This window comes from Sapajus apella, unplaced genomic scaffold (genome assembly GCF_009761245.1).
Source record: "Sapajus apella isolate SASKATOON/1434 unplaced genomic scaffold, GSC_monkey_1.0 scaffold6, whole genome shotgun sequence".
Taxonomy (NCBI): Eukaryota; Metazoa; Chordata; class Mammalia; order Primates; family Cebidae; genus Sapajus; species Sapajus apella.
Window position 1 is genome coordinate 10,116,689 of NW_022436946.1, and position 144,179 is coordinate 10,260,867.

General features: G+C 37.0%; 2 long non-coding RNA genes across 2 annotated transcripts; one reads left to right on the forward strand and one right to left on the reverse strand.

Annotated features, from left to right (window-relative positions):
- Positions 1-12,842: 12,842 nt before the first annotated feature.
- Positions 12,843-115,872, reverse strand: LOC116549202. The gene is made up of 4 exons (XR_004267748.1): positions 115,389-115,872; positions 114,259-114,312; positions 104,093-104,172; positions 12,843-13,803 (listed from the first exon to the last, which is right to left on the reverse strand). It is a non-coding gene; the product is annotated as an uncharacterized LOC116549202 (long non-coding RNA).
- On the forward strand, positions 82,801-83,633 carry LOC116549203. Its single transcript, XR_004267749.1, has 3 exons — positions 82,801-82,893; positions 83,010-83,095; positions 83,514-83,633. It is a non-coding gene; the product is annotated as an uncharacterized LOC116549203 (long non-coding RNA).
- Positions 115,873-144,179: the final 28,307 nt, after the last annotated feature.

Genomic DNA, 144,179 nt, shown 5'->3' on the forward strand with positions numbered 1-144,179 from the left:
GTACTGTGTTTGAATGAGTGAAAAAATGAAATTTTTACCTCTCTGGTGTAAGAATAACTGACGGAGACCATCATGGGACTGAGGCATGCCAGAATTTCCCAAACTGATTGCAGTAGCCACAAGATAAAGATACTACCCATTTTTATGTGGTTCAGAATTGGAGTAACAAGAAGGGGAATAGCAGGGAGAAGAATATGCTGTTGAGTACAAACTTGAGGATGTGTTGTCTTCAGCCATTGTCACCAAAGCAGATGACATCTCAAGATTTTAGACACAGAATGGCATGAGTGGACAAGGCAAAAAAAAAAAAAAAAAGACTTTTTCAAGGATAAGCTAGTAACTTAATGCTAATATATATTTGTAAATTAAGTATAAATATAACCCTAGGCCACGAGCCCTTGCAAGACGCAGATGACAATGGAAAGAGAACATTGCCTGGTTCCACATAGGTAGTAAATCCAAAGATACTCCACTCACCAAAGCGAGTTCATCGTAAGAGCTACAATCTCACCTTTTCATGACAATTGCCAGCATGAATCTTCTGAACGTTGTGTGCATTGTGTTGTTTATTTTATTTCTCATTGCCCTCCATAATGGACCTTGCTGTATTCCCCAAAAATTCATATGTTGAAGTCCTAACTCCCAGTGCCTCATAACATTACTGTATTTACAATGACCTATTTAAGGACATTAAGGTTAAATGAAATTACTGGAGAGGGCCCTAGTCCAGTTTGACTGGTTTCATGGGAAGAAGAGATTAGGACACAAACACACACAGAGGAAAGACCATGTGAACATTCAGAAAGAAGACGGCCATTTGCAAGCCAAAAAGAGAGACCTCAGAAGAAATCAGCCATGCCAATACCTTGATCTCAGAATTCCAGGCTCCAAAACTATAAGAAAAAAAATTACGCTGTTTAAGTTACCCAGTCTATGGTATTTCGTTTTGGCAACCATAGAAAACTAATACACACTCTATTTTAAACTGTTTCAATTTAAACTTACAAACTTACTAAAACGCATAATATCTGAAACACCATTTTCTGATTTATTGAATGAGAAGAGAAAAAATAGTTAAAGTTAAAATGGATATCAGCAAATATTAACCACAGCGTAAAGTGGACAAAGAGTTTAGAAAATATTCGCTGGCGATGTATTTGCCTGACAAGAAAACCCTACGATTAGGACAATGGTTCTTTAAGGAAATATATAGATTGCACTTCATGTATATTGATACCTGAGACTACATCATTTACTCATACTGATAAATTAGAAAATACAACTAGAAAGAGGGGAAAAAATGTATGTCCCCAAAGAAGTGACAAGCAGTGGAGATTTGGGAAGATAGAGGTATCAAAGGCGGATTTTTCTGGCTGAGTAGGAAGGAGCAGGAGATCATGAAAATGACAGTGAAAAAAAAGAAAAAACCCTATGGACATGATAGAAAAATGAGTCTAAAATGTAATGCAGAGGCAGAAGAGCAAAGAAAAAAGATGATTATTAGGTCAGACTCTAAAACTTTTTAAGAGTCAATAGGAACATCTGAAGTTCGCACAACAAATGCATTGAACCCAACCATAAAAAGAAAACTGGAAAACAAAATTTTAAGATACATAAGAGTTTACAGCTTATGTCCTCTGGGCAATTGCATTTTATAAGAATACAGCAGTTATGTATCAGTTTTATATTACTTGGGTAAAAGGAACATTTAACATGCTTGGTATGATTCATGTGGGCATCTAAGGGAGTCAAAGATCTTCGACATTTTTTAAATTGTCCCAGAAAAAGGTGACAAAGCAATACAGAGGAGAAGGAGGATATGATAAAGACAGTATACCTTTATGTGAGGTATGGAAACATGAGCTTTCGAGCAGATTTTATTGGTACCATCAGACAGTTGTTCCTGGAAGAAGACATTGAGAGAAGCAATAATCAGGCTGAAAACTCAGACATCATGTTTTATCTTACTTTTTGGCATTAGGGTTGCTAAATTATAATACAAAAGCATATTCTTGCATCAGCAATCCATTTTTTCAAAAAGCACATGGTTATGTCTAAATGATAGCAGGTAAACATTAATTTAACACACTCAGTGAAAGAAATACGCCATCAGAGGAGAAAGCATCATTCACCAGTTGCTTGGCGTTACGAAGAGAGAGATTTTTTTCCTACTTTTTCAAGAGATTAAATCACTACTTCCTTCAGAAGTGACCTAATAAAACATATTTGGTTGCTCACATCAATGTGAATCCATTGCTCAATAAAACATGGCCACTGTTGACCATTGAAAAACAGTGTTTCTGGGGAATGCAAATAAGCAGTTGTGTTAGTTTCTTCAGAGAAACTTCCATAACACTTCAAATAGAATAAGAGTCTATTGATTAACACTTAATTAAAAAGATAAAGCAATCCAGTGTGATTTCACACTTGAAAGAAGAATTATGACAACTTAATTTAATGCCAAAATATAGAGTTTTATTTTTAATGGAATAGTATGGGAATTTTAGGGAGGGCATAACAAATAATAAAAATCAGGATGTTTATCATATTGATAGGGCATAATAAATTTTTACAACATTCTGCCAGCATGTGAAACCTGAAAATAAATTTGACTAGAATATAAAAAAAGCCTGAGTTTCAGTTCTCAGAGGAGGGAAATTGATTGTTTAAGCCATAAAAATTAAAACCATATCTTTAATTTTCTACCATTAAAGATTCTAAGGCCCAGAAGTATACACTTTCTAATGTATACAGATATCTCTCCTATGCAGTCTGACTAGGTAAATCCAGTGTCCTAAGTACTTCACACAATATGTGCAGATGGCGAATTTTGCAGTTATAAGTTCAATGATTAAACAAATAACTTATCTCCATTCTTGAAACTAAAACCATCATTTGGTATACATCTATTACTACACTTTAAGCACAAGTATCACTGCATTCCATCAACATAAAAGAGATTGACCAGTATGCTCTGATTCACACATGAGCATTTCTGGGATCAGGAAATACGGAAATGAACTTTTACTGTTAACGTGGGCAATACTGCTAAGAGGTAACAATCCCCACCATACTTAATTATACTTTGAGCTTTGTGTTTTTAAGTAGTGAATTTTAAAAGAATAAATATAACCAATGTACACATGTCAAGCCTAAAACTCAGTCCCATTTCAGCAATTATAAAGGCTGAAATTTATCCTTTTATATGTCTATTTCTGGTATCAAAGTGAGAGCACTGGACTGGACATTCAAATGCAAAGCTGTTGTCCAACTTGTTGATTTAGAAGCTCAAGACTTCTAACTAGTCACTTAACTTCTCAGAGCCGATTTCTTCATCTGTAAAATAAATACAATTGTACTTACTTGCCATAACCTCACAACAAGATAGGAGAAGTAAAATACAATACCAAGTATCACAAGTAAAAACTCTGAATCAAATACTAACCAGATGCTCCTAATGGACATATCACATTGGGTGAATGATTCCATCTCATTGGGCCTTACTGTTCTTATGAAATAACAGGAACAGTAATAATATCATCCCGTATGTGTATAGCACAAACTACATGGCAGGGAGTGTTGCATGTATTTCAAATAAATTAACTCATCAAATACCCAAAATGCCCCATTGCCTAGTAGATTTCTAGGCACATAGTAATCAGGCTGTTGAACAAAAGTTGGATAAATAAAACTGAAATAAGATTTGAAATGTAAGATTTTGGCATTATTTCTGTGTGAGATAAAATGCCTAAATGTCTTTATAAGAAAGGGAAAGGTGGAAAGAGAGTGAAATTTCTGTATAGGTGGAAAAAATGGGAAAGGATATGTTATGTTTCTAGTTTTCATTAAAAAATAAAGAACAGCCGGAGGCGGTGGCTCAAGCCTGTAATCCCAGCACTTTGGGAGGCCGAGGCAGGTGGATCACGAGGTCAAGAGATCGAGACCATCCTGGTCCACATGGTGAAACCCCGTCTCTACTAAAAATACAAAACATTAGCTGGGCATGGTGGTGCTTGCCTGTAATCCCAGCTACTCGGGAGGTTGAGGCAGGAGAATTGTCTGAACCCAGGAGGCGGAGGTTGCGGTGAGCCGAGATCGCGCCGTTGCACTCCAGTATGGGTAACAAGAGTGAAACTCCGTCTCAAAAAAAAAATAAAAAAATAAAAAAAAAAGAACAAAAATATATGAACAAGAAAGTAGAAAATATGTGAGAAATATTTCTAAGAATTCCTTCACTATGACTACTTTAATGATAGTGAAAGCAATTCACTGTCTGAGAAATATATGGAACAGTTCAACTGTTAGAATTTGCTATTAAACTTGACCTAAAGTAATAAAACAAAGCTTTACACATATGCTTATAGAAGCTTTCAAGTTAAGGGCACCATTCTAACGTTTTTATTTAGTGATATCTGGTTGCTAATTAGTTAAACACACTCTGGAAGTGGGCAGTTCACCACAGGGCAAATTGTATACTAATAACCTGTGGAGAACCATGATCCATTTTCAGGATTTAACATCAAGAGTGGCAAGAAGGAATAATTATACTGAAATAAACACACACACATAAATGCACAGAGATAATTTTAAAACATTTAATGGTAGTGAAGAGTAAATTATTTAACTCCAACCAGGGATAAGAACCTTTTGGAGCTATCACTTACCGCAGTAAATCTGCTGAAGTTTGCATTTCCTGGCTGCTGGCTCTGTTTATTTAAAGTCATTCTGAATGCTTTGCTAGAAAGGATTTCAGTGGTGCTGCCAAATTTTCACTAGATTAAAAATGTGCTCTGCTGATAATATTTTTATAAACATTGCACACTGAACAAGAGCAATGTTCTTCAGATATCAGCTTGCTGCTCTTCTACAGCCAGTCTTTCTGCTAGGTCTTGTCAATTGACAGATTCTGTTCAATCTGGTTATTTCTGCTGAAATGTACTAGAGAACTTACATTAAAGTCCCCTTATGGGTTAAATGCTGAATTAGGTGTCTCTCTTCAACTAGTACAACCCCACAGACAATTCATCAGCGTGAATGTTGGAATGTCTAAATATTTGTTAGAAAAAAAATGTCTATAAAGCCAAGGCCTCCAACTTCAGGAAAGGTAACAGATGATTTGATGTCAAATGTGACTTGTAGGAAAGTACTCAGTTTAAAAATATCTTCCCTCAACCCTCATGCTTAGGTAGAATTTGCTTTCATTATCATTAAAGTAGTCATAGTGAAGGAATTCTTAGGCTTTCCATTATTTCCTCAGATTTATCCTGGGACACAGTAGCCACAGGAGTTTCATTAAAACAAACTTAACTCACAATAGGTTTCATGAGTGGCAGAGAGGAGTCTAATCTGAAAACTAAGGAGTCAGCAAAAGGTAATGGCTGCAGCAAAGGGGAACTCAAATTATTAGAAAAGAAAAGCTTTGACTAAGGAGTAGCAAAAGTTGAGGCTAGAAATAGAAACTATACAATAAGAGATAAAAATACATTTCTATAGGGTTAAAGGCAAGAGAAAATCAAGAGGCCAAGTACAAGAATAAAAAAAGGAAGAAAATCCCAGAGGAAAAGTATCAAAATAGGTAAATGTCGAAATATTGCCAAGTCCTCCCTCATTAATGGACCTCTTGCTGTAGGTTATCTGAAATTACTTTCAAACTAAAGCTCCTGGACCTCAAAAGATGTCTGAAGCTTTGGCATCAATATAGGTCAAATTGCCTGGACCATAGATTTTGCTGGGAGATAAAAGTGAAGTATTTTAATACTATTTAAATAGCTTATTTTAGTTTAAAAAAATACATATAAACTTATATGGTAGAGAGAAAGCTTACAAGATTTTTTTTAACTAGAGCAAATTTTAGACTAGCACAGTGTCACCTTATGCTTTTACCTCAGTCTGTTTTCTACCCCTCCAGTTAGAGACACTTGGAGTAGAACAGAAGGGTAATTATTTCTGCTGCTGAAAAGAGAATGAAGTTTAGAGCAAGTTCAAGAAGGGCTTCTTAATTCTTCCCTGCTACTTAGACTTCATTCTGATAGCTGTTACTAGTTGATAATGGGACATCATTAGAGAAGACTAGTATAGACTTTTGACTTTCAACAAAGATAACTGAAAAACACAGTCATGTCTCAATTTATTTCATATATATTTCACATATATATACACAGAGAGACAGAGAGAGGGAGAAATATATTTTTAAAACAGAAAATTAATTCCATTTTTCTAAACATAAAACAAGATATAACAGAAAACAAGCACTAAACATCAATTCAGGGTGGCAGTAGTGGCAGTATTTTAAGTGATATTTTTCTTCTAGATTTAGTTAATAAGTTATAAAAAGTTATCCCCATTTTCCCTAAGAAGATTGAATATGGGACGTTGATAAGCAGACATGACCTAATTCCAATCCAATCTTACTTCTTTTTGAGAAGGCTAAGCACCATCCTTCGAAAAGAATTTCAACTATATCAACAATTGGGGTTCAGGCTTGTTTTGTTTATTCGTCTACAAAGAGCCTAACAGAAGCCAAATGCCAAATGTAGAAGGCGAGGAAAAAGGGAAGGGAGTTTCTGTGAGGCTCCAGTGAGCAAGTTCATGAAAAATAAAGAAGTCTAGCACACTGAGTCAGATTCTGGAATGGGATTTGAGGATGGCAGAGGCAAAGAGTACAAATAGCTGCCCACCCTAAATTATATAAGGCCCTATGGGCGTGTAAAACTAAGTATGAGTAAAGTTTAACAAAAGTAATAACACTTTGAGGCTCAAGCTACACTGCAGTGGAGACCCTTTGAAAGAGCCTTCCACAGCAGAGACAGAGCCGATGCCCCCACCTGTTTACAGAGGGACGGTCAAGTGTTACCAGGCAATCAATGGGCTTGCTGCCCAATGTGCATAGAGACCAATGCAATGACACCAGCTTTCGAGAAAAGAAAAGCTTTACTGTGAGTCAACTGGCAAGGAGACAGGAGAAAACGCTCAAATCTGTCTCCTGGAGCTAGAGTTTGAGTTGACTTTTATAAGCATAGGGTAATGAGTGTGATCTGATTGGCTCTTGCAATGAGGTGATGCTGGAAGGCATGATCTGACTGGATCCTGCCATGGAGTGATTTCACAGCTCAGTCTGATTGGATCCTGGATCTTGCCATGGGGTGGCAAGATGGGACTTCTTAATTCAGTCTCCCCTCCTTGGTCCCAACACTTATGTTGCCCCTGTGGTTGCATATTTGGTTCATCTGGGCATGCTCAAGTTATGTGACCCTCAACCTGTGGGGTCCAGAGCAACCGAAAAACAACTCACAACTTTGTTACATAAAAGTTGAACCAGATTGTTCTGATCTGGTTACAGAAGCAATCCTATTTAGAGTGTAGCAGCACTGCTTCAAGTAGTGACCGAAGCAAAAGTAACTAGAATTTGTCCTTGAAGAGCTTGCCAAGTGATCACAGTGGCCCTGGGGGATAGTACAGCATCAACCTAAAGCAGTGACAAAGTGACAGCAATACCACTGGGAGCTGCTTACAAAGCAGACTAGACTGCAACGTATCAGAGAAAGGAAGAAATTGTGATGGGCTAGAGCCCTTGCAAACTCATGGTTGATAAACAGCCAGATAGTAAAAGCCAGGGATGCATATCTATACCTCATTGTATCCACAACTTAGAATATACTCTGGAGTATTTGGAAAAAAAGAGAATGGAACCAATATGAGACATTGCAGAGATAGAGTTGGAAAAACTCAAAAAGCAATAGAACGATGATAAGAACTCCAAGATGACAGTGATGTCTTGAGTCAGAGTCTCTGATGGAAGTTTAGGAAAACATTTTTAAAACATGTAATATTAAAAATAAATATGTGTTTATTGATTCGATATCATCTGGTTTTCTGATAAGTACATACAATGCAATCTGTTTCAAAACTAATCTCCTACTCTTCCACTTAAATGTATGTTTCCTTTGTGTTTCTCTGTATTCCCTTGGGCACTCAGATTCAGGACTTCACTGTCATCCTAGACCAGTTCCTCTTCCATGTCACTCATATCCGGTATCTGAACTCCTTCATTCCACTGCAAAAATGTCTCATGTTTGTCCACTTTTCTCCATTCTTAGTGTTCAGTTTACTGAACATGACATCAGCACCACTCAAGTGGCTTTAAAGTCAGCTATTTACTAATCATCCCCAAACTTAGTCAAACACTCAAGCATTATTATCTCTGATTATCTCAACCATAGCACTTTATCTATATCTTTTTTATGACCATTAGTGCTTTGTATTTATATTAATTTCTACAGATATTTCAGCTCCTCTGTTAGAGGGAGCTAAGTTTGTGGGAAGAATCTGTAATGAATAATTTTTAATGGGCTTGCACGTGGTAACCTAACATGAGTTAAATGAGTGGCTGAAAAGATGAATAAATGACATTCTAATCACATGTAAGGCTAAATAGTAGGTAATGTGCTAAAAAAGAATGTGTACATTTTTAGGATATTATTTCTAATATTTATACTGACATTTATAAATTATTCAAATAAATATTCATTGTCATCATTCTCCTACCTATAGACATCCAGGAGGGCTTATATGCATATACCCACGCAAACATATTATGCTAGGCTAACAAGACAGCATTTAATAGCATTAGACTTAATCAAAAACCTGCGTGTTAATTCAGCTCTGCTAATTACTTACTATATAATCTGGCTTAGTTACTTTACCTCTCTAAGCCTCCAGTTTTCCTTATGTAAGTGATTTAATTTCTAGAATTGTTTTGATGCTAAAATGATTTGACAAGTAAGAAAGCGTAGTCTGTTCCAACTCGATCTAGTACTGCAGAGTGGAAATTTTTGTATATTTTCCTTCTTCCTTTTCTCTCTTCCTTTGATTACCTTCTTCCTTCCTCTCTCTCTCCCTCTCTATTTCTTCTAGCTACTGTTTAATGTACTAGAATAAACACAGGACTAGGAGCCAAAAAATAAAAAAGACTTGTGTTCTACAGTTTAATAGTTGAGTGACCTTGGGCAACACACTTAGTGTTTACAAATCTGTTTCCTTTTCTATATAATTTTTTAAAAAATGGATGTGGAAATGCCATGAAAGCTGTAAATCTTTATTAATCTATAAGGTTTTATTAGGTTTAAAAAATAACATGAGGTCATTATTACTGCCCCAGTTGTTTGTAATACCTTCCCTTGAGATCATGTTCTTGACCTTGGGTAAAATACAAACAGGATTTTTGACAGATTGCATTCCTTCAGGAAAATCTGAAACTGGAGGTTGGTTTACAATACACAGACCCACACAGAAAGCAACTGAATTAATGGAGCATAGATTGGTGAGGCTAATGTACAATTTCTTCACAGTAATTCTCACTTGCCTTTGAAATGTTTTGGGTAACTGTACCTGAACACTGATACATAAATACTGTGAGAAGCAACAGAAATTCAGACCCTGAATAATGCCAGCACCCTGAGGCAGTCTGACGAAGGAAAAACAAATGTTCCACATTACCCATTTTATTCCATGGTTCAGAATCTTCTCTATCCCTCAGTATTCCAGAGACAGGTGGACCTCCCAGACATATGGTAATAGAGCACCAGCCTGCTTGAGCCCTACTTTCATACTTTCTCAGAATTATAACAAATGCTTTCTTACTCATTGCTGGAGCTGTGAGACAGCAAAAATAAAGTGAAAATTAGAAAGAAAAGAAAAGGCTCCAAAGTACTTTATTATTTAGTGTACTTAATTTCATCAATAAAATCTGAAAATAAGAGCTGTCAGATATGCAAATATGCAAGAATTGGCTAGTATTTCACTTAGCTCTTCATAAAATTGTTCATGTTCTGGCAAAGATTGTCAAATCATTCTAGCTGAAAGAAAACTAATTTCCACAAACTGCTATTTGCTATATTCTTCCAAAAGTCTGTCATTACCACCTGTACACAGTAGCTAATTATCTCCTGTCTGTTGTTTAAATAAATGTATTTTGTTTACATTCATCTGTACCACTAAGTAAGAGGTCTTTAAAAATAATTGATCATAAAAAACTTGAATTGGAAAAAACAAACTTGTGGAAAGTAAGTATAATTTAAAGGAAGGATAGTAGCTTAAAGAATTGTGAGAGAAAAGACCCAGAGGAGAGGAAAGGAACAGATAAAGATACATTCATGTATTATTAATTTCATATATCATTCATTTCATATATCAGCCATTTTGTAAAAGGTGAAAATAGGCTCATAGGTGAGCCCGGTGGCTCACACCTATAATCCCAGCACTTTGGGAGGCCGAGGCTGGCAGATCATGAGGTCAGGAGATCGAGGTCATCCTGGCTAACACAGTGAAACCCCGTCTCTACTAAAAATACAAAAAATTAGCCGGCCGGGTGGCACGTACCTGTTGTCCAAGCCACTTGGGAGGCTGAGGCAGGAGAATTGCTTGAACCCAGGAGGCAGAGTTTGCAATGAGCTGAGATCAGGCCACTGCACTTCAGCCTGGGTGACAGAGCAAGACTCCATCTCAAAATTAAATTAAATTAAATTAAATTAAATTTTTAAAAAGAAAAAAGAAAAGAAAATAGGCTCATATGGAAAACTACAACACTATTTTGTTATAAGTTCTGACTGGTTACGAGGTTTTTTTTTTTTTTTTACTGGGTTTTTGTTGGTTGCTTTTTTTGTTTGTTTGTTTGTTTTTTGAGACAGAATTTCACTGTTGACGCCCAGGCTGGAGTGCAATGGCATTATCTCGGCTCACTGCAACCTCCATCTCCCGAGTTCAAGTGATTCTCCTCCCTCAACCTCCCAAGTAGCTAGGATTACAGGTGTCTGCCACCACGCCTGGCTAATTTTATATTTTTAGTAGAGACGAGGTTTCACCATGTTGGCCAGGCTGCTCTCAAACTCCTGACCTCAGGGGATCCGCCAGCCTCCATCTCCCAAAGTGCTGGTATTACAAGCACTCCCAGCCTGGTTAGAAGTTATTTGAGAATAATGCATGACATAGGCACCACTTGAAGGAAAGTCCTAGAGTTCCATTAGAGTGTGACATGAGTGATAAAGACAATTTTTTGTGAAGGCACTGAGATATTCTGGTTACAACCAAAATAAAGTACCCTGAAAAATATAACGATTAAATACTAATTCATAAAGTGAAACTCTTAAGTGCTGTAGAAGTTTAAAGAAGATAGAGATCTGTTAACATCTCAACATTATGAGCTCAAATTCTCCATAGAGCCCTACTTTTTCAGACTATTTTTAAATGAATTGCAGTAGGCAAGAGGAAAAAGTATGGAAGAGACAGAAATCAAGGTGGACTTTGGAGGTAAACATATTGAAAACAAGTGGTAACACTGATATTGATCTAATTATGTTGTTTTCCATTGAAAGGGAAGAAGACTTAGAGGAAATATCATGCCTTTAATTTGAAAGGCAGGTACTCAAATCTCAAAGCTGAGGACTACACTAACTCTTTTCATGTAGGAAAAAGGCAAGGATGTAGCAATAAAGAAGTCTGGTTAGATTAAGTTAGTGGATGGAAATTAAACATACTGCTTTTGATATACCTATAAGGCATTTCTCAAAATCATAGTTCTAGTAGCACAAATTTGGACTACCATTGATGCCCAAGATCATGAAGATAAAAATCATGCTGGCAGCTCTCTGAAAATATCAACTTTCTGTGATAACAAAATAATCATTTCTAACTTTGACCATCCTGTTCTGTGTGAGGATTTTTAAGTGACTCTTCTACACAGGAAATCAATGTTAGTTTAAATCTTTAGGATGATTGCTTTGGATTTCTGCCCACATCAATAATCTCATTTTCAAGCCCCCCAACTCTTAGATTCTTTATCCCTCTTAACATTTTGTGTATATATATATATATATATATATATATATATATATATATATCTTGCAAATTACATTTTTGTAAACATTTTAATCCAAGTATAAATATATAAATCTTAAATGTACAACCTGAAAAATTTTTATTAAGTGAACCTCTCACTATAACCAACACCTAAATCGAGCATTAGAATATTACCAGAATCAAAGAAATCTCCCTCGTTCTCCCTACCTAAGAAATAACCACAAGGATTTAGGTCTGCTTTTAACCTTTATATGAATGAAATCACACAATATGCATTTTTGTGCGGCTGACTTCATTTGTACAATATTATCCATTGAGATAAATCCATGTAGCATATTCCCATTGTATGATATACCAAAATTTTCTCACTCACTCAACGGCTAAGTGGATATTTTTGCTGAACCCAGCTTTCAGCTATTAGCAATACTATAACCATCAACATCATTGTACATACGTTTTTGTGTACACATGGACACATTTATGTCAGAAATATATTGAGAAGTGAAAATGCTAGGTTGCAGGATACAAGTATAAGTAATCTTAGTAAATAATTTCAAGGAATTATCCAAAGGAGTTGTACCAATTTAAACTCCCATCATTATTAGAGTGCCAATTTCTCTGTGTTTGCTTATATTTGGTATTGCCAGGGCTTTTGTTTCTTTGTTAAATTCTAGTTGTTCCAAAGGGTACGTACTGGATTCTCAGAATGGTTATTATTTGCATTTCTCTGATGAATGATGAGGTTGAAGAGCTATTTATATGCTTGTTAGTCATCAGGGTGTCCTGTTATGTAAAATACTTCTTGAATTTTTGCTTATTAATTGAGTTTGATTTTTTAATTTTTGATATTTTAAATTTCTTAATATGATCTGTATACAAGTACATTATTGGAAATATCTATTGCAGATAAATTCTTTGTGGTTTGTCTTTTCATATTATAAATAATTTGTTTGGATAGAATTCTACTGCTCAATATTTCTCTATATTGTTATGTAACATAAAGTGTACCAATTGTATGTGTGCAGTTTGAAATTTTTAACAAATATCTATATACATATAAACTTTACCACAATCAAGATTTTTCATTGCTTCAAGAAGTTCCCTATTGCACATTTGCAATCAGTTCTACTATTCTTTGCCCCAGATATCCACTGATCTGCTTTCTATCACAATAAATTATTTTTGCCTGTTCTGGAATTATATACAAATAAAATCAAACACCATATAATTTTTTGTGTCTGATTCCTTTTATTTATAAAAATGTTGTTGGATGTTTCATTGCTGGGTAATATTCCATTAGATGGAATTACCAAGACTTGTTTATCTGTTCAAATGTGAATGGACATTTGGGCTCTTTCCATGTTCGAAGATTATGAATAAAGCTACCCTGAATCTGTAGACTTCCAGCTCCACCTCTGACACACAGACAGACTGGATGTTGTCGTTCACATTATTACAAAAAATAAGCTGAAAATAAATGACCTGTGATGACTGGAGAACTGAGATAGCAGGGCAAACGGGGATCACCTCAAAATCTGGGCAACAGGTACATGCAGAAAAACACAGCTGAGATCTGTTTACCTGGAACAGATACAACCAAGTCATATACTGGTAGGTACACTTGAGTAATAATTTTGACAAATTGCTGGAGGCTGAATGTGAACTACCACGAGAGTGAGAAACACCAAAGGGCTGCAGGCTCAGGGGGTTCCCCATATTTTATGATTTTTATCTCCAAGAATTCTATTAGGTTCTCATTATAAAGAGAAAGATTCTCTAATGGCTTTCACAGAAAGAAGGAAGAGTCATCATTCTGAAATATGCCCAGAGCCTTCTCATAACAAAAGCAGACTCTCAGGGGGAAAAGACATTTCCAGAGCACAGAGCTTTATGTTTGCTTAGGGAAGGGAATTCCTCCCACTCCAGTTCTCATCAGTCTTCCTTGCTCACCTGAGGAGGTAAAAAACAAAGTTAATAGGGGTGAGGGCTTCAAACAAATAGACTGGGAATAGTGTAGCCAGGGAAATAAGCAGGTGGTGTCAAGGGCAGACAGCAGATATACCATTGGGAAAACATTTGTGAATATCACAGCACCAAGCGACAAGCGTTCTAAAAGACTGAGACTTAACCTTAAGGTAATCAAATGTTCCACCTTACCATCACACTAACAAGGCTTCGGTATGATAACAGAAGATTAAAGTTGGAAGAGTTGTAAGACGCAAACTTTCTCTGATGGGTAGTACTTAGGAAAGTCCAAAGTCAACAGGAGATTCAAAGAAGCATACTAGGATAATTTGAAACTCTGGCAACAACAGCTATATCACACATTAAACACAGCCCAATTCCTAACAGTGTTAATATAAATCTTCATGCATAACATAAATCCATACATTTCTTTTATTATTACCCAATACAAAATGTCTGGTTTTCAAAATAAATTGCAAAGCACCCCAGAAGACAAGAAAAAAACAATCTGAAGAGACAAAACAAGCATCAGACTAGACTCAAATGTGACACAGATGTTGAAATTATTACACAGGGAATTTAAAATATCTAGAATTAATATGTTAAGGGCTCTAGCAGATCTTGCAAGACTAGATGAATAATGAAAGCAGAGATATGGAAACTGTAGGAAAAATTCAAAAAGACATTTAAGAATGAAAATACTCTGATAAAAATGAAGAATATCTTTGATAAGCTCATAAGTTGATTTGACATGGTTTAGGAAAGAATCAATGAGCTTGACAGTAGGTCAAAATAACCTTCCCAAATTGAAATGCAAAGAGAAAAAGAATGAGGGAAAACAAATGAAAAAAATGCAAGAACTATGAGAATATATGAAAAAGGGAAACATTTTTAACTGGAATATATATAAAAAAAGAAAAAAGCAGATTAAATATCTGAAGTAATATTGCCCAAGAATTTTCCAAAACTAATGACAGACAAAGAACCACAAATCTAGGAAGCAGAAAGAACACCAAGCAGGAAAAGTAACAATAACAACAATAAAACCCCACACCTAGAGACATCATATTTAAAGCCAAGAAAAATCATGAAGAATCCATATGGTGAGTGAGGAACCTTATCTATATGCATACAAGAATTATAGTGAAGTTCTTGACAGAAACCATCAAAGCAAGAAGAAAGTGAAGTAAAATACTATAAATGTCAACAGAAAAAAAAAAAACACCAACCTAGAATTCTATATCCAGTAAAATTATCTTTCAAAAGTAAAGGGAAAATAAAAATGCTCTCAGGCAAACAAAAATCTGAGGGAATTTGTTACCAATATACCTGCCCTGCAAGAAATTTAAAAGAAAATTCTTGAAACAAAAGGAAATTATATAGGTTAGAAACTTGGATGTATATAAAGAAAGAAAGAACATTCGAAAAGGAATAAATAAAAGTAGACTAAAATATATTATTTACTTTTCTTATTTTAATTAATCTAAATGATAACTGTTTAAATCTATAATGGTAACACTGCATTGGTGATTACATAATATGAATAATTAAAACAAAAGACAACAATGCTGCAAGGGTCAGAAGGCAGTAATTGGAAATACTCTTTTATACGATACTTATTCTACAGATGAATAAGTATAGTGTTATTTGAAAATAAATTTACATTAGTTAAAGATGTATGTTGTAAACTCCAGAGGAACCAGTAACATTTTTTGGAAAAAGCTGTAATTGTTTCACTGAAAGAGGAGACATAATGGAATCATTTTAAATGCTTGGTTAAGATTTAAAAAAAAAAATCCTCTGGCAACAGGTAGAGAATAATTACAAACATCACTGACATAATAAAAATATATTGGTCAGGCGTAGTGGCTCACACCTGTAATCCCAGCACTTTGAGAGTCGAGGTGGGTGGATCACGACGTCAGGAATTCAAGACCAGCCTGGCCAACATAGTGAAACCCTATCTGCACTAAAAATACAAAAATTAGCTGGGCATGGTGGTGCATGCCTAAATTCCCAGCTACTCAGAAGGTTGAGGCAGAAGAAACACTTAAACCTGGGAGGTGGAGGTTGCAGTGAGTAGAAACAGTGCCACTGCACTCCAGCTTGGGCAACAGAGTGAGAATTCATCTCAAGTGTGTGTGTGTGTGTGTGTGTGTGTGTGTGTGTGTGTGTGTGTGTGTACATATACATATACAATTAATCACATTAAATGTAAACAGTCTAAATATACCAATTAAAAGAAAAAGATTGTCAGAGAGGATAAAAAATAATCAAGACCTAATGATAGAGCTTGAATGTTTGTACCCTCTAAATCTCATGTTGAAGTGTGCTTCACAATATTAGAGGTGGTACCTGGTGGGAGGTGCTGGGATCATGCAGGCAGATCCCTCGTGAATGTCTTAATGCCATTGCCTTGGTGATGAGTGAGTTCTGACTCTGAGTCCACATGAGATCTGGTTCTTTAAATGTCTTTGGCCCTCCTCCCCTCTCTCTTTCTCCTGTTCTCACCTTGTGATGCACCTGAGGCCCTTACAAGGAGTAGATGCCAGTGCCACATTCTTCCTGTACAGTCTGCAGAACTACGAGCCAATTAAACCTCTTGCCTTTAAAAATTACTCAGCCTCAGGTATTTCTTTATAGTGACACAAGAACAGACTAATACTATATTACCTACAAGAAACCCATTTTAAATGTAGTCAGATAGGTTAAAGGTAAAGAGATAGAAGGCATGCCATCCTAACACTAATTGAAAGTAACCTTTTAGACAAAGCATGTTTCAAAACAAAAAAAATAATCAGGGATAAAGAAGGACATTACATAATGATAAATGGGTCAATTCCCCAAGAAAACGTAGTAATACTAAGTGTACATGCAGCTAATAATACAGCATCAAAACATGTGAGGCAAAAACTGATAGAACTGAAAGGAAAAATAGACAAAACCATTATCATATTTGGACACTTCAACAACCTTCTGTCAGTCATTGATAGATCAAGCAGGCAGAAAATCAGTAAGAATGTAGTTGACCTGAACACACCATCTATCAACTTGAATATTCCTTCCAACAGCAGCAGAATACACATTATTTTCAAGCCCATGTGGAATATTAAGTAAGACAGACCACATTTAGTCCAGAAAATACATATTGACACATTTAAAATAACAGAAATACAAAGTATACATTATCAGACAACCACGGAATTAAAGTAGAAATAAGTAACAGAAAGATAGCTGGAAAATTCCCAAATACTGGGCATTAAACAATACACTTTCAAACAACCCCAGGGTCAAATCAGAAGTCTCAAGAGGCATTATACATATTTTTAAGTTAATGAAAACTTACCCAAATTTGTGGAATACAGCAAAATCAGCGCTGAGAGGAAAATTCATACCATTAAGTGAATATATTAGCAAAGAAGAAAGGTCTAAGATCAATAACCTAAGCTTCCACCTTAGGAAGCTGGAAAAAGAAAATTTTCTTAGTCACTAAAGTAAACACGAAAAATGTACAATTATAATTAGAGCAAAAATCAATGAAACTGTAATCAGGAAAACAACAGAATAAATCAACAAATCCAAAAACTGCTTACTCAAAAACATTAATAAAATTAATAAAACTTCTTTACTTGGGCTAACCAAAAAAAAAATTAGAGAACACACAAATTGCCAACATCTAAAATGAATAAATCTACTATAAACATTTTTGTACCAGTTTTTATATAAAGACATATATTTCTCTTGTTTATATAGCTTTGAATAGAAGTGCTGGATTTTACAATTATGTTTAACTTATAAGAAACTGCCGGGCCAGGTGCAGTGGCTCACACTTGTAATCCCAGCACTTTAAGAGGCCGAGGCAGGTGGATCATGAGGCCAGGAGTTCGAGACCAGCCTCACCAACATGCTGAAACCCTGTCTCTACTAAAACTACAAAAATTAGCTGGGCATGGTGATGCATGCCTGTAATCCCAGCTATTTGGGAGGCTGAAGCAGGAGAATCGTTTGAACCCAGGAGGTGAAGATTGCAGTGAGCCGAGATTGTGCCAGTGCACTCCAGCCTGAGCAACAGAGCAAGACTCCATCTCAAAAAAAAAAAAAAAAAAAAAAAAACAACCTGCCAAAAGGTTTCCAAAGTGTTTGTATCATTTTACACTCTCTAAAACAAAAGACAGTTTTAGTCTTTGTCAGCACTTGGTACTGTCAGTCTTTTAAATGTTAGTCATTATAGTGGGTGAGTAATGGCATTACTTTGATTTTCATTTTAATTTCCCAGATTAATATAGATGTTAATCATCTCATCGTGTGTTATCAATCATTTGTATATCTTCTGTTACGAAGTGTCTAAGTCTTGCCCATTTTTTTTACCTTGGGTTGGGCAGAATTTAATTTGTCACACTCAGTTACTTAGTTATATATGTTACTTTATGTAGCTTGGCTCTAAATACTTTATATAGCCCTTGGTACTATTTTAAATAGTGTCCTATTTGCTCTTATATTTTCTTTTTTTTTTTTAGCTGCTTTTTTTTTTTCACTTTTATTTTATACTTAGCGGTACATTTGCAAGTGTCATATAGGTAAATTGCATGTTGTAAGGATTTGGTGTACAGATTATTTCATCAGCAACATAGTATCCAACAGGCGGTTTTTTGATTCTCACCCTCCTCTCACTCTCCACCCACAAGTAGGCCCTAGTATCCACTGTCTGTTATTCCTTTCTTTGCATCCATGTGTACTCAATGTTTAGCTCCCACTTACAGGTGAGAACAAGCAGCATTTGGTTTTCCGTTCCTGTGTTAGTTTACTTACAATAATGGCCTTCAGCTCCAATTGTGTTGCTTGTTGCAAAGGACATGATCTCATTTCTTTTTATGGTTGAGCAGTATTCCATGGTGTATATGTACATTATCTTTGTCCAGTCCACCAGTGATGGATATTTAGGTTGATTCTAGTTCTTTCTATTGTGAATATTACTGCAATAAACATATCCATTCATTTGTCTTTATGGTAGAATGATTTATATTCCTTTGGCTATATACCTAGTAATGGGATCACTGGGTTGAATGGTAATTCTGTTTTTAAGTTCTTTGAGAAACTGACAAACTGCTTTTCACAGTGGTTGAACTAATTTACTTTCCCACCAGCAGTGCAATGTATAGGTTATCCTTTTCTTTGGAACCTCACCAGCATCTGTTATTTTTTGACTTTTTCATAATAGCCATTTCAACTGGTGTGAGATGGTATCTCATTGCGGTTTTAATTTTCATTTATCTAATGATTAGTGGTGTTGAGAATCTTTTCATATGCTTGTTGGCCATGTATATCTTCTTTTGAAAATTGCGGCACGGTGGCTCACACCTGTAATCCCAGCACTTTGGGAGGTCGAGGCGGACGGATCACGAGGTCAAGAAACCCCAGACCATCCTGGCCAACATGGTGAAACTCCGTCTCTACTAAAAATACAAACAAATTAGCTGGACCTGGTGGCGCGCGCCTGTAGTCTGAGCTACTCAGGAGGCTGAGGCAGGAGAATTGCTTGAACCCAGGAGGCGGAGGTTGCAGTGAGCTGAGGTCACGCCACTGCACTCTAGCCTGGTGCCTGGTGATGGAGTAAGACTCTGTCTCAAGAAAAAAAAAAAAACAAAAATTGTATGTTCATGTCTTTTGCCCACTTTTTAATGGGGTTGTTTTTGCTTGTAATTTTGTTTAAATTTCTCATGGATTGTGGATATTAGATCTCTGTCAGATGTATATTTTGCAAATATTTTCTCCCATTCTGTAGGTTGCAGTTCCTTTTGCTGTGCAGAAGCTCTTTAGTTTAATTAGGTCCCATTTGTCAATTTTTGCTCTTGTTAAGATTGCTTTTGTTGTCTTCATCACAAAATCTCTGCCAGATCCTATGTTTAAAATGATATTTCCTAGGTTATCTTCCAGGATTTTTGTAGTTTTCGGTTTTACATTTAAGTCTTTAAGCCATTTTGAATTGATTTTTGTATATAGTGATTAGAAGGAGTCTAGTTTCAATTTTCTGCTTATGCCTGGCCAGTTATCTCAGTATCATTTATTGAATAGGGAGTCCTTTCCCCATTGCTTGTTTTTGTCAACTTATCAAAGATCAGATGGTTGTAGGTGTGTGTCTTTATTTCAGGGTTCTCTATTCCGTACCATTAGTTTATGTCTGTTTTCATACCAATACCATGCTCTCTTGGTTACCGTAGCCTTGTAGTATAGTTTGAAGTTGGGTTATGTGATGCCTGCAGCTTTGTTCTTTTCCCTTAAGATTGCCTTGGTTTGGGCTCTTTTTTGGTTCCATATGATTACAAAGTAGTTTTTTTCTAATTGAATGGAGAATATCATTGGTAGTTTGATAGGAATAGTAATGAATCTATAAATTGCTTTGGGCAGTATGGCCATTTAATGATACTTATTCTTCCTATCCATGAGCATGGAATGTTTTTCCATTTATTTGTGTCATTTCTGATTTCTTTGAGCAGTTTTTTATAATTCTTTCAGGTATCTTTCACTTTCCTGGTTACCTGTATTCCTATGTATTTTATTCTTTTTGTGGCTATTGTGAATGGGCTTGCATTCTTCTTTTGGTGCTCAGCTTGGATATTCTTGATGCATAGGAATGCGTTCTTGATTTTTTGGATATTGATATTGTGTCCTGAAATGCTGCTAATGATCTTTGGACCTAGAGATTTCTTTACAGAACATTTTTTAGTTACAAAAATTTCTTTATAGAATTACATTTATTGAATTTTCTCTTTTTATTTTGTATTATCTTGGATAATTTGTTTTTTAAAGAAATTTGTCCATTTTGCTTCATACTCTTATTTCTTAGTTGTCAAATGTATGGAGATAAATTTGTTGATAATATTAGGCTATTTCTATAAATCCTCACTATGGGATTTACAGTGAGGTTCCGCTGTTTAATTCCTCTCACCAGCAACTTGTGTCTTCCCCTGAACTTTTTCTTCCCATATCAACCTAGAGATGAATCAATGTCATTAAGTTTTTCAGAGAACTACCACTTTATTTTGTTAATTTTTTTAACAACTTTATTTTGCTATTGTTTGTTTGTATCTATTTCATTCATCTCTGTTCTTTGTTAATTCTTTCTTGCTACTTAGTTTGAAGTTATTTTGTTCATTTTCTGATTTATTTAAAGTGGACCTTAGTTTTTTACATTTGAAAATCCATTTTTCTTTTCTAATATAAGGATTTAAAGCGTAAATTTTTCTTTAAACCTTACTTCATCTATAGCTCACACAATTTTATGTATTATATTTTGATTATCACTATTGATTAAAAATATCTTCTTTTATTGTGATCCTTTTCTTTGTCCTATCAGTTATTTAAAAGTGTGTCATTTAATTTCCAAATATTTAGAGCTTTCTAAACGTTTTGTTACTGATTTTTGAAAATATTTTGTCGCTTTCAAAAAATATTTTATATTATTTCAATTCTTCCAAGTTTTGGGGGACTTGTTTTGTAGTCTACTATTTTGGTGAATGTTCACTATGCAATTGAAAAGGATGTATATTCTATTGGTAGTGCTTCCCACGAATGTCAAATAGGTCAAGTTGGTTCAATGTGGCTCATATGATTTCTATCCTTATTGATTTTCTGTTTATTTGTTCTATCTATATTGAAAGATGAAAGTCAAATCTCCTGCTGTGATAATGAATTTGTCTATTTTTCTTCAATCTTATCAGTTAGGGTATATCTTTATAAATTTCATATGCTTTGAAGCTCTTTTGAGGTACATACACAATAGGATTGATGTATTTTATGATAAAATAGTCCTCTTCATTTCTGCTAATATCCTTGTCCAAAGTCCATATTCTCTTATATTAATGTAGTCATTCTACTTTTCTTACATTTTTCACAAATTTTCATCTATCTGAACCTTTATACTTAAAGAATTGTTTCTATAGGCAGCATATAGTTGAGTCTTGCTTTTTATTCAGTCTATCTCTGCCTTTATCTTTTGTGTTTTATATAAGTCACAGTATGTTGGCCATATTGTAATGTTTTATTTTTCTTCCTTCTTTTCTTGTGCTCTGCCTTTTGGATTGTATGCTTTTTAATATTCCAGCTCATTTCCACTATTGGATTATTAGCTTATTTCTTTGGGTTTATTGTTTTTGTTGTTGTTGTTGTTGTTGTTGTTATTGTTCTCATGGTTCATCTAAGATTTAAAGTATGCATCTTTTATGTCTCATCATTTACCTTCAAATAATATGTATCACTTGACTTACAATGTAAGTATCCTCTTTATTTCTTTCCTTTCATTCTTGGTACTATTTTTAATATCATTCACTTGTAATATTTTACAAATCCCAAAATACCTTACTCTTATTTTTTGCTTTAAGTCATTGATTATCCTTTAACATTTTTAACCTGAGGGGGGAAAAGTCTTTAGTATTTTCCATTTATGGCCTTTTAAAATTAAATTTTCTGGCTCCAAGTTTCCAACTGGCATTATTTTCATTCTTCCTGAAAAGCTAACATTAATATTTTTTTGTAGCACAGATTATAGGATATGAATTATCTCAATTCTTGTGTTCTATAACAATCTTTAGGTAACCTTAAATTTTGAAAAATATTTTCTAATTTCTTGGGAAAAAATATTTTCAATATTCTGCATATAGAATTGTAGAGTTTCAAATGTCCTTCTACTGTTTCTTGCTTACATTGTTTCTGGTGAGAATGTTTGGCTGTTCTTATCTTTATTTCCCCTGTAGGTAATATGTTCCTTTCTCTTACTGTTTTCAAGATCTTCTCTTTTTCACTGTTTCTTTTGTTGTTATTACAATAATGTAAAGATGAGTTTTATGTCTTACTTTACAGTCTTATTTATATTTTTTCTTGCCTTATTACACTGGATAGGATGTCGAATGACATGGTAATAGTTGACATCTTTGGCTGGCTTCTAATTTCTTGGGGGAAAAAATGGATTGGGAGCCCACCCATCTGAACTGCATAATCAAAGAGAATTAGTCATGTGGTAAAGACATGGTCAACTATTTATAAGAGGTGACCATGGACATCCTTCATCATTAAAAAAGCTCTATTATAATATTCTGATAATAGTGAGTAATGCAGACACCTCAATTTTATCCATCAATTACAATTATTTGTATTACAATAGAAAATTCACAGAGTAATCATCTAGTCCAATATCCTCATAAAATGCCAGCATTTCTTCTCTAACATGTCTCATAAATTGACATGAAGTCTTTATTTGAATCCATCCAGGAATAAGAAGATGCATTTTATTTTATTTTTGAATTTCTTTTTAGAACTGCCTTCATTAAATAACTGAAAATCTGTATGCCTCCTCTCTTACTCAAACATGTAGTGTTTTTGAAGCAGTCCTTCAACTACATATTACTTACAATTAGGTTTGGGTACATGAAGGAATCAGAGGAGAGGTGGAGGATGGGAGCAGTGGTGTAAATAAAATAAAATTTTAGGCCTCTCTCAAATAAACAACTTGAGAGGTTGTCCAAAGCTGGTATAATATTCTTCGGTGTAAGGAACTCACACTCCTTAGTTCTTACCACCCAATCAGGCATGGTCCAAATGGCAGCATCTACAGTCTAGGTAGTTGGGCTAGAGAAAGACATGAGAAAGAAGAGGCTAACACTTTACACATGCTGTCTTATAGGGAAGCTCCCCAGAGGTTGCCTTGTGACATTTCTGTTTTGATTCAAAATATATTCATCTCATCCATACCTCACTGCAAGGAGCTTGGGAGATGTAGAAAGCATGTATACTATAATACTTCCCATTGTTCTGTATTCCAATGATTCATTATTATAGTAATTCATTGATTCTTTTTCTCCTACTTCTGTTTCCACTCTTTCTGCCACACTGCCTAACCTGTCTCTGGTTAAAGAGAATATTCTGACTACTAAACACTTCTGTTGTCTTTTGCCTCATGCTCTCTGCTGCCTTCCCTTTCTGGAGCTCTCTGTCAACTTTTCTGCCCACACCTTTGTAGACCTTAGATCAAAACGCTTTAAGAAAGTAGACTTTAATACTGTTACATAATTGGCCAGGCACAGTGGCTCACACCAGTAATCCCAGCACTTCTGAAGGCCAAGGCAGGTGGATGACTAGAGATCAGGAGTTCGAGACCAGCCTGGCCAACATGGTGAAACCCCATCTCTATTGAAAATACAAAATTTAGCCAGGTGTGGTGGTGCATGTTAGTAGCCCGAGTTACTCAGGAGGGTGAGGCAGGAGGATCACTTGAACCCAGGAGGCAGAGGCTGCAAGATTATACCATTGCACTCTAGCCTGGGCAACAGAGCCAGGCCCCATCTACTTAAAAAAAAATGCCCCTACTGGGCAGAGCTCTGGGGCTAGTTCATATCCCAGTACCCTGGCCAGCCTGGAGACGGCTGCTTGCAGTTTGACATTCAAATTTTTTCAGGGCATAAAAACTGCACTTATATTCCACACGTATTACAACAGACATATTAAGAAGGACACGTAGTATGCGTTTTGTTTAGTTTAGTTTTCTAGACCACAAGTATTCTTCCTAATAGCTTTAGCACAGAAAATTGAAAAGAAAAAGACACTAATTTCAGCCTGTTATAAATCACTAGCCAGCTGTTGTAAAAAGAACCACTAATGAAAGGTCTCCCTAGAGATTTTTTAAGTTTCTTTATATTCAACCTAATGCTCTTAAAAAGAATATCACATTTCATTGACATACAAGGTATTTGGGTTAAATTAAAAGGTTTGAAAAACTCCCTTTTCTGAACTGAAGTCTAAGGGACTGGTTTTGAAGTTTACCTGTTTTCCTAGGAGGGCTTTTACTTCCCTCTGCCATAAACTGAGTAATTTTTCCCAACTTGACTTGATGCCATTTGACCTTTTTAATTAAACCTGTAGTTGGATGTTCGGTTCAGGTGAAGCTGAGTCAACAGTCACACTGTAAGTCTGCTACGGCATCATGAAGCAAGCAGTTAAACTAGAAGTGAATTTAAAAGGCAAAATAAATATTCTTTTGTTCACAAATCGGGGGAGGAGTAAAACGAAGTAATTTAAAATTTTAATTAGTAGATTTCATAAAAATCAGTAGTCCATATTCTCTATGTATTGGATTTGAGAAATAATTTATGGATATAATCTGGAGAAAAACAAATTTATAAAAATGCAGTATTTTCAACTTGTTTTAAATAGACCTAAAACTAAAACAGTTACAACCTTATCTCTACAAGTAACTCAACATTTTCTTTTTCCATTTTTTCTAAAACCAACTAAGTTGCAGCTATAGTTTTCATCCTGAGAAATTGCCTGCAAAAACTCACTTCCTGGTTATTCATAGCAAAATAATTCCTTTCCTCACCCCCTTCTGATTCTGATGTGATGAGGTAACTTTGAACACTTGTGTGCATAACTCATTTTCCTCACTGCTGGAAAAACATGAGTTACTTGGGGAAAGGGGGAAATTTTTTTTTTTTTAAAGAAAACTCAACACTCAGTCTTGCTGCAAGTTCATTTGTTAATGGAAATCAGGAAGAAATTTTAATTTTCTTTCTCTTTTACTTCAGCTTCATTTAACAGAAAAGGGGGGTATGCACCTATAGCAATAGTAAACATTGCTTTAGAAGACTGCTTTATCTGTACAGAAATTTAGGAGAAACAAATGATGGAGAAACTAAAAAGATTCAGAATATGAGAAAGGCAATGATGCTACAGAAAATTGAGAACTTAGAGCCAAAATCAAAGAAATAGCAACTTCGGTGAGAACATGTAACAATGCATAAAGTATTGCTTGGGTGACTTTTACATACAAGCAGGCAAGTTCTGCCCACATGTTGAAAAAAAAATCTTTCCTGGTTTCCGTATTGTTTTTCCTGGACCCTAAAGTGAGCCATGGACAAAATGACAGTAATTAGGATATTCGGTAGGAATTACCTGAGCTGACAACTCCCACAGGGCAGGTGGCAAATGCCAGGGCAAAAGCTAGGAAGTGACAGTGGCCTCTGCGCAGTAAATTGAAACCTTTGTGCCTTTGTGCCAAGCCTCTGCTGGTCTTGTGGGGAGAAAAATCACTACAAAAACTCAGAAAACTCCTTTACACACTGAAGCCCATATTTGTCTCTGCAAACACTCATCTTCCTGTCTGTGCCTATCATCCCTCCCTGTCTCTGTTTCCTCACACTCTGTCCCCTTTGCATGCTTGCTAATGTCATTTTGGCCTTTCTGTCCACTGCCCTGGGTGAATTTCTTCTTTTCGTTTTACGTATCTCATCATCTTAGGTTTTTCATCGTCCCTCTGTCCTTTGTGCCCCATAAATGTTTCAGTGCTTACGAGTCATATGAAGAGAACGGAGTGTCCTCGGACCTATCAAGTAATCTAATTTGGTATCTCTCATCTCCTCTGCCCAAATGACTTGAGCTCTGTTCCCCTAACATCAGCAGAATGTCTTCAAAGAATTAACATGCCTCCCAAATCAGCAAGGGTGAGCCCAGGCAGCTGTGTCTGAGGATTCCACTTACGCAAGAATTCCGAAAAAAAATAAAGATTGAAAGAGATTTTGTTTTACATGTACGTCAAAAACGACCAGGAGAAAGTTAACTGTTATTTCGTCTTCGGCTTTTCTAAAGCAGCAAAAAGATATACATCCAAGGTCATTTCATCTAAGGGTACAACTATTCCTCACCTGAACCTAGTAATTAACAACAACAATAGCACACACACACTCACACAAGAAGCAGTATCTTTATAGGATGGTAAAATCCTATGTTATGGAAACAAAGCTATATTTGTTCTCAATAAATTGTAATTCTTTGCAATTCCAAGTGTTCACATCTTGTTACATGCTAATAAACTTCATATAAAATATTTCAACTTTAATACTGTGTCATTGTATTAGCTTATTGTAACATTGCTATAATTACACATAAAGTAGTCCTCCCTTATCCTAGGAGGGTATGTTCCCAGAGCCCCAGTGGATGTCTGAGACTACAGAGAATATGCTGTCAATTAGAACACGTTTTCTGTTCTTGTCTTCCATGCACAAATTTAATTTTAATTCTTAACTAAGCCTTATCACACGCCTTGGCTGGACCTTTTAGTTTGAGGTGGGACAGCACAACTAGCACAGATATTTTTCTCTTTTTTTTCTTCATAATTTCACAGATAGAATTGTTTTTACTATAGATCTTAGCAACCTTGGCATACGATTTTTTTTCTTTCCTAATTAAGTCAAAAACTTTTGCCTTTTCACTTAAAAGAAACATTTATCTTTGGCTTCTCTTTGGCATGTCTGAATGGCCAGTATCATTACTCTTTCACTTTGGGGCCACTATTAGGTAAAATAAAGGTGACAAACACAAACACTGGGATACTGCAACAGTCTGATAACCCAAATGACTGCTAAGTGATGGTGTCTATAGCTTCCTAGGCTTATCCTGTCCTATGAAGACTCTGCTGTGCGTGCGTGCGTGCGTGCGTGTGTGTGTGTGTGTGTGTTGCTATTCTTGATTACTGGTTTAGATGAGAGGTAGTTGTTCCCAAAGACAAAGATTCAATTCCCAGGAGGAAACAAGGAGGACAGCAGGAGATTTCAACTCATGTCTCAGAATGACACACAAGTTAAAACTCAGCCAGGTGCGGTGGCTCACGCCTGTCATCCCAACACTTTGAAAGGCTGAGGCGGGTGGATTACGAGGCCAGCAGCTCAAGACCAGCCTGGCCAACATAATGAAACCCTGTCTCCACTAAAAATACAAAAATTGGCCAGGCATGGTGGTGCGCTCCTGTAGTCCCAGCTACTCGGGAGGCTGAAGCACAAGAATCGCTTGAACCGAGGAGTCGGAGGTTGTGGTGAGCCAAGGTTGCACCACTGCACTCTAGCCTGGGTGATGGAACAAGACTCCATCTCAAAAAAGAAAAGTAGGCATTATTTTTGTAAACTTTCCATGTAATATTTTCAGACTGCAGTTGACCACGAGTAACTAAAACTATGGAAAGCAAAACTGCAGATAAGAGGGCACTACTTTATAAATTTATGTTAATTATTGCTTGCTTCCTTTTTAAGAGGAATTTTTACAGCCTTGTCCCCTTAATAGAACCTTCTATCTCTATATAGTTTACTTTGCCCAGCAACAACACAGTAATTATAGCTGGAGATGCTAAAATAAAAATATGTTGGGCCAAAATATCCTGAAGCCTCTTTTTTATTTTTTCATAACAAAATATTGTCACCACTTCTGCCAAGGAATTTGTTAAGAAAAATGGTGAAAGAGGGTGGAAAATGAGCATGCAGGGCTTCAGACCAGGGCATAGCCTCAGGGTAGACAACTTCTATTCACACTTGCAGTGCAAACATTCTTGAGCAGCCTGGTGATCAGGCTTATGCATGTTCAGGGTACAAACTAAATGTAAACAAATAAAGATTACCAGAATCTGAAAAATCAAAATCAGAGCCTTGACAATGTCAGAATCCCTCCTATTAAAACCTCAGTTACCAATTGCATTTCCAAAACCATTAGTGTGCCACAAGATGGAATTAAATGTTTTCTGGGTGGCGGGGTTTGGGTGGGTTGAAGATTCCATGGTCAAAAGCCTTTGGAAACACTAGGTTAAACAGATATCTTTACTATAGAACTTTCGTGAGCCCTTAATATGTAAACTCGTTTTGAATCACCAAAAGGTTGATAAAATGCAATTTTTTCCAAACTAATTGGATTATAAAACTCTGCTGACAGAAAACATATTAACATTGCCCAAAACACAAGTGTGTCAAAGGACAGTTTGGAAAATGCTGCATCTTAAGTTTAGTAGTCATTGATATCATAGTTTACAGAACATTATAGCTATTCATCAAAATGATGAATTAATAGGACTAGCTACATATATAAAACCAAACTTAGCTATCGCTTTACTAAAAGTGTAATCAAAAAGCCAACAATAGATTTATTATTGTGCATCTGCACCCTGCAATATAATATAAGCATCACACAAAGTTCCTATCAACTTTGGAAACTTATATTGTAATTTAGGGGAAGATTTTGTCTTCATTTCTTTCCATGTGCTTGTTTTCATTGAAAAAATCTAGTGTAAACAATTAATTCACTAATTGTAAAGCCTTCGCATTTTAATCCTTCCATCTCTCCTAATGCTTACAAAATATTTTAGAGATTTGTCTAAGTTCCGTTTTATTAAAAGATTAATGAATGAGTAGAGGAGCCCAAAATGGAAAGATTGTTTTGTGTCCAAATGTTTATTAACAGGTCACTAAATAAAAATTGCCAATACCATTTTTAAACTGGAGATTGAAAAGTCATCTATGAGTAACAAGAAGCTTCTTTCTCATTTTAGATTGCTAGGATCTTTCCTTTCTGTATTTTTCCTACTTTATTGGCTTCTATTCTGAAAACTCAGGATCTCTTTCAGTTGTAGAGCTCCTTTACAAGCATTGAAATTGCTGAAGCAGCTTATTCTTACACAATAAAGCCTACATATAACATGTGTCATTCTATAACCCTCATACTAATCCAAAATAAATAGAAATCATACATGAACTGAAATCTGACCTGCTCCTTGAAGCATAGCTCAATGGGAAAGCAGGGTTTTAAGACATTTACATTTAAAAGAAAAATAATAATTCCTTTACCTTGAAACCCATAGATAATTTTCGAAGTTTGGGAGAAAGCTAAATTTTATCCAAAGTAAAAATTTTAATGTCTTAATGCAGGTATTAAAAATACTTTAAATTCAATAATCATGTGCTAATATCTGCAACTTTCTTTAAGGCTAAATAAATGGGGAAGCCATCTTGTTTTCCACATCACTGGCTCTAGCATGCTATAGAAGATCACCATGACAACAGGAGCTGGTTTGCCTGGTGTGAAGACAACACTGGAGGCCTCATTTCCTAAATGCATGTTTCTACAAAGTTGAATCACCAATTAAAAGACTCTTTTCTGTCCTTGGGGGCTTCAGAGATGCAAATGGTGTTGGAAAAGCTGGCTGGTCAGCTGCTACACCTAGTAACTCCTCTTGATTATCTAAAAATAAAATGATTCATTTAATATTTTTTTTAGACAAGATATTTCTGAATCACACTGAGCTGGGAGTTAATACTCAAAATCAGAAGACTTGCTTGAAATTGTGAACTACTGTCCTTGTTATAACTTGTGATTAATCTTTAAATCCTTTAAAAAAGATTATTCTGAATGTGTTTTTAAGCATCCTATTACCATGTTATGAGATACACAATAACGTATTGTTAACTCTTCATGTCATTTATTATGTGAATAAGAAACATAGAATGTAATGATGAAAATTAACATAAATTTTTTTAAAAGATAAAAAACGTGTGATGATGACACAAAAGTAAAATTGAAATGTTAATCTGAATATATTCCTATAGAACATCTTTATGAATTCAAGCAAGAAAATACAAAGCAAGTATTTATTAAAGACACAGATTCACAAAGAATAGTTTTCTTGACATTCAGGAGCTCAAACTACGAATGTCATAAGTGAGTTTTTATTTAAAATAAAAAATTGTATGTCTAGTTTAGGGAGAAATTAAGAAACTGAAAACTTTAACACAAGTATTTTAGGATAAATATGCCAATTTTGAAACTATAATTAGTATTATTTGTTGTATAGAATGATAAATAATGTTTGACACCTACCCTGTAATGTATACTACTCTATGACTTTCTCTTTTTTGTATCAACTTAATAAATCCATACTTCAGTTTTGACATTTTCCTGTCCTTATTTACAAATGCAATGCTAACAATATACGAATTATGTTATCAATATGTTTATGATTTTAAATATTAAGATAGAAGATACAAAACAAAATTAATTTTCAAGTAAAATTATACTTGTCTGTTACGTGGCATATGATAAAGACAAATGTTATTAAACAGTGCCATTTAGGAATTATGTGCACCAAATTAACAATACACACTAGCCAATTTTCTGTAATGTGTGTTTGTATATTTAACTGTTTCTTTGTATAGCTAATTAAATGTTTGTTGCAAAGTCTCATGGGAAGCTCATTTGCATATACCTTTTTATAATGGCTAAACACATTCTCACTAAGTATTGCTTGATGAATAGATATTTCACAAATGCTTGCCATGGATACAGCAACAAACTATGGACACATGTCATTATTACTATAGTTCATCAGCACAACACTCCATGGCTGTCTCTGAATAATTAGACTAACTTAAAAATCACTCGTTTGCTTATGAGTGGTAACTAGTGTAGCATTGCATTTTAATTTTAAAAGTTTAATTAAAATAAAGTTGTGTCCAGTTTTTTGCCTATTTAAATTTATATAAATTTTAATATGAATTTATGTGAAACTTTGATTTTTGAGGAGAAAATTTCACATCAAATATCAGAAAATAAATCGTCAAATTCAGATATAAGCTGAAACAAAAAAGAACAACAGAAAAAAATATGAACACTGTACTTTCTTTGCACAGTTATAATGAAAATTATATGAGATAATCAATGTAAATAAAATGTCTATTGATGATAGGTTTACAGTAAATATTCATTTCCTTCTAGCTTTTTCTCTACCATGAAACAACTTAGAATGACCTTAAAAGAACAGTACTTAACTTATGAAGTTAATTATTCCAAGAGAGTCACAAGGCACACTGGCATATACAGGAGCAAAGATTGTTTAGTTTGGGTGGGATCTTAGTTTTGCAGTCACATATCACTATAAAAGAGTCATTATTTCTTCTTTTACTTCTTGTAAGTGATTGGTGGGCTGATTAATAAGCCTTTAACACTTCAGTTAAATTTTTGGCAATCTGAATATTGTTTTGCTGTTTCTTTTACATATTTCTAACTTCTTTGCATATCACTCCTCACGGATGTTCTCAACATCTCTCGATTTAGTATCATCTGTAAATTTAATTAAGTACTTTCTTCACCTTTTCTTGTAGATGATTAAAAAGTGTGCTAAATTAAATCATGACATACCCCTCCTGGACCCTACACTGTCTTGTCATGCAAAGCATTTTACCTCACAAAACACCAAAATCACGAATGATGTTTTTAAAAATGCGGGAATTATGTAGACACTCCATTTTTGTCAATGGAAAAATCCCCAAGTGTTTCTTGCTAGGGGATTGCTAAAATTTGTAACAGTTATGGAACCATAATGTTGATATACAAATAAGTTTTAATTAAATCAACTGGACAAATGACTATAGACAACTATGTCAACAGTTTTATATACATATGTGTCAAATTATGTTACATATGCATATGTGAATCCATGTGTATTTCAATACCAAATGTCAGTGCAGATTTGCTCAAGGGTCAAATGACTCTGGGGAATAAAATCGAAGAAAGAAATTAAACAGGACTTTCTTTTTTTTCTGTGTTTTGTGTTTCCATTTTCATAATAAGCATGTCTTACTTGTGTATTTAAAAAGAGTCATATTTATTTAGACAAAACATGGACTGCAGCTGCATGCTGTGCTCCCCCCATGTCAATGAACATCCCTCAAATGTGACACTTAGAATTGAGTCACTGAAGTCACTGAAGAAAGGAGGCAACTTTTACAAATTCAGGCAATTATCATCTTAAAACATCAAATTTAATTTATCTAGTGTATTACCAAATATACCTTGATAACATATTTTATGCAAGATGCTTTGCTAGGCAATGCATGGGATGTACAGTTTACTCATCAGGAAGCAGTGTGGCTTACAGGTTAAGAGGAAATGCCATAGCGTATCACAGCTTCTAGCTCTACTGTCTTAAGTAAATTAATTGAACTCTCTGAGCATCTGTTTCCTCAAATGACAAATGGTTATGATAACAGTGCCTGTATTATAGAATTGTTGTCAGGATTATGAGTGGTTTTTTTGGAATTTTTGTAAAGCACTTAGAACAGATCCTGGCACTTAGAGCACTCTAAATGTATTTTAATTAATGAATTCAATATAAAGTGATTGAGAGATGGTTCTAGCAGTCTTAAATCAATATAAAACACGGAGAGTTACAAGCAAGCCAATAAACAAATAAAATATTATGAAAAATAAACAGAGCTACTGAATGAATTGTAATAAATGGTCTCTTGGTATAATTTATGTTCTAATTAAATAGAGAAACAAACTGCATATGTTGTGTAATACAATATGTTGCATTACAGTGATTCTCTGAATAAAGCCATGAAGAAACAGAGCCAACTGACCTGTTCCACCTACGAAACCAGAGAAAGTCCTGGAAAGGATATGACACTCTCACTAAAGTCTAAAATCAGAGTAAAAGTCACAGGCCTTGAGAATCATGTTAAGCTAGATCTCTTATGCATATTTTTTCTCATATTTATTTGTTCAAGTCCAAACTGACTAGACTTGGAATAAAATATTCTATAAAGTCCGGCCCCAAATTATTTTTCCAGTTTTACCTGTTAATTCCACCTTAACAACCATTAGAATTTTTGTTGTTGTTGTTGTTTGTTTTTGTTTTGTTTTGTGAGACAGTTTTGCTCTTGTCACCCAGGCTGGAGTGCAATGGTATGATTTTGGCTCACTGCAACCTCTGCCTCCTGGGTTCAAGCGATTCACCTGCCTCAGCCTCCACAGTAGCTAGGATTACAGGCACCCACCACCTTTCCCACAATCCCAAATCCAGTGGTGCTAGAGACAGATGTGTCACAGAATTCAGAATTTTTCAGATTTTAGAGGGTTACTTGGTGTAAAACTTAGATGATTTATCAGAAGTCTGGGGCAGCACCATACCAAATACACCAATATAGCTGCAATAAAACATAAAATGACTAATCTCATGGCGAGGTTTTCCGAGACAAGATGAGATCAATATTAACATCAAATGAATTAAGAAAAAATGTTTAGCTTTTGAAACTTTTTAGAACTGGAGTGTGAATAAGAGACTGTTGATCTCTGTCAACCAATATGCCATGCTCTGTAAAACCTATTGCCTTTGTTACTAACTCCCCTTCCCCCCACAATTTATTCCTCAAGGCCCAACTTAGACATCATCATCTTGATAACGATAATCTATGACAACCAAGATACTCTTCTGTATCTCATTAATACTTTAGGGATCTCTTATTTTGTTTTGATGCCAGTACATGCTAATTATTTGTTAAAATGTGTGTCACTACATCTTAACTGTAAGCTTTTAAGGGCAGGAATTTATCTTACTCTTCTTAATATCCTCTGTTTATCATATAGTATCTGCTGTATGGTAGCTACTCAATATTAGTGGTAGAATGGAGAATTAACTTATAACCATTTACGAATATAAGGTAAGTATACAAGTATGTGTAGGAAAGTTTAAACTTTCCCACTAGAGGTTAGGTAATTGAGTCTGCTGAAATAAACAGACAATAAATAGATTAACAGGAGAAAAGGTCAACAAGTTTCTTGATGTGCACAGGTACATGGCAGCCACACAAAATATGACATTCAAGAAAGGGACTAATGGTTGAAGTTTGAATGACTTCTTCATAGGGGACCAAAAAGTGGAGAATGTGGGCAATTTTAAAGGAAGAGTAAATAATCTTTAGAGAAAAATGAATGAGTCTGAACAACACAAAGTAATATCCTGGGACAAAGTTCCTCTGGGCTTGGGAGAGGTGATGACAAGTTATGGGAAGATGAGGGGCAGAACTGCACTGCAAACAAAGGTTGTCTTATGATCTTTTAAACTTAGAGACAATATAGTCTCTAAGTTTAAAAAACCATTTTTTTAGAGCAGCCTCCTAAAGAATAGCCGTAGCCTGTCTGGGTGGTGATGACTTTGTAATCTCCTCTCCAGCAATTAATCTTCCCCGGTTGTTTGATGAGATTCCTAGGCAGAGAGTTTAAGACAACTGCATTCCTTTTTAAAAAACTTCCTTCAGCCAAATAAGGGAACCTCAGAGTGAACACATCCCTGCACTAGGGAAGGGAAGTCAGAGAGACCTTGGTTATGGGGCTTATTTCTGAGGCCTTACAATCTCCTTTGTTCAAAGCACTCAACATGCCAACATGTCATATTTTGAGGTATTGTTTGTTTTCTGAGCCCCAACATATGCAAAAATCTACCAACATCTTTTGAGTGGTAGAAGTTATGTAAGTGGTTGACTGAAGGTTAAAGAAGAACAATAGACTGAAGGTTATAGAAGAACAACCAGAAAAAGTTCCCTTCTATGAAATAGATTGATGGTAGGATTTAGGAGATGGTAATTGAAGAAATATGTTTATGAAAGGTAATCCAAGCTTAAAGAGCGTACTGAGGAAGTGGTCCAGATGAGCGGGTTGGAATTTATTCATGTCAGGGGGACAAACAGGAGATAAGCCCACAGAAGAAGGATGATGCCAAATTGCAGAGAACCTGGACCTCTGTGGTTACAGAGTCTGTTCTCCTTCTACAGCACATCAGACACCAGTATTTTTAGGCTTCTGTATTGGACAAGGGAAAAACTAGCAGAGTGAAATTGAGCAATAAATCTTTCCATGCTAATATGTTATGTTTTGGTAGGAAAACAATTTATACTGACTAATAAGCAAAACAATTTTTAGGTGGATGGTTGATGAAGGAAATCATTGCTCATTCCTGCACACTGAACCTTGAAAAACAAGTATAGGTAAGTTGATTTGACTGTAACGCAGTAAAATCAATGAAAAAAAAGGTTAATAGTTTTCTAAAGAAAAAAAAAAAGATAATTGATGGATGAGTTTTTTAAAATGCCTTTAGTTCTTTATTCCAACTCCAGGAGGAAAAAACATAGTTGCCAACTTGTTTTAAAAAAGTCAGGAAGGTGTTATAGTACTTATGAAGGTAAGAGTAGAGAAAATATGCAATTTTGGAAAATTTTAATTAGTGACCCTGGTTATAAAGTATTTAAAGAAAAATACACAGGGTTTTGTGGGAGTACACTAATTATCAAAACTGATGTTATGTATTTTATCACTTTTTTCCAAAACATATTATCTCTAATGTTAATGATTTCCTATTACTAGATTAAATGTTAGTAACAATTTACATTTCAAGAATGACAGACTGAGAGTAGGTCTGAACATTTCTGGAGTGTGATTTTGATGAGTTCATCATAGACATCTCTTTCATTCCAACATCAGCCTTTAGTCTACCGTGAAGACCAAATATCAACCACGAGGTATTATTCCATTGAGTCTTGCAAGACGGTCGCCTACATCTATATAGATGTGATTTCCTATTCAAATGCAACCTTCTCTTTAAAGTAGTCCTTTAAATCTATATCAGCTGTTATTGTTCGTACCCACTTATTCATCATGAGCTGTAAAGTTCAAAGTTGTGAGAGACGATGTTGGCCAGATTAAACAAAAGGTAAGAAGAGAGGAGTGCTGTGAAGAGGGATGGGAGAGAGACAGACTTCACTGTTGAAACTTCACTGTGTTTAATGGCATTGCACACAAGTGAAAGTGCATGCCTCAAATGCCAGACCCTCCTCTCTTGTGGGACCTCATTTCACAGCAGAGTTGACCCTCAGTTAACCATAAAATGGTATAAACAAGAAGCCTGAATCTCCGAATCATGTCTGTTAATTTAAGTATTTTACCCAGCCTGACTCCGTTGGCTCTTTGGAGTCACCTTCTTTTAGAAACTATTTCAGATTCTTAGGCAACACTTTAAGAGGTTGTATTGTGAAGCCACCAGGCAAAAATTATATAACACATTTACAAAAATAAAAAAATATTTTTAACTAAAACAGTAACAAACATCTATAAGTAAATGTTTACATTAAATTAGTGGAAGTGGTTTCCTTTTTTAAGTAAAAGCACACAGCAGTAAAAGTAGTAACACTGATTAGCTAAAGGTTCATTAAACTTTTAGCCCTATCCATGTTAACATAAACTTTATTATAATTTAATTACACATATTTAGTTCCTATTTAGCTCACATTACGATAACTGATCCAAATCCTTTTTGAAGCAAAGAGAAATGAAAATAAATCTTGCTTTAACTGAAGGCACACTTAGAAAAATGAGATCTAATACACAGTAACAGGCTAGTAGACGCTGCCCGTCACTTTCTTTATAGCTAGTAAAAAGCCTTGAATTTTTAAGCAGAATTTGTGTAGTTTTGAGAGGAAATGTGTTCTCATGGCCTTTCATCTCACAAACTCAGTTTTTGTTATATTTCCTTCTGTATGTATCTAGCACGATGCTATGCTTCATTTGATGAAGATTACATAGTGAAAAGCAATAAAAAGGACTTCATGAATTTTAGAGAAATGTATGTCTGTCTGTTTCCCCTGCCTCATACACAAACACACCTGCAAACATATACATGTTAAGTCATTTGCACCCTAACGTAATCCCAAAAAGAATACCAGGTGACATATTTTTAAAACGCATAAATATAGCAACTGTTACAACAAAATAATGAATAAAAATAATTTCTGAAAGGAAAAATCAGTGGATGAACATACACAGGAAATCCTACCCAAGGAACATTGCTATGATTGTGTCAAGTTCTAGTTCATCATTTCCTAACAGCCTAAGCAGAGACAACATGATGGATTACAGAGCTATCATTTTCTATGAAAAAAAAAGCACACCAGTTCATCAACAAAGACAAACTTTCCTATCCCTGAGTTCGAAGAAGAATTTGTCAAAATGATCTTTATATAAGGGACAGGGAGCTCCATAATGTCCCCCATAGCAATTTTACAAGTAATATAGATACGTTCCACATGGCTATTCCTCATATTTCTCTGACACTGAAGCCAAGCACATTAAAAATTGTAGTTCCATAAAGGCAATGTGGGAAGTAAAGTTGGAAAATAAATAGAGAAAGGAGAAGCTGGAAGAAAGAAAAAACGCAGCTCTGCGTGTTTCTGCAACATGGCCCAATACAAGTTTAATGCTTAAACAATATTGAAACTGAAGAGATAACACTTTTTAGAATATATTGTGGGAATATCAGTGTCTGTCTGAGCTTCTAATGAAAGTTAATTGGTAGATAATTCAGGTATACTAGGTTGTTCATCATGCCACCGAACGCACAGATAACAAAGTTGGTATATTATTATAATTGAATAAATTATCATATGTCTGCCATATTGAATAGTCAAATCATATTCACATGAAGTGATCTGCAGACATGAGAAAAATTGGTCCTTTTATTTGTTTTGTGTTTCTTCAGAAAAATAGCTTTATTTTGAATAAGTGCATGGCAGAGGTATCAAATTCCACCCCATACAGCAGTGTAGGCTGATATGTGTGTAACTTAAACACTTCCTTTACTGCTATGTTTAACTGTCTTCATGGAGATTTTTAAAGCATTAAAATTGTAATCCAAACCTCTATAACTTGCTTAGAGGAAAGACAAGTGTTAGATGCGCAACCTGTAAAGATGAGTTGGTTACCTATCACTTATCAAACTATTAGCTTGAAATTTGAAACTATCCTTTATGATATTAAGTGAAGCTGGACACTGTAAGGGCTTTGCAGTTATAGTTGAGTTTGAATTTCAGCTCTGACAGATATTAAGGAAGTGGCTTAGACAAGTACCTCAATCTTTGTTAGCTTCAGTTTCCTCATCTGTAAAATGATGATAACACTTCCCTTGGAGGTTATCTGAGGTTGAATGGTCATATGGTGAATGTACTGTGCCTGAAACCTTGTGTGCAAAATAGTCAATCAACCAACTAATAAGCCATAGCTATTAAGTATTTAGAATATTATAATCCAATCTTCAGAATTGGGTCCTCCTTTTGTAACAAGGAAACAGAGGCTTCAGCTCATTCCACAAATTGTTGACTAAAGGGATTTTGGTCTCTGAATACCAAAAACTATATAAAAATAAATGCATATGCAAATAAGAGAAAAAACCAAGTGGCTTTTATTTTTTAAGTAGTTGAGATTGCAAACATACCTCTTGCTTTGGCTAATATGTGAACGATATAAATCATGGGTTTTAGTCTGTCCTTACTTGTAGAGAACCTAAAAAAACAAATTTTTAGTGAGTTTAAAGTGATTTTATGAAAACTACCTAGAGCAATTTTTGAAAGAAAAACTGTTAATATGTCCATGATAATTTTTGTGGAGTTAAATTTTTGCTTAAATGAAAACTTGGCAAACCAATTGATACAGGAGCTTCGGCAGTGGGTGAAACCCATTGATTTCTCTATGGCTCCAAATTAACAATAACTTCTTTTAATAGGTCACCATTTGACACCAGTAGCTCACTTTTTACCACCAATAGAGCCACCAAATGTAAAGAAAATTAAAGAAAGCTGAGATCATACTAGGAGAAGAGCACTTTGCAATGAATTGGTCATGAAATTTTGCTGGTTTTGAGTGTGCATATGTGTGTATTTTAATATGGATGAAAAATGCATTTATCTCTCTCTCTGTTAATTGTATGAATGGGAAGAGCTATAATTCTGCAAATCACTATTAATTTTCTTTTATTTTGTTTATTATCTATAATAATGGGACAGTATTGACTCTCATTCTGTTTATCTTCTCTCATGTAAAGGTTGTGTGGTGTCGCAGAAATAATTTGGGTTTCTGAATTAGACCAACTTGTATTTTAACTGTTTTCTCCTGGCAGTTGAGAATCTTGAAACACACATGCACATATAGAAACATCTTCAAACGTTGGTTTCTCCATATGTAAATAGTGCTCATAACAACTATCTTCTATTTTAAAGTCAACTTTTCTTTTTAAGTGGAAGTAAAAGAACTTTTTCTTCCCCCATACATGAAAGTACCGCTATACAGAGACTGACTGGAGTATGAATGAAAGCTCAAGTGAGTTTTGATGGCAACTTCTTCCTCCAATACAGAGTAGATAAGGAAAGGGAAAGAATTCCAGTTAGCCAGGGATGTTAAGGGGTGTACATTTTTACCACTTCAGGCATGAGACACACCAATGGCAAAGGACTGGGCTGTTATCTTGACAGTCGCTTACCCTTAGAAATCCTGTTCCTTTCTAGCAAGCCAGAAGATAAACAGAACTATCAGGGATTCTCAGAGGGACATGAACAGCCTGCCAGGCACAATTTGTGTGCTACGGTTCAATATGTCCCAAAGAAAGGCAGTAAGTAAGCCCCAGCCAGCACTATAGGTCCAATGGGACTGAGTGAAGTCTGACTCCTCTGAGTCAGGGAGAGATGGGGAAGTCGGGGTAGGGCAGCCTCATCACATCTAGAGTGAAGAAGTGTTCAAAGGTGGAGTTTTTCAAGGGGTGCCAGCAAGACAGGGCAACCCCCCCCAAAGAGATCTTTTAAAATGATAGATAAATCCAATCCCACATTTATAGTGAATCTGAAATTAAATTGTGGTGGCATAGTCAATTGCCTCAGCATACAGCTTTCAAATTCCTTAGGGGTTGGTTTTGTGTCCAGATAAAAATCTTATTATAAAATGGCTTCTCCCTGGAAAAGCTTAGACCTCAGGAAGAGGGATTTGTCCCAGAGACCCTTTCCCAAGACAGGGGTGCAAATGAAACACGGTATGAAAAGTTTCTGGCCCATAGGAGGCACTCAATGCCTGCTAGTGCCTTAAGGTAGTTCGATTCATTTCTCCATTCTTCCAAAAAATATAGATTTATTGAATGTCTCCTATGTGACAAGTATTGGCCTTGGTCCTAGAACTAAGCAATGACTAAGAAAGACAAATCCACATGCTCAGGGAATAAAAAGACCAGCTTTGACCTGTGCTTTAAATTAGTTCTTCCAGACATGGTCTTGGCAGTGCAGCTTGTTAGAAAGAGCACTTTACTAGGAGTTAAAAAGATTGGAATTCAGCCTCTACCATTAATTAGTTATGATTTTGGAAAAGCCATTTCATGCCCCTGGATGTCAGTTTCTCTGGAAAGGAAAAAAAAAAAAAGAACTTTGGATGCATAAGTTCTAAAGCCTCTTTTTTCTGAGCATAGGTAACTACGTGGTTATCAAACATGTGTCCTTGGGCTTGTTCATGCCATGCCAAGTTCACTAGCCTTTTTGAAAAGGCTGTTTTTCTTGCCTGACCCTATTACCCCTCTCTCTTTATGCCTAGCTGACTAATAAAGGCAGCAGGGTTCTTTGGGCCCACTTTTAGTCATGATCCCGTGGCAAAACAGTTTGCAGATCAAAGTGACTAGCAAGACTTCGAGTGCAACCATTGACAAACAGGTCTCAGTTACCGTCTCCAGCAGTGGACACTGCTCAGAAGCTGTCTACACCATGATTTAACACTGTGACCTTGTTTTGAAACAGTTCTTTTCAATACCAGATGTCCAACAATGGCTATGTTTGCAGACCTTGCTCAGTACCTACAATACTCATGTATGTCATTTTGCTCCAAAATGTGCTGTAACCACAGCCTGTCTCAACACCATCTTCTATCTCAGATTTTCTCAGAAAAGGAAGGCACTGGGGTGAAATGAGGAGACTCCACTGGATTGATTGGTGAGCCTCAGCCTTATCTAGCTTCCCCCATGTTGCAGGGTAGTTTTGTGCACTTTGGTGATGCTGAGAACAGATTGATGCCAATAAGCCATTTGAGATAAGAACTAATTGGAAACAGAAGGTTGAAGAATGATTATGTTGGGAATGAGCAAAGGGGACAGACAAGTAATTATTCAGGCAGAATTTCTTTACCCAAAACGCAGATGGAAGAGGGAACAAAATTCCAAAGTCCGTGGCAGAAGTAAGCAGCTGCACATTTCTTTTTTTGCAGAAAAGCAAACAGAGTGATTCACTGGGTTGGTAATGGGCTTCGGGGATCCCTAGGGATTCACAATGTGCTCGCAGCTCACAGCATGTAAAATAACTCAGTGGTCTCTGTCTACTTCACCTCCTCAACTGGCTCTAATTGTGAAGCACATGAGACGAGATGGAAGGGAAGGACAGAGGAGAATCAGCCTCCTGTTTACACATGAATCACAGTGGTGGTGTGTTGCAAAGAAGTCAGAAAAAGCAATGCACACATATTCCGTATTTGTAATGAGCCATAGATCAGATTGGACTGTACATTTCCATTCATAAATATGAACTCATAACAAATAGAAATCAGGAGAAAGTAGACTCTTGCACAATATTCCTCAAAATTATTACAGAGTCATCAGGCTGCAGTTAAATAGAGCTCTATGATCTCAAAACTATGATTTGATTTGAAAGGCAAAGACAATAATAATTAGTAATCAGGGTAGGAAACTGAGCATCACCCCCGCAAGGAAAATTCCATCAGCAGATGCTCTACTCAGCAAGGCTAATTTAAAAGCTGCCTAACACTGTACTGGGTACAAAAATACAAAATAAAGACAGAAAAACTTTCCTAGTTTTGGTCTCAGACTTAAACTATATCTCCCTCTGTCTATATGTGGGTGTACAATATAAATATATATATTTTGGTTGCATTTGTCCTTAAATCAGAAACGATTTAAGGAGAAATGCATTAAAAGAACATTCAAGGACATCCCACCTAAAGCATGATATAGTCAAAAGGAAACTGGACCCCCTGCTAGCTGGGAACATAAAGAACATTGCAGGCTTCACAGTGATGAGAGGAGTTATTAACATGTAAGAAATTATAGAGAAAAAGACAAAAGTCAAGAGATATAAGACCTCATATGAGGTAAGAGCCATCCTTTGGTAATATGGGTAAGAAAAAAGATAGGTAGAGTTATTTTAAAAAGAAAAAGAAAAGGCAGTAATATATTTCAGAAGAAAAATAATAGTAGATCTCAGAGTAATAGACTTTTGATGAAATGAGGTATGAACTTTTACAATGCTTGACTGGTTTAGGATTTTCAAAAATTGATGTCAAAGTACATCCAGTTGCAACCTCTTCTCTGCCCCAACTCACTTTTTCCTCTTCCCTGGAAATGTCTAAACTCCTTTCTGCTGCAGGTCGACACAAGGAGTTCTTCTGTTGGCCTGGCTCTTTTTAACTTTTCCCTCTAGCTAATCACAATCTTCTGGCTTTGTGGGCTTTTGCACATTATGCAATGAAATCTGCAGTTATATATTTATTTCTGTGTTGGCTGAATGTCAGTCTTCCTTGCTACATTGTAAGCTGCCTTTGAGCCGAGACTTGTCTGTCTTGTTCACCACTGTTAAATCTGGTTCTCAGCCAAGAGCCTGGCACAGAGTAAGTGCTCAATAAATGATTATTTCTGCATTGACAGACATCACCCCAAAACCTCTTACAGACTTTTGTTAGTAGGAAAATGGTTAAAAGCAAAAAAGCTAGATCACATGACTGATATATGCAAAAAAAAATATTTAAATTTGAAAGAGTAATTTAATCAGCATTTTGCTACTTATGGCTGGCTAAAAGTCATAATAATAATAGCATATAATTCACCCTACCCTGAAGTTATGCTTTTCTTCTGTGCTCTGTGCTTGCCAGAGATGTGTCCTGAATCAGGAGATCAACATGGTTCTTCAGGAAATGACCTAGGTGAACTAAAGCTATTTCCCCAGGCAGCGAATGGCCTTGGTTCACCCAATTTACCTCTCTTTTGAGGGGCTTCATCCAGAGTGACTTCTTAATTTACTCTAACTTTCTTGTATGGTGATGAGCAAGTATACTCAAACACTCAATACAGGTGTGCAGTCGGTAGATTTTTGCACCAATAGTGAGCGTGAAGGCAAGCTTGATGCAAAACCTCCTGTCCCTTCCTACCCAAGAAGCCCTCTAACTCCCAGGAGGAAAGGTCAAAAATGCTTTATCTTCAGGTTTGTTAATCCCAGTTTTAGTGCAGCTTGGAAGACCACCAGTTAGGAAGATGGCAGCAGCTGCAGGCTGGGTTGCCAGAAAAGATGGTATCCTAATCTTGGTATTCAGGTGGAAAACTTAGAAAACCTGAAGAGTATCTGTACCCAAACTAGGTTGTGTGTGGTTTGTTTGTTTATTGTTTGAAATGGAGTCTGGCCCTCTCACCCAGGCTACAGTGCAGTGGTGTAATCTTGGCTCACTGCAATTTCTACCTCCTGAATTCAAGCTATTCTCCTGCCTCAGCCTCCCAAGTAGCTGGGATTACAGGTGCCACCACCACACCCAGATAATTTTTTCTATTTTTAGTAGAGATGGAGTTTCGCCAAAGTGGCTAGGCTGGTCTTGAACTCCTGATCTCATGATCCACGCACCTCAGGCTCCCAAAGCACTGGGATTGCAGGCATGAGCCACCACCACACCCGGCCTGGGTTGTGCTTTCCCATTTTAGAAGGATCCTAATGAATGCACCTGATTTTTAATTTCCTAGGGGTCTAGTTGTTTAGAATTCCCAAGGATAGAAACTTATTTCCCTATGGGAGTGAGATCTTAACCTCACTCAGTCACATTGTAGGAGCCAGGATAGCTGTGGAGTTTTCTTAGGAATTCAAGCTTCCAAAACCATCCACGTAGTCAAAGCTTGGGAAAAAGGAAATAAAAATAATACAATTTATTTTTTATATTCATTTATAAATGCAGTTGTGCTTGGAGATGATCACTCATATAATGTCTCATTTTTTTTTGTTCTGTTTTGATTTGGTTTTGCCAACTATTTTGTTATTTATATTTCAAAAAAATAAAATAGAAATCATTTTTATTTTTTAGCTTGAAAAAACATATGTAGTTTAATTATATATACAATCATAACAAAAACAATGTCTAGGAATTGTATAACAACCATGTGTCAGTCACTATTCTAAAAATCTTACTTATATTAATTTACTTAATCCTCATGACACCTCTATGATGTAGGTACCATTATGATTTCTATTTTTGGAAATTAATATATTGAGTCAGAGAATGTTCGATAACTTGCTCAAAGTAATACAGCTATTAAGTGATGGAAGTTACATTAGTCAACGTTCTCCAGAGAAACACAACCAGTAGTATGTATACACAGAGAAAGGAAGAGTTATTTTAAGGAATGGGCTCACATGATGTGGCAGCTGGCAAGTCCAAAATCTGCAGGGTGGGCTAGTGAGGTAAAGACCTAGAAAAGAGTTGATATTGCAGTTCAAGTCCAAAGACAGTCTGCTGACAGAAGTCCCTCTTCCGTGGGGGAGGGCAAGGCTTTTCTTGTAAGACTTTCAACTGATCAGATGAGGCCCACCCATGCTACAGAGGGTAATCTGCTTTATTCAAAGTCCACAGATTTAGTCTATGGCTGTATCACCCTGAAAGCACCAGATCTCGTCCCAAAGTCCACAGATTTAAATCTAACATATCCTCGCATCAATGTGTAAACTGGTGTTTGATCAAAACTGGGTGCCTTAGTATAGCCAAATTGACTCATAAAATTAGCCATCTCAGAGCCAGGACACAAACTCAGTCGACTCTGACATCCAAATACTGAGTGAATACATTAGCCAGGCATTTAGACTATAAGGATTAACTGAACCATTTAATCTAAATTTTAGTGGCTGCAGGAATTCACCGTTAATGTTTATTTTCCATACTTATGACAGTGGAGGAAATGTATGACGGGGGGGTTGTCTTATGTGTGTGTGTGTGTCTGTGTCTGTGTGTATAAAATACAGGACCACTTTGCTTCAATAATTTCCACAGGTAAACATAATCCCTCATTGTATCATGATAACTGTTAAGTATGAAAGTGGTGAAAGATAAACTGCAGAAGTTGTAATTTAAAAATATCATAGTGTTCATTGTCAGTTTTCAAATGAGCTTCAGATGGCAGGGAAAGAGTTAAGCTCTTCAGAGCAATTCATACACTGCTATATTCCATGACAGCGGAGTCACTGGCTATGTTTCAGAGCAGAACAGTGAAGAGAAAAGGCAAACCCAGAGTTCGAGTTGTGATTCCGCCATGAGTCAGAAAGTAGTCTTTCAGTGAAGCTCACCAGGAGCCTCAGAATGCCCATGGCCTCTCCACGGCAGCCTCTCCACCATCTTCCCTTCCAAGGTAATAGTCCATGCTTCATGCTCATTCCTTAGAGTAAGGTACTGCCTCTAGAGCATCTGGGTTAAATAAAAAATGTGTTGCCCCGTGGCTACTATATTAGGTCATGGATACACACTCATGCAGGCAAAAATGAGTTTATTTTTTATAAGCCACCATAGTGGAAAGCCCAGTCCTGTCTAAAAAGGAACACAGATTCATTCTGCTTTACTTTTCACATCCATAAAAGAGGGACAGATATTCCAATTATGGATGTTGACATATTATAGAATACTGGGAGAAGCAATTTCAGAAGCTTACTCCTTAGAGAACAGCTTTTTCTCTAAAGTGGAGCCTGGCTTTGCAGGAGATGCCCACTAGAGAATTGGAGTAAATATTTGCCAAGATTTTTTATTTTTATTTTTTGAGAGGTGAGGATAACAGAAGATATTTGCTGAGAACTTTTATCCATCATTAAAATAAATACCCTGAAGCCTGGCAGGGGATGGAGCTCTACTCTTCCCCAAACCTACCCACTTTTTGAAATAAACCAGAGTAGAGGTGGTGTATCAGCAGATCCCAGAAAAAAGTAAGATTCTACAGGTCAATTCTCCCAGGGCAGCACCTCCTCACTGAATGATAGCTACATGATTCTTCAGACATGAACATCAGTTAATGTAATACATTCTAGTTACAGAGTCTAAATTGAGGAATCAAAATTTCATGTATAACTAGAGGCATGATAATTGATGGTTTGGAACACCAAGAAGCAATGTTTACATTTCAAACATAGAGCGCTTGATTTTCCTGGCAGGAACATGAAAAAGACAAAAAGGATCTACACAGTTACACAGGAGGAAACATGTTTCAAACATGAACATTTCACTGGAAATGACTAAAAGAGCTTCTGGGAAAACCTGGAGGACAGGGAACTGAGTGAACAAAACAGGGATTCACACAGAGAGATGGTGTTAAAGAGGGTGGAGCCAGGCTCTTTAAGACAAAAAGAGAGACCACCGCAATTCACGATGTTTCCCTTTGCCTGGACCCCCGGCTTCTAATAATAATGAGGAGAGAGTTTGATTGACTATATGTCCCCCGCAAAACAATGCCACAATAACACAATTCTATGGGGCTAGACATCAGAAGAAATGCAGATAAAATCAAAGAGGATATTATGAAAAGGATGTAATAAACATATTGGGTCCTAAGAGAACATTAGAGAGGAAGAGGTGAATTGTGAAGCTGGTCAGTGAAAAGGAGGAAAAAAAAAGCAAAAAGCATTTGCCAAGGGGCTGTGTAAACAAGGAGAAGCAGAAGTGAAATGCTCTCCCAAATTCTAAGTGAGGTGCTGGAATAAACAAAGTCACTGGCTCTCTGAACAGACAAAACTGGTAGGAGAGAGATGGTTTGGGAAGAAATATCAACAACAAACTGTTTTATGAAGCACCCTCCCATCTGGGGCATATTGACCTCATTTGGTGTGCAGGTGGCCGCATCTGAGAAGCAGAGAAGTGTCAGGAGAAAGGCAGAAAAATGCAACAGGACAGAGCCGGGAAGGGGGACGCTAGCGGGGTCATTAACATGCACAGCAGTTGACAGCTGAGCCCCAGTGAGTTAACAGAGTCCCCCAGGTAAAAATAGCAGATGAAGAAGACCAAATGGGAAAGTGAAAAGGTGGGAGAGGCACCGAAAGAAATGCTCAAGTAATAAAATAAGAATTGGATTATACAGTGAGTTACAAAGAGGAAGTATTAAATTTAGTAGAAAGAGGAAGAATAAGCCTGTAAAATAAAATAGGAAATTGATGAGGAAAAGAGACCCAAAACAAAATATAACACTTAACTGACTTCACAAAACTTCTACAAACTTGACACAATTCAATTATGCCAGACACCTGAGTGCCAAAAATGTTTACAGGACAGAATGAGAAGGTTGTCTCCCTCCCTTGGGTTCCAGTATTTTCAGAAAGCAAACAGTGCCTTTCTCCTAGGTGTTTCTACCCCTGAGCTGTTGGACATACCCTTCTAAGTCACAAGTGGAGCAAGAACACAGTTCAAGCCTCACATAGTTTGGAAAGCCAGTCACACAACTTTCTAATCTACAATAGCCAGCATTTCTATGATCATTTGTGAGTTCTATCTACAAGTTAAACTGACAGACCATTGAAACACTGAAGCCATGGGGGATGCCAGAGCTACTTTAAACCAATGTTCCCCTGACTCACGCCTGTAATCTCAGCACTTTGGGAGGCAGAGGCGGGTGGATCACTTGAGGTCAGGAGTTTAAGATCACCCTGGCCTATATGGCAAAACCCTATCTCTACTAAAAATACAAAAATCAGCTGGGCATGGTGGCAGGCACCTGTAGTCCCAGCTACTCTGGAGGCTGAGGCATGAGAATCTCTTGAACCTGGGAGCTGAAGGTTACAGTGAGCCAAGATGGCACTACTGCACTCCAGCCTGGGCAACAGAGCAAGACTCTGTCTCAATAAATAAATAAATACATAAATAAATGGAATGCTCTTCAATAAAATAGTAGTTGAAGCAGAGTTGGCTTCCTTTACTTTCAGTTTACATTCTCTTTTTCTTCTTTTCATTCTTGTTCTCATCTTAAGAGCTATGGGAATATCCCTGAACATGTTCCTCCCTTCCACCTTATTAGCATCTTGAAAAGACACATTGCCAGTTTCCATACTGTTTATTTACATACCTCTGAGCAAAAGGACACGTCTCTGAAGATGAAGAGGCCTGCTTTTCAAAACTATAAAATGCCTTTCTCTTAGTTTCATGACTTTTCAACATACTAGCATATTCTCTGCCTTCATAGGTACTAAAAATGAATAGTTTGAAAAACTGTCATTCATTAAGTCAGAAGCAGGTTCTAGGTGGAAGCATTTCTCCCTCTACCTTGTGCAGTCCAATATTTTAAAAGTCCATTATTTTTCATGTTTGTGGAAAGGCACAGAGCCACATTTCAATTTCCCCTGAATCCAATACCTCATGGCGAAAGATTTTGCAGTAGTTCATGGAGGCGACAGCATGCAAGAGTTTAGCTTTTGTGGGGTGTCTGCATGCATATTGGGATGTGTGTGTGTGTGTGCGTGTGTGTGTGTGTGTGTGTGTGTGTGTCCCCTTCCAAAAATGAAGGTGTTCTTTTCACCTCTTTGGGGCTGCAGCAGAGAATGAAAGCCTCTACAGTTTACATTCGCTTTGTCAGCCCCGTAAGCAACCATCTGTTTCAGCTGTAGAGTGCGATCTGTCAGTTTTGTTTTAGGTTGTGATGCAGTGGCAGGAGCCTGCTCATTGTTGTCTTCTTAGAGAACCGCAAAGTAATTAACCATTCCAGTACTGGCTACAAAAGAGATGGCCACTCTCAATGTTGGGCCAGATTTTTGCTTTCTCCAGTGCTGGAAATACTACAAAAAACTGAATAGCTATTCATCGTGTTTCATTGTTCCCTAAAGAGGCAACATGCTCTTTGTTATAAAGACAACCTGGATTTTCCTACATACCATTTCATTTCAATGTCTGTGTGCCAAAGATGAAACAAAGTCTGGGTGATGTAGACAAACAATCAAAACATGACAGTGACAAACACCCTGAGAGACCTCATTCACTAACACGTGAACAGTGAAATATCTTTCACAGACCATGGAAGGTGTGAGCTAGGGGCTGGGAAGAAATAGAAAAGAGAAGAGGGCAGGGCTTGTTTTTAATATCATTGGGGATGTAATGCTCTCCTGATTGAGAGTAACTTCATGAGGGAGGGGCACGGTCCTCATAAATAAAAGACCTGTGGAAAGAGAGAAGGGCCAACAGGTTTTATATTTCATTCTATTTTCCTCATTGGTTCTCTGTGCTTTTCTTTCCTTTTTCTCTTCAATCTTAAATACGATCTTTTATCTCTTCTCATCATAAAATGAAATTAACAATCAAATTTTGAATTAACAAGATACTTAAAAATACCTCTAAAATATATATATAGAATAGGCTTTAAAAACTTTGGGAAATAGTTACCATATAATGAGAAAAGTAAGAGAAAATGAATAATTTATTGTTTTGTCTCTCACATCAAGATTTCTAGAGTATGTAATATAAATGTATGAATTTAATAGAGCTAGTCAAGCATCAGTTCTATCTCTATTTGCAACTGACTCTTTTATTTTCACCAGCAAATTAAGAAGTTAGATGAAACAGTTAGGTTGGCTATTTTATCAGATTAGAAAATATTGCCAGTCATGTGAAGTATGGATTCTACATCTGTAGATATTCTAGCCATGTACACAATAGCAGGATTTGAGTAATTAGGTTCTCATCTTCTGAATATATCCTCTAAAAGTCATTTAACAATTTTCCCTGACAGCTTACTAAATTTCTGGATTTTTCTAATTAACATTTATTATGCTTTAAATATTAATTTATAAAGATGTTTTCCTTTGCAATTAAAACTACTCCTTATTAATTAATGAGAGTAATTAATTCATGTCCTGTTCTTAATGTTTCTTTCATATCTTTAGTCAGATCTCAAGTCTTCCATTATTCTTTTCTCAATACAGTATATAGAATATTTATTAATTTTCTTACTTTTTCCTGTAGATGTTTAGTTACATAGTTTTAGGTCTGCTATGTTGATTGCTCCTCTTTTTAAAATTGTATACATAAGTAGTATCAAGGTATAACCAATATTACATGAGACAATATACATTTGCATCCTACTTTTTAGAAATTAGGCTAAGTTACGAAGGTTATTGCTTTTCAAATTTATACATATCATTTTCCTAACTCACATAGTTTACCTGTGATTCTCCTTATGACTTCAAAACTTTCAAAGTATTTAGTATTTAATTATTATGAGAATCATGCAAATGTTTTTGGTGCCTTGTTTAAACTCTATTTTAGAGAATTGTTTTGCTCCTTGCAGAAAGAATGTCCTGGATCTGTCCTTGGGATCTACGTAGCTATGTCTGGTAGCATAGCATTATGAACATCTTAACTCAACAAATATCTTTATCCTGCTGTCTCTATCTAAAATAAAATCATACAGATCACTCTTATCAAGGCACAGTCTTCTACAGAATACTGAAATCCCAGCCAAAGAGTAAGCTCTTGGCAAAATTACAGAGTAAGGGATATTTTAAATTGTATATCTCTGACCATCTCGTTAGAATTCAGTGTCCTAGAAGTCAGGCTCAGTATTTTGTTTAAGTCTGCAGTTCGTCAATCTTCCCTTTACCCTCAGCCTCAGTGCTTCTAGTCTAATAGAAGGCCTCTGTTACAGAGTAGACATCCAGGAAATGTCTAAGATACTTGCCTATACCCCATACCTTATCTCTCACTTTTTCATTCTCTCTCCATTTCTCTCTGACTCTTTATCCCTCCAAAATTCTCAAAGAGAATCTGCATGCTGCCAATCAGAGACATGCTCCCCAAGGGTTTGATATGCTCTTGCCTAGGTGTGATGAAGTGACCACCCACCCCATCAATAATCAATAAGTATATTCTAAACATTAACATATGTATATACAAATAGGTTTTATTCATTTTTTACATTTTTTTGAGACAAAGTCTCACTTTATTCCCCAAGACTAGAGTGGAGCGGCATGACTGGCTCATTGCCATTTCTACCTCCTGGGCTCAACCGATCCTCCCACCTCAGCCTCCCAAGGAGCTGGGACTACAGGTCCACACCACCATGCCTGGTTAAATTTTGTATTTTTTATAGAGACAGGGCCTCACTATGCTGCCCAGGCTGGACTTGAATTCCTTGGCTGAGAAGATCCTCCTGCCTTGACCTCCCAAAGTGCTAGGATTACAGGCATGAGAAGTAACTATGCCCAGCCAATGATATTTTAGAATAAGGGAATGAAGAAGAAATACATATTCTTGAAATAATTTACATTTTTTGATGGTAAAAAAGATTTGGCTTTCAGAAAATGCATCATAGTGGCAATGCTTTAATGTGTATAGGGATACTAATTCAAAAAGTAATAATTTTAATTTGTTTTAATTCTTGATTTTGATGTTTGTCATGACTGAAAAAGATCTTTCTCAAAGATAAGAATGATTCTATGGAAGAAGTCTATTATTGTCTGTATTTATAAAAATCATAATACTAAATTTTTCATCCCTAATTTTTTCAATACTAAATTCAACCCTGATTCTTAATACTAATTTTTCATGTTTTAATTATAAAAAGAATTTTGTTCAAATGTGGCTACTAAATTTTCATCTTCCCCGATGTCATTCAGTTGTCTTTGGGAGTAAATTAGAGATGCAATTTTGTACTTACAGCACAATCAAAGTTCCTCAGTTAGAATATACCAAAATTGGTTTGAGAATCCTTTTTCCAAAGCTTTTAAAGATTCAGATGTCAGAATTATAAATAGATGACATATTTGCATTGTTTTTAGCAACAAAATCACCCCGATTTTTCTTAACATTCATTTATAAAAAGCTTTTTTCACAGTGTGAATATATTTCAAATGTCATTTCTTTCTCACTCCTTATTTAAAATGACATGTTTACAAATACATATGCCAGGTCACTTACCACTGAAAGCAATTTTTTCAGTTTGGATAATAAAAAGCTTCTATTAGGGACAAAGTCTGAGGTGTGCCATTTTATTGTTTGCTTGTACCTGCCTTCTTAATATTTTCTCAGCCAGAGTTTCCTTTATGAGGATCTTATAAACACATTTATCTGCTTTGCCCATTACCTAAACTGGATAATGAATTAATCAAATTAATATCACCCTTTCCCAATAGAAGAACGTATATTTCACAAGAAAAGATATAAGAATGGCAAACAAGCACATGAAAAGATATTTAACGTCATTAGGCATTAAGAAAATGCAAATAAAACCACAATATAGTACACATACTTATTAGAATGACTAAAGCTAAAAATATTGACAATGCCAAATGCTGACATGGATGTGGAGCCACTAGAATGCTCATGTATTGTTAGTGAAAATGCAAAATGGTACAATCACTCTGAAAAACATTTTGATAGTTTTTCATAAAGTTAAGCCTACACTGTATGGCCCAGATAAATTAAAGCTATGTTTGTGCATATTCAAACAGCTCTATGTATAATTGCTCACACTGGAAATAACTCAAATGGACTTCAATAGGTCAACAGAGAGACAAACTATAGTATAGTCACACAATGAAATACTATTCAGCGATAAATAGAAAGATACTGTTGATACATACAATAACATGAGTGAATTACAAAAGAATTATGCTGACTGAAAGAAGCCAGTCTCCAAAGGTTACATATTTTATAATTCTATTTGTATGGCTTTTTTGAAAAGACAAATCTATCAAGTGGTTGCCAGGGGTTATGGGTGGAGGGAGAGGTGACTATGGAGAGAGGGTAAATAGGAATTTTTTATGGTGATGGAACCATTCTGTATCCTAATATGGTGGTGGTAGTATGAATCTATACATGGGTTATAATTTATGGAACTGTAAACCAACAGAAAAAAAAATCAAGTTTACTGTATGATAATTTTAAAAATAGAATTAAAAGTAAAAAGCCAATGAGGCTACAGTCAACTCATCAGCATAATCACCATGTGACATAGGGACTAACTGAGAATATAATACACGCTAGCAAAGCTAAATTATTTATTTTATGTAGAGAGTAAGTAGAAATAGAAACTTTAATATGTTTTCCTACAACTCCACAGATTTTCTAAAACACACCTGCTAACTGCTGCCCCAGACCCTTGCTACTCAAAGTATGGTCTATGGATCAGCAGTATTTTTGCATTGGGCATCTTAGAAATCTGGTTTTAAAAGGCCTGTCAGATATTGTGATGCATGCTAAATTTGGAGAAATACTGCCTTGGAGTGCTTGTTAGATCACAGTTTCCTGAGCCCCATCCCCAGAGATTCTAATTCAGTAGATCTGCTGTGAGAATCAAGGATTTCCATTTACAACAAGTTCCCAGTTAATGTTGATGCCACTGATCTGTGAACCACACTGTGGCAACCCTTGCTCTAGCCCACTCTATGTGCTACAGTAGCCACTAGCCACATGTGGCTTTTAAATTTTAATTAATTACAATAAAATAAAATAAAGCTTCAGCTTCTCACTTTCACTAGCCACATTTTAAATGTTCTTAGTCACATTACTTACCATGTGGCCCTTTAAGAAATAGTTTCCTGACTAGATCTAGGAAAGCACTGCTCAATAGACCTCAGTGAAGTTGTTCCATGTCTGTGCTAATACAGTAGCCCATAGGCACTTGTGGCTATTTAAATTTAAATTTTAATTAATTACAATGAAATAAGATGAAAATCTAATTCCTCATTCATAGTAGTCACATTTCAAGTACTTAATATCCACATGTGGCTAGTGGGTACCGTATTAGCATAGATACAAAATATTTCCATCATCATATGTATTTACGGGACAGTGCCTTTCTAAACTAGGGGCCAAGGAAGCTTTTCTTAAAATTTTCCTCAACAGGAAATCATTAAAGCTCCCAGACCTGACGACCTCTGCTACAACTGCTCAACTCTGCCTTTGTGGCTGGAAAACAGCCATAGCTGATAACTAAACAAATGGGCATGACTTTTTTCTGTTAAAAATTTATTTACATAAAACAAGCAGCTGGCCTGAGGACCACAGATTACTGAACCCTCCTCCACACCAATTACACAACAGGACTTCTAAGTCTCTGGGACCCTGCTTTCATACCTCAAAATTAACACTTCATATTTCAATACAGACACTGAACTGGAAGAGTCTTCTAACAGCTCTTTTCCTGGCTACTTTAACACTGGATAAGTCAAGACAATTTTCAAATGTCATTGCAAAAATATTAAGTAAAGTAATACTCTTGGTAGTGGCTTTATGTCAAGTGAAATGAAAGGATAATTCTGTGGCAAACCTAAAATAAAAATGTTTAGCCTGAAACATTTTAGAAATTTGTTGCCTTTTGGATTAGAATAGATTAATATCTACTATAGGAAACATTTTTTTCATGGTTTCACTTACTACTTCACAAGGTATAGCTCACATATTCTCTTCCATTATAAGAGTAGTCAGTTATTTTAGCATGCGTGACAAACAGATACATGAAAATCATCATTCTCTCATTCTTTACATCAAAAATCTATGTGCAGGAAGAAATAGTTAGCTATGTACCTAGTGTTTTGGGAAAAAAATACTAGTGCCTCCTTTCAAAGTAAGAAGCCTTTTTTCAATATAATTTGGATTAGTAAATCTCTAAAGACACATTATCTACTAGGCACTGAGAAGATTATAACAAAAATATAGTATTGCCTTTACCAGGTGTTTAAACTGGTGGCAAACTTAAAAGTTTCTAGACTCTTGAAGAAGAAATGCCTCAGTTGTTTTTCATTTGAAAAAAGAAGTTTAAAAAATTTTAAAAAAAAATAATAATTTACTGACTCAAAACATCCAAGGCCAATGAATGTCTACTTTTATCCAGTAATGTCATTTCCAGGCAAATAAGGTTGTGGTACTGTTATAATTTGAATGAGTCCCCCGAAAGTTCATGCTTTCAAAACTTAATCCCTGAAGCAACAATGTTGACAGATGGAACCATTAAGAGGTGATTAGGTCATGAGGGCTCTGCCTCATGAATTGATTAACGCTATTGTGGGAGTAGGTTAGAGTTCTTGATACTGGGTTTCTGATAAAAGGAGAATTGGGTCCCTTTTCTCATTTGGTCTTGGTCTTGTTCTCTTGAGCTATCCTGCCACTGGATGACACAGCAAACAGGCCTTTACCAGATGCCAGCATTTTTGTCTTGGATTTCCCAGCCCCCAGAACTGTGAGAAATCAATTTCTTTGTACTCCATCTACGGTATTCTGTTGCAGCAATACAGAATTGTTAGGACAAAGATGGGCACCCTGATCTAGAAGACAAATATATTCTACTAGGAAAATAGACACTTAGCTCTGCTACATTTTCTGAAAGGTTACTAAAATGCCTATATTCGTTAATTAGTTAGTTGGCTAGTTAGCTTAAGTGGACTTTTTTGTTGTTCAGAGTGGGGGTTTCTGTTTGTTCTCGTTTAGAGTTGTGCTAAAATCTGTGAATCTTGCTATAGTCCAAACCCCCAAACCACTGGATCCTGGCAAAAGAACAAACATCAAGAAAAAACTTCTAGACTACAAGTTAACAAATGAAAGGTGAACAGTAAAGAATGGGACAGTCACTGATCATTGTACTACTGTCAGGCTAGAAATCAAGATTGTGGCGTATTACTTATTCAGGGAAAAAATATTCAAAATGAAAGTATTAGAGGGAAAACTATCTTTTGATAAATAATAGCTTTTGTTATTCTGATAAATATTTTACATTATTCTATAGACTATATATTGTTAATCTAAAGGAAAAGAATTTTATTCAATTTTGAATCAATTCAGTGATTAGAAAAGTACTATATTAAATATGAAGTTCTGAAATAATTGTGTATCGTAAGGAAGATATCAAAGAGTTGTAATACGTACAGAAATAGTCATTCCTACCAATGCATCAATCGCATGTAGATAGTTGGCAAGTGTTTATGAGATGAATATTGAATGAATTTTTAGTTTAAGCAATGAAAATGAAAAAATATGTTAGTCATTCTAGTTCATAGGTTTACAGAAGACAATGATCACACTTAGATAGCATAGAGTTGATTAAGCCACTGGACAAGAAAAATAAGGTGAATGTATCTAGCCAAAAGAAATAGATATTTGAATAAGAAGTTCATTAGAGTTTACAGACCAATGACATCACCACTCTCCAGAACACTTCTTTAGAATAATGTTGTTTTCCAAATATCTTTCTGGCAAAGGTTTTGCATCAGCTTTTGACAGTTAATGAATCACACATCCTGCAATCATATCCAGATTTATCTTGATCTTTGCATGTAAATAAATGAACAAAGAGGAGGCATGCTTACCATGAAATAGCCTAGTAGTGTTTGAAAATGCTTTTTCTCATTAAGCAATGAATGACTTTGAAGATTAACAAAACTAAGTACATAAATGACATCAATATGAGAAACAAGCATGAATTCAAAGAATCGTGATTCTCTGAAATTGTTGGTCAGTAGTTAAACTTACATAATTTAGGTAAGGGGAACAATGTTTATATGAAAATATAAGACCAAAGAAAAGCACTTTACTTAGGTATTAATACACCTACTATATATAGGAACATTGCTCTAGAAACATCCTAGGAAACATATTTAAGATGCTAGATTAATTCATAGAAAGTGTTTATAGTCAGAAGTCAATTGAATAAATAAGCCTATTCTTGTCCTACTATGGATGTTTCTGGGAAATATACAAAAGGTAACAGATCCTTAGTGAATAAATTATTTGGAAATGTCATGTAGATGTTTCTTTCAAAGAAGTCCCCAACAATATGCATAAGGCCTGAACAAAATTAAGTAAAGATGGATTTTAATGTAAGGCATAAACCAGCCAAATTTGATAAAACCTCGAACCCAATTTTGCAGACATAGTAATAATGGCTACAAAAATAAACTATGAGGTGGAATCAAATTTTAAAACTCAATGTAAATGTGTTAACAACTAAAAATTAGGCAAAACTGTCAACATTTATGGTATGTGGCAGAAAATAAAATGATAAAAGTAAGTGTTTCTCTGATTTAAACAACAAAAAAATCCTGTTCACTTAGACCAATCCAAAGTCTCTTTCATGTTAAAGTGGATTGCTGAACAAAACTTTCTCAGCAGGTTTGTAGATTTATGTTGGTTTTGAGTGACAGGATGTAAACAGATTATTAAAAGCAGAACTATTTAATAATGAGTACAGAATCAAGATGAGAGTATTTAACGTAGTTTTTCACTATTTTCACTATTTCCAGTTCTCCACAACAATGTATTAACTTGGTTCTTTGTAAATATATTTTAAAGTATAACACTGCTTTATTACTGTCTACATATTACTGTAGATTTGTCAAATATTACAAATATTGATGCTTTATCTTAGATGTCTAGCAATTGATTTCATTGAAAACTAATGCAGTACATTTTGGTTCGATTGATGTTTCTTTTTATCTACATTTACTCTCTCTATTTCACTGTTTCCTTATGGGCAAAATAGTAGATTTTTGCAACGTAGGAAAATGCAAATCCATGTTTAGAAATTTTTAAGCAAGGGCCCAGCATGGTGGCTCACGCCTGTAATCCCAGCACTTTGGGAGGCCATGGCGGGTGGATCATGAGGTCAGGACTTCAAGACCAGCCTGGCTAACATGGTGAAACCCCATTTCTATGAAAAATACTAAAATTAGCTGGGCAGGTTGGAGCATGCCTGTAATCCTAGCTATTCAGGAGGCTGAGAAAGGAGAATTGCTTGAACCCAGGAGGCAGAGGTTGCAGTGAGCCGAGACTGGGCCACATCAGCCTGGGTGACAGAGCAAAACTCTGTCTTAAAAAAGAAAAAGGAAATTTTTAAGTAAAAGCTCACAGTCGGTAGTGATCAGTCTATGTCTCATCAACAACCTAAGGACACTTCAATGAAGTTTTCATTCACAATATTTAAAGACAATTTCTCTTTTAAAATTATTTGGGGTATTTTAAAGTTGTATATTTAGATCCTTCTGAATAAAGCACATATTCCTATGATACTGAAGTTATTAGAAAAATAGCTATTACTAAGTGTATGCTATTTGATAATTAAATTATAAAATTAATCCCATGGGATATAGAAGTAACGAACAACAATTATCTGCAGCAAGTTGTATTTCTATCACGGACTTTGATAATTTTTTAAATACTGAAAATGAATCCAAAGCATTATTTTTATATATGTATTTATTTATTCATTTATTTATTTTATTATTTTTTTTTTAATTGTACTTTAGGTTCTGGAGTACATGTGCAGATTATGCAGGATTGTTGCATAGGTACATAGATGGCAATGCGGCTTGCTGCCTCCATGCTCCACCCTCACCAATATCTGGTATTTCTCCCCGTTATCCCTTCCCAACTTCCACCCCCAACTGTCCCTCCCCAGCACCAACAACAGACCCCAGTGTGTGATGCTCCCCTCCCTGTGTCCATGTGCTCTCATTGTTCAACACTCTCCTATGCATGAGAACATGAGGTGTTTGATTTTCTATCCTTGTGTCAGTTTGCTTAGAATGATGGTTTCCAGATTCATCCATGTCCCTACAAAGAACACATACTCATCATTTTTTATGGTTGCATAATATTCCATGATGTATATGTGCCACATTTTCCTTGTACAGTCTATCATTGATGGGCACTTGGGTTGGTTCCAGATCTTTGCTATTGTAAACAGTGCCACAATGAAGATATGTGTGAATGTGTATTTATAATAGAACTATTTATAATCCTTTGGATATATACCCAGTAATGGGATTGCTGGATCAAATGGAATTTCTATTTCTCGGTCCTTGAGGAATTCCCACACTGTCTTCCACAATGGGAACTAATTTACACTCCCACCAACAGTGTAACAGTGTTCCTACTTCTCCACATCCTCTCCAGCATCTGTTGTCTCCAGATTTTTAATGGTCTCCATTCTAACTGGCATGAGATGGCATCTCAGTGTGCTTTTGATTTGCATTTGACCAGTAATGATGAGCATTTTTTCGTAGGTTTTTTGGCCTCATATATGTCTTCTAATGAAAAGTATCTGTTCATATCCTTTGCCCATTTTTGAATGGATTCATTTGTTTTTGTTTTTTTTCTTGTAAGTCTGTTTTAGTTCTTTGTAGATTTTGGATATTAGCCCTTTGTCAGATGAGTAGATTGCAAAAATTTTTTCCCATTCTGTTAGTTGCCGGTTCACTCTAATGATTGTTTCTTTTGCTCTGCAAAAGCTCTGGAGTTTAATTAGATCTCATTTGTCTATTTTGGCTTTTGTTGCCAATGCTTTTGGTATTTTAGTCATGAAGTCCTTGCTTATGCCTATGTCCTGAATGGTTTTGCCTATGTTTTCTTTTAGGATTTTTATGGTGTTAGGTCTTATGTTTAAGTCTTTAATCCATCTAGAGTTAATTTTAGTGTAAGGTGTCAGGCAGGGGTCCAGTTTCTGCTTTCTGCACATGGCTAGCCAGTTTTCCCAACACCATTTATTAAACAGGGAATCCTTTCCCCATTGCTTGCTTTTATCAGGTTTGTCAAAGATCAGATGGCTGTACATGTGTAGCATTGCCTCCAAGGACTCTGTTCTGTTCCATTGGTCTATATCTCTGTTTTGGTACCAGTATCATGCTGTTTTGATTACTGTAGCCCTGTAGTATAGTTTAAAGTCAGGTAGCATGATGTCTCCAGCTTCGTTCTTTTTGCTTAGGATTGTCTTGGCTATGTAGGCTCTCTTTTGGTTCCATATGAAGCTTAAGGTGGTTTTTTCTAGAAAGTCATTGGTAGCTTGATGGGGATAGCATTGAATCTATAAATTACTTTGGGCAGTATGGCCATTTTCACAATATTGATTCTTCCTAACTATACGCATGGAATGTTTTTCCATCTGTTTGTGTACTCTCTTCTTTCCTTGAGCAGTGGGTTGTAGTTCTCCTTGAAGAGGTCATTTACTTCCTTTGTTAGTTGTATTCCTAGGTATTTTATTCTCTTTGTAATAATTGTGAATGGGAGTTGGCTTTTGATTAGGCTCTCTGTTTGTCTGTTGTTGGTGTATAGTAAGCTTTTTGATGTGCTGTTGCAATTGGTTTGCCAATATTTTATTGAAGATTTTTGCATCTATGTTCATCATGGATATTGGCCTGAAGTTTTCTTTTTTTGTTGAGTCTCTGCCTGGTTTTGGTATCAGGATGATGTTTGTCTCATAAAATGATTTGGGAAGGATTCCCTCTTTTTGGATTGTTTGGAATAGTTTCAGAAGGAGTGGTACCAGCTCCTCTTTGTACATCTGGGAGAATTCAGCTGTGAACCCATCTGGACCTGGACCTTTTTTGGTTGGTAGACTATTAATTGCTGCCTCAACTTCCACCCTTGTTATTCAGGGTTTCAACTTCTTCCTGGTTTAGGCTTAGGAGGGTGAAAGTGTCCAGGAATATATCCATTTCTTCCAGGTTTACTGGTTTATGCGCATAGAGTTGTTTGTAGTAATCTCTGATGGTAGCTGTATTTCTGTGAAATATGGGGTGATATCCGCTTTATTGTTTTTTATTGCATCTATTTGGTTATTCTCTCTTTTCTTTTTTATTAATCTGGCTAGTGGTCTGCTTATTTTGTTGATCTTTTAAAAGAAATCAGCTTCTGGATTTATTGATTTTTTGAAGGGTTTTTTGTGTCTCTGTCTCCTTCAGTTCTGCTCTGATCTTAGTTATTTCTTGTCTTCTGCTAACTTTTGAGTTTTTTTGATCTTGTTCTTCTAGCTCTTTCAATTTTGATGATAGGGTGTCGATTTTAAATCTTTCCATCTGTCTCATGTGGGCATTTATTGCTATAAATTTCCCTCTAGACACTGCTTTAACTGTGTCCCAGAGATTCTGGTACATTGTGTCTTCGTTGTCATTGGTTTCAAAGAATATTTTTATTTCTGCCTTCATTTCATTGTTTATCCAATTGACATTCAGGAGCCAGTTGTTCAGTTTTCATGCAGTTGTGCAGTTCTGAGTTACTTTCTTAATCCTGAGTTCTAATTTGATTGCACTGTGGTCTGAGAGACTGTTATGATTTCCATTCTTTTCCATTAGCTAAGGAGTGATTTACTTCCAATTATGTGGTCAATTTTAGAGTAGGTGTGATGTGGTGCTGAGAAGATTGTATAGTGTGTGGATTTGGGGTGGAGAGTTCTGTAAATGTCTATTAGGTTTGCTTGGTCCAGATCTGAGTTCATGTCTTGGATATCCTTGTTAATTTTCTGTCTCGTTGATCTGTCTAATATTGACAGTGGAATGGTAAAGTCTCCCACTATTATTGTGTGGGAGTCTAATTCTCTTTGTAGATCCTTAAGAACTTGCTTTATGTATCTGGGTGCTCCTGCATTTGGTGTGTATATATTTATGATCATTACCTCTTCTTGTTGCATTAATTCTTTTACCATAATGTAATGCCTTTCTTTGTCTCTATTGATCTTTGTTGATTTAAAGTAAATTTTATCAGAAACTAGGATTGCGACAACTGCTTTTTGTTGCTTTCCATTTGTTTGGTAAATCTTCCTCCATCCCTTTATTTTGAGCCTATGTGTATCCTTGCACATGAGATGGGTTTTCTGAATACAACAAACTGATGGGTCTTGACTGTTTAACAGATTTTCCAGTCTGTGTCTTTTGATTGGGACATTTAGCTCATTTACATTTAAGGTTAATATTGTTACGTGTGAATTTGATCCTGCCATTTTGATTCTAGCTGGTTGTTTTGCCTGTTAGTTGATGCAGTTTCTTCATTGTGTCAATGGTCTTTACCATTTGGTACATTTTTGGAGTGGCTGGTACTGGTTGTTCCTTTCCATGTTTAGTGATTCTTTCTGGAGCTCTTGTAAGGCAGGCCTGGTGGTGAAGAAATCTCTGAGCAATTGCTTGTTCATAAAGGATTTTATTTCTCCTTTGCTTGTGAAGCTTAGTTTGGCTGGATATGAAATTCTAGGTTGAAAGTCTTTTTCTTAAGGACGTTGAATATTGGCCCCCACTCTCTTCTGGCTTGTAGGGGTTCTGCCGAGAGATCCGCTGTGAGTCTGATGGGCTTCCCCTTGCAGGTAACCTGACGTTTCTCTCTGGCTGCCCTTAGCATTTTCTCCTTCATTTCAACCCTGGTGAATATGTGCCTTGGGGTTGCTCTTCTTGAGGAATATCTTTGTGGTGTTCTCTGAATTTCCTGGACTTGAATGTTGGTCTGCCTTGCTAGGTTGGGGAAGTTCTCCTGGATAATATCCTGAAGAGTGCTTTTCAGCTTGAATTCATTCTCTCCGTCACATTCAGGTACACCTATCAAACATAGAATAGGTCTTTTCACATAATCCCATATTTCTTGGAGGCTTTGTTCATTTCTTTTTACTCTTTTTTCTCTCTTCTTGCCTTCTCATTTTATTTCATTGAGTTGATCTTTAATCTCTGATGTCCTTTCTTCTGCTTCATCAATTCGACCACTGAAACTTGTGTATGCTTCGCGAAGTTCTCATGTTGTGTTTTTCAGCTCCATCAAGTCGTTTATATTCTTCTCTAACCTGTTTATTCTAATTAGCATTTCATCTATCCTTTTTTCAACGTTCTTATTTCCTTTGCATTGGGTTAGAACATGTTCTTTTAGCTCAGAGAAGTTTATTACCCACCTTCTGAAGCCCGTTTCTATCAATTCATCAGACTCCTTCTCCATCCAGCTTTGTTCCCTTACTGGTGAGGAGTTGTGATCTCTTGGATATGGAGATGCGTTTTGGCTTTTGGTGTTTTCATCCTTTTTGCACTGGTTTCTTCCCATCTTCATAGGTTTATTTACCTGTGGTCTTTGTAGTTGGTCACTTTCAGATAGGGTCTCTGAGTGGACGTCCTTTTGCTGATATTGAAGCTATTTCTTTCTGTTTTTTAGTTTTCCTTCTAACAGTCGGGCCCCTCTGCTGTAGGACTGCTGGAGGTCCACTCCAGACCCTGCTTGCCTGGGCATCACCCATGGTGGCTGCAGAATAGTAAGGGTTGTTGACGTTTCTTCTTTTGTTATCTTCATCCTAGAATGGTACCTGCCAAATATCAGCCTGAACTCTCCTTTATGTGGTGTCTCTTCGGATATTCAGGGTTTGGGGAGCTGTTTGAGGACACAGTATTTCCCTTTAGGAGCTCAAGTGCTGTGCTGTGAGCTCCATTGTTCCATTCAGAGCTGCCGGGCAGGTACATTTAAGTCTGCTGCACTGGAACTCATAACCACCTCTTTTCCCAGGTGCTCTGTCCTGGGAAGTTGGGGCTTTATTTGTAAGTTCCTGACATGCTGCTGCCTTTTTTTCAAGGATGCCCTGCCCAGCAAGGAGGTAGTCTATTCACAGTCTGCCAGCAGAGGCATTGCTGAGCTGCCGCGGGCTCTGCACAGCTGTTGCGTAAACTTCCTTGCGGATTTGCTTACAGAGGTACAGTTAGAACTGCCTCTGTAATGTCGGTCTGCCTCAGAAATGGCGGACTTCCTCAGTAATGGCAGACTGCCTTGGATAATGGTGGACTGCTTCAGTAGAGACAGACTGCCTCAGTAATGGCAGATGCCCTTTCCACCACCTAGCTGGACTGTCCTGGATCCAGCAGCGCTTGCTGCAAAACTCTCACTCCAGAGCGTTTCAGATTGCTGGTCTTTGTGGGGATGGGACCCGCCAAGCCAGATCACCTGGCTCCCTGTTTCAGCCCCCTCTTTTCCAGTTGAATGGGTGACTCTGTCTCCCAGGTGTTCCAGGCACCAGTTGAAATGGCTGCCCAGATTTGTGTGAGATTTTGTGCAGAACCCCATGGCACTGGCTGAAACAGCTGTGCTGGAAACTCATGGCGCTTTTCAGCCCAGGAATCTCCTGGTCTGTGGGCAGTAAAAACTCATTTGGAAATGCAGTGATCACTCACCCTCTGCATTGTTCTCACTGGGAACTGCACTCCAGAGCTGTTCCTATTCAGCCATCTTGAATCTCCTCCCAAAGCATTGTTTTTAAAACAAATAAGCACAAAAAGTTGTAAAGGTCAGATTACAGTATTAAGTCATAAAGGAAACCTTCACTTGACATGGTGATAGACATGTTTATTTAGAAATGTTTTTCTATCTTTTATTTTTGTTTCTTCTACTAGGCTTTTGTGTTTACTACATTTTCATATACTGATGCCCAATTGAGCCCTTTGTAATATGTCTTACTTAAAAGATAACAATCTTATTAAGAACTAAATGTCATTGAAAGCAAATTTATTCTGTGAACATATAACCAACCTATCTTAGTCAGTTTAGGGTTGCTATAAAAGAATAACTGAGGCTGGGTAATGTATAAAGAAAAAAGGTTTATTTGGCTTACACTTCTGCTGGCTGTTAAGACTGGACATTTGATGAAAGCTTCAGGCTGCTTCCACTCATGGCAAAAAGCAAAAGAGAGTTGACATGTGCAGAAATCATATGGCAAGAGAGGAAGCAAGAGAGACAGCTAGGGAGTTGCCAGGCTGCCTTTTAAACAACCAGCCCTCATGGGAAAGCAATGAGTGAGAATTCACAGATTAGCATGAGGATGACACCAAGCCATTCATGAGGGTTCTGTCCCCATGACAAAAACAACTCCCGCTACCCTCCACCTCCAACATTGGGATCAAATTTCAACATGAGGTTTTGAAGAACAAATATTCAAACTATGGCACAACCACTACCCAATCTTCAGTTTGTGTGTGTGTGTGTGTGTGTGTGTGTGTGTGTGCCCAGAAGATACATCACAATAGAAAGAAAAGATTCTAGTCCATCTGCCACTAACACACTTGTGATCTTGGTCAGATTCTTAACATCTGAGTCTGTTTTCTCACCTTAAAAGGAGTTTGATAATCTAACTTTGTTTCCAAGTTCTGATATTCTGTGATCTTATCACGGTTGTTTAGCTTGCCAAAGTATTGATATTAGTGGTATGCCAATAACAATGTTGAGAAATAACCTCACACAAAGCATTGCAATCTTAATTATGGCTGTGAAGATCACATACCAATGGTAGGAATAACTGGAGATGTTTGCATGAAATAGAGCTTTGGTAAAATGAAATAAAAAATGTAATGAGCTATAGTATGCCACCACTGTCGATGCTGTTTAAGGTACACAATGCAATCTGACTCAAAGTGAATATAATTAGCACCATCATCAGTAACAGAAAGTCTTAATTTCTTAAAAAGAGGACCATAACAATTTCTTTATGTTACATAAGAATCTAGAAGAGTTCTTTATACAGCAGGTGCTATGTGTTTCTAATCAATTGACAGAAGGCATCTAAAGGAATAGGCTGACAAAATTACACAGATATTAAGTAACTGACAGGACAAACATAAGCAGTGATATGGTTGGGCTATGTCCCCACCCAAATTTCATCTTGTATTGTAGTTCCCATAATCGCCACCTGTTGTGGGAGGGACCCACCTGGTAGGGGATAATTGAATCATGGCAGCAGTTTCCTTCATGCTGTTCTCATGATAAAGAGTGTTCTCACAAGATCTGATGGTTTTATAAGAAGTTTTCCCCACTTTTGCTCAGCACGTCTTGCTGCCACCATGTGAAAAAGGACATGCTTGCTTCCCCTTCCATCATGATTGTAAGTTTCCTGAGACCTCCCCAGCCATGCTGACCTGTAAGTCAATTAAATCTCTTTCCATTATAAATTACCCAGTCTTAGATGTGACTTTATTAGCAGCATGAGAATGGACTAAAATAGGCAGAAACCCACAAAACCCAACAGGAACATCTGAGTATTTAATATAAAATGTGCTATACTTGTCCAGGTGCAGTGGCTAACATCTGTAATCCCAGCACTTTGGGAGGCCAAAGCAGGTAGATCATCTGAGGTCAGGAGTTTGAGACCAGCCTGACCAATATGATGAACCGTCATCTCTACTAAAAATACAAAAATAAGCCAGGTATGGTGGCATGTGCCTGTAACGCCAGCTTCTCTGGAGGCTGAGACAGGAGAATCACTTGAACCTGGGAAGCAGAGGTTGCAGTGAGCCAAGATTGCACCATTGCACTCCAGTTGGGCAACAAGAGTTGAAACTGCATCTCAAAAAAAAAAAAAAAAAAAGGTCCTATACTTGCAAGTGGTAGAAGCCATTGTGCAAAAATTAGCTTGTAGGTCAAAACCTAATGCTTAAGAAACAGGAACAGAAGTTTGAGACACAAAAGACAGCAATAGTGTTGTATGTCTATATTATTATAGCAGAAGATCACTCTAGGTGCCATTCGATAAACCTATTAAAAACTGTCATATCTCCCATGACATATTATATTCTCATACAACAACACAAATGCTAAATTAAGTTTGAATTTGAATTAGCAAAGAATAGGAAAATCAATTTAAGTGTTCCCGATGCACCCTCAACCCTTGCACCTTGCTTTGCATCTGTGTATTTCATTAGTATATTTTGTTACATGATCATGTAATATTTATGCAGTAACATAATATGCTCTGTACATCTAAGATTAGAGAAAAAGTGCAGTTCTTTTCCATTATTTTGTGCCCTTTATCTGCTGAACACTATGTAACATTACCCAGGGTTTGGTGATTATGTAATGAGGGCTCCTATTGTAATACACCCTGCACAGTTGGAGGATTGCTGTGGGAAACTTAACTCTGCAAATCCTGAGTTTGGGAACAATTAAAGCCTTGGTTTTAATGTTACATTCACCTCATTTTTCCCAAAATATTTTGCTTTTTTCTTCTTAAAACCTGTAAGTACTGCAGTAGAAGAAATGTAACAAGAATTATAGGAAAAAGTTCCACAGAAGATGAAATAACAACTGCCATCTGGTGCACAACAGATGTGTGTTCCACAAAGTTTTTTTTTTTCTTTCTTTTGAGTTCTCCTATCAAAGTCCTGGCCAGACCCAAGCACTGTGCCGAGCTTATGAGATCTGACATTTTACAGCCCCAGGCTGGATGACTGCAGGCTAGTGTTTTTCCTAGAATTCAATGAAGCCCCAGGGAATAAACTAACAGGTTCAAGGATGATACTCAAATGTTACTCTCCCCCAAAAAGCTGTGAGGAACTGCCACTATTTCCTTCATGAGAAATAAAGTCCAAAAATATTTCGGTAGAGACTCATTAAAGATTCTGTGCATTAGAAGAGAGATATTCAAGACTTGGTATCATTAGCAGATGCTCACCCAGTCCCAGAGAAAGGAGTCACCTGGAGGGTCACATTGTATTTTTTATCCAGGTAAAACTGGCCCAAACTGATTAGCCATCAACATTTGCACAGGTACGACTTTATTGAAACTGATAAAGCTACCTGCTCCCATGCAGCCTTCACAGTTCTTGAAATTTCTAGGGCTGGTGATTTCTATTAGAAAGTACTAAAATATGTGAAAAGCAAGTAGAAGTTTATAGTGCCATTACCTTTGTGATTTTATTAATTGAGATATAATTTTTTTAAGATTCAATTCTAAAATTCGAATTCAAATATAAAGTCATTTGTAATGAGTTCGTGGAAATACTTTCTTTACACATTTTGGTTTACTCCCACAACACAAGCATTGCTTAAATCATCTCTCAGATTTTGCCATGGTGCTTGTTCATGGGTCAGATAAGCCAATTCTTAATGCATTGTGACCATAATGTATTTGACATGCCCTAAGACTTATAACAGTCCAATTTTTTTTTCCTGTGAATGTGACTTTGGCTGTCTGGTTTCCACCCACCTGGCACCAGTGAGCTCAAAGAACTATAGGTGACAATAATAATAATATAACTAAGTAATAACATAGCTCTGAGATAAAAACAAATGCAACTGCTGAATCCCCTGTTTACTAATATACCTTATGTTTTTCACTTCTTTGGATATGAACCCAGGGTGTCTCCAGTTTCCATTGGTGGTCATTATTTCTTTTCTCCTTAAAGCCACTATTTTTAGAAACCTATTTACTTAGTGCCTCAACCATGGTGAAGTTCTAGATGCTGCATTAAGGAGCTTCTAGATAGTCTCATGCATTGTGAGTGATCTGTCTCCTTTCTTGATTTACCTTCTGCCTTGCTATTGTATCTAATGCTGTGGGTTCATGATGCAGTGAGTGAGTTTAACATTTGCCACTTTGTCATTGAAGCCACATTTATTATCATCATCACCATCAACTCAATTCATCTTTTCTCCCCTGACAGCCTGCAATAATGGATCCCAGGCTGCGTACTTGGTAGTTGGAAGAAACCTGCAACATTAATTCAAGATGACTTGCTATTTGGTCAGGTAGCTAATGTGTTCATGAAACACAAATGTACATTAAAATCATCACTATATGGAAAATAGTCCATTATAATTATGTATGTATATCAATCAATAAACAGGTTTTTAAAAGCTAACTTAATTGGAAATCACTAGGACAAGGCCTATTATTGGCCACTCAAATAGAGTGGCTTTGAGGTCTAAGTTCTTACAACAGCCCTAGTTTCACAACACTTTTATTGTACTAATCTAGCAGTCCGACCTCTAAAAACCTGAGACAAGTTCCCAGGGGGAATGGAGAGCAAAGGGGAATGAAAACTGAAAGCAATATAATTTTCCGTACCTATTTGAAACAATACTGAGAGCAAAGCAAATTTAACTCAGCTACTTGCTCCAGAAACTACTCGTTTCTTAAAGATAAGACTGAACCAACTAAACAGACTGCTTATCAAGACTAATAGCTTGTTTATAATGAATAGCTTCAAGACTCTGGCTTCTCTGAGCCCGTTTGTCTAAAACCATTATCTAATAAAATCTCTTCAATCCCAACCAGAACTCTATCCTGCAAGATCTGACTTAAAAATGTCCTAGCCTAGGCCCTAAAAGCTTATTTGACATCTTACCTTGAAGTTAACCTTCTGAAACACTACCAAGATTTGTCATGGTGATATTCTTTCTCCTTCATGAACAGGTATTTCCAGTGAACTTTTAAGGAGTCAACGGTTGACAAATCAAAAGATCCTACCAAGACCCAGTCAGGATCCCTCCATTAGTGTGTACATGATGATCTGGAGAAATACATTCCCCTGAGATTTCTTGATCCTCTAAATTGGGATTGAAGGAGTGTCTGTGACCTCAAGATTGAGATATGACTTGAATTGGGTCTGAGCTCCAATTTGGTTTTGTCAATTCATAAAGATTATTTTCCCAGGGAGGGATAAAGAAACATTTTAGGAATTATATACATTTTAAAGAAGTATTTTAAGTATTAGATAAAGATTTAGGTATCACATATTACATAAAGAAGACATTAATGAATTATTAAGTAGAAAATTGCCCATTTTTCTAACAACATCTATTAGTCTGTTCTCACACTGCTAAAAGGAATTTCCCTGAAACTGGGTAATTTATAAGGGAAAGAGGTTTAATTGACTCACAGTTATGCATGGCTGGGGAGGCCTCAAAAAACTTATAATCATGGCAGAAGGGGAAGCAGGCACCTCTTCACAAGGCAGCAGGAGAAAGACTATAAGGAGGGGAAATGCCAGCCATTCACAAAACCATCAGATTTCATTAGAATTCACTCACTATCATGAAAACAGCACGGGAGAAACTGCTCCCAATCAAGTCCCTTTCTCTACATGTAGGGATTACAATTCAAGATGAGATTTGGGTAGGGACACAAAGCCTAACCATATCACCACATTTTGGATCATCTCTGTCTTTCTCTTATGATTCTTTAAAAGGAAGCCTATAGTGAGAGGAGATGCATAGGCCAAGTAAGTCCATCCCAAGTACTGAAGAATTTAAAAGATCATATCACAATGGCATTCTCTGGACATAATTTGCATTGGGTCAGTTTTCTAAAACATTATCCATATGCTCTGAGTGGATGTATTAATACAGGTATTGATCGACTTACCACCTATGCAACTTACGACCATTAGACTTTACAACCACAATTGCGAGCCACGACTGCTCCGCATCTGGCAGTACAAACGTTGCCCAGCTGGGCGTACGACAGTGCGGACCAGTTTCCGGCAGCACTACCATCTCCATGTGCACCATTTCAACTGTACATATAGCCTACTCAACTTACGACCAAATCATGTTACGACCAGTCTGCCGGTCCCAATCGTGGTCGTGAGTCGAGCACTAGCTGTAGTTTACTATCATGAATTTACCTTAATAACTTGATTTAAAGTAAACATGTAAAGATTTTCCTGAAGCTTTTCCTTGTGTCCCTAGAAATGCTTTATTAGTTTTATCTGACCTGAGCTGGAGGGTTCTTTGGGCCCTGTGTTAATCTGTTTCATGCTGCTGATAAAGAGCATGAAAACACGAGACTGGGGAATTTACAAAAGAAAGAGGTTTATTGGACTTACAGTTCCACATGGCTGAGGAGGCCTCACAATCATGGCAGAGGGCAAGGAGGAGAAAGTCACATCGTATGTGGATAGGAGCAGGCAAAGAGAGAGCTTGCTCAGGAAGACTCCTATTTTTAAAACCATCAGATCTCATGAGACCCACTCACTATCATGAGACCAGCAAGGGAAATACCTGCCCCTATGATCCAGTCATCTCCCACCGTTTCCCTCCCACAATGCATGGGAATCATTGGAGCTACAAGATGAGATTTGGGTGAGGACACAGAGCCAAACCGCATTAGGCCCCCAACTGTTGAAAACTTATCTTTGACCATGTTCTAAAGACACTATGTAGAACTACCTCTTTCTGACTTTTACCATCTATAAGGGATCTTTTTTCACATGTTAACTCATGTGCATATCTCTATAAAGTAATTACACCAAGGATGAGCTAAAATTTCAGCGGTTACTTTGGGAAACTTTTACCATGAACAAGAATGTTTATTTGAAAGAGGCATTAAAATAAAAAGAAAGCCTTATAAAGAGATTGTCTGACTCCTCTGTCTCAAAGTGAGACCTCTTTGTTTGACAGAATAAACACTGCTTCTTTCATGACCATATGTCAAAGATGGATTAACAAAAAGCAGACAACTTGGCCAGGTGCGGTGGCTCACACCTGTAATCCCAGCACTTTGGGAGGCCAAGTGGGTGGATCACCTGAGGTCAGGAGTTCAAGACCAGCCTGGCCAAACATGGTGAAACCCAATCTCTACTGAAACTACAAAAATTAGCCAGGTGATAGTGGCTCACAACCGTAGTAGCAACTACTTGGGAGGCTGAGGCATGAAAAGCACTTGAACCCAGGAGGTGATGATTGCAGTGAGCCGAGATCATGCCACAGCACTCTAGCCTGGGCAAAAGAGTGAGACTCGGTCTCAAAGAAAAAAAAAGAAAAGAAAAGAAAAAAAAAAAGAAAAGCATACAACTTGATGAAATTGTAAAAAACCGAGTTAAATTCTTTAGTACTTGGGATGGACTTACTGGCCCTATGCACCTCCTCTCTGTTCAAATCAGCTATGATGATTTTCAATCCCTCCTTCTCTCTGTTGTGTGTATACATGAATGGATGCACACATGTGTATGTGTGTCAAAATGAGTTTTCATGAATCTAAGCCATCTCCTCTCCTTGCAGAAGACAAGACAATTTGCCATCTGTATTAATACTTTTTAATATCTGTATGAAACCTGCTGCCTCTCACTTTTTTTTCTCCTTTCCTCTTCTACTCTTTTGTTTTGTTTTGTCTCTTGGGTAATTTTAGAAATTAATTGATCAAAAAATAATCTTTTTGTCACTATGTACACACTCTAGGAATATGTAGCCCAGGTAAACAATAAAGAATTTTCCAAAATGAAAAGAAATTGCTCTAATGTTGTATGTTTTTTCCTTGCCAAAACTGTAAATCAGAAGAAAAAGCTTACTTATGAGTTTGGATAACAGTAAAAAGGAAAGGCAGTCATATATTCATATCAAAAGGCATATAAACCTTTTGATATGAATATACGAATCTTAATATAGTTTTCTGATATGTAAATACAAAGGTAAATTTATATTTTTAATGTTCATGCAGTATAAATAGATTGTTATTTAGGCAAATTAGAGTGATTAAGCTTAAAAACAATTTCAGTCATCTCCCTAGTATTGTTAATAGAAAAACTAATGTGAGTATAATAGTTTCATTAAGACATGATATGTGTTTAGCTTTTCATATTTTAAACTTTAAATTTTTCCTTCATTAATTCTATGAATATATTATTATTTCTCTCAATAATTTAGGTTCCAATGTATATTAAATTGTGTTTGACTAAATAAAATCAAATAATAGATATCTTGTTAATATTGCATATTCTCATAATGCTATTAATATGTTATAAAATTTAGCATATCAACTTAACTCATAATTTCCAAATCTGTAGTCAACTTTAAAACTTTAGCCTTATGTTAAACTGAATTAACTAACAAATTGTTTTTGAATAGAGAAGTTCTAAATAGGAAAACATACTGCTCAGAGAAATCGGAGAAGACACAAACAAATGGAAAAACATTCCTTGCTCATGGATAGAAAGATTCAGTTATAATTAAAATGGTCACTGCCCAAAGTAATTTATAGATGTAATGTTATTCCTATCAAACTACAAATGACATTCTTCACAGAAGTAGCAAAAACTATTTTAAAATTCATAGGAAACCAAAAACAGAGCCCAAATAGCCAAGGCAATACTAAGCAAAAAGAATAACGCTGGAGCCATCACATTAACCCAACTTCAAACCATTCTACAGAGTGACAGTAACCAAAACAGCGTGGTACTAGTACAAAAACAGATGCATAAACCAATGAAACAGAATAGAGAGCTCAGAAATAAGGGTGCATACCTATAATCATCTGATCTTTGACAAAGCTGACAAAAACAAGCAGTGGGGAAAGGACACCCTATTCAATAAATGTTACTAGGATAACTGGCTAGCCATATGCAGAAGATTGAAGCTGGATCCCTTCTTTACACCACATACAGAAATCAACTCAAGATGGATTGAAGACTTGAATGTAAAACCCACAATGATAAAAACCTTAGACAATATCATTCTGGACATAGGAACAGGCAAAACTTTCAAGATAAAGACGCCATCATGATTGCGGTTGAAAATTTCAAGATTGCTCTTGAAAAGCAATCTAAACAAGAGCAAAAATTGACAAATAGGACCTAATTAAACTAACGAGCTTCTACACAGCAATAGAAACCTTCAGCAGAGAAAACGGACAACCTACAAAATGGGAGAACATTTTTGCAAACTGTGCATCTGACAAAGGTATAATTCCTGGCATCTATAAGAACATACACAAATTTACAAGAAAAAACACCCCATTAAAATGTGAGCAAAGGACATGAACACTTCTTAAAAGAAAACCTACATGTGGCCAATAAGCATATGAATAAAAGCTTAATATCACTGATCATTAAAGAAATGCAAATCAAAACCATAATAGGGCGCCACACCACACCAGTCAGAACGGCTATTATTAAAGAGTCAAAAAATAACAGATGCTGGTGAGGTTGCAGAGAAAAGAGTACACTTACACTGTCTGTGAAAGTGTAAATTAGTTCCACCATTGTGGAAAGCAGTGTGGCGATTCCTCAAAGAGCTAAAAACTGAATTCCCGTTCAACCCAGTAATCCCATTACTGGGTATATACCTGGAGGAATACAAATCATTCTACCATAAAGACATATGCATGCACATGAATGTTCATTGCAGCACTATTCACAATAGCAAAGAAATGGATGTCACCCTAAAGGTCCATCAATGATAGATTAGATAAAGAAAATGTGGTACATATACACCGTGGAATACTACTCAACTATAAAAAGAACACAATCATGTCTTCTACGGAACATAGATGGAGCTGGAGGCCATTATCCTTAGCAAAGTAACACAGGAACAGAAGCTTTAACACCGCATGTTCTGACTTAAAGTGGGAGCTAAATGATGAGAAATCATGGACACAAAGGAGAACAACAGATACTGGGGACTACTTCAAAGTAGACAATGGGAAGAGGGAGAGGATCAGAAAAAGTTACCATTTGGTACTGGGCTTAATACCTGAGTGATGAAATAATCTGTACAACAAATCCCCATGACATGAGTTTACCTATATAGCAAACATACACATAAAATAAAATATAAATTTAATATATTTAAAAAACTCTAATAAACAAATCATTGAACAAAGGTTAACACATTTGAATGGTTTTGAAAAGAACAAAGAGAGAATGCTAAAAAACATTGGTCATTAACCTCTTTTTTTATTTTTATATGTGGAATTGGTTTATATTAAACAAAATATGCAAATTCCTTTAAATTATACTTTACATATGTTTATCTTGTCATCTTAAAATTTGCTAAAACTGTATAAAATAAGTGCTCATTAAAAAAATAGCTAGATAATTTTTGATTTACTACCTTCCAGTTTTTTCAATTATCCACAAAACCAAAGTCAGCTCCTTTAGTTAAAAGTTGTAGTTAATATAAATGATTACAGAGAACATTCAAATTAATCAATTTTTCAGCAAAGCCCACATTCAAGCTATAAAGGCTGTAAATTAAAAACAAAGCTTTCAGGTAAAATCATATTGGGACAAACTAATCCCAGAGTTCATTGATGTAGGATAAAAAGTAATGATGAAAAAGCAAATGCACAACATATTTTAAACACTAGAGGGAGTGAAAAAGAAATTTGAGGGGTAGAGCGTTTGGGTTTGTGAAAACTACAAGCAGAGCTTTCTTAGACCAGTGAAAATTTAACGATTAAATCTGTCAATAAATGACCAAGCTTGTCACGCAACATAAGTGATGGTGTGTCTCAGATTACTTAGCATTGGATATTCAAGCTATATAGGAACCTGGTATGCTGTATTGCCTTGCTGTGTGACTTTGTACAAATCACTCAACCTCTCTGGAGCTCATCTCTCTTATGTTTAATTGAAAAGAATGCAGGAAATAAAGTAGTTGTAAAATTACTTTTCAATTTTAAAATGAATTACTAATGATAGAGGCAGAAGGCATAGAAATTCTAGGCAGACAAGGGCAGGTCCCTGGCAAAACCCCACCTTTGAGCTGAAAAGCCTGAAACCTGTGGCCCTAAATGAGAACTTCTATCACTGTTTGCCCACTCTCTCCTGATTGGTTCTTTCTGAATTATGTCTTTTTATCAATCAAGCTTTGCCTTTTCCAAAACTACCTACAACCTGTCCTGTCCCACCTCCTGTGCCTATAACGATCCCAGTCTCAGTTGGTAGAGAGAGAGAAGTGGCTTCCCTGGAGAGAGGTGACTTGACTTCAGATGGATGACTGGACTTCAGAGGAGAGATGGCTTAACTTTGGAGAAACAATGACTTCAAGGAAGAGCTGGCCAGAGATGGCCGGGCTTTGGGGGAAGATTACCTTCCCATCCTGTCCCTCACTATCTATCTCCCCTTTCCACTGAGAACCGTTTCCACTGGTTAATAAAATTCTCCACCTTCACCATTCTTCAAGTGTCTGGGTGACCTCATTCTTCTTGGACACTAGACCAGAGCTCAAGACCTAACGAGTGAGGGTACCCCCAAAAAGGCTGTCACACTAGTCCTTTGCTCTCACTGGTGGAAGGCAGCTACCCCATGCAATGAGGCAAAGGGCCCACTGGGCAGATAACATATCACTGTCCATGCACAGTGGAACTAAGAGAGCATTGTAACATAACCCTGGAGCTTCAGGGGTGGCAGTGACCCCCATTCTTAGCCGTAAGAATGAGCTGATTTCTGCCTCAAGAATTTTGTGAGAACTAAATATGGCAATGGCTTAAATTCTAAGCACAAGTCTAGAAAAGAGTAGTTATTTAATACTTGGCAAATATTATGTTTGTTTTTATTTAAGTATCTTAGCCAGGAGATGGTCTCAAAAATTCTAAAGGTCACTCTCAAGGTTTTATATTTCCACCCTACAATGATATTAATATAGTCACATTAATCTAAAGTGAATTCCTTCTGGCCTTTCTTTGATCTTACCAGAAAGTGTCAAAAAAAATTTTTGTACCACTCTGGAATGACTGCCACATGACTTAGAGAAATTGTAAAATGTCAGAGATTGTAAAATACTATAGATTATTAATTGCATTACAGAGATGCTCCAATTTAATAATGTGTATCTTAGGATAAATGAAATAAGTATTCTTGACCACTCTTGATCCTTTGTGTGGGGGAATTTGGTCCCAATTCCTCTTTCCAGACCTTTCTTCCACTAGCTCATTGCCTTTCCTGCCTCCACAGACTTTCCCACTCTTCAAATGCTCTCCTTAAAAGTCTTTCTCCTGAAGTCTTCCTCCATTTTTCTCTCTTCAAAACACCGGTAATCCTTTATTGGTTCCTATTACACGGTAGTTAACATTTTCTGCCTTGCATAATGTTTATGTTTCCTTTTATTTTATCTCCCATATTAGCATGCACACTTTGAAAGCACAAAAAGTACTTAGTCATTTTTGTATCCCTCACAGAGCTTTGTAAAGGACAGAAAAAATATATATCATTTAATCAAATCAACGAAACCATAGCAGAATTATTTACATTTCAGTGAATAAGTTATGTCTAAGAATTTCAAAGATGGCCCATCACATATAGCAAAACATTTACCCTAATTGACTCTAGGTAACGTGAACACAGAGTTGTTCATTCGATGAAGCAAAATGAAAACTAGAATTATTCTCCACAACACTGCTCAGTTCAAGTATTCCAATGTACCCTTTTGTTATCTTTTATTGAATGCATCATCCTCAAACATGAAAAATAAGACAGTATTTAGTGATTGTTATCTTTGCATTAGGGTTCTGAACTATATTGACCAATAATTTTATGAAGACAGCTGTGTAATACAATGATACCACACAGAATGTTATTCAAGAAATGTGAAGGATGTGAGATTCTGCTTTCTTTGCAAGTCAACCTATTGGTCTGCCACAGTTTCATTAATGCTGGCAAAAGACATGAGACTCATGTATGAAAATCAAAAGAAAGTTTATTACTCATAGCAATTGTAGTAGCCAGAGAATTGTCATTTTTGTACTCATTTTCCAGGCCTTAGTTCTCATGGGGTGATACAAAGAGCATCAAGTAATACTTGAATCTATCATGAGAAAAATTCTGAAGCTGGGGAACCGAATGTTTTATACTGGACAGTAAGCCAGTAAACATACCTGCTCATTGCTCTGGGGGAGAAATACTTTCCCATCAAGGTGATAAACACATTTGCCCTTTATTCCAGTGGGAGATATTGTCTCTAATTTCCAAAGCGGTTTGCTTACAAATATCCTTGAAAATATATTCTGGAAGAAGGCCACTTTTCTCAGAAGATGGGCAGAAACATGAGAGACCTACTGACAATTCTTTTCCAATAAATGCCTTCCTTGACTCCCATCACAGCAGAGTAAAAGGCTCCAAAGCTTACTGGTCTATTACATATTGAGTACAATCAGTTCTACGATAATGCATACTTATTCATAAAAGTGCCATGCTATGTGAAATTGTGCAATAAAAGCAAGAGGTTCTGGAAAAAAAATGGTCTTAGGACACAATACTCAAAGAGTTTGTCAATGACAAATTAAACATAATATAGGAACTTAATAAAAACAGTAGCATGATTTCATATGTATTAAACAGTTAACTAACATATAAATACCACAATAAATATAGCCCTTTATTTGAAAAAAACTTGACATTTGCTTTACTTTTCAGTTACTGTGCAGTAGTAATGGAGGGTTGTCTAAAATCAGATGAAAGTCACAACAACAGATGTGAATGATGCAACTCATAATCCATGTGGTAAATTCAGATAGATGGTAGATGCTCGCGATGTGTGTGGACATTTTGCATTTTTCTTGTGGCTCAACTGAATTAGGTGCAGTTGTTTGCACTTGCCTAGTGTCTCTCATGGATGAAGTAATACATGAGGAACCACACATGGATGAAATCATACATAACACAACATGTGTTATGCTTAATTACTAATTTATCAATCTTATTGACAAGCATTATAGCAGATCTACCTTTGACGATCTAGTCACAAGTAACATAATGCTCTCATTCATTCATTAAAGCTTATTTCCTGCAGACCACTATTTGCAAACATTCCCTTTCGCTTAATTTGAATTAAGCCGTGCACCTGAAAGGACATTCTTTTCATTGGTTTGTGCTACCAAAATAAAACATAATTGTAAAAATCTAGAACAAGGTAGTAATTCCTTCATTTTATTATGCTGCAATCCAGTCTCTCCTCAGAGTTAACTGTGTGGCATTTTAGTTACTGTCCCAGATATTTGTTATACTTTTACACAAAGGCATAGAGTGTTTTTTTCTTTTCTTTTACATCTATGAGATCATTCTATGTATATTTTTCATTCTGAGATTCAATACGTTATATAGACATTTCTACCTTAGGACATCATTCTCATTAGCTGCTAGATAGTATTCCATGTTGTAAATGTAACATCAGTTTCATTGATTAATTTTTCTTTCTAAGTAATCTTGAAAGAGGAAAAAAAGATATTGAAAATGTATTGATGCTCATATTTAAGTTTTCCACAAACTAATTTTTTAGAAAAGCCATGAACACATGAAAAAGCATACAATTTTACATTTTGATAGATATTGTCAAGATGATTAAAAAGAAAGTACTAACAAATTTTTTTGTTGTTATTTTTTTTTGAGATGGAGTCTCGCTCTGTCACCCAGGCTGCAGTGCAATGGTGTAATCTCAGCTCACTACAACCTCCTCTTCCCAGGTTCAAGCGATTCTCTTGCGTCAGACTCCCCAGTAGTAGAGACAGGGTTTCACCATGTTGGCCAGAACAGTCTCGAACTCCTGACCTCAGGTGATCCACCCGCCTCATCTTCCCAAAATTCTGGGATTACAGGCATGAGCCACCACGCCCAGCTAGCGCTAACAAATTATACCATTACTTTGTTCTCCATATTTTTGCCAACACTGGATATTATCCATCTTTTACAATTTTTGTCAGTATGATGAGGATTTTATTTTCAATCTGCATTTAATATAGTTTATCAGCGAGAATGGCCATTTTTTTACATGTTTGTTACATATTGCACTTCCTCTCTGAATATTTATTTCTAGCCTTTGCCTGCTTTTGTCATTGGATTTTTGTATGTTTTTCTAAAATATTCATTTGTGGGAGTTCTTTATATATTATGGTTAACAATCTGCCCTCTCTTAAATATGGTGGGAATAATTCTTTCCAAACTGTTTATATGTTAACAATGGGATGATTAACTGCAAAAAAGAGAAAAGAATGGGGGAAAAAAAGAAAAATTGTATTCCCAGAAAATGATCTGGTTTTTGAAAGTTTTCTAATTTAGAGAAGAGTCTCCTGAATTAATCAGGTGTTCATAAGTAAAATAATAAAGCAAGGAAGAAGTAAGAAGGGGTTAGGCATTTAAAAAAATAAAAAAGATAGAACAAAAGAGAAAGAGAAACTGCAAGCCAATAAGGTATAAAATGTCAGTGAGGATTGAGAAAGACACATCAGCCTTATGGTGCTTTTCTTCTAGATGAATCCTGTTAAGAGCATTATGACTAAAGTAAAGCTCTTTTATCTAGCAAAGAAAAAAGGCTTCTAATAAAGACTAACACAAATCTATAAATAACACTAAGATTATTTTTACATATGTAAAGAAAATGTAAAGGGGGTGCGATTATTCGGTTTAATTATAATATCAACTAAATGGAAAGGCTGTGTTTGATGGGTACAGTAATATCACATAAAGAATTTCTAATGAAAATTTCAGCATTAATGCCAACCCAAGGTCATATTCTATCTCCTAGGTGCCCAAACCAAAGCTCCAAAAGGGGGTGTTGAAATAAAAGCACTAAAGGTCTCTGAATTCATAATAAGAAAGGAGGTCAGGATAAAACAAATAATACACAGGATTGGTCTGAAAAATATTCAGAGAAAAGACTTAAAAAAAACTTTTCCAGTTTACTTCATAACTCGAAAATATTCAAATACAGTTATAACTGTTGGTAGCAGTTCTTTATATAAGTAAATAATATAGTGTGAGAGGCATTAAATTTTTTTTCAAATATGATCACCTGCATTTGCAAGGTCAGTGTAAAAAAAGAGGCCGAGTGGTGACAATTCAATGATATCTGCCTTCTCAGCACAACTCACAAGGGGCTGGAATATGCAGGGGTGTGATTATAAGGCTGCTGTCTCTTGAGAACCTGATAGAAATAAGATATATATCTCTTGAGGCCATTCCAGAGATAAGAGAAATTTGGTGAATACAAACAAATAGACATATTGTCCACATTTCTCAGCTCTAAACATTATGTTGAGCATAGCTGGGTTCCATTATTGCCGTTAGGCTGTAGGGCAGTGATCTGACCGTCTTTGTTCTCCCCAGTAAGAACTGATGCATTTCAAGTCACTAATCAGCATTGTCTGTGCATTTGCTCAGCTAATCTTCTGGCAATGTGTGATGAACAATCTGCCTATTGACTGTCTCAGCAGTTGCTAGCCCCTCCACCCTCACCCCATGTTGATCCTCATCTAGTTTCTGCTGGCTGCTCTTTTTTCCTATAAAAGAAAGGTATAAAAAGCTGTTCCTTCTCTTCCCCTCCCCCAAGATACAATTCTCACTCTCCTAGCTAGTTCTCTAGTCCCCCTCTTGCAGTGATTCCTTCTGGAATTTGAAAAATGCTGCCTACTTCTTAGCAAGTGCTTGGATAATTACTAAATTTCAAGCTACCTTGAGCTCCCTCCCAAACAAGGGAAGCATTTCTGCCATCTTTTACATCTGTGTGTGTATGTGTTTGTGTGTTGTGTGTGTGCACGCACGTGCCAAGAAGAACGAATTTATATCAATTTTTAGGGATATTTTGGTAACATCTGTCATCACTCTATCCAGAAAATACTTGTGATTAACACTTTGTATTGGGAGCGAGAAGAGGCAGTCAGAAATATATTGACCTCTGTATTACCATAATAAATAAGTTGATTTGCCAGTGAATCCCTCCACAACAAACACACCCTGGAAAACAGAATATGAAACATCTCTGGGTTTCCTATTTTAAAACTTTTCATCATTTACTCTTTTGCAGGAATAAAACAAAAGACCAAATTTGGTGAGACTCAGAATGAATTTGCGTTTAACAGAAGGTGTAGGAGAAGCTGTAATATGAAATGTACATAATTATAACTTTTAAAGCTACTAGTACAACAGAAAATATTATTGCCCGACATTACAAAATTTGACTTCACCTGTTCATGTTAAGTGGCTCACAATCGGCTTCAACCAAACATGTATTCATTTGCCAAAGTAAGAAAGGAAATCAGATAATTACCTGTGTCTCTACTTAGCATCACATTCTGGTCTCAACTATAGATAACTGCATATAATTAATACAGAAGAAGGAAAAGAAAGTTCTGTACAGGCAGAATACAAAAGAGTGTTTGCACTCCTTGGATCCTTATCTCCTCTCCCCCAGTTTTTCTTTGTTTTTCTAAAGGAGACAAACACAAATATCACTGTTGTTACTGAAATGTTTCAAAGATCAATATACTTCCCCTGTTAATAGCAGGATCTCAGGAGAAGAGTCATTGCTTATCCCAGGAATTCTGGGTATAGTCAATTCTCATACATAAGCTCAAAATCTTTAGAGACTGATTCTATATCATGTGTGCTTTTGCCCTGTAGGGATTCAGAGAGGCTAAAAATTGCATCTGAATTCAGAAAATGCAGCAGGGCTTCTGCCCTAGGCAGATTATATACTGTGTTACTCCAAATTTTTTGCTTAGTCCAGGAACTTAAAACTCCCCTTCGGACATGTAATAGAATCACATAAATTTTAAGGAATCAATGAAAGAAGCAACTCAAAGTTAAGAGATTGTTAACAGTTACTATACCCACTATGTTCCTAAAGCAATTTGCTCATTTCTTTGTGACAGCACTTACTCACATTGTATTGTCATTTTTCTATAGCTGAGTCTACCTTCTGATGGACTTTGATCCCTTAAAGGGATCAAAGGACAGCCTAAAGGTAGTTTATATTCCTCTTACTTCAAATCATTTGTGCAACAATAGAAATTATAAACATAAATATAAATAAATAAAAGTTGTCTTCGCATGTCGAGGGGATACCTCAATGCCTACCAAGTAGTAGACAATCAGCTTCATTTAATTACAAGAACTGTGTAAATAAACAGAAATGAAGAAATGAGAACTGGGTCTTCTGATTAAAACTAGTTTTAATTCAAACCTTCCCTTAACCACAGTTTTCTTTCAAGCCACTACCTCTTTTCCTTCTTCTACCAAACACTTCCAAGAAATACCTACCTTTACTGTCTCTAAGCAGAAGTAACCAAGACAACTGAAAGTCTTAATAATTCATATGGTTCTAGGATGGAAAGCAGGAAACTGAAAATTAGTCACTCAATTTTTTTTCAATAATGTCCTCATGAACTATTGATATTTTACCTAAAAGGGCAAACAAAATTGGAAAACCTAAAAGCCATCTACAGAAGAATCAAGTGTCCAGAAGTTCTCACTGAGATATTTACTACATTTTCTTATTTTATTCTAGTTGCCAAATAAACTCCAGTAATAGCATCTCTTCCTAATGGTGGTTTTCAAAATGTTCTGCACTCTCTGGATAAAATGCTTTGGAGTACTCACTATCAATTCATCTTAGCTCATGGTATGTATGGCATTTTTAAAAGGTCTTGCTTTCTGAATCTTTATCAAAACTTCAAAAATAAATTTGATCCTCGGTTATATTGTGTTACTTGTCTAAAAGAAAAAGCTTTGCTCCAGGAAACAGAAGTAATCTAAAGCACAGCTGCTCAGGATGCACACTGACTCAACTCGCTCCCCAGCAATCTAGGAAGTCCCTCTACCTGGTAGGTGAGCTTCTGAATTTCAAATGAAGGGACCTGGGCAACTCAACGTTATTATCTCATTTAATCAGGATTTTTATTTGTTTGTTGGGTTTTTTGGCTGCACTTTTATTTTGAAATTACTGTTACTAGAGTCAGCACCATCTTGCAGGAACCCATCAAGTTCTAAGTGTAGAAGAGAATTTAAGAGAAGATTCTATATCAACAGCCTGGCATCAGAAAAGAAGGTGAGTCGGTGCTACAGACTGAATTGTGTCCCCCCAGAATTCACATATTGATGTCCTAATTTCTAATGTCATGATATTTGTGAAGTAATTAGGTTAAGATGAGGTCACGAGAAGGAGACTCTCATGTAAGATTATTGCTTTTATGAGCATCAGATAGCTTCCTTTCTATCTCTTTCTGCCATGTGAGGACACAGGGAGAAGGCAGCCATCTGCAAGTCGGGAAGAAAGCCATCACTGGGGAACCAAATCAGCCCTGCACTTTGATCCTGGACTTGCCAGCCTCCAGAACTGTGAGAAATAAATTCTTGCTGTTTAAGCCACCCAGTCTATGGTATTTTGTTACAGAAGCCCAAGCTGACTGAAACAGTGCAGAAACAGGGGAAGTGTTGCAATAATACAAAAGCTTCAGACCTCCTGCCTTTTCGTTTTTGCCACCTAGGCTACACAAGAGCATCAGTGTGCCAGCCTTTAAATTATTTTTAGCATTGAATTGGAAATCTTTGAGAGGAAAGGAGAGCCAAATTCCCTAATAGAGAATAGAGCAAGAGCCCACTTCTGCATATATAAAATTCTGTCAGGACCTAAAGGAAGAATTCCCAAAAATGGAATCTTCAAACACATGTTCTTTAAAATATCAAAACTCCAATTTTAGTGTTTTATAAATTGTTAGGAAGTTCTTAAGTGACTTCCTTTTATTAACACAAACAATTCTGCTAATGTATGAATGAAGAACTAAAACATAAACATAATTCCCCAAATCGGGGCAGGGTGGGGCGGTAGTGGTGAAAAAGGTTAAACCACATCAAAAAGACACCAATCCCTGTGACCTCCAAAAAAACACAAAACATTAGACTAGAGAGGAAAATACAGATATGACTATAAAAAGTTAAAATTATAATTTGTAAAATGTAAGACATACTTTTTTTTTTTAGGACAGAAAAAAAGTGAAAACTAAATAGAGGACAGATTCACATTGGAAATAATTTTATAAACTTCTACAGCAGCAAAAAAAGGAACTTATGAGCTAAGTTAAATTGTTACATATGGATTCAAAGGCATTCTATAGTACAGTAATAGATATAACCCATTAAAGAAATGGATAGCAAAAAATAACTAATGCCTAAAATGGGGGAGTAGAAATATGACAATAATGTGATATTTTGGAAATTATTTTTGTACTCAAAGTTTACAATATATTATGGGTTCGTTTATTTATTATTTTAATAAAGAGAGGTGGTGGTGTAAGTCTAACTGTGAAGAGATGAACCCCAGAATCAGTCTATTGAGGTTCAAATCCCAGCTTTGATCTTCCCTAGCTGTGTGATCTTTGACTGGTGACTTAACCTCTCTGTACCATTTCCTCATCAGTATAGCAAAGTATAACATAAAAGGCCAGCCTGAGGATAAATTGAGTTAAAACCTATAAGACACTACATCTGGCCCACTGTGAATCTTTCATAAACCTTGGCTCTGCTTAGCCTTGTACACCCATCTCAGTGGCCCCTTCAGTAGTATACAGTTCTCAGCTCAGGCCAGTGTTAGGCTTGATTAACTCAGAAGGGGCAGACACAGTAGAAAACTGAGGAGCCATACTCTCATTTATGTGTATCCCTCGAATAATGTTATACTTTATGGTGTGGCCTAGGGTCCTTCCAATCAGATTCATGTCATCGGATAAGGCTAACGCACAATCCCATTTTCTTTACTTTTCAAATAATAAACTCGCACAATTGTGTTTCACCAGTTTCAAATGCAATTCTTTGAATTTTAAGATTTCTTTTCTTTTTTTTAAAGGGTATTTTATTGAATAAAACCAGGCCCATTTGTTCCCTGATTGCATTTCTGAAGCTGCTCTGCCAAGACAACATCATCAATCAGTGAGAGAATGTGTCAGCAGGGGGCTTCTCTTCTTTTTCTGAGGGTCTCTGATGTTTGTTTTTCAACCGAAACTGAGCTCTAAGTAAACACAAATTTTTATTTCAGGGTAAATGTTTTCGAGTTCTACAGCACCTTTGTTTTCTGAGAATGTCAATTTTATTTTGGCTCCCAAGTTGATAGAAAAAGAAATAAATCACTTAAAGTACCACATTTATTTCTTGCAACAAAATGGTCCAAGAAAATAGCCGAAATGTTCAGTAAAACAAGGCATTTGCTAAATAAATAAAAGCTCTACAGGCTAAATAGTAAATACATGTATGCATGCATGCCCACACAAGAAAAGGAAAATAAACAAGTTCTGCCAACCTTAAATAAAAAGTGTCATGGCATTATATATCTCTGTAAAGTTTGTAAAACAAAAACAGAAACAGATTCCATCTATGTTTCCCCAAAACCTCGGTTAAAGTTTGTGTTCCGCCTTCTGAAAAAAAGGAACTTGAAATTAAACATGAAACATAGTTGTCCTCAAATTCTTCAAAATATACTTGTTAGTGAAGTTCCAAAGTGTTGGCATCAGAAGGATATTCACAAACATATGAGAAACAACCTATGCACTTTTAGTTACTTATGCAGTATTTGTTTGCTGTTTTACATGCTAATTTAGCAACGGCTTCTGAGAATCAGAGATATGACATTCATGTCTCATATGGGATATATCCTTTATATCACAAACTGTCATTCATACATCCCCTCCAAGTCTCTACAAAGTTGTCAGCAAGGTGAAGTTTTAATGAACACAGTTTAAAGGGCCACAAAATCAAGTGGAAGGTTGGCAACCATCTGTTGAATTTGTGTTCCATAGATAGACAATCCCCACCATTTAGAAACTGGAGTGGATTGTTTTGCCCTGAATGGTGTGAATTTCCTCTCCAGGCAGTCCAAAAGTACAGATAATGACTGCGTTGTACTGGAGAGGCCTGGCCTGCTAGCTTTGAGATCAGAAATAAAATCATACATTGTATTCCTTTTTGAGGAGGTCAACTTGCTTTATGCACACTATCTAATCAATTCTCAAAGCATTCCATTGAAATGAGCGAGAGGCAGCTACAATATTCGCTTTACAGATGAATAACCTGAGGCTCCAAAAGGTTAAGCAGTTTTCCAAGGTCACTTTAGGCCGATTCCACATAACTGCAATTACCTGGGCAGTGCAGGCATAAAGCAACAGGCACAGAGCATAGATGGCTTTTGCTGAAATGGAGGTACAGTATCTGCAACACTAAAGAAAAACAGGACTGGGCCAGATTTATCCAAATAAGCTGGCCTGTATGCCCAGATGATTGACAATTTTCTATTCTACTTGCAACTGGAAACAGCTAGGCAGAGAGAGAACAGGAATGAGGTCACAGATCTGCTATTTATAGGATATCAGCCACCACACTCAGCTGCTTTTCAGTTAAGGTGAATATTGAATGTAATTTTCTTTCTCCCACTCCATATAGAGGAACTACTTTCAGAAAAGGAAATTATAGAATTTAATAATATTTCTTGTGACACGGTGATTTGCTTTGTGACACTCTGCACAACTTTTACCACATATTCATCTGGGCTTATTGACCATGAATAAAAATGCAGTCACATTCTTTCTCTTACTCCATGGATTTTTTTTTTAAATAAAGCAATAAAGATTCCAGGGCTTTTTCTTTCCCTCCCACCTACAAACTATTCATTGAATTTGCAAAGTTATAACAAAACAGAACACCAGTGTGGACAAGCAAATACAACATAGCCACTTATGAGGTAAGGCATCTAAAACAACCTGATTTCCCTGTTTATCTGCAAGAGTTAATTCCTATGAAAAATACACTTCCGCACATTTCCTTTGGCTGAGCATGGTCTGAGGCTTGTGAAGGCTTCAGACAGGGAGCAGGGGAGGACCGGAAGCCTCTGGTCTTTTGATGTAGGTTGATGCATGACACTAGCCCTTACGCTAAATATCAAGTTTTCTTTCTCTTCAGCATTTCTCCTAAATCATGAAAAGAGATTCCTTTAACCCAAATGCACAGATAATAGTCCTAGTTGCAGATAAAAATGGCTTGTGTTTTCTGTGACTCACCGACCATAACCAAACGAAAACAGCAAGCTGACACTGAGACGTTTGGGTGACGTTCGAGATTATAAATAAAAGGCAAAGAAACAAGAAAGGAACCTGCCCATGAGTGTCGCCAACCTTTTAATTTGAAGGGACTGAGGAAGATGAGGGGCTGGGAACCCTTTACCTTTCCTCCAGGGAAAAGGCTCTTTACCAACCACCCACGAGCCTTGGGCTTCCCCGGAAGCCTAGAGCTGCTGCAGCTGAGGCTGACCTGGTCCCAGGGCCCTGTAGCTGGTGCCTATATTGACCAGATCAGGGCTCTTCACCCTGGTGTGTGAGTAGCAATCCCCTAAAAATCTCATACAGCATGCAGACGCCCAGGCGCTACCCAAACTGACATTGATTTGGTCAGTTTGAAGTGGGTCTCAGGAATCTGCATTTTAACCAGAACCTCAATAGTCCTAGGCTAGGAAATTTATTGATAATGCCACCTGGAGGGCATTTCCAGAACTGCTTACACGCCCAGCATGCCAGAGCACCACCTGAAACCTTGCATTTGATGGATGAGGGGGCCCACCTATTTACAGATAATTACGTGTAAAGCCCTAAGAACAAATCTAAGAGATATAATTTAAATATTTCTTTTCACTGACAAAATGAGACAGAGGTTACATTTGTTTAAACAGTCATGGCTCCATCTGTCAATTTGAAATTGATGGTTTTATAGGGCAAGATTTGGCAAAAAAGATCAGAGATATTTTAACCCTACTATCCACTTTTTTTTACACAAAGGCTACTTGTGGAGAATCATGGTGTGTGCATGTGTGTTTCTTCCACTGACCGGTATCTTCGTGCCTTGCCCCTCCCCTTCCACACCATATGCCAGTCTTTCTTCCTGTGCCCTCACTGTTCCCTTTGTCTCATTTGACAGCCTTCTTTGTCCTCCTTCTCCCATCATTCAGCTTATTGCCGATACAATAAAGCTCACAGAGAGGATTGCTCATTGGTGAGGCTGTTGACCACTTTATGAAGACGAGAACAAGAATCATTAAAACCACAACTCAGTGTTTGTTAACATTTGAAATATACAAAGTACCTTCATATTGTGCCATCTGACTTCCAGAAAACAAATAAAAAAACCAACGTAAATATTATTATGCCCAGTGAAGGCACTGACATTGAGAGAGTGTTAGGGGCTTGTTCGAGACGACATTTCAGTTAAGAGTAGAGCCTGAGCTTGGACCTACAATAGTTACACGGCTCTTTATAGCTATATCATTTAGAAGAAGGGGGACTTTTATAGAACTACTCAGGTTTCTGACATGATTGAAGCGTTTCTGTTTGAAATTCAGGTTTTAAAAACTGATTACATAAAACTACTGGACTGTAAACAGGATCCAATTTATCCTGAAGTAATTTGTCCAATGGTGAAAAGAAAAGCACTTTTTGCATTTTCCTAGAAAGGGGGCAGAGGAAAAAATAGCATAGACCAGTCATCCTGTAAGTATGTCTAAGGCATAAATGCTTTTGTCCCAATTATTTGTCCACTTCTGAGTTTACTGGTGGTCTTCCAAGTTAATCCAGTGAATCTCTGTACATTTTAGGGTTGGTCATTTCAATCAGCAAGAGAAAAATACTCAACCAGCCATTCTGCTTTAGTTGGAAAAACTCAGAATTAACTGAAATATACAACAGAACTAAGTGATATTGTAACTCTTTTGTTAAATCAGTCAATGTTGTTAAAGCAACAACTGAGAAGCTATCATGTGTGGGCAAGCACACTAGACAAGTCAGGTAAAGATTTAAGGCAGTCAACTCTCAAGGGCAGTGCTGTCCTCCAAGTGTTGTAAAACATCATGAACATCATTTGAAGCAAATATTCAAACTATTCAAAAATAGTTTATAATTGGTTTAAAGGTGGTGTTTTTAAAAATAGCTTTGCTATTTATAAGCTATTTCGAAGTAACTTCGGAGAAGGTGAAGAGGACTTAGTGCAAGTTTGATTTGCATTGCTCATCACCAGATCTGAGAAAACTGAGTTTGCTAGTTGGGGCTATGATTCCCAGCAGTCCAAGGAAGGGACAGTGTGACCCTAAAAGCAAGTTGCAGAAACTTTCATTCAAAGATAGAGCTTTAGAGTCAGATTTCTATCTTACATTTCTCCAAAGAGAAGCTGACATCTCACATACCTACATGGCTGTTTGTTTTTGTTTTGTTTTGTTTTCTGGTTCAAAGTATGCTCTAACCTTCTCTGAGACCAATGCTTAGGGCTGAGGCAATCATCTCATTTGGTTGCTGTGGGCAGCACGGACTCTGAAAACTTGGCAGTACATGGACATTTCCTGCTTATGGAGGTCAAGAGAAGCAGTGGCTGCAAATCTGAGAGAAAAATTTGACCCATAGGAGTGATTTAATGACAAAATGTCAAGCAGAAACTAAATGGATTTTAGCTGGACTTTATTTGCAGAGGATACTAAGTAAGTATTCAAGTAGACTTAGAAAGAAATTAGAAATTAGGTTGTGTGACTGAGCCTGTCTCAGTGTTCTCCTGCATCTTCTGGAAGGTGGTAATACTCAAAGGCATGCTATCTAGATTTTTTTCTAACATACAATTGCAGAAATGTTCAGATTTATCCATTCTTCTCTAATTCCACTTAATGGCCTATGAAAATGTCCATTCTGCTATGCCCTGGGGCCCCCCCTCAACCTGCCTCCTTCAGAGCGTACTCCTTCTTTGAAGACTCGGTAATACTGGTTTACAGGAATTGAGTAAAAAGTCACAGATAGTGAAATCACTATATAGTTCAAAACTGTCTTTGCTCTTTGTCCTGTCTTTTCTTCAACACAGTCACTCTCCCAGTATTCCTTCACTTTTCAAGTGCCCACGACTTGATTTCTAATCCAACATCCCTGCTTCAGAGAATATAATCTGGTTTGACAAAATGAATTCCCACTAGGTAATTTATGGCTTAATATATTCCTTCAGACAAACATTTGCAGAAGGATTAAACCAACTAATGATGGAGTACAGGGCATCTGCCTGCAGGGTTTTGGAGGTTTGGAAGAATTTTCTTGGAGCCTCTCAAATACTGCTAAGTAGATGGCCAGCATCATCATTGTCTAATAAGCCTTTGATACAGGCAGGAGTCAGAGGAATTCTAGACAGACAGGGATGGGTCTCCAGTGAAACACCACCTGAAGCCAAAGTAGCCTGAAACCCATGGCCCAAATTAAGAACTTCTATTCCTGTTTCCAATCTCTCCCAACTGGTTCTTTCTGAATGCCTTATTAGAATTGAATGTTGCTTCTTCCAAAACTACCTGCGGCTTGCCTCAGCCCTCCATCCTGTGCCTATAAAGATCCCACACTCAGTAGGGAGAGGAGAGAGAGATGGCTTGACTTCGGAGGGAAGACAGCCAGACTACTGGGAAGAACAGAGAGCTTGACTGTAGGGAAGAGATGACCAGACTTCAGTGAGAATTATCTGCCTTTCCCATCCTATTTTAAGCTCGTTCCTCTCTGCTAACAGCTATTCCTACCACTCAATAAAATTCTCTGCCTTTACCTTCCTTCAAGTGTCCATGTGGCCTCATTCTTCTTGGATACCAGATAAGAGCTTGGGACCCACCAAATGCAGGTATGGCCCAAGAAAGGCTGTCACACTAACCCTTTGCCCTTGCCAGTGGAGGGCAGCCATTCCACATGAGGCAGGGTCCAAATAAGCTGTTAACACACAGCTGTCCATCGGACTATATAACTAAGGGAGCACTGTAACACCTCCTCCCGGTTTCAGGGTTGTGGACACCCACACTTGGGCCTTGCATGGTGCTTGCTCCCACCAATGCCTGGAGCAGCCAGCCAGGTCCTGCATTCACTCACTCATGCCTGGTCTGACTGTGGGTCCTGCACAGAGCTTGCTCCTGCTGGTGCCCAGAGCAGCCAACTGAGTCCTACACTTGCTCACTCACATGCTACCTCACGCAGGATTGAGCATGGCAAGCTGAGTAAGCATTCACAAGTCTGACAAAGGGGATGAGAAAATTCCTGCATCACCCTGAGCAGGAATGTAGGTAGAATTATGCTTGCGTAGCTTTACAACATAAAACTAAGCTAGTGAAGAAGGCAGAATGTCATCCCGTGCTCTTTTGGCAACTGAGGAAAATAATTAAGCATTAGAATTGTTTTAAAGAAAAATAAAAATTATGTCTAACTAATGAAATATTCAAATCAATATAGAAGACAGACGTGAGGATTAAGGTAATTCAGCTCCTTTGCCTAAAATGGTTTCTATAATTTGAGCGAAAGAGGATGAAATGCTTGAAGTCAAAAGCAAGTATCTTTAAATTGATCCAATAAATGTTTAACACTTCATTTCATCTTGTGGATACAACAAGGGAACACTTAGTAGATTGTGATTTGAGACAGTTGTTGAAAATTCCCTCCAGGTGGTCATGCTGTATAAATGCCACAAATACTTTTAGAGAATATTTAATGTACTGTATCTAGGTTTTAATTGTTCTGCTTGGCAATTCCTTAGTGATCACACTTAACAAAAGGGAGCAGGAAGACAGATAATGACAAAGAAAAATATTTGTAGTTTACTGTGGAGGACCAAGAGAGTTTACACAGGTGTGTATAAATACTTGCATATAACATACACACAGATATGAAAGTGACCTAGTTATGACATCTGAAATCACCATGCTCACTATGGAACCCCAGGTTGATCAGGTTAAGCTGACCAACTTGGTGAATGTTCCTTTTCATATGTGATTCCTTAGAAATTATTTGGTCAAAGAAGAGTTCTTAGGCCATAGAATGTCTTGACTTACACACATAGGTAGCAAAAGGATAGGAATACTTGGTGACAGACAAAAATATTGCTTTGCTTTATGTATTTACAGATTGCAATGTTTTATTTTTAAACTTCAAAGCTACCCAAAGTACCCAAGATAAACCCAAGAGCATCTCAAGTGGAAATGGCAAAAATACCCACTTCTTCAAATTATCTTTGTGAATGTATTTTATTATTTACTTGCTATCACATTTTTACACTACTTTTCCTACTAAATACAAAAGGAAAAGAAAAAATGAATTTACCATTAAATGATCAAATTTGCAAATATTTCTGCACTGCACTTATGATAGATTACTTAAGAGTATTACTGTATACAACTCATCAATATTTAAACATTCACAATAAATCAATGAGAAGAGTAAATAATGCTAAGAAACTGTGTGAGGGAGCATATTGCCATACCAAAAATTCTTGCAAAGCATAGAAGAAGAGTTAAAGATCCACTGGGCAAGATGGCCAAATAGGAACAGCTCTGGAGTGCAGTTCTTAGCGAGAATGCAGAGGGTGAGTGATCACCACATTTACAAACAAGTTTTAACTGCCCACAGACCAGGAGATTCCTGGGCTGAAAAGTGCCACGAGTTTCCAGCACGGCTGTTTCAGCCAGCGCCATGGGTTTCTGCACAAAAACTCATACAAATCTGGTTGGCCATTTTAACTGGTGCCTAGAACACCTTGGAGACAGAGTCACCATTCAACTGAAAAAAAGGGGGCTGAAACAGGAAACCAGGTGATCTGGCTTGTTGGGTCCCACCCCCACAAAGACCAGCAATCTGAAACGCTCTGGATTAAGAGTTTCACAGCAAGCGCAGCTGGACCTAGGACAGTCCAGCTCTGTGGGGGAAAGGTGTCCACCATTACCAAGGCAGTCCACCACTACAGAGGCAGTCCACCATTACTGAGGCAGTCCACCATTACCAAGGCAGTTTGCCATTACTGAGGCAGACCACCATTACTGAGGCAGTCCGCCATTACTGAGGCAGTCTGCCATTACTGAGGCAGACCACCATTACCGAGGCAGTTCTAACTATACGTCTATAAACAAAACCACAAGGAAGTTCACACAGCAGCTGGGCAGAGCCCACAGTAGCTCAGCAATGCCTCTGCTGGCAGACTGTGACTAGGCTACATCCTCACTGGGCAGGGCATCTCTGAAAAAAGGCAGCAGCATGTTAGGAACTTAAAAATAAAGCCCCACCTTCCCAGAACAGAGCACCTGGGAAAAAAAAGCAGTTATGAGCTCAGCTGCAGCACACTTAAACGTACCTGCCCAGCAGCTCTGAACGGAACAATGGAGCTCACAACTCAGCAGTTGAGCTCCTATAAGGGACAGACTGTCTCCTTAAGCAGCTTCCCAACTGCCATATATCCAAAGAGACACCTCATAAAGGAGATTTCAGGCTGACATCTAGCGAGTATCCTTCTGGGACAAAGAAAACAGAAGAAGAAACTGGCAGCTACCCTTAATGTTCTGCAGCCACTGCAGGTGATCCCCAGGCAGGCAGGGTCTGGAGTGGACTTCCAGCAGTCCTACAGCAGAGGGGCCTGACTGCTAGAAGGAATACTAAAAAATAGAAAAAAATAACTTCAACATGAACAAAAAGGATGTCCACTCAGAGACCGCATCCAAAAGTCATGAACTATAAAGACCACAGGTAGATAAATCCAAAAAGATGGGAAGAAAACAGTAGAAAAAGGATGAAAACACCCAAAACCAGAATGCCTTTCCTCCTCCAAGGGATCACAACTCCTAACCAGCAAGTGAATAAAGCAGATGGAGAATGGGTCTGACAAACTGACAGAAACAGGCTTCAGAAAGTGGGTAATAACAAACTTTTCTGAGCTAAAAGAACATGTTCTAACCCAATGCAAAGAAACTAAGAACTTTGAGAAAAGATTTGATAAAATGCTAACAAGGATAAACAGCTTAGAGAAGAATGTAAATGAACTGATGGAGCTGAAAAACACAACACAAGAACTTTGCGAAGCATACACAGGTTTCAATAGCCAAATCGACCAAGCAGAAGAAAGGATATCAGAGATTGAAGATCTCAATGAAATAAAACAAGAAGGCAAGATTAGAGAAAAAAGAGTAAAAAGGAATGAACAAAGCCTCCAAGAAATATGAGATTACATTAAAAGACCTAATCTACATTTGATAGGTTTACCTGAATGTGACGGAGAGAATGAAACTAAGCTAAAAAGCACTCTTCCAGATATTATCCAGGAGAACTTCCCCTACCTAGTAAGGCAAGCCAATATTCAAGTCTAGGAAATACAGAGAACACTACAAAGATATTCCTCAAGAAGAGCAACCCCAAGGCACATGATGGTCAGATTCATCAGAGGTGAAATTAAGAAAAAAATGCTAAGGGCAGCCATAGAGAAAGGTCAGGTTACCCACAAAGGGAAGCCCATCAGACTCACAGCAGATCTCTCAGCAGAAACCACACAAGCCAGAAGAGAGTGGTAAATGTCCTTAAAGAAAAGAACTTTCAACCTAGAATTTCATATCCAGCCAAACTAAGCTTCATGAGTGAAGGAGAAATAAAATCATTTACAAACAAGCAACTGCTCAGAGATTTTGTCACCACCAGGCCTGCCTCACAAGAGCTCCTGAAAGAACCACTAAACATGGAAAGGAACAATCAGTACCAGCCACTCCAAAAATGTACCGAATGCTAAAGAGCATCAGCACAATGAAGAATCTGCATCAACTAATGGGCAAAACAACCAGCTAGCATCAAAATGGCAGGATCAAATTCACACATAACAATATTAGCCTTAAATGTAAACGGACTAAATGCCCCAGCCAAAAGACACACAGACTGGCAAATTGGATAAAAAGTCAAAACCCATTGGCATGCTGTATCCAGGAAACCCATCTCATGTTCAAGGACACACATAGGCTCAAAATAAAGGAATGGAGGAAAATTTTCCAAGAAATGGAGAGCAAAAAAAAAAAAAAAAGCAGGAGTTACAATCCTAGTCTCAGTTAAAATAGACTTTAAACCAACAAAGATCAAAAGAGACAAAGAAGAGCATTGCATAATGGTAAAAGGATTAATGCAACAGGAAGAGCTAATGATCCTAAATATATACACAGCAAATACAGGAGCACCCAGATACATAAAGCAAGTTCTTAAGGACCTACAAAGGGACTTAAACCCCCTCACAATAATAGTGGGAGACTTTAACACTCCAGTGTCAATATTAGACAGATCAACGAGACAGAAAATTAACAAGGATATCAGGATTTTAACTCAGATCTGGACCAAGCAAACCTAATAGACATTTACAGAACCTCCACCCCAAATCCATAGAATATACATTCTTCTCAACACCACATCACACCTACTCTAAAATTGACCACATAATTGGAAGTAAATCACTCCTCAGCAAATGCAAAAGAACAGAAATCATAACAAACAGTCTCTCAGACCACAGTGCAATCAAATTAGAACTCAGGGTTAAGAAACTATCTCAGAACTGCACAACATCATGGAAACTGAACAACTGGCTCTTGAATGTTGACTGGATAAACAATGAAATGAAGACAGAAATAAAGATGTTCTTTGAAACCAACGAGGACAAAGTCTAGGACACATTTAAAGCAGTATCTAGAGGGAAATTTATAGCAATAAATGTCCACATGAGAAGAATGGAAAGATCTTAAATTGACACCCTGTCATCAAAATTGAAAGAGCTAGAGGAGCAAGATCAAAAAACTCAAAAGCTAGCAGAAGACAAGAAATAACTAAGATCAGAGCAGAACTGAGGGAGATAGAGACACAAAAACCCTTCAATAAATCAATAAATTCAGGAGCTGGTTTTTGAAAAGATCAAAAAAATAGATAGACCACTAGCCAGATTAATAAAAAAGAAAGAGAAGAATCAAATAGATGCAATAAAAAATGATAAAGGGGATATCACCACATATTTCACAGAAATACAAACTACCATCAGAGATTACTGCAAACAACTCTATGCACATAAACTAGTAAACCTGGAAGAAATGGATAAATTCCTGGAAACTTGCACCCTCCTAAGTCTAAACCAGAAAGAAGTTGAAACCCTAAATAGACTAATAACAAGGGCTTAGGTTGAGGCAGCAATTAATAGCCAACCAACCAAAAAAAGTCCAGGTCCACATGGGTTCACAGCTGAATTCTCCCAGATTTACAAAGAGGAGCTGATACCACTCCTTCTGAAGCTGTTCCAAACAATCCAAAAAGAGGGAATCTTCCCCAACTCATTTTATGAGACCAACATCATCCTGATACCAAAACCAGGCAGAGACTCAACAAGAAAAGAAAACTTCAGGCCTATATCCATGATGAACATACATGCAAAAATCTTCAATAAAATACTGGCAAACCAATTGCAACAGCAAATTAAAAAGCTTATCCATCATGATCAAGTGGGCTTCATCCCAGGAACGCAAGGCTGGTTCAACATACGCAAGTCTATAAACGTAATTCACCACATAAACGGAACCGAAGACAAAAACCACATGATTATCTCAATAGATGCAGAAAAGGCCTTTGACAAAATTCAACAGCCTTTTATGCTAAAAACTCTCAATAAACTAGGTATCAACAGAACATATCTCAAAATAATAAAAGCTATTTATGACAAACCAACAGCCAATATCATACTGAATGGGCAAAAATTGGAAGCATTCCCTTTGAAATCTGGCACTAGACAAGGATGCCCTCTCTCACCACTCCTATTCAACATAGTATTGGAATTTCTAGCCAGAGCAATCAGGCAAGAAAAAGAAATAAAGTGTATTCAATTAGGAAAGGTGGAAGACAAATTGTCTCTATTTGCAGGCGATACAATTGTATATTTAGAAGACCCCATCTTCTGAGCCCAAAATCTCCTGAAACTGATAAGTGACTTCAGCAAAGTCTCAGGATACAAAATCAATGAGCAGAAATCACAAGCATTGCTCTACACCTGGTATACACCAATAACAGACTTAAAGAGAGCCAAATCGAGAATGAACTGCCATTCACAATTGATACAAAGAGAATAAAATACTTAGAAAAACAACTAACAAAGGATGTGAAGGACCTCTTCCAGGAGAACTACAAACCACTGCTCAAGGGAATAAGAAAGGACACAAACAGATGGAAATATATTCCATGCTCATGGTAAGGAAGAATCAATATTGTGAAAATGGCCATACTGCCCAAAGTAATTTATAGATTCAATGCTATCCCCATCAAGCTACCAATGGCTCTCTTCACAGAACTGGAAGAAAAACCACCTTAAACTTCATATGGAACCAAAAGAGAGCCCACATAGCCAAGTCAATTCTAAGCAAAAAGAAAGAAGCTGGAGGTATCACACTACCCGACTTCAAACTATACTACAAACAACCATTCATGAGAAACTGCCCCCCATGATCAAATCACCTCCCATCAGACCCCATCTTCAACATTGGGGATTACAATTCCACATGAGATTTGGCCAGAGACACAGATCCAAACCATTATCATATACAATGTGAATTTGATAGTTTTCTTTCATGATTTGATTATTTAATGGATATATTCTGTCTGTAATAGGAGATTCTTAGCACACTAAACAAACTGTTAAGCAAATTTCAATAATAAAATTAGTGGAGAACTAATGCAAGATTGACTATGCTGAAAACTCTGAAATTCACTCGTTGATAAAATGAACGTATACCAAAGCTGAAAGATGAATTGTATACAGCAGGAAAGCTTAGTTCAGAAAGCTAGAAAGCTAAAACCAGATTTAACTGAAGCTTTCTAAAAGTGCTAAAGGATAAATATTGAGAATTGGATAAAATGGTTTAACGTTAATAGGTGACTATCAAAAACAACTCCAACACAGCTCTCACATATGCTAGAAGTTTAATGCTGGGAAGAATAAGAAGATAAAAACTAACCAGGTTGCATCCGGAAGGGGCAAAATCATCATTATTAAAACGATGGAATCCTCTGAGTAGCACCAGCTATTGAGTTACCAAGTCCAATGAGGTCAGTGTTTTTATGGAAGACAAAATGTGAGCTATTTGATTTCAAGAAGTATGCCTTACTTACCTGTATAACCCCAGTAGCTGACATAATTTTACATTGAATTTATGTGGAAGAAAGGATAGAAGGAAGAAAAGAATGGAAAGAGGGAGAAAGGAAGAGGACTAGGTTATGAGACATAATATGTATATTTTATTATTTTAAATGACCTAAAATATCTAGACTCAAGAAAATCATCTTATAGCTTAAAGAGAGTTGTCCTAATTCTCAGAAAAGGAGAATTATATTCTAAGATTTATACATAAGTAACATTGAAGTTGAATTTCCAGTCATTTTCTGGAATGATCTGTTAAACAGAAGCAAGGTAGACTCAGAAAATAGCATAGTAAACACTAGGAACCTGCACAATTCACTAAGAAATACTTAGCCTCTATTTTATTTTTAATTGTATCACTGAATTTTTAATTCATAGGGATGCTTCCAATATAGTTCATCTTCAACAGGTATTTGGCCTCATGACACCTTTGCTTGTTTCTACAATTATGTGGACTAGGCACTGCTTGGGAACTTATATCACAAAAGTGACTATTAATAGGATTTATCAACCAGAAAAGCTTTTAATATCGAGTTTGCGGGATTATTTCACAACCCAGTCCTAATGCGTTGTAAATGGATAAGTTGGCCAAACATGGAATGAATGTCCTAAAGCTAGGAGAAATGGCAATGGCTAAAGATGCAAAACTATCTTAATAAACTAAAATGATACTCTTCATAAGAAGATCAAAATGTAAAAGGAAAAATGGTAAACCTTTCTTGTAGGGTAAGTAATAAATCCCATGGGGATATTCCTTGTATAAGATGTCTTAGTAGTTTTAGTTAACTAGAATGTAAGGATGAGCTAACTTATTCACAGTTGTCCAAGCAGGTCATGAATAGAGTTTGCAAATTTGAAAGGGTAAAAAACATTATTTTCACTAACTTTTGGCAGAAATTTAACATTTGTTTTCATTATGAATGTAGGCAAAACACAACAGTAGTGTTGGCAGTACCTGTAACTATGTCAACAATAGTAAACATAGATATTTCCTGGGCACATTATAATTTCTGTGAAAATCTCAAAATGGTCATTATGCTACACTACTTCAAAATTAATGTAACTATTGAGCCCATCACTAGATGTTGTTACTCATACATTCATAAAGACATATATGTGTATATACATACATATATATTTATACATATATACATACATATATAAATATACATACATATATTTATATATGTATGTATATACACATAAACATATATAGTACTAAATCATAAGTTATCTTTTGATAGCTATATTTAATATAATTTATTGGGAAGTAAGTGTCCCAGTAATGTTTCATGGAAAATCTGCTAATCCAGTTCACACCTGCACAGATCATGCTTGAATTTGCATTCATGTTTTATTGGAAATATTAACAATTGGAATAAGTAAGGGGTCGGGGGAAGAAGCCATGCCCAGCATGATTCAAGCCCAGGAATTATATTATGAGAAACATCATTCCTCTAGCAGCAAATACTAATTAGCATAAAACGGTAGACAGCAACTATGATGTGATGAAAAAGATGATGTCCTTCAATTTATTCAGAACTAAAAGCATCTCCCACCTCCACTGCTTATCATCCTGATATTTTAGGTGGCTATTCAACTCTCTGATTCTCAGTTTTGATGTCTCTATCTTGAAGATAATACATACAGTGCAGAGTTGGAATGAGGAATAGGAAAAAAATGTGTTGGCCAGGCGTGGGGGTTCATGCCTATAACCCTAGCACTTTGGGAGGCTAAGGCGGGCAGATCACCTGACGCTGGGAGTTTGAGACCAGCCTGATCAAACATGGAGAAACCCCATCTCTACTAAAAGTACAAAATTAGCCAGCCATGGTGGTGCATGCCAGTAATCCCAGCTGCTCAGTAGGCTGAGGCAGGAGAATCGCTACCGGGAGGCAGAGGTTGCGGTGAGCCAAGATCACGCCATGCTATTGCAATCTAGCCTGGGCAACAAGAGTGAAACTCTGTCTCAAAGAAAAGAAAAAAAATGTGTTAAAGACTCTAACAGTGCCTGGTATGTAATAGAATCTCAAAAGTTGTGTTGTGGTTGGCATGGTGTTATCAAGGAAACCAAAGTCTTCACATTTATATGCCCAAGTCTACCTTATTGGGGTGGAAGATTTGGGTAGACCCCTCTACTTTCAGGACTGTTATATGAAATTTGAACAGCTCTGTTTTATTTTCCTCTAGGGGACGAGGACAGGAACAAGACAAATGGTACACGGCAGCTTTTAGTTAACTGTCATAAAGAACTGCCTAGCAATCAAGTTGTTCAATGATGGACTTTGATTGCGCCATAAAATAATGAGATGCTTGCCTGTGTGTGTTTAAACAAACACTAGATTTCCCTGTACTCTGAATGGGGTGGGGAAAGAGCTTGGCAGAATGGGAGGCTCCCCATGGGGTTCACAGGTTCCCGCCGACTGCAAGGCTCCAAGAGTCTCTATAGCCTCATCAATAAGACTAAACAGAAATAATGTATCAGGTTGTCAGATTCAGCAAATGTTGATTTTCCTCTGCTGCTGAGGACCATAGTCATCATTTAAATGACAAGATCATTAATTTGAGAATAGAATTTCCAGCCTCTGGTAAAATGAACCTAATATTGGACAGGGAACATTTAAATTTCTAATAGGTACAATGACAATCACAGCTACAGAATTCTAACATGAACTGAAGTTCAATTTTGTAATAATTAATGACTACATAAAATGACAGCAATGATAACAAAAAGGTACTGAGTATGCTGTCGTCAAATAAATGTTTAAATAGGCAACTGCTTTTTCTGGAAAGTTATGATTCTAAAGTTGGTTCCAAATAATACCAACAAGGTCTTTTTAGGACAAAGTTCATCTCCAAAACAGTCTAGTAGCAGGTTGAGAATCTGAACAGCGGCAAAGGAATCATAAACATTTTCTCGCCAAATGTACTTCCCAGATATAAGGACACTCAGTGTTTCAGCAAGCAAGGAGAGGCAGAGAGAACCAGGACAGCTGGAAAGCAATACACCAGTTCATACACTGTTTTCATGACTACTTAAATACACAAAATATTTATCATCTATTATATAGTTAACAGAAATAACTTTCTTTTTTCTTTTTTCTTCTTGTTTCTGTCGGTGTTCTCTCTCTCTCTCTCTCTTCACCCCCATCCCCCTCTGGGCATTTCCTCTCCCTTAAGGGGCCCCTCGAATTGCTTACAAACTCTGAAGTTTCCTCATGTTTCCACACTTTGAAGTGTCCCCTTCCCCCACTCTATCTTCATTCTACAAATCTATTCTTCAGAAATAGAAATAACTTTTTCCAAAAACAAGTACATCCTGATAGAACTATAGTTGATCAAGCTACTCACATTAGTAAATAAGCTAACCACAGTTTAAAGAAAAAAGAACAAATTCTCATAGTACTTATAGCTATTTGGATGCAAATAAATATTATTTATAATATTTTAATAATTTAATATTTTATTATTAAAATAGTAAACTATTATTTAATAGTTATCTACATGTAAAAAAAAACTACAAGAAAGAGAGTTCAGGCTGGGGACAGTGTTTCACGCCTGTAATTCCAATACTTTGAGAGGCTGCAGCGGGCAGATCACTTTGATCTCAGGAGTTCTATTCCAGCCTGGGCAACATAGCGAAACCCTGGCTCTACAAAAAATACAAAAATTAGCCAGGCATTGGTGGCTCGCACCTGTAGTCCCAACTACACTGGAGGTTGAGGCTGGAAAATTCCTTGACCCCAGAAAGGGGAAGTTGCAGTGAGCTGAGATTAGGCCACTGAACTTTAGCCTGGGCAATAGAGTGAGACCCGGTCTCAAAAACACAGAAAGAGAGAGACAGAGACAGAGACAGAGAAGGAAAGAATGAAAGCGAAGAAAGAGAGAGAGACAGAAAGAAAGAAGAAAAGGAAGAAAGGAAGGAAGGAAGGAAGGAAGGAAGGAAGGAAGGAAGGAAGGAAGGAAGGAAGGAAGGAAGGAAAAAGAAAGAGAAAAAGAAAGAGAGAGAAAGAAAAGGAAAAGAAAGAAAGAAAGAGAGAGAGAGAAAGAGAGAGAGAAAGAAGGAAAGAAAGAAGGAAAGAAAGAAAGAGGGAGGGAAAGGAAGGATGAAGGGAAGGAAGGAGAGAGGGAAGGAGGGAAGGAGGGAGGGAGGGAAGGAAAGAGAAAGGAAGAAAGAGAGAGAATGAGAGAGATCAGTAAACATATCAGTATCTAAATTAAAGTGTTTATACATTACAGTCTGGCATACTACACAGATTCATGTTATATATTTAATTTAGGCAATAATTATTTTAATCCTTTTTATAAAGACACTACAATGTATATTAACTTGTAACTTTGAAATTTAAATCTGCACATGAGTAAATGCTGTGATGTCACTGCAAATGTTTCAGGAAGAAAAGTCACTCTCGATACAACACAACCTTGGCAAGTTCACTTAGCACACTGAAAGTGCACCTGAAGGTGAATCTTCTATTCAGAAGTACAGTCCCAGGAACTTGACCCATGCATACATTCAGAGTGAAGTTTCTCTACAGAATGCTGTATAAACTCAGTCCCAATTTATAGAAATGCTATGAGAAATATAACTGCTAAAGGGACCAGCTCATTCTCTTTGTAGGAGGGAATCAGAAAGAGAGTTCAAAAGATGAAGAGAATGTCTAATGGGACAACCTGAGGTGTCTTATCAAGGTTGGGTTTATCATTGAGCCAGGCCAGGCCAATTTCTCAGACCAGGCACTCACTCTCCTGGAGAGTGCTAGAATGGACTCCACCGTGAACAGCCTTCTTCTGTTTCTTCATAACTGACCAATATTCTGGTCATTGTGTTTTTCTTTATAAGCACGTTCAAAATAGTCAAAATTGATGCTCTGGGTATAATTTTTTACTTTTAAGATGATTTTGAACTTTTTTCTCTGATCTACTAATCTGTTGACATCAGTGTTTTACTCTCAGGTGATGGGGTAGGGAGATTTCTCTTTTGAATAACAATATAAGAAATGCTTTTGCCTTTTGGTAATCTGAAATGTAACCATGGAAATTTTTGTATAAACATACCAAGAGTGATGCAATTAGAAGCTACTGCCCGTAGAGAGCCAGACACACTTCTGGTCCCACCATATGCCACTTACATGAGCATTGGTCAGATTGTTCAGTCTCTTATAGCCTCAATTTGATCATATATAAAGTGATAATAGCATCTACCTCCCAAGTCATGTATGAAGACTTAATTGGCTGCATGACATGAAGAATATGATACACTAAGGAGCTGTGTGGGACATTCCTCACTTGATTTATTTTCACTCATTGCTTATTTCTCTCCAAAAAATGAACCTTTGCATCATTTCCCATCGTGTCTCTAACAAGTCAAATAACTTTATGTGAGACTCATCATTTGCATGCCCACATCTTCTCTCCAATAACCTATGGTGATATCTCTCTGACGAGCATCAGCAAAGTCACCTTCAGGATTAACATCTCCTTGTACATCCATTATCCCCTCACAGCATTGCTTTCTCAATCTGTGCTATGTCTATTTGCACTCGAAGACACATTGCTCAGTTTCATTACTCCTTATGTGCCTCATCGCCTTAATCTTTTAACTTCTTGAGAGTAAAGATTTTGCTTTCTTGTTCTTTTAAACTGACCTGCTCAATCACCTAAACCCTCACCTCTACCCCTATCTAATGCAACAGTGGCATTAATTTCATGTTGACAGTCGGGCTAATGAGAAATTATTTTAGCACTACAGAAGGGGGAAGTCTACAGAGAAGCTGTTAGGTATATCAAAGCAAAGAATAAAGAAAGAAATCCAAGAAGGTCAGAAAACTACTTACCCTTCCTTTCTTCTAAATGGTAAATGATTTATTTGCTTCAATCTCTTCAGGGATACAGGTACCTTCCCTGTGGCTGCTTTCTACAAATAGTGACAGCAAAAAAGTCAGAAATGCAAGTCTCAAAGCAGAGATAACAGAAACTCTTAAAGAAATAAGCTACAATAAATCAATAAGTATTTAGAGTTACAAAGAAATTAAGGAGTAAATGCAAACATTTTTCTCAAGTGTGTCTTAAGTCGCCATCTAAAACATCTGTTGCAAAACACTATGTTAAAAAATAGAGGTCTACAGTGGTACATATAATTAAATACAGGTAGACCGAAATATAAATAGTTAAACATATCCACAACTTCTGAGTAAGTTCTCTGTTAACAGAAGTGAAAACAGATAATTTCAGAACGTATGAAAGGTAAAGTTCTGTACGCACTGATTCAAACCAGATAAAAAAAGAAGAAACACAAAGCTAAATAGGTAATCATTGTTTCTGTTTTTCTGTCCCATAAAAACCCTCAAAGAACTTTTTCCCTCCTACCATTTCCCAGAGGAGAGACATTTATTCCAGGAATGTGCTTCTAGAAGGAGGGAAAACTGCATTTTTGTTACAAGTGAATTACACCTAGGAATGAGTGCTTAAATTGTGGGGTGATTTGGAGGTGAATGAGTAAATAGGATTCAAATCAGAGCAAAATCAAATCGTAACACACAAATGGGAAAACAAATCCCATCCTGATGTGCGGTAGTCAGATTTTTACTAAACAATAAAAATGGGAAAATAGCTTCAGAATTTAAATCTCCTTTAAATGCAGGTCCATTAAAACTTTATAGTTCTAAGTGAATGCAATAACCTTAATATTGTGTAACCTATATAAGATGATTAATATAACTTGATGGATGGGAGTTTTCTCTTTAAAAATAGTGCAGAATGTTTACCAAAAATAGCTACTTCAGTTACACACTGAAATGGTTTTAAAATGTTTTATTATGATTTTTAAAAACTTTCTTGGGAATTACTTATTTAATTTTTTGCAATACTTTCTAAAAAGCACACTGGTAAACATTTCTTACTACATCAAAGTAGATTTATGTTGACGGTTTTAAACTTTTACAGGACTTCAGGAGAGTCTGATATAATTTTTGATACTTGGGAGTCACAAAACATAGATAGTAATTCTTTTTTTGTTTTTGTTTGTTTGTTTGTTTGAGACAGAGTGTCGCTCCTCACCCAGCTTGGAGTGCAATGGCGCGATCTCAGCTCACCGCAGCCTCTGCCTCCTGGGTTCAAGCAATTCTCCTGCCTCAGGCTCTGGAATTACAGGCGTGCACCACCACGCCTGTCTAATTTGGTATTTTTAGTAGAGATAGGGGTTCTCCATGTTGGTCAGGCTGGTCTCGAACTCCCAACCTCAGGTGATCCACCTGCCTCGGCCTCCCAAAGTGATGGGATTACGGGCATGTGCCACCAGGCCTGTAGGACAATAAATCTTTTATCTGAAAAAAGACCACAATATAGGCATACCTTGGAGATACTGCAGGTTCAATTCCAGACCACTTATAGCAAAGTGAAAATCACAATAAAGTGATACACAAACTTTTGTTTTCCCAGTACATATAAAAGTTATGACTACCCTATACTGTAGTCTGTTAACTCTGCAACATCATTATGTCTGAAGAAAAAACAGAGTTTATACCTTCTTTAAAAAATACTTTATTGATGGGTATAGGTGAGAGAGGATCAGAAAAGTACTGGACTTATAACTTGGGCGATGAAATAATCTGTACAACAAACCCCCATGACATGAGTTTATGTAACAAACCTTCACATGTACCCCTGACCCTAAAAGTTAGAAAAAAAACTTTATTGCTAAATAATATTACTAACAATTTTCTCAGCTTTTGGCAGGTTGTAATATTTTTGCCGGTAGGTCTTACCTTGTTGATGGCTGCTGACTGATCAGCGTGGTGGTTGCTAAAGGCTAGGGTGGCAATTCCTTCAAATACCACAAGAATGAAGTTTGCTGCATCAATTGAGTCTTCCTTTCATGAGAGATTTCTCTGTAGCATGCTACAATGTTTGATAGCATTTTAACCACAGGAGAACTTTCAAAATTGAAGGGAATCCTCTCAAAACCTTACGCTGCTTTATTCAATAAGTTTATGTAATATTCTAAATCCTTTGTTGTCATTTCAACAATGTTCACAGCATCTTTACCAAAAGTAGATTCCATCTCAAGAAGCTATTTTCTTTGTTCATTCGTAAGAAGCGACTCCTCATTCATTAAAGTGTGATGATGAGACTGTAGCAATTCAGTCACATCTTCAGTTCTAGCTTTCCACCATGTACACAGTTATTTCCACCATGTATGCAGTTATTTTCCTCCACTGTGTATTGAACCTCTCAAAGTCATCCAGGAGGGTTAGAATCAACTTCTTCTAAACTTCTGTTAATGTTGATATTTTGACCTACACCCATGAATCACAGATGTTTTTAATGGTATCTAGAAAGGCGAATCCTTCCCAGAAGGTTTTCAATTTACTTTGCTCAAATCCATCAGGGAAATCACTATCTATGGCAGCAATGGCCTTACAAAATATATTTCTTACTAAAACTTGAAAGTCAAAATTTCTCCTTGATCCAAGGCTGCAGAATGGGTGTTGTGGTAGCAGGCATGCAAACGACATTCATCTCCCTGTATGTCTCTATCAGAGCTCTTGGATGACTAGATGCGTTGTCAATATATTTTGAAAGAATATTTTGAAAGGAATCTTTTCTTCTGAGCAGTGGGTCTCAACAGTGAGCTTAAAATAGTCAATAAACCATAGTCAATAAACAGATGGGCCGTCTTCCAGGCTTTGTTCTTTTATTTATAGAGCACAGGCAGAGTAGATGAAGCATCACTATTAAGGGCCCTAGGATTTTCAGAATGGTAAGTGAACATTGGTTTAACTTAAAGTCATCAGTGCCATTAGCTCCTGAGAAAAGAGTCAGCCTGTTCTTTGAAGATTTGAAGCCAGGTATTGGCTTCTTGTCTTTATGAAAATCCTAGATAGCATCTTCTATTATATATAAATAAGGCTGTGTTGTCTTCATTCAAAAATCTGTCAGAGTAGCCACCTGTGTTAAGCTGTTCTTGCATTGCTATAAAGAAACACCTGAGACTGGGTAATTTATTAAGAAAAGAGATTTGATTGTTGTATGGTTCTGGCTGTGCAGAAAGTGTAATGCTGGCATCTGCTTAGATTCTGAAGAGGACTCAGGGAGATTTTACTCATAGCAGAAGGTGAAGCAGGAGTAGACACATCACGTTGCTTGCATGGGAGCAAGAGAAAGAATAGTAGGGAGTTATCAACCAGATCTCGTGAGAGCTCATTCAGTATTGTGAGGACAGCACCAAGCCATGAGGTATCCACCTCCATGACCCAAACGCTTGCCACCAGGCCCCACATCCAACATTGGCAGATTACATTTCAAGAGGAGATTTAGAGAGGACAACATCCAAACCGTATCATTACTTTCATCAGTTATCTTAGCCAGATTTTCTGGGTAACTTGTAGCTTTTACATCACCACTTGTGGCTTCACCTTAAACTTTTATGTTATGCAAATGGCTTCTTTTCTTAAACTTCTTGAACCAAATTCGACTAGCTTCAAACTTCTCTCGCAGCTTCCTCATGTCTCTTAACCTTCACAGAATTAAAGAGAGTTTGGGCCTTGTTGTGGATTAGGCTTTGGTTTAAAAGAATGTTGTGACTGGTTTAATCTTCTACCTCGACCGCTAAACCTTTCTCCATATCAGCAATAAGGCTGTTTCTCTTTCTTGTTATTCATGTGTTTATTGGAGTAGCAGTTTCAATTTCGTGAAGATTTTTTTTTCTTGCATTCACTATTTGGCTAACTCTTTGGTGCAAACAGACTAACTTGGCATGTCTCAGCTTTCAACATGCCTTCCTCATGAAGCTTTATAATTTCTAGCTTCTGATTTCAAGTGAGAGACTCGTGACTCTTCCTTTCACTTGACGACGGTAGAGGCCATTGTCATGATATTACTTGGCCTAATTTCAATACTGTTGTGTCTCAGCAAATACGGAAGCTTAAGAAGAGGGAGAGAAACAGGAATAACTAGTCAGTGACGCAGTCAGAACACACACATTTGTTAATGAAGTTCACCATTTCATATGAGTATCGTTTGTAGTGCCCCAAAACAATTACAATAGAAGCATCAAAGCCCACCATACTAGATATATCAATAATGAAAATGTTTGAAATACTGAGAGAATTACCAAAATGTGACACAGAGACACAAACTGAGCACAAGTTTTTGAATGACACAAATAGACGTTCTCAACTCAAGTTTACCAAAAACCTTCAATTTGTAAAAAAAAAAAAAAAAAAAAAAAAAAAAAAACCACGTCTCCAAAGAACAAAAAAATGAAGTACGTTCATATTCATCAATTATGAGAAATTTAAAGTAAAATTAATAAAGAAAAATCTGCAACACAAAAAAGTAAGTACATGTAATTTATTTATCTAGAGGGAGCCTTTAGACTTGAAAAATGCATATCACTAAGTGTTCACAGCTCTTCAAAAAAACAAATTCCAGTCAAAATTTAAAAATGAACAGATGGATAGAAAAGAATGGCAGCAGGCTACTAGAATTTCAGAAACAGGTTTGTAGGGATAAAGTAGGTCAGGGAGATCATTGCCTTGGGGTTACTCCAAGATTAACATATAGGTACATTTGCAATAAATGAGGAAATTTTGATCAGAAGTTATTGGAAAAAGTAATCTATGCCAAAGTGAGTGTGTGTGTGTGTGTGTGTGTGTGTGTGTGTGTGTGTGTGTGATTTATATGTTTAAATAACAGGAGACATCTATTTTGAATCCAGTTGAATTCTAATTCTTTTCTCTAGGAAAGAGATACAAGATATAAAATATGAATGGAGCTAGTTTGTTTTTTTGTTTTGTTTCATTTTTTTGAGACAGGGTCTTACTCTTTTACCCAGGCCAGAGTGCAGTGGTATGACCATGGCTCACTGCAGCCTCAACCTTCAAGGCTCAGGTGGTCCTCCTACCTCAGCCTCCCCAGTAACTAGGACTACAGGTGTAACCACCATGCCCAGCTAGTTTTTTGTATTTTTTGTAGAAATGGGGTCTCACCATGTTGCCCAGGTAGTCTCAAACTCCTGGGCTCAAGTTATCCTCCCACTTGGGCCTCCCAAAGTGCTGGGATTACAGGCATGAGCCACTGCACCTAGCCATGGATGAAACTAGTTGAGATCAGCAGAGGGAATAAAAAACAGATCTATGCTCTTATTTGGCATAGAATAAGAAAAGAGAATTAACAGAAGCCAAAGAATTGAGAAATAAAAAAGAAAGCAAATTATAAAAAAGGCAAGCAAATTATAATCACTAGGGTTATTATATTATGATTGTTAAATCATTTCCAGAACTCTTCATGCTGAGTGAAGAAGGAGGGGCAGGAAGGGGACAAAGAGGTAGAAAAGGAGTGGGAGGAAACTGAGACAGAGGAAAACACAGAAAAGGAGAAAATTAATGGAGAAAGATTGGTTTATTTAAAATATCACTTTCACAATTTTTTTTCTTGCACAAGAACTCATATATCTTAGTTAAAACCTATTTGTGTAGTAGTGATTTTCAGTCTGCCTTGTGGTAGAATCCATTTTTTAATGTACTCAGGATAACCAACTTTATCAACGTGTGGTAGAAATATTATCACCTTTGAAAAACATTTTTTAGTAATTTCTTGGACTACCACATCTTTTATAATAGAAAGTTCAGGCCAGGCGTGGTGGCTCACACCTGTAATCCCAGCACTTTGGGAGGCCAAGGTGGGCGGATTACGAGGTCAGGAGATTGAGACCATCCTGGCCAACATGGTGAAAGACGGTCTCTACTAAAAAATACAAAAATTAGCTGGGCAGGGTGGCGTGCACCTGTAGTCCCAGCTACTTGGGAGGCTGAGGCAGGAGAATCGCTTGAACCAGGGAGGGGGAAGTTGCGGTGAGCCAAGATCGCACCACTGCACTCCAGCCCAGTGCCTGGCAACAGAGACTCTGTCTCAAAAAAAAGAAAAATAAAAAATAGAAATTCCAATATCTCTCTCCCATATCAAACTACACATTTGCTATTAATGTCAGGTCTTATTCAGTCCAAATTGACTTTCTTTCTTCTTTTTTTTGGGGGGGGGGGATGGGTGTCTCACTGTATCACCCAGGCTGGAGTGCAGTGGCGTGATCTCGACTCACTGTGATCTCTGCCTCCTGGGTTCAAGACAGTCGTCTGCCTCAAGCTCCCCAGTAGCTAGGATTACAGGCACATGCCACCACACCCAGCTAATTTTTGTATTTTTAGTAGAGACAGGGTTTCACCAGTTTAGCCAGGCTGATCTCAAACTCCTGACCTCAGGTGATCCCCCCAACTAGGCATCTCAAAGTTCTGGGATTACAGGCATAAGCCACCATGCACAGCCAAGCTTTCTTTTTTCTTTCCCCTCTCCCCAAATTTCCAGTGTGGAGAAAAATTGGAAGACACTAGACTGACGTTGCTGATGCTTTTTGCTACTACAATGTGCAGATATAGAAAACTGGCTTTGCACAGAATCATGAACCTGTGATTCCCACAGTGATTACAAACCCTGCATGGGCCATAGTAATCTATTCTGCCTTGCCACCAAAGACATCAGCCATCTTGGTTTACACTCACATGTTCAACCACAGCTCTCAAAGGACCATACTATGTCAAAATGGATGCTTACTAAGATTCCGCCCTTTAGTTGATTTACGTAGCTCTGTAAAAACTAGAACCTAGTCCTTTCTTTCCTTTGATGGTATCTCTTTTTGGAGAATACTGGTATCCTGTTCTACTTTTGGACCTTAGTAGATGCCATCATGGACCACTCAGAAAAGTTCTCTGGATTTTGCGTGGTTATGTGTAGTCAATTGCATGTTAAAATAACTATAGATGAAGATCATGTTTAGACATAGTTTCTAATCTGAAGATTCCTATCCTTAATTTGCTGGCCTCAGCACCAATAACTGGCATTTACTGAGTGACTCTTTGAAAGAACACGAGTAGAATTCAACATCTTCACTTGGATTTTTGTCAGTTGGCTGGATCCCATGTTTTGGTAGAGAAATCTTAAAGGAAAGTAATTCAGTGGGGTGTGTATGAGTGTAGTTTTGTTTTATCAATTTTATTAGCCTTGAAAGTATGACAGGCCTATATGTCATACTTAGACTGCAGGCTGAAGGCAAACCAAGCATCTCTGAATCCCCACTTCCCATCTAGGATTTCTGATGGTTTTGTCTTAGTCTGAGTTTAGCTCTCTTGATATAAAGAACAAAAGACAATTAAAATACACTCACATCTGCTATCATTCATCCAACTATACATTATGATAGCCTGTGGTCTTCAAGACATAGCAGGCAATAACTTGACCAAATGTTTTGTAACCCCATAACATAGTCAACAGTTTTCCATCTCTTAATATCTTCCTCTCTTAGCCAAAGTTATATTTTAGGTTCTGTTCTGGAGCAACCCAATCGTAGTCCTAAATTCATTATGACTTGGTTCAACTGCATGTAATGAAAATTCTACAAATAACAGTGGCTTAAACAAGATAGCTTATTTCTCTTGCACATAAAAGGTGCCAAAAAGGAGAGTATCCAAGGCAAGTATGGCAGCTCTATGGTTCAGTGAAGTACACAGTCCCTTGTCTTTAAATATCATTCTGCACATGGCTTACATTCTCCAGACCCTCATATTCTGGTCCAAGACGGCTGCTGGAGCTACAGACATAATATTCATACTCTAAATAACAAGGAAAAAAAGAGAGGAAGGAAAAGCACTCATATTTTTAAAGAGACTTTTCAGAAAAAATTATACCCAACATCTTTTACTTAATTGTCTTTGGGCATAACCTAGTAATATGACCCCACTTAAATGCAAAGGAGTTTGGGAAACATCATTGTTTAGCTGGGTGGCATTGCATCAACCTAAAAACATCAGGAGTTTTCTACTAAGGACGAAGGGGGAAATCAATTTTATAAGATGTTTTGCATGGATGTTTAACAGTTCTTACAGAAGAATTAAATTTATTTTATGTGTCTATTTGGCATCAAGCACATTCATCTATCAAAGTATTAACAAGTGATTTCTTTCTGTCTTATATTTTTCAGTCATATACAATAGAGAAATGAAAATTCAGACTGTTCTTAGAGATTAAATGAAATATATACATACATATACACATACATACACACACACACATACACACATACACACACACATACACAGTCACATGCATATAATTGACATGGAGCATAATAAATCTCTATCTATAATTTAAAGATTTAAAAAATCTATCACTACAAGGAATTTGTTGCCATAAATTGTTGTATAAAATAACATTTTACTGTTTAAACAATATTTACCACATTTATAACCAATAGCAAAGAAATTATTCCAAAACATATTCCTGACAAGAATCTTTGGTCAAAATGGAAACTGAAGCAAATTTGTAGGTTTGCAAAGAAATTAAGTTACTTTCCCCACACAAGTAAACTTCTTGAATTCAGTTAGCACTAGACATAGCATATTACAAGAAAGGCTGTTTGTTTTGCTGTTTACAGCCCAAAAAGTACTGGATATCTCCCAGGAAATTCCAGTCTTAGGAGAATTCCAACAAACATGAAGAACTAAGTGGTTCACATTTAAGCACAGATTGAAATCAGAATGTGGACATTATTCCCAAGTGCAACGTGTCTGATTTTTGAGATTCAGCTTTCATTCATGCAGGTTCCAACAGTGAGACATTCATGAATAAAACCTGGAGATAAAACAGAAGTCAATATGTCCATATATAATCTTCATTACTGACATAATAAAAATTAAAATTTACCACTTTCACATAAGCAAAAAATGATAAATTTTAATTTTTGTTACTTTTTTCTAAGATAGATGGCAGTTGCATATAGATTTTTTTTAAATTTATGCTGTCCCATAATATACAAAGATGCTATAAAGAAATGCTTAAAATCTTGAGTGAAATCAGTGTTGTAAGATTACATGTGTCCACCAAATATACACTTTCATTCATGAAATTAGCTGTTCTTATGTATGTTTAAAGTAGGCTTTTAGTAATATTTGTTATTTAACAAATTTTTCATTGTAATGTACAATGAATGTATTTATTTATTTAATAAAGGTACTAATGGCTCTCAAAGTAAGTAATTCGCATTAAACCATATATTAGTGGATTATTTCTGTGATATAAAGTTCAGTGTTCATCTAAAATAGATCTCTTTCTCTTTTTATTCTATGGCCTTAGTCCTCCTAATTTCTTTATCTAGTAAAGTATCCTGCACATGGACGATATTCAATAAATGAGGTTAAGGAACAGGTAGGTCAATGGTAATATTAGAATTACGTTTCTACAAAGAGATGCATTAAGAAGCAATGTAGGTCAGTCCTGCAGAGCCTGACTAACAGGTTCCGACACAGGCAAATGGTTCACTTTGGCTAATCCTCCAGATTGCTTGTTACCAACGCTTGCAATTTTAACTTATTGGAGTCAGTATCAGAAATAAAGATGACAAAACGATTCAATCCATATTGCTACACTTCAATCACTGAGTTGAGAGACATTTTAAGATTTCCAGAAGTTACAAAACCTCTCTATACCCAGTAATTGGAACAACCTGTTAACAAGTAAAATTATCACCAACCCAGTTTTGTTATCCATTGATGGTACATGTGGGAAGAAAGATTTACTGGATTTATTGATTTTGACAATTTATATGCAGAGTCCTAAAGAATCTTTGCTAGCTTCAGAAAAATGAACTTGGGACTACTGATAGAGAGTTCATTAATTTTCCAGTATGTAACGTTTTTATCCTTTTCACTCATTTTTAAATTTTTTCCAGCCTAGCAAAATATATTTTCCCTGTCTTCAGGATTTGATAGATATGTTTCCAGTTTCACTAGTACACTGACAAACAGAAAAAAAAAAGAAAGAAAAAATCATAGCTATGTTAGATAAATATATACATATTAAATTTTATTATTTAACATAAACAATTAAATAATTAGTCCGAAAGTAGCAAGACAGAAATGAGGAGAGCAAATTCTCATCCTAGCTTTGCCCTTACTTTCCGGGTGGCCTTGAATAAGTCTGTTACTTTCCTGAGCAATAACTTCCTTATCTGTAACATAGAATGATCACACTCATTTCCTCCTTCATGGCGCTGTCATAACAATCAATAACACAATTTATATCAAATACTTTTAAAGCATAAAGAATTGCATAGCAAAATGTTAGCCTTATTAAAAACCAGTTCAAAATATGAAATGCAATCCTCTTTAAAAAAGATAAAGTAGAACGTTGGGACATCAATATTGGCATTTCAAAATGATTATTTGCTTTTTAAACAAATTTACCGCAAGATTACTATTTTCATCTAAAGGAGAGGGTAAAAGAGGAGAAAGAGAAATTCAGAAAACTCTCTGTATTCTGGGAATAAACTATTGCTCAATTTCTTGGTTTCTGGCATAAAACGCTTAGTAGAAGACTTTCTTTGAATTATTCAAATTATAATAAGTCTCAGTTTACTACCAGTATGAATTTCACACCCCTCTATTCAACCAAGAGGCATTTGAACATCCTCTCACTGTGATTGTTGTATTTCAAGCATTGGATAGTTCTAGGTGTCACACTGTCATCTGTGTGAATGGTGACTCTAAAGTTCAGTTCTATTCAATCTGCACAGCCATACGGGGCAGCTTTGAGCAAGGAAACTTGAGTCTGTTTCTATTACATTGGAACAGAGTCAATGATCCCAATAATGTAAGAATACATTACCAAGCTTCCCATAATATATGTGAAACTACAAATCCTAAATTCCAAACCTAAAAGAGGAGAGCATTTTCTATCTTAAAGCTTTCTAACACACTTTTAAATAGAAGCTGCTCATCTAATTATATAGGACTTGTCAAGAGCATAATTATTACATAAAGCAAAGATTGCAAATGTTTCTTTCACTTATCTTCTTCATATGTCTAATAACTGGGTGTTTTTAAGGTCATAACCTCAATTTTTAGATGCATTTCACATTCCCATCATTCTAAGCCCTCTGTAATATTAAAAATATGCTTTTATCAGCCATCTACTCTCAATATTTTAAAAAGTTGGTAGCTCTGGGACAGATGGAAATATGCATGATTACATATTGTAAAGGTGTCTTGCGTTTATGTTCTAAGATCACAGACTACTCAGACTTACCTGTTTTAGTTCCCTTCTTTTAGATGTTTATCTCCTTTGGGATAATTTGCTACTGGCTAGAATGAAAAGACAAAACATTCCCTTCAAACAGTATGGTGTCATGGCCTAATAATTCTGCAAACTCAAATGAAATCCAAACCAAATTCATAATTTACGTTTTCCTACTGGCTTAGAAATGATTTATTTTTGTTTGTATGGCATAGCATCAAGTTCCATCTTTTATTCTCCTTCAGAGTATCATTAACAAAGAAAACTTTGAATGTTAGCTGGTGGGATACATCGACACTGTTTACACAGCACTGTTTCCCACCCGGGGCTGCACACAAACATTCACACACATTCCCATGCATGCACACTCCTGGGGAGGCCAATGAATATTACAATTCTTCTTCTGGAAATAATCCTCAAGAATGAAGGAGCAAAAGACACAGTTTTCAACCCTATTTTCTCTTCTTTTTCTCTCTTTTTCTTCCCTCTGTCCTTCTCCTCTTTCTTCTCTCTCTCTCTCTCTCTCTCTCTCTGTCCTTTTCCTTATTTTTTTTTCTTCCTGGAGAGGTTTCTGAAGTTCAACAGTGATTTCTTTAATTAAGAGGGAAAAAAAAAACACACACACACACGCATACACACACTAGAGAACAAGAAGGAATAGTAAACAGTTCCTTCCACTGCCCCAGGGGTTAGTTACAAAATAAACATTTCATAGACTGGACCACATCTCCTATAATGAGACAGCTCTGGCTAGTGAGACTGCAACTAAAGTCCCCCCATTATGGGCATTCACTTGAAAAATTAAGCGACCCACTTGTGTTGACTGAAAACATCCTTGCAGAGGGTTTTTGCAATCACCTACAGCATTTTTTGACAATCTGCCTTGTGCTTAACGCTGCCTTTCCTGAAGCCTCTCTCTTGCTGCGTTTTGTTTTAATGGTTCAGCCTCCTCACTGGTGATTCAAAGTCTAAGCTTTCTGTTAACCCTCTGTATAAAATAAAACTCCTTAAGTCACAGAAAAGGAGAGGTGAGAAGGGCATTCAGTTTGATTTTTTAGTAGGACATACAGAGGCAAGAAATTAATATTACATTTTTTTCCTTCTCCAAACCAAAACACACTGACCAAAGAAGATTGTTCACATCTGCAAAATTTGTCTTGAGCTCCTCAAAGGAAAGATGCTATATAAAATCTAAAATAAGCCACGATAAAAAATGCCTTAGAATAAAAAAAAGAGCATTCTAGCAATAACCTCAGAAATGTCAGCATCAGTCTAGGAAATGCAGCGGGAAGTCACACTAGGCTATTATTTGCAATCCAGTGGCATGTCACATACCAAAATATATCATGATCTACCAAAATTAGGTCACCGTCTCTAAAGGACCAAAGATATGCAAACTATTAATGAACATGACGTTATATTCCTGTTTAAGCAATGAGATGAGACGATGGAAGTAAGGAATTAACCCAGACAAAGTCATTGGAAAAACAACCGAATTTTAGCTCAATATTTTCAAGCAAGAAAAACTCAACAGGGGTCATACTTCATAACGTTACAGATGAAATGAGACAAAAAATCTAAACCACCCATTTATTTGCCTTTCAAGCTACAATTAAGAGCTATTAATTTATGAAGGTGTTTGTTCACTTGTCAGCCAGCACAGCACTATATACTGAAACCTGTAGTTCACTTCCAAGTCTATTCTATCATCTAGAGCTATTTCTTTGACCCACTCACAAAAATCATATTTCTAATCTATTTAATCATTGATCTCTGCCCTCTATTGCATCCATTGTATTCAGAACTAAAGAAAACTGCACTCAAACAAATTTGTTTCTACAAAATGTAAAAACATGTACACGTAAGAATAAATTGTTAGCTAAACCCTTTGGGGAGTACCTCGGAAAGCTGGAGACATAGATCACCTTAATTTACTCCAGGCTTGGCCGAGTCTTCACTGTTACTCACTGACGTCTGCTCACCTTTGCTTCTTCACTTTCTTCAGCTTTAATATCTCCCTTCTCCATCTCAACTATTCAAATCCAATCCAGATTTCAGACCCTGCATGAATAGCATTTTTTCTTCACTCTTCTTTGAAAATGCTAGCTTTAAATTGTCCCCCTTCTCTGAATCCTTCTTGTAGCTACAGTTCACATAACCCTATTAAAGACTTGGTTATTTTGCTTTAATGTACGTTAGCTTTGTCACTCATTCATTCGTTCCACAAATATTTATGGAATGCCTACTATGTGCCAGGTATAACTGTAGCTGCTGGGTATATAGCAATAGCACAACAGACAAAAATCTGTGCTCTGATTTCTGTTTATATTTTATTGGAATTTGTAGCCAATATGTAGTATAAATAAGTTATGGTGTCAGGTAGTGATAAAGCTAAGAAGAAAAGTTAAAACAGAGAAGGGTGATTAGAAATCTCATAATGGAGATATATGTGCGGAGAGGTGCATATGTGTGAATAGAGTTCTCATTTATCTCATTTTGCTGAAAGTTTCCTTATAAACTGGGATAAGAAAAGGCTTTTGCAAACCACTGCTATATGGTTCTTAACACAGTAATGGATATAATAAAAGTATCAATAAATAAGCAGTAATTAATTCTTTTAGCTCTCTGCCACTGCTTTGGCTTATAAATATAAGTAAGTTTTTTTTAAATTTGACTCTTATTCTCTGATGAATAGGAAAGCAAAAGATTTTAACTCTGCTTCAAAAACAATGAAGTGTTCAGGAGTCTGAAGTCTCGCATTCTGAATTCACCTTTATTACTCATTAACTGCACGACCTTGGTCAAATCAATTTTTCTCAGCATCTCTTTTGTCATTTATAAAACAGTAATTATATATTTGCTTTGCAGAATAAGGACCAATGAGGTCAGGCAGGTGACAGTATTTGTAAGCTCTTCTAGGTTATACAAGTGGTGGTGGTGATTTATATCATCAATGAGGAGCGTGGAGAAAAGACATTTCCTGAATGTCCAGTTAGGAGACTTGCATGTGAAAGGAATGTGGGGCTGTGGATAGCTGGCTTAGGACACTAGAGCTTTAGGAATACACTCATCACATTTTACAAGGCAATATTTTAAAACATGCCCAACGCCTTCAACCAATAAAAACTAAAGTTGCCACTTGCTAGAAGAAATAAACCTTCAGAAGCTGTATAGTGTCTGTTCCTTGTAGTTTATTCTCAAATCAAGAAAAGCAATTACATGCACACAGAAATACCTCGTCAATCAGCCCTGAAATAGTTACCAGGAACTTGAGACGAGCTACATATTTTTGTTTCAATAACTAACTGAACACGTGCTTCCCTCAGGTCTGCTCCTAGATACTTTTATGGCTTATAGTTAACTCTGCTGGGTAAAGGTCTTGCTACTTCCCCAACCTTGGACCTTGATGCCATTGTGAAACTGCTTCATCCGATTCCAATTTCATTCTCAAGTTAGCCTTAACCACACTTTCTATTCTACCCAGCATTTGAGAAAGAGTGTGTCCCCAGAAGCTGTGGGAAAAGGTCCAGAATGCCTGTGATCATTAATGAGTTGGTAATGGTCTTAACAACTTATATTCCCTTGTATTTAGACACCAAAGCTTTTTTGTTTTATGTTTAACGAAGAATATGAAAATGCAAAGATGGGTACATGATAGCAAAAAAGTACACTTGAATCTCTCATCCATTTCTGAATTTAAAAAAAAAAAAAAAAAAACACCAATGTTGAATTGTTTGGATTCCATTCAGAGGCATACAGAGAAATGAAAAGTTGAAACTAAGTATTCAAACTAAAGAGTCTTTCAAGGGTACAATAAAAAAAAACTTTGATTTGCAATAAGGTCCAAAGGAAGGATCTATGTCTTTTCTCATGGCATTAGGAAAACAGGCTCTCACTAGAGCACAATCCAGGCAGCCCAGCTGTGGAGTCAGAGGGACATTGCCATTACAAATTCTTTTGGTATTCTCAGTGATAACTGCTCTGAACTGGATTTTTTTTTTTCATGGCGGTCTCTTTTCAAGCCAAAATCCTTCTTCAGTGGACCATTGGAATAGTGAGCGTTCAGTGAACCACACAATTGCCACAGAGATAAGTATTCCAGATGTTGGGCATCAGAGGTTAAACAGGGTTTTGTTTGCATTACTAACAGACACCTTTCTACTTAAATCAGAAAGACTCATGGGCCTACAGGAAGTGACACACAACCTCAGAGGTGTTTACTGTCCATAGCCTGTAACTGCATCTCGCCCCATGCACAGTTGTAACTGCAGAGACGTTCATGGACATGTGTTCCCAGTCCCAAGTAATCTCCATAAACTTAACCATAAATCTAACTACAGCTAAACGTGAGAGTTTCTGTTTTGTTATTATATATCTTAATCCTCCGTGTGGAACATCACTCATTCCACAAGAAAAAGGAGAAGAAAGGCTCTGAACAATAAAATCAGCAATGTGTCTCCCCAAATCATGAAGCAGTTAAGAATGAGCCCCACTGAAAATACAACCAGAATGTGGAACAAAGCCCCTCTCAAGCCCATCATAAAACTGTGGTCTGCTCAAGCAGCCTTTGATTAGTAGCCCGGTCTTTGCTAGTGAAAAGGTTGTAAATGCATAGGAATGTTTTATCCTTGGGTGTGACTGTTAGTAGCTTGCAAACAAGGAAGGAGAAAAGATGATTAAAATATATAAATATCAACCTTTTTTGATACCACTATCTAAAAGCATTTTTTTCTCTCTCTGTAGAACCGTATAGATGCCAAGCCCATAATCAACTTTTTTTATCCAGTGTTTGAATATAAAATCATTACAGTAATAGAAACTTATAATACTCAACCACCTTGACTTGTATAAAAACTGATTAAGTCAGAAGAAGACAGAAACAAAATTATTGACCAAAGCTGATAAAATTAAAATAATTGATTTTATCTTTAAGTCTAGCCTTGGTGTATGTGGTTACAGGCTAAACCAATTTAAGACAGAAAAGGAATTCCAAATAAACATGGAGCAATGAACACATATCATTTACCATGTTCTTCTTTCAAATTGGCAGTAAAAATACCTTTTAAAAAAAAGCACATTTAAGAGAATAATGAAAAAGGGAGAGGAGATAACAGGATTTTTTTGAACAAGAAAATCAGGAAGTAGAAGAATGAGTAATAAATGACATGGCAGAAATCCCAGCCTATTTTAAGAAAACCTTAAAATTGAACCAAATCACACTAGGATACTGGGGAGCCTTGAAATATAAAATCAACAAGTACTTATGGAAGTAGAGAATACAGCTAGAAGTCCATAGGTATTAGCTAAAATTCTGTTTAAGAAACAAATACAGACCTACACCCTAGGAACTTGGAGAGAGCTCCTTCCCCATCCTTGATGGAAGACTAAAATTTTACTTTCTAATGATACAGAATAACAGAAGCCCTGGACATAAGAAAAACAGTCCCAGATAAGAGATGTGATTCACTTCTTTAAAAAGAAAGGTTAGGTGAGAGTCTATATTCTGAAAAATATTTCAGCCTCCTTGTTTGGAGTTCTAGTAAGAATGCTGTCAGGCTTATGCCTGCCAAGAAGATGGGGGAATTACTCTGGGAGAAAAGCTCTATAAATTTTACCATTTGGGGACATACTCCAGTGAAGATTCCTAATCCTGTCATTCTACTGGGAAGTCTAGCACTTAACAAGTTCCACTCATAAATGCAGAGTGCCCAGTCAGCTTCTTAGTGTTTTGTTAACAAATATGCAGTGTAAGCTAAATTTTATGAATGACAGAGACAAAAATAAATAAAGATAATTTAAAAACTTGGAAGTCATAAAGAAAAGGAAGAGAGAAATAGATGTATAAAATCTATTATCATATTTATAATTTGAAAATTACATTAATGAAATCAGACATATCTTTTTAAAAATCTGAGAACAAAAAGAGCTATTCAAAAATTTAAAATATAAAAATTCAGTAGAGGATTAGAAGATAAATTTGATGAGGTTCCATAAAACAGGAAAGAAAGAAAGAGAGAGATGGAGAACAGGAGATAAATTATTAATAATAATAATAATAATAATAGAGAATCAGCCAAAGAGCTCCAACATCTGAATAATAGAAGATTTTGAAGAGAAAATAGTGAAAAGTTACCTAATAAATTATTCATGTAGACTTTTTCCAGAACAAATGGGTTTATAGATTAAAAGGTCCTGTCAATGGCCTAGCACAATGAATAAAATAAAGAACTACTTCAAGGCAAGTTGTGAAATTTTGGATCAGCAGGGATATAGTAACAATTCTAAAAAGGTCCATATTTTTTTAAATTGTTTAACTTTAAACAAACAACAAAAACAAACTTAGCAGAAAAAGAATCAGAAAGTAGAGTGGCATCAGTTTCCTCATATGGACTCTTGGAAGATGAAAATGTCTTCAAAATTTTGAAAACTTCTTTTCGATCTGGAATTATATACTCAGCAAACTATCAAACATGTGCGGAAGTAAAAAGATATTTTAAGAAATGCAAAGTCTCAAAAAATGTAATTCCTATGTGTCTTTTCTTAGTGAACTAATAGAAAAGGTATAGCAATTATGTATGTGTGAGCCAAGATAAGGAGCATTTGGTATTCAGAAAACAAGAGACCAAGGGACCAAGAAAGACCAGGGGCATTCTCTTCTAAAGGATGAAGGGATATTATGGGATAATAATTGGGGTGTAGACAGCAAGAAACTGATCCAGGTTAAAGCAACAGGATAGAAGATTCCAGAAAGGATGTCTCCTGGGGTGGGTGGGGGTGGGGAAATGAGAGCTCACCTGATGGTTTGAATGAACTCTGGCAAAGAATTTTGGAAGAAATCAGTGGCAGGTACACAGAAAATTTAACTTATTAATTTCAAGTTAACAAAAAGCTGTATGAATAAGAAATGTAGTCATCTGTATAGTCAACCTATGGATGGTGGTTAACATAGCCATGACGATGTAAGTACAATGTAAGAATATTAGTTTAACCTAACTATTGATTGTATGGGGTGAATGGGGAAAACACTGCTAAGGAAATGTAGGAGAAATAAAACCTGCATTATACAAAATGGGGAGTTAAGACCTAAAATGGAAAAATTAAGAAATACTGGCACAAGCACACCATTTAGAAATAGAGAGGTAACTAGAAGAAACTACTGAAATCACAGAAGGTGGCAGTTTCGAGAAAGTAGAAACAATGTAGACAAGAGGGAGGCAAGAAACCTGTTTCTTGTTTAGCCTTATAGGATCCATTGATTTGGAAAATTGTGTGTGTGCAGCTAATAAAAATAACTTTTAACTTTAATTTTAAAAAGATAATACCTAGAGAACTAGTGCTATAATATGGTTTGGTACCTCCAGCTACTAACCAACTGGGGAGATTTATACAACAGACTATCGTTCAGTTGAACTTTTATGGAGAAGTAGTTTACAAACAAGAAATAACTAAGGCCAGGTGCAGTGGCTCACACCCGTAATCCCAGCACTTCGGGAGGCCAAGGCAGGCAGATCATGAGGTCAAGAGATCATCCTGGCCAACATGGTGAAACCCCATCTCTACTAAAAGTACAAAAATTAGCTGGGTGTGGTGGTGTGCGCCTGCAATCCCAGCTACTTGGGAGGCTGATGCAGGAGAATTGCTTGAAACGGGGAGGCAGAGGTTGCAGTGAGCCAAGATCGCGCCACTGCACTCCAGCCTGGAAAGAAAGAAAGGAGGGAGGGAGGGACGGAGGAAGGGAGAGAAAAGAAATAATTAAGATAGACATGCTTGGCAGACAGTACAGCCCATACAAAAATATAGAGGCAGGACAGGGCAGGCCACACTCAGGAAGCTACAGGTAATATGAAACAGTCAGAGCCAGAGCAGGGGGGCACAGATGGAGGCAGTGGTCTGAGTTGAGGTAGGTGAGGACTTGGACATTGGAATCTTGAAATCCACACTAAGGAGTTTGAACTTTTTCCCATGGACGGTAGGGAGCTCTCTGCAGATTTTAGCCAGAGAAATAGCATAACAGATTTCCATCTGAAAAAGCACATCTGACAGTTTTATGGAGAGTCAATACAGAGGCCTGAGACAGAAGGCAAAGAGACGATGCAGGGGACTATTACAAAAGTCTAAGCAGAAACAAACAAATAACTAAACCAAGGTATAGACAAAGGGATGTAGAAGCGCAAGGATATTGTAGCTACCATGGTAGGAAACTGGTGCTAAGAAGAGATGCGGAAAATCTTCTCTATCACCCTGAGACACATATCATAATCCCTGTTTAAGGGAAAACCATGCTGACTTGTCAAGTAATTTGGCAAGAGAACACAACCAGTAAATGTTAAAATCAGGATTAAACCTAGGTCCCCATGAATACAAGTCTTGTTTTTCAGCTGGATCACATGGAGACAAACCTTTACTTCATACATAAAATGGGAATGATAATAGGACGTAACTCATGTGCCCACTGGGAGGAGAAAATAAGAATGCACATAAATTTGTTTTTTACCCAAAACCTAAAATGCAATAAAAAAATAAAAAATTTTTAAAAATTGTTTTTAACCTAAAGAAAGGAGTTCCATAACATTGGTAGTTAAAATAACTTTGCCTTAAGTCCAGCTGTTTCCAAACTTCTGTATTCATCATTTCCACTCTCTTCTGTACACTTGTACTGAGACTGGACAAATATTTGATTTTTACATGAACTATAATTTCATGCAGTAGTTTGTCTGTGATGTAATCCTGTCTATTTGAAAAACTGCCCATTTGTTCCAACCTAATCTAAGTTCCCTACAAACCAGGTGGGGACTTCAGACTCTTCACATAGAATCTACCTAATGCTTTCTATCTGCTTAAATATATATACTGACCCTTTGAATTAAAGTCCTTTTTCAATCTCTCTGAATTTCTGTGCAGAATTAAAATACACCTTTCTTTCCCCACCCCTAGGGAGGACAGACTGAAACACAAAGACGGGGGTTATTTTTTGGTAATAATCATGTGCACTTTTGGGTCGAGTTAATAACAGTCAAGCGCACAAAATCTGTCAGAAACAAAAACACAAAGGTCTTATCTTTGATATGCTCAGAGGTCTCCAAGTTTTTTATTATTTCTGTTTCAGTGTGACACACATTGTCTGAGGGGAGGAGAAGGAGGGGCTCTGCTGGCAGCTCCATTATCTATGCCTCGTTTTTAGCCTGGGGAGAAGATATCATTTACTCTGCCACCTTTGTGTCTCCTGGAAAATCAGATAACCTACTTAATGCTTTCTAACCAGTTGAGCAATCTGGACCCTACATAGATGCTGTAACTCCTTGGCACTGATGTCTCAGGCTAAACTGCCCAGTGCCTGAGACTCTGTACTATTTCACAAAAATACCGAAGAAAACAGCCTGGTGAAATAAGGCGTGCTATTTTGTTTGGGGTTTGCTGTTTTGGTGTTTCTAGGACTTAGTCAGTGTCTCTCTATTTAGGGTCATTTGCCTTAATTTTCCTCCATGGTTGCAGTAGGTTTATTGCTCCAGTAAATTTCTGCAGGGTAAGGGAGGGCAGGGAGATAACTGAAGACCCATGGGATTGCCAGCCCAACTGATATCACCTGACTGCTCAGACCTTATATCACAACAAGAGCATTCCTGGTGATTCAGTTGCATTGCTGGTGCTAATTCCAGGCTAGAGACATCAGAGGAAACTAAAAGTGAATGTGTATTTTCTGTAACTGCAAGGGTAAGGAGCAAAGACAGAAGTAGGAAGAGAGCAGAGCCACAGCTCCCTCAGACACACTCTTAGGGGAAATAAATGAAAAGCCACACCGTGCTTACACCTCTGCCGGAAACAGTCAAATCCAAGGACACGCCATCAAGCTAAACAGTCATATTATTACAAATAAAATTACATTCTTCACTGGTTTTTTATTATCATGACTGTATTATTATGCTTCATTATTCATTATCATTTTTCTCCATTATTTCGATTATTGATGGTACTGTGTTTTTAAAAATCCTGTAATAAAGCCACTTCCCTTAATCATCACTGTTTATTTTCTGTACTTCTGTCTCCATGGTGCAAGGGACATAATTGCTTTTCATTTTCAGTGAGCAGCAAGGGTGGAGAGAGAGGGAAGGTACTGGAAAAGGTAAGCTCTCCCCAAGTACTTGTGCATGGTACATGACAAAGCTACTCTCATAGGCCTGACACTTTCATCTGACTTTCTCAACACACTTAAAGTGTAGCATGTGTCCCAGGGAAGGGGAACTTAACCTGCAGGAGGAGTTAACCCAGCAGGTCACAAGTCCTAGAATGCCTGTGCCCAATAATGAGCCATAAAGCCTAAAAGATAAAGTTATTAAGTATATGTCATTGCCTTGGAAAATTTTCTGGCCGTCAATTCCTATCTAAACTTAGTTAGCTTGCTACCCCAGGAAAAAATTTATCTTATAATAACCACCTGGGCAATCTACTGAAAATCTAAAAACTAGAGCAATCATGTGATTCAAAGTACTAATCCTACAGATGGAAATATTGAGGCTGACAAGATGCTGAATGTCCTTTGCAAGGTCACATAGCAAACTAGCAGTGGACCCAGGAAAAGAAACCAAGGCTGCAGGATCCCAGTCAGGTTCTCTCTCTTCTCTAAACCACAGTTTGCCTCAATATGATTCTCCAAAGCTGACAGTGATGAAAAAAACTGACAAGATGACTTATAAAGGTCAGTAAAGCCTATGCTTACAATGACAAAAAAAAGAAAAAAAAAAGCTTTAGTTGAATTGGCATTTGTCCCCCCAAAAATCTGTATATTGTTATAATTTACTGCCAGCTAATTGCATTCAACGTCCATATTAGCTGTGGTAACTCAGAAATTTATATTATTCTGATTCACATTCTACCATATACTGAAAGCTGACTATGTGGGACATAGTGCATTAGCTGCTGTGAGGACAAAGGCAGCCCCCACTTGGAATTCAAAACCAGTGAGGTTGGGCTTCATCTCTTCTAGGCACCTCTTTAAAACTTCTAAGTAAGTTCCTTCTGCTTCTCAGGAAGCTTCACCCCACCTATTGCAGGAATTCAACTCCGTCTCAATTCCTTTTTCTCTTCAAGTGAGTCCCTCATTCCAAATGAAATCCCATCCCAAGTCTGCAGCAGGATAGTCAGGCATCTGAGGCAAGGCAAGTACCACCTCTGAATCTATAGTATAGAGTTGCTGCATAGAGCATTTGAGTTGTATTTTTAGGAATGTATGCTGAAGGCAAGCCTGTCAGTTTCTTATTTGTCTCCTGTTACATGAAAGTCATCTCCTGAGGACAACCATAGGGAAGAAGCCTGTGGGAAGAATGGGAACAGAACCATGAAGCCCATTTAGAAGATAAGAATCCTTCTTTTCAATTAACAGCAAATTTTGTGTTCTATTATTGTGGGGTAGGTGTGGTAGATGGAATTAGCAGGCCCAAATTTTCACCCTTCCATGTGTCCCATTCTTTTGCCATGTAGCTCTGCATTTCTTCCCAAAAGGAGATAAGCAATTGCCTGTGCTTTGAGTTTTGGCTCCGCTATGTAATTTGATTGGCCCACGGGAAATAGAAGCAACAGTGAGCCAATTTCAAGCTTCCGTCATAAGCTCTCCCAGGTTTCTGCTAGTTTTCTTGTGTGCATGTGATGGCCATGAGAAGAGCTTTCCCTGAGTTACTACCGCCCACTCAGCCTGAGCTCTAAGATGAATATGAGGCCAACCACAGCCCAACACATAGCAAGGAACCAAGCTCAGCTAGATCTACAGCTTGAAGAACAGCCCCCAGTGGAGCCCAGCCAACCCACAGCCAACCTACTGGGGCCTGAGAAAGAAATGTTACTGGAGATTTGGTGGTTGTTAATGCAGCTATAGCTAAATGATAAATAAAAGCTTTTAAAAAGATTTTACAAATGTTTTGATTATGTGCATAGATGTTTTTCTAATAGTCTATCAGCATAATTTTACGGGAATATAAAAATATGAGAAGTCACTCATAATTCCATCAATCAGAAATAATTACTATTTTGATGACCATCATATATGTACTTTTTTAAAAAAGAATTTCCTCTCATCAGAATAATCTGATGAATTGGATTGGGCCATATGGGAAGGCAGAGGCACCCCATCTTCGGAAGTCTGTACATGGCAGCAAACCTCTCTGCCAAGACTTTAGGTGGAAAGTTGGACATAAGAAATCTTGTAAACCTATGAGCTTTGGAGCCTTGGGGGCCCACACAGTGATTGTGAAGAGTCTTTAAATCTAGATATATATATTTATTTGCTCCTTCAATGAATGTTACAAATGTTACTAACATTAAAAATGGTCCTTATGTTGGAAGTTTTAGGAAGCAGTTAACTAGAAAACCGTTTTTTTTTCCTTCAAGTTACAGGGTACATATGCAGGATGTGCAGGTTTGTTACGTAGGTAAACGTGTGTCATGGCGGTTTGCTGCACAGATCAACCCATCACCTAGGTAATAAGCCCAACATCCACTAGTTATTCTTCCTGATGCTCTCCCTCCCTCAACCCCCAATAGGACCCAGTGTGTGTTGTTCCCCCTATGTGCCCTTGTGTTATCATCCAGCTCCTACTTATAAGTGAGAACATATGGTGTTTGGTTTTCCTGTTTCTGCATTCATTTGCTGAGAATAACAGCTTCCAGCTCCGTTCATGTCCCTGCAAAGGACATGATCTCATTCCTTTTTATGGCCTCATAGTATTCCATGGTGTATATGTACCACATTTTCTTTATCCAGTCTATCATTGATGGGCATTTGGGTTGATTCCATGTCTTTTCTATTGTGAATGGTGCTGCAATGAGCATACCCATGCATATGTCTTTATAATAGAATGATTTATAATCCTTTGGGCATATATCCAGTAATAGGATTTCTGGGTCAAATGGTATTTCTGCTCCTAGATCTTTGAGGAATCTCCACATTGTCTTTCACAATGGTTGAACGAATTGAACACTCCCAGTCAACAGAAGGCTGTTCCTTTTTCTCCACAGCCTCGCCAGCATCTGTTTCTGGACTTTTTAATAATTGCCATTCTGACTGCCATGAGATGATCTCTCGTTGTGGTTTTGATTTATATTTCTCTAAGGATCAGTGATGTTCAGCTTTTTCTCGTGTTTGTTGGTCACATGAACGTCTTCTTTTGAGAAATATCCGTTCTTTATCCGGAGAATCCATATAGAGAGAATTTTGCTTTCTCTATGGTTAAGGGATTATCTATTATGTATCAGATGCCTTTTTGGGTATTTTATATATGATTCCATTTAATGCTTACAATTATATATAACACATAGTACTATGGAGTAGGCACGTTTCTATGAGCATTATATTTAACACCTCATTATAACTTCCGTAATGTTAGTAATACTATTCCCCTTTTTAAAATGAGAATAATGAAAGCATTCAGTATGCTTAAGTAGTTTGCTGAGAGTCACAAACTAATAAATAGCACATCTGGATTCAAATCCCTGAGTTCAAAGTCCATGTTACTTTCATTGCATTTATTACTTGGCTCAGAAGAGGAAGAGAAGCAAAACGGAACAAGGAAGTGAAATCAAGATAAATGTCAAAATGTTTAAATTTAATTAACAAACCAGCTGCATTTTGCCTCAGATATGCCCATACAGTGTCTTGCAAATGCTTTTGTACTAATATTGGCTAAGAGGCAGTAGGTTCTGCTGAAGTCAATTTGTAAGGAAATGAAAGAGAAAGGCTGTGATCTTACAACTATGATCATAAGTGAGAAAAGCCTCCTTCAGTTTGCTGAAGTGAAGTGGTAGGCATTATTCAAAGCACTGGAAACACTGGTTCTTACTTTTTTCCCTCATTTCTTTCTCCCAGTTCATTGAAACATGTCTGCTTAACTTTCACCCTTAAAATTATTCACTGAATGTAAGTTTTTCACATAAGGAAGAAGAGTTGTATGGCCAAAAGTCAATGTCTACCTTTTCCCAGTTATAATTCACTTACTTGTATGTTTTTCTGTTCTGCAGCTAATTTCTACAATGGATACTTCACAGATCCATGGGGAAAATTCAATAAAACAATGTATATATACTTGATGGAATTTAAGTGCTATACAAACGGCATGCATCATTATTCTCTGAACATTCAGATTGCAAAAGACTGCTCCATATACCTCAATTCCTTCTAACTTTCTTCTCAGCCTTCTCCATTCCATGTCCACTTCTCACTATGACCCAGAAAGGACAGACTGTATGCTCACCGGTGATCCTCGTTGATTGCCAAAGGTTAAGTGTCAAAGCATTATGGAGAAACGTTATAAATGTCAAAACTGAGGGAATCCAAAAGACCTAGAATTCTATAATACTGCACTCACATTCAATCTAAGACACACATATCTCTACATTCTAACAACTCTGAAATATGGATGCATCTTGTAATTAACATGATAAGAAACCATAATGTCCTGTCGATCAAATCTAGCGGATCACCTGCTTTTGTACGGCTCTAGCGCTAAGATTGGTTTGTACATTTTTTACAGTTAAAAAAAATCAAAAGAAAAATAAAGTTTTATAAGATGTAAAAGTTACATGAAATTCAAATTTCCATGTCCACAAGTTAAACTTTATTGGAACACAGCCATTGCTATTTGTTTACATATTGCCTATGGTTGTTTTCTTGCTAAGATGGCAGAATTCAGCCATTATAATAGAGACCTTGTGGGCCTTAAAGCCTAAAATATTTACTTTCATCATTTACAGATAAAGCCTGCTGATTCTTATACTTTAATTGACACCACTTTATGTTTTTTAGTGGTTGTGTTTGAGTTCTCCAGAGAAACAGAAGCAATGTAATTGATAGATAAATAGATAATATAGATATCTATATCTATATCTGTATCTCTATCTCTATCTCTGTCTATATCTATATCATGTATATCTATGGCTCCTGAAATTATGGAAGTTGGGAAGTCCCGGGATCTGCCATCTGCAAACTGGAGACTCAGCAAAGCCAGTGGTATAATTGGGTGCAAGTCTGAAGGCCAGAGAACCAGGGCAGGCAATGGTGTAAATCTCAGTCTGAGGACAAGGACCCATGGCCCACCTCAAGAAGTCAAGTTTCCCTGGTAGCTTTTTGAAATAATTGTGTTATACAGGTGGTTGGAAAGCAGTCTTCACAAACTCCTAGAACAAAACTCCAGGTTAGCAGCTGGGAACGAAACATACATAGGGCAAATCTCTCAGATTTTCTAGAGCCTAGAGGGTGACAGTAGGGCTCTGAGAGAAAAAGTATATATATATTTCTTATGAAAGAAATCTGGCATAAGAAACTTATTTCTGCAGTGGGTCCTGGAGTTTGAGCAAGAGTGTAAATTATAAGATTAGTACATCTACTTAACACATACCAACACAAGCTAGTTTCCCCTAGTTTACCAAAAGACCTAAAAAATGCTATTAATAAAAGAATTTTCTCATTAAATGAGGACTTAAGTCATCCTGCTTTTGGATACCACTCTTTGAGGACAGCTACTACAGGGCAGAAAATATTTGACTTTATTGGTTGCAAAAAATAGGAGAGCAGTCATGACCTCATGACGGACAGCTCAGAGGCTACAAAGGACTCCTCATGGTTTGGCTCATTACGTTTGGTTTCATTTTCTCAACTTTCTCTCCTCAAGTACTTCTTGAGAAGGCTTGGCATCCAAGTACTTCTCCCCTCTGGCTCAGATTAGGAAAATCTCAAGGAAAGCTTCTGATTGCCTAGTTTAGGTCACATTCTCACTTCCTGGACCAATCTGCAGGTTGGAAGGTGAGGTTCTATGTGACTGACTCTGCAGAGGTCACGTACTTACTCTTAAGCCAGTCACTGTTGCCAATCAGGCAGGGTAGGTGGAGGAACTCCCATCTGGCTCTCATGCTTGTGAAATGGAGAGCAGCTGAGGAAGAAAGAATGAAGCTCCTAAAAAGGGAAGGAACCACATATGTAGTCATGGGGGAGCTCTGAGTCAGCCAGCCTCCCCGGTTCCTGTGTCCTGCCCTAAGTCTGATGTCAACGCCGGACAGCATTCATGTGCGCAACAACATGATATTTTAAGAATTTATGAAACAACTTCATCAATGACATCATGGTAAAAACGGCAAGTGTGAAATACCTACTGTGTAGAATGGCCATCTATGCTACTCTAGTCTTGTCTGAGGGATGAGAAAAAAACTGAATCACTGACCATTAAAAACACATTTTTCACTAATGTAAATTTATAAATTACAGAAAAATGATTTAATCAAAAATAGAATTTGTTATTATTTGTTGCTTATGACTCAGATTCTCTGATGTCCACCAACATGTTCTTTAGTAGTTTACAATTTCTGTTTATGAGACTTAAGGACTCTGCCTTGAATAAAGAACATATCACTTTAGTAGGTGACACAAAGAAAAAGGAAATGTCTTAGGATCAGGCAGAGAGTGCCCCAGCTTTGCGTGCGTGCGTGCGTGCGTGCGTGTGTGTGTGTGTGTGTGTGTGTGTGTTTGGGGGTGGGGGCTTGATTTTTGGCATATCTGGCACAGTTTAGAAGAGTCTCCTTGGAGTTTGACTTTCTGGCTGTATTAGTCTGTTCTCATGCTGCTGATAAAGACATACCCATGATTGGGTAATTTATAAAGAAAAAGAGGTTTAATGGACTCACAGTTCCTCATGGCTGGAGAGGCCTCACAATCATAGTAGAAGGTGAAAGGCATGTCTTACATGGCAGCAGAGAAGAGGGAATGAGAACCAAGTGAAAGGGGAAACTCCTTATAAATTCATCAGATCTCCTGAGACTTATTGACTACCACAAGAGCAGTATGGAGGAAACCGCCCTCCATGATTCAGTTATCTCCCACCAGGTCCCTTCCACAGCCCATCTGAATTAGGGAGCTACAATTCAAGATGAGATTTGGGTACGGACACAGCCAAACCGCATCACTGGCCAAAGGGCAACTCATCCCTATATTCCCATATTCCCTTTCTCCTTCTTCGCTTAACTCAGAAAGAATGTTGTCCCAATGTATCTGCATTTTAAACAAGACTCATTTCTTGACTGCTCAGAGAAAAATTTTTTTCCTTTCTTATTTTCTTCTACAGTTCTCTAATTTCTTCTTAACATATTTTCCTCTAATCCTCTTTTTTTTTAGTTTCAATGCCTTAATTTTTCCTACTTAGTGATTAATTCCTACTAATCCTTAGTTTTATCTATTTTTATATTGAAACTTTTATCTGATGGGTTTAAGTATTTTATCTTATTCTTTAATCATATAGTTTTATAATTTTAATGATCCACTTTTTTATCTTTTAAATCTCATTTGTTTAATCTTACTTTCAAACTCAACATTTTATTCTACTGGAATTTTAATTATGTTATATGTACTTTTCCTTTACTCTCATTTCTTTTATTCTCAATTTTTATTTTAATTTTTTCCCCTGAACCTCTACTGCCTTGACTTTTCTTTTTCTTTTTAAATTTTAAAAATTATGATTAACAAAAGGAGTGTGAAAGTGGTGAAAGTGATAATGATGAGGGAACTGATAACAGTAGCAGAGGAGACAGGTAGAAGCCTTCTTTCTCTCCATGGCTCTTAGGGCCTCTGTGTTTGCCCCCAGATGAATTCGTTCGTCCTTCCCCTCCAAAAAAATCCCCACCTTAGGAAATGTGGAAAAATCTTTAATCAATACCTCCAAGATTACTATTTTCTCTACACAGGAAGAACAACTCATTTATTGAGATGTTTTCACTTCTTGAGACCTCACACTATGTTGGTTTTGGCAGTTTGTAGGCATTGCAGACAGGAGAGAATGGCCAGAGAGGCACCCTTCCTGAGGGGCATCCACTATGCAATAACGCTGCCCGAAGCTCTATGTAGTTGGCCAGCACAAAGACTTCCTATCACTACACACAAAAAGACACCAAGTGGATAATCCACAGCTGAGTTTCTGCCTCTGCTTAAACAGTCTGCCCTTAGAAACAGTAGTGCTTACCCCATAGACTTGGATAAGGATTCAATGAGATGATGTTTGTAAACCCCTTAGAACTATGCATGGTATACAGTAACTGCTATATGTTAATTCAATTTAAAATTTCTAAGTTGATTCCTCACATTTGTTTTTGTCACAGAAGAATCCTCTTGTGGCTCAGTGAACCCTAGTCCCATTTCCTCACTGGGAGAGTAAAGGAAAAGCTAATGAAAGTGGGAGTTATTCAAAAGAGTTATAACAAAAGTTATTTGTCGTTATTTATTTTACTTTTGTTATGGAATTATCTGGCATCTCTGGAAAACCTTCATAGATGTCAGAGCCCATATTGTTCAAATATGCTCAAGATAAACAAGATGGAACACAGAAAGTTGTCTGTTTTCCATCTTGTTTATCTTGAGCATAAGAAGGTAACAGAGATTGGTTCCCTACAGGATCTTTCCATCTTCTTAAGAGACAGATAATTGAGAAAAGTTAGTCAATCTGAAGAAAGAACTAATGACCCATTGTATTTACCGCACAGGGATGATAACCTGTAAGATGGAGCTGATTATATTCCTACTTCAAGAAATTTTCTCTCATCAGAACTCTATCCTTGCAATGTTCCATGTAGAAGAAATTCTCTCCTTATGAGGGCTCTTGTCACAGTATTAATGGATGTCCTCCTCCTCAGCCTTTGGGAATTGATACTTCTACCTTTGTCTGCATTAAAGACTGGACCCTCGGGTCTTCTTCAACCATTGCCCAACACTCTCAGGCAACAAATAATCCTTCCTTGGTTGATTCACCAATAAGCTCCACCTCAATGCATTTTCCCATTTCCACAAGGTCCTATATTGTATGCGTGAATTGTCAGGTCTAGGTGAGCCTTCTCCAGTTAGGACAGTGGTTTTTAACTGATATTTTACCTAGGAATATTGACAATTATATTTCTTTAGACGTAGTAAATTTGCCTGGAATTTTTCCTTCAAAAGCAAACCAGGCTTAAAAGTTATTTTTTTTCAATAACTTTAAGGGTAAAAATAGTTTTTGGTTACATGGATGAATCATATAGTGGTGCACTCTGGGCTTTTAGAGTAATAAAAGCATTTGGGTACACTATTTGGGTACACACCATGACCCAAACACTGTACATCGTACCAAACAGGCAATTTTTCATCTCTGACCATCCTTCCCACTCTCCCACCTTCTGAGTCTCCAATGTCTATTATATCACTCTGTATGCCCTTATATACCCATATCTTAGTTCTCACTTGTAAGTAAGAACATGTGGTAATTGGTTTTTCTTTCCTGAGTAACTTCACTTAATATAATGGCCTCTAGTTCCATCCAAGTTGCTGCAAAAGACACTATTTCATTCATTTTTTATGGATGAATAGTATTCCTTGGTGTGTGTGTGTGTGTGTGTGTGTGTGTGTGTGTGTGTGTGTGTATGTGTATATATATATGTATATATATATGTATATATATGCATGAATTGTATATATATAGTATATATATACACAATTGTACATATATATATTGTGTATATATGTATACACACACACACACACACACACACACACACATTTTCTTTATCCATTCATTGATTGGACACTTTGGTTGATTTCATAAGTCTGTAATTGTGAATTGTGCTAAAAGCAAACTGTTCTGTTGAGTTATTATTGTTTTGTTTTTCTCTTCTGGGATCTCATAGACTTCTGGATTGTGGAAAACTATTTCTTTGACAGAGAATTAAATTTTAAAACATCCATCAAGTGACATCCACAGTTTTTAGATCACTTATTTTTCTGGTTTTTTTAAAATATATAATACTTTAAAACATCCATTAAGTGACATCCACAGTTTTTAGATCATTCATTTTTCTGTTTTTTTTAAATATATAATACTTATTTGGTGCATACATTTATGTATGCACCAAATAAATATTATATATTTTTTAAAAATATATAATTATGTTTATTTTGGTACATACATTTCCTAATCAGGGCTCACTCTATGTGAGTTGCTGTTTGACATTCATTTATCCCACTGATCTATGACAACGTTGGTCATTTTTGGATATAAACACCAAAATTTCTGGTGGCTCACATAGTAAACTACCAGGGTCATTAGAAAGAAAATGGATTGCTTATACATGGACCACCTTTTAAAGGTCAATATATTTATTAAAATATTTTTAAATTGCTAAAATTATTCAGGAAGCGAATATTGGTGATGCTGAGTGGTAACACATGAAATGAAACCAGTGAGTATTTGACCCATATAAATAGCCTTGGTGTGAGTTTCATAGATGTGACTCACACAGAGTCCCTGTGGGCTGATTGTCACCTCTCAGATCTCTATTCTGAACATGGTAAATGTAATCATTTCCCTGGAAGGGCTCTTATGCAGTGTGCTTGCCATCCTGACTGGACTGGGGGAAGCAGGGAGACTCAAACATGAAACCTTTATTACAGGTGAGCAGTTGATCTCCCAGAATATTAAAAACTATGCCTGGACACCATAAGAGATTTCTTCTCCTATTAATGAATATCTAATAACTTAAACTGTTTATATTCCACCAGCAAGGTGATAAAAAATACTTTTTCCCCTTCTGACATACTCATAAGGAAACAACTGTCTTTAATTAAGAAAATATTTCAGGCTGGGCATAGCGGCTCACACCTGTAATCCCAGCATTTTGGGAGGCCAAGGCAGGTGGATCACTTGAGGTCAGAAGTTCGAGTCCAGCCTGGCCAACATGGCAAAACCTCATCTCTACAAAAAATAGAAAACTTAGCCAGGAACAATGGTGTGCACTTGTAATCCCAGCTACTCAGGAGCCTGAGGCAGAAGAATCGTTTGAACTGGGGAGGCAGAGGTTGCAGTGAGCTGAGATTGCACCACTGCACTCCAGCCTAAGCAGCAGAGCAAGACCTTGTCTCAAAAAAAAAAAAAAAAAGAAGAAGGAAAATATTTCAACACATCATTTAGTGTATCACTTAGGGAGCTTGAGAACCTAGATTCAAGAGTCAATGCATCACATTAAGAGAAAACTGAGAGGAATTTACTTTTATTCCTGAGAAGTGACAAAAGAGAAGAGACAGAAAAATTTAGGGGCGATTACAGCCGGTTACAGAGGAGGCAGCCAGGAAAAACCCTCTGGGGATATACGGTAGCTTGGTGCAAATATCTGCTATAATTCCATCTCCATGAAAGCAGAGATCTTTGTCAATATTTTTCACTGATAACTTCCAAGCATCATGAGCTGTGCCTGGCACAATGTAAGCATTTTTTTTTATAGAAAAGAGTGAATGAATGAATGAATACACAAGTAGAAATTTTTAGTGTTCAATTTGAAATAGCTTAATCTTGGACTGTAAATTCCTCTCGAGAAAAAAAAATGGCTGACTTGACTATTTTCAAAGTTCTTTGTGAGTTGGTGAAGGTTCTGAGAAAACAGGCTGAATTTCACATCTGGTAAAATTGCGCCAGACAGACAGCACATGTGGCAGAACATGGTGATCCCTCACCCCTAATCCAGTGAAGGCAGATAAAGTCCCCGTACATGTGCAGGGAGAATGATGACATTTTTGGACTTTCATGCGGGGATAGAATAGGGCTTTAAGCTGATTTTCTCTAAGTAATACAGGACCTGAAGTTTCCACCTGATAACTAGATTTTGTCCATGGATGTACCACCACATGTGAGACTGCCTGCATGTACTAGATTACGACTTCAAGTTACAACAGGATAACACACACACACACACACACACACACACACACACACACACACAAAACTTCTGATAATATTAGTATAGTACTAAAGGAAAGGTTTAGAAGGTAATTACCCCCAAGAAAGCATTGCATTTAAGCTATACCAATCTAATGAGAATATACTGTGTCTTTTAAAAACCTTATTACAAAAGAGCCTGGGGGCTGAAGAATGAAATTGAAGGTGACAGATGAGGTGGGAGTAGCAGAGGGGAGCACCATCTCACATCTGGTTGCAGCTCTGAAGCCGTGGCTCAGGGTGACCCTTTGCTCACCTGTGTTGATGCTGCCACACACATAGGCAGCACTACCCCGCAGGCACTATGTTTGCCCATGGGCTGCTGTCCATGCTGTTGCAAAATACCTCTGTGCCCATAAACTCTGCTCAGATCATGGATCATTGCCTCATTTGTGGCACTAATTCACCCATGACCTCCAACCCCTTTCAGGGTGTAGAGTGGCAAGACTCTGCTGCCACTGCCCATTCTTCCTCTCACCTTTTCTCATTGTCTCTGGTGTTTACCCACCAGATGGTGGGGAAGTGTGCCATTCTTAGGTTTGCACTTTTAGCAGAGGTACCACTAGATTGAGGGGCTCTTGGGCCCTAGTAATACTGTTTTGATCTATCACTCAGCAAACTGAATTGAAGTCTAGTTTTACAAAGCTTTGATGTTTTCTCTAGCCCTTTCTTTCCCATGACACACAAAACTTTCTTCCCAAGGCACACGGATAAGGGAAACTGAGGCTACTTCTTTCTGTTTATACACAAGATATTTGTAAAGAGAGCATTTGCCAAACATCATTCACAGAAAACACAAACTGTACTTCATCCCAGGCTTCATCTCTTTTTCTTTTCTTTTCTTTTTTTTTTTTTTTTTTCTTTTTTTGAGACAGAGTCTTGCTCTGTCACTGGGCTAGAATGTAGTGGTGTGATCTTGGCTCACTGCAACCTCTGCCTCCCAGGTTCAAGCGATTATCCTGCATCAGCCTCCCAAGTAGCTGGGACTACAGGCGTGTGCCACCACACCCAGGTAACTTTTTGTATTTTTAGTAGAGATGGGATTTCACCATGTTGACCAGGATAGTCTTCATCTCCTGACTTCATGATCCACCTGCCTCGGCCTCCCAAAGTGCTGGGATAATAGGTGTGGGCCACCACACCCAGCCTTCAAATCTCATTTTAATATCCTTATTTTCCTTGGGTCTTTTTCCCTAAAAACTTATTTTCCACTTATGTTACCAAGCTGTATCGAATATATCTGTACATGTTCCCCAGTTATTTCTAGAACAAAATGAAGCAGAATTAAGCAAGCATACTAGGTACATATATGGGCTCATGCCACATGTGGTATGACTTTCCACTGAGTCACTAGGGAACCTGAGAGCACCATCGCTGCTCCTGTTGTCCCACAGGTTCATCATAAAATCTTGACTGACTCGCTTCCCCTTCTGTTTTCATTTACTTTGGCATAAAGGGGTATCATAGCAGTTAACCTATCTCTGGGGTGTGTTCAGGTTTAATGAATAAATGTGTATAATGTCTTCGGAGCACCTCACGTGAGATGTGCTGCAACTGCACATTATTAGAGCTGTTATTACAGCACCACCTCGGGACCCTTAGCCTTTAAGCTAGCTGGAGACGGGAGGTCTCGGAAATAATAACAGCCATTCTCCCAGTGTGTCTTTCTCCCTGAAACCTCAAAGATCTTCAAGACATTACCTTATTAATGTAAAACTCAGCACGAGACAGATGGGAATGACTCCTGAGTATTTCTTGTTTCCAGGTGGGAGACATCAGGCAACACTTTTGCATTTACACACAGCTCACCGGAAATGTGAGCACTTAACCAACATTGTTCATATAAGAGAGAGGCCCTACTTCATGGTTTCTCTGCAGAGACATGGCACTGGGTGATGCTGCTGTGAACAGTGGCTCCAGTCTAGTGTTACTTAAGCCTCTCAGGATAGTAATGAAGGAATCAAGCCACATCCATATATTAATAATCCTAATGGTGATCATTTTTTTTATCTAACCATAATTTGGCAGAAGTTTGCTAAGAAAGCATCCAATTTTTTTCTATAGTAATATCAATTGAATGCACTAGAAGCCTTTATATGTAGTTATATGGGTTATTGATTACTTTTAAATGGCTGACATATTGGTGCTTATTTCAAATTATGACACACTTTTCATAGTTAAGAAATCATTACTGAGTATCAGAGCATGTTTGCCTAGAAACTCATTATTTGAAGGATAAAAAGGCCATTGGCTAAAACAATTATAGTATCAGCCTGCTTAAAAGTAATTTAACTACGTTTCTTTCTTTTTTATTATTTTGAGAGGGAGTCTTGCTCTGTTGCCCAGGCTGAAGTGCAGTGGCACCATCTCGGCTTACTGCAGCCTCTGCCTCCCGTGTTCCAGCAATTCTCCTGCCTCAGCCTCCTGGATAGCTAGGATTACAGGTGCACGCCACCACGCCCAGCTAATTTTTATATTTTCCGTAGAGACGGGGTTTCTTCATGTTGGCCAGGCTGGTCTCGAACTCCTGACCTCAGTGAACTGCCTGCCTCGCCTCCCAAAGTGCTGGGATTACACATGTGAGCCACTGCACCTGGTATACATTTCTTAAAACTATTCTATAAATCAGGCAGCCCTTTCTTACAATTAGTCTTGAGAGGCAATAACTTTATCACCTTAAGTCTTGGTATTACGCTGTCCTTGATACCTAGAATGATATGCCCTGATGAGTTAAACCTTTATAATATTGCTCTTTAGTCTCTTCAGTAACAAAGTCTTTTTGAATTGAGCTCCAAATGGACCTTGTTGTACTGAACTCTTCAAGAGTATAATTACTATTATTCATGGTGCTTTCAATGTTGAACGTTTTTTACCTTAAATTTTCTCCAATATTTTATAAGTGATTTTTAAAGTTAACTCCATAATTCCACTATGTAACACTGGCATTACATTCTGAGATGATGGAGATTTTAGTGAGTTGTCTGCTCACACAAATATGTATTGGAAATAGAACAAGCCCCTGGGCTCTCTGTCACTTGGTTAAACCTCGGGCATTTGGCTGACATCATTCTTTGGCATTTGCCTTTCTGCTCTCGTCTTTTACCAACGGGTAATGGAAATATGGTTGTCAGCCTCAAATTATCCAAATGTGAGGAAATTAACTCCTTATAACATTCTGACTTTCCCATTTGAGCCCCACCTAACTCCACATGGCCCCAGCACCTCTATATTCAGCTAGTGGGAAAGAAAAGACCCCAGACAAGCTCAATGTGAGACATTTAACTTAGTCTTAGGCCATTTGCAGTGACCGATTCCTCATGCTTCATGTAAAGGCAGAAGAAGACAGCAATTTACCCAGGCTAGTTTATAATGATGTATGTTATAAAAGCATTCCTCCTAAACACCTGCAGCGACTAGCCTAGGCTTTGAAGCATGATATTTGATTTCTCCATTTTAGCATGCAGGCATACAAATATTGTTATTGATCATAAAATTATCCAGTCCTTTAAAATACAGCTACACTATTTGATTAAAGTACTTTCCACTGCCATAAATTTCAGGCTGACTCCCCCTTAGTGCAGAAATTCCTTTCCACTTGGTTTTTTAGAGTGTCTGCCATTAATTTCCTTGAGCAATTCTTTAGTATCGTGTCAGTGGACGGTTTAAAAAGGAGGAACTGGCAGGTTCATTTTACTGTCGGCTTAGCAGAATACTAAACTGTCATCGCTAGTAAAATACAAAGTTTTGCTGCTTTCTAACTTTCTGGAGAAAAGTACATCATCCACTCTACTGGACAAGAGACCTGGAATTAGAAAAAGCCTGTAATGATACAGTCTCTGTCTCATCACTCATTCATTCATGCATGGATGTTACTCAGCAATTTTTGAGTCCTTGTATTCTCTTCCCCCAAGGCAAAAAATCGGTTCACCCAAGTGGGCTACCATTTGTTTGCATTTAGCAAAAGGGTGCCATCACTGCTTGGTGGGAGCCAATCCTAGTATTTGTGTTACAAATCAGTTCAAGTTCTGACTCATAGCTTTCTTTCAGACCAAAAAAAGATACTGGGGTCAGTGTATTATAGAATGAATTTTGAATTTTCCCAGGAATTAAACTTAATTTACCACTAACCAAAACAGAACACTCCAGGCTATTTTTAACAACAGTTCTTTTGTTGAAACAATTAGAACAATTTCCTGGCAATTTGAGTCCAAAAGATACTACTTTCCAGGGAATATTTTGAAAATTAGTTTTTAGCATCAATTATTAAGGATAAATTTACATATTTTTCTTTGCTATTTTAGATTTGGCCTTAGGAAATCCTTTGGAAGCTTGCCCTCAAAAAAACAAATCATTTGGAGCCAGCAATCAATCACAATTTCAGCCTGCTTGATTACCAAAAAGACCAAGTAAGAATAACCTCTCATCACTCTTCACGTTAGCATATGTCAGCGCTGACAGCAATTTCTACCTATGTTGTGAGTTGGTTGAAAAGATAGATTTGGTAACATTATTTTTTTCCATGTTTTGAACACCAAAAAAATGGCCTTTGATTCCTGGCTGTAGACCTTATTTGATAGGCTTAATACTGCTTTCAGTGAAAAAAGAGTGGTTAGTAATAATCAATGTAATTTTAAACCCCAGTGTTTTTATTTATCCCAGAGATCAATATCTCCATAGGATCACTGATTTCCATCAAAGACACCATGGAGAAACTCTGTTCATCAGCTTAACCATATCCATTTCTCAGCAACAATGATTAAATAACTTCAGCCTATATGAATTTGTTTGGGGTATCCTTAAAGTAGGCTAATTCTGTTCCAGTTGAATGTCCTTGATTATATGGTACTCAGACAGACAGAGATAACAAACACTAGAAACGATTCAAATGTCTTTGTGTTAATTAAATTGCCAGAAATTTTATCATGAGGTTGTAATGATTCCAAGGCCCTGGCAGGATGTGGCTCCTTTAAAATGAGCAACACCCTGGACCAGTAGCCTCCCTTTGCTGACTTAGCAGAGCTGCAATCAGCCTGCATTCTAGAGCCCCTGGGAACTGAGCAAAGCAGCCCTTTAGTACTAAGTGGATGTACAGAGGTTTTGCAGGAAGATTTTTAAAATGTGTGCCGAATATCCAATCTCGAACCTGCTCAAATCAGGACAAGGTTTTAGAAAACCTCCTTTTTAAAGTCCAACACTGCTATTAGAACTTGGAAATGCAACTTTTCACCTTCACAGCCTGCTAGAACTCATTTCATGAACAATATTTTAGGAATTGTCTATTGATTCTTTAGAACTTGATAGGAAATGTCCCCTGCATTCTTCTCTCTAGCGCAAACTTTGAAAAACCCCCGGAGAGGGTATTTTCTCCTAGCTCGGCTATGAATGTGGGAAGCTTATGATACAATGTGATAATGAACATCGTGAAATTGTTGGTGCAGAGATAGCCGCCAGGTCCATTGAAAACTTGCGCATGTTCTGAAAGAGGCTGGATGGGTTGCTATGAAAGGTGTCTCCCTGGAGGTTTTATTCTCCGTGAATTGTCTCTTCGAATAAGTTATCCAAAGTAAGACACTTGGATTTTTCTCAATTGCAAGGAGCCCTCTTGCTTAGACTGTTGAAACATTTTACACTTGAAATTTGAAGCCAGGTAAACGTTCATATTTCTTTTGGAATCTGACACTAGCCAGTTTACTGAGAGATTTGCCAAGATTTGACGAACCTTTCTATGAACTTCGGGAAATTTCACGCTAGTGCTCAAACCGGAAACGAGGCACATTTCACGAGGTGTCACATTTCCTTCTGACCAGCTTGCCAGGCTCTTCCCCCAGGTTGTATTAATTATTTCCTGCCTCAAGATGCAAGAGAAAGATTAACTCGCCTCACACACTACCAAATAAAATATTTCCAAGGAAAAAGGAGTCCTACTAAATGTGTATCTGAAGAAGATGACTTCACAATATCATGTCATTTTTATCTGGACTCATTATTTAACCAGTGGCGTTGTTACAACACAGATAGTTTTCTGTGAAAAACAGAAGCACAATGGGGATTAAAAGTATATTATGACTGTCTAATAATGACAATAACAAGACCCACAGTAGTAGCGTCAGAGGGAAGAGAAGGAGGGAATAAAGAACTTTTGAAGATGTTCTTAGTAAATTTACCAGTGGATTCAGTGACCCAATAGAGTCCTTGATGTGGAAGAGAAAAAAAAAATGCAGCTTACAAAATTTTACAATATTAGTACACCCAGGCAAGCCACTTTGTAATTCTTTCCTTCTTTTCAAATGAATGAGGTTTTCATGTGATATTTATTTCTCAAATGTTTGTGGAAACCGGGCTTCCTCAGCCTCAGCACTATTGACGTTTTCGGCTGGATGAGTCTCTGTTGTGGAGGGCTCTGTCCTGGGCATTGTAGGATGCTTAGTGGCTTCGCTGCCCTCTATTCACTAGATACCAGAAGCACCGCTCCCCCGCCCAAGTCATGGCAGCCAATACCCATCTCCAGACATTGCCAAATGTCCCCTGTGAGGCAAAATTGTCCCGGTTAGAACCATTTGTTTAAATCTTATGTGCCCTATGTCTCCAAATGTTCCAAATTCTGCAATTTACCTGCCAATGTTTTGTTTGTTTGTTTTCCCATGCATTCAGAGTACTTTAAATATATAAAGACCATAATTGCTCAATGTCAACAAGGAACATCTAGAAACAGTTACGGAATCTATGAGTTGGAAGAGACGGTAGGAAAAAGAGGATCGTAACAACAGCAGCAGCAACAGTAGCAACAAAATAAAATTAAGTTCAGACCTATTAATGAGGAAACAAAAAATGCCCTAAAAAGAAACTATAAATATCAATAATTTCTTGAAATTTTTGAAGGGCCAGCATGTGAAAACCATTGCTAGCTTTTTCAGCAAATTACTATGGGTGTAATGTCCAGTACAATAGTCACTAGCCTATTCTATTTTGTGATTATTTACATTGTATTATGTTGTGATTATTTATGTTGCATTGTGTGATTATTTACACCTAAATTTAAATAAGT